General features: G+C 38.4%; 1 protein-coding gene and 2 pseudogenes across 2 annotated transcripts; all 3 read right to left on the bottom strand.

The window, feature by feature from the left end:
- Window positions 1-12,201: 12,201 nt before the first annotated feature.
- LOC129245867 (protein Wnt-2) lies at window positions 12,202-104,136 on the bottom strand. Of its 2 annotated transcripts, XM_054884294.1 has the most exons (6): window positions 101,271-101,469; window positions 94,526-95,281; window positions 13,576-13,793; window positions 13,133-13,446; window positions 12,814-13,001; window positions 12,202-12,722 (listed from the first exon to the last, which is right to left on the bottom strand). In XM_054884294.1, the coding sequence occupies exons 2-6, from the start codon at window positions 94,579-94,581 to the stop codon at window positions 12,428-12,430; spliced, it is 1,071 nt and encodes a 356-aa protein (XP_054740269.1). In that variant the 5' UTR covers window positions 94,582-95,281; window positions 101,271-101,469; the 3' UTR covers window positions 12,202-12,427. The 2 variants fall into 2 exon arrangements, with proteins under 2 accessions (XP_054740269.1, XP_054740270.1); XM_054884295.1 differs by lacking the exons at window positions 94,526-95,281; window positions 101,271-101,469 and adding an exon at window positions 104,064-104,136.
- Window positions 62,442-62,613, bottom strand: LOC129246660 (U2 spliceosomal RNA; annotated as a pseudogene).
- Window positions 62,692-62,804, bottom strand: LOC129246594 (U2 spliceosomal RNA; annotated as a pseudogene).
- Window positions 104,137-144,179: the final 40,043 nt, after the last annotated feature.

Genomic DNA, 144,179 nt, shown 5'->3' on the forward strand with positions numbered 1-144,179 from the left:
GCCCGTTTAGTGAAAGCATTTTTTGTTGAGTAAAACTTTTCACTACGCGCATGGAGCGCACTAAGCACTCAGACACTAGCCACTAGCACGGCATGAAGAAGAGTAGAGTAGTTTTGCATGAGACAAAACATCGATACGAAATCAGTTGAGCATCAGCAGCAACAGCAACAGCAACAGCAACATGAATAAGCACGCAATAACAATAACTACAGCAAAGACTAACAACAACACCAGCTATCGATATCCACACACACACCTATCACTTTCAAACCGCCCGCTCTGTTTAGCTAGAGAAGAGTGTATTGAAATTATGCTAAGCGCGTATATGCTCGCACATGACACGGCTCTTGCACTCTCACAGCCACACGCACGCATAGAGAGAGTATGGCGTATGTGTCATTTGTACCATGCGCTTAGTTGCTGTTGGTAATGGCACTTGTAATCAATGAAATGTGGCGCCAGCGTATTGCCGCAGGATATCAGGCGGTCTCACGCACTCGCTCACCCCAAGCAGCAACAAAGCAAATTTAACGGTTTACTCACTCTCTCTATCTCTCTTAGTGCTAATAAGTACTCTCTACTCACATTGCGCTGGTGGCACACATTTGTGTTGGGTGGGTGGGTGTAAGGGTTGTGAGGTGCGCGGTGTGTGTAGGTATTTTGTTGCTAATAGTACGAAAATTCCATTAGAAGTGGAAATAGCAAAAAGAAAGTAAGGCAAATAGCGAATGACAAATAGCAAATAGTAAAATTGTGGAAGTAGTTTGTGTGAGTATTCGCATTGGAATTCATGTTGAAACTTAGTGCTGGCAATGCCGGCAGCTGTGGGTAGAAAAGATGGATTGAAGGAATGTAAAGTGCAATCAAGTGTGTAGAAAACCGGTTAACAGTTTATGCAGATTTTTTGTTGGATTTAAAAAAAATTTATAAAACATTTTATTTTATATTGCTCTCGCTTTTCTTTGTTGTAGTCTTCAGCGTAGAAAATTAGAAAAATTCGAAAGCTTAAATGAAGAAAAACCATCTTGTGAACTGTCTCAGGGTTCCTGGGCATGAAAACATAGAGTAAAATGAAATTGCCAATGAGCTTGCCAGAAAGGGGTCGACAGAACTGGTTTCAGATGTCTCCATATCTGGCATCGGCGTCTCCTTGACAGCTTTCAACTTACTTCTTAAAAAGCCCAAGACAGACGAAGTTCTATCCCATAGTGTGTTATTTCAAAGACACTTTAACCTCTGTCCAACAGAAGCAGGACGATTAAAATGTTGGGTATTTCCCGCCATTTAATTTGCAAACTCCTAGCGGTATTCACCGCCCACTGGGTGATCGGAAGTCATGTGGAGAAGCTTGAACTTCCATACAACTCCCATTACTTCTTCTTTATTTGCCAATTCGATTCCGAATATAGGCGATCATATAATTTATGCAATAGATATTACAATTAAATATCGAATTACAAAAATATTTCACGTTTAATATAAATCTATATATAAAAGTAAGTCATGTTAGTTACACTAAGACGGCTGAACCGATTTGGCTGAACCGATTTGGCTGAAAATTGGTGGAGAAGTAGCTTAGAACCAGGAGACGGACATAGAATACTTTTTATCCCATTCGAGCACGTTTCCGTGAAGTCAGTATAAAATGTGGTATAACAAAAACGCATCTGATATGGAATAACAAAACGGAAATGACAGCTAAACGTAATTTTGCCTATGGTTGAGTAGAAAATTTGATAATATAAGTTTTGTCAGAAATATATAATCACAGTAATTTGTATTCTCTTTGAATCATCATTATCAATGCTGCGATCAAGACAAAGCCGTAATGCAAGAAGGATACGAAACATTGTGAATGAATGAAACGACTGAAGAAGCACAAGGAATTGCCCGTGAAGAGCGCCGCGTTAGTATGGCTCGACTTCGTGCTTCTCAATCACAAGAGCAAAGCGAGGCAGCCCGTGAAACTGCTCGGTTGGCTATGCGAAATCGTCGAGCGAATAACAGAGATCAACAAGCTAACGGTGCACCATTAGCTTCGACGCACAAGAAGAGAATTAGAATAGAAGTGCAGATTTGAATCGAGCAGCGTTTCGATATGATTGCAACACTGATTACTGCTTGCATCCTAGTGTTTGCATTGGGCCAATCAACGTTGTTTGCGAGTATTGTGGCGCATTGAAGTTTTCCGGAGAAACGCCCGGATTGTGCCTTATTGGAAGAGTGAAATTGCCATTATTGACTTTTTTGGAGGCGTAATGATTTTACTATATGGCGACTTCCGCCAAACACTGCCAGTAAATCCAAGATCAAAGGCTGCAGACGAAATCGAATCATTGGCGCTATGTGAAGACATGAGAGTTGCATTAATTAATGATACATCTACTGAAGATTTCTCTGAGGAATTACTGACTATCGGTAATGGTCGAGTATCTGTCGACGAATCGAGCGAATGGATTTCATTTCCTCAGAATTTCTGTAACTTTGTCTCATCGAAAGACGAACTTATCAATAAAGTATTCCTTACCATCATTAAACACTACAAAAATAATGAATGGTTGAGTGAGCGAGCAATTTTAGCGGCTAAGAATAAAGATGTAAATGCCCTAAACTACATAATTCAAAATGATATCATTGGAACAATGCTTTCATTCAAATCCATTGACTGTGTAACAAATGAAGATGAAGCCACCAACTATCCAATTGAATTTTTAAACTCCTTGGATGCGCCTGGCTTACCACCGCACAATTTACTCCTAAAAGTTGGCTCTGTAGTAATCATGCTTCGAAACATAAGCACACCAAAACTTTGCAACAGCACGCGTTTGGTGGTAAATAAATTGATGAACAATGTGATTTACGCGTCAACACTCAAAGGAAAATTCGAAGGTGAAGAAGTTCTCATTCCGAGGATCCCGATGATCCCAACCGATCTTCCGTTTGAGTTTAAAAGACTTCAATTTCCGATCCGTCTTGCATTCACCATGATCACTAACAAATCACAAGGCCAATCCTTGAAAGTTTGTGGTCTGAATCTAGAAAATCAATGTTTCTCACATGGTCAATTATATGTGGCATGTTCACGGGTCGGAAAACCATCTGCGTTGTTTGTTCTTGCACCTGATAATAAAACAAAAAATGTCGTGTATAACAAGGTGCTTAACTGAAGAGTGCTTTTTTATTGCCTCTAGGGCGGAACAAAGTTCGCCGGGTCAGCTAGTTTGTTATAATTTCATGATAAAGGTCTCGATTTCTCGCTGTCTCCAATAAAGTTCCTGCATTGCCGATTCCAGTCCAATCTTATATATAAAAATGGAGACGTTTTTTTGTGTTCGTTAGTCGCCGATTCACGCCTAAACGCATTCACTGATTTCAATCAAACTTTCACAGATCATTGGTATTAGTCCATAGATGGTTCATGTGAAGTTTTAAAGAAATCGGTAAAAGTATGCGTGCGTTGTGTAAGTGTGAAAAATACAATATTTGCGTGTTTTCCTTATACGGACATTACGTATACGGAATGAGAATACACGCAAACGAATAGAATATTCACAGACATGAATAACATTGTTTCGATGTTGAGTGACGTATGCGACTGTATTATTCGTAACGCAATAGTTGTCCTCTCTTTTCTTTCCTTTTTATGCATGCGTGACACGGCATCAAAGCACATTGCTTTCTTTTAAACTGGAAAAATATTTTGAGCTTCATTTGAACGTTTTATGATTTAGATAAAATAAAAATTCGTTAAATATATTTGATTCCATTAATAACCATAAGCCTGTATTTTTCGAAGTTCAAAGTTTTTGTTCAAATATTGAAACGTTTACTTAAATTAAATGTTAAATACATATATATAAATGCGCAAATGTAAAAGTTCAGATGGATTTAAAATATACGAAAATATTCAGCGGTTGAATCCATACATTTTTTGAAATCCATCAATATGGATCGACAGTCGCCATAAATATTCTTTTAAAAAATAAAATGTGTTAATTTGATGGTAGCTCGAGTATTAAGATCAGGTTTCTATTAGTATAACTTTGTTCATGGGTTTGAGTAATTTTTTTGTGGTGAAAGTCTAAAACCAAAAAAAAAAACGCGAAAGCCGACGAGCAAATTAATTGTGTGGGATGAATGTACAATGGGACATAAAAAATCAGTAGAAGCATTGGATAGAACTTTCAAAGATTTACGTAATGATCAAGAAATATTCGGTGGCGCTTTAATATTATTGTCTGGTGATTTTCTTCAGACTTTGCCAGTAATTCCCCGTTCAACACCAGCAGATGAATTAAAATCATGTTTAAAGACATCCCATTTATGGAGGCACGTAAAAACTTTGACTTTGAAAACAAATCTGCGAGTTTATTTGCAAAATTATGCATCGGCTGACGAATTTTCAAGACAACTTCTGAAGATAGGAAATGGACAAATTCTTATTGATGCTGCTACTGGCTTAATCACTTTGCCAGATAATTTTTGTAATTTCGCACACACAAAACAAGAATTAGTTTCAAGTGTTTTTCCAAATATTGCGCAAAATTATCAAAATCACAATTGGTTAGCTGAAAGGCAATACTGGCTGCGAAAAGTAAGGATGTTGGTCAATTGAATGCGAATATTTTAAATGATGTGCCTGGTGAGATTATAACATTTAAATCAATTGATACAGTTATAAATCAAGATGACGCTATAAATTATCCAACAGAATTTTTAAATTTCTTGGATTTACCTGGACTGCCGGCTCATCGCTTACAATTGAAAGTTGGTGCACCAATTATTTTACTTAGAAATTTTAATCAGCCTCCATTGTGTAACGGAACAAGATTAGCAGTCAAAAAGGTCATGAAGAATCTTATTGAAGAAACAATTTTAAAAGGAAAATTAAAAGGTGAAGACGTATTGATTCCGCGTATTCCGCTGACTCCACCAGATTTAGCTTTTGACTTCAAAAGATTGCAATTTCCAATACGTCTTGCATTTGCAATGACAATAAACAAAACACAAGGAATTGACTTAGAATATCCATGCTTCTCCCACGGACAATTATATGTATCATGTTCACGCGTAGGTAAGCCATCAGTTCTGTTTATTTATACCACAACTCAGAGCAAAACAAAAAATGTACAATAGTTTACGCAAAGGCTTTGTGTTAGTTTGAGTTTAAAATTGACATTAATTTTATATTGTAAAAAAAGAATAAATACGCATAGAGTGAATTTAAATCGAGTGTTCATTGTTCATTTCTAATTTTGAAATGCCTAGCGAAGCAGGCAGAGGGTCCGCTAGTGTCTTATACAATATTTCTCAGCCAGGATAGTTGTTTTCTGCCTATGCCTCGTTTGCCTTCTATTTTTCCTTGCAGGATTAGTTGAAGTACGTGATATTTGTCGATTCTCATAATATGACCCAAATACGCAGCTTTTCTTCTTTTTATGGTGGTTAGTAATTGTCGATCATGCTGAATTCTACGCAACACTTCAGCATTTGTTACTCTCTCTGTCCAGGGTATTCTAAGAATTCTTCTATACATCCACATTTCAAATGCTTCTATTTTATTCATTTCAGTGGTTTTAAGGGGGGAGCCTGGTTTATGAGGTCTAAAAATTGCATCTCTTTGCAATTTTTTTTTAAGGAAAAAATTAATTTAGCTCTGCAAAGTTTTTTCTATCTTTTAATGAACATTTAAAAAGTATAAAAAATGTTTGTACTGGTTAAAATAAGTTGAAAAAAATGTTTAACACAGAAATTAGTAGAGCGCTGCAACGCTGGAGTTTCCGTACAAGATACAGCTCGTAATTATTATCTAAAGCAAAAAATTCAAATGGATTTCTAATTATCATGATTTTTTATTCTAGATGAACTAAGAAAACTGAGAGAAATTCCAAAATTTCAACTTTTTGGAGGTTTTAAAGAAAAAATGCCTTTCTCTAAAAAAAAATTCACTTAACTTGGTATAAAAATCTTGAAAAAATTTTATTTTATCTATTTTGTTAGTTCAAATACTAGAAGAGAATTTAATACTGAAGGGAACAAGCTATGATTCATTTCAAAAGGTTCATTAGTTTTTTTTCGTTCATGTACGCCAATTCAAAGAAATCATAAAAATGAAAAGTCGAGAAAAGAAGATAAAGTTTGTACTATAGCTGTCCGGTCACAGCGTAACTACCTAACGCTCGCCTACCTTTGGCTTTGTATCTACGGAAATATTAAGAATTAGGCTCTGTAACTTTGTGTGAATATTCTGAAATATATTAGGAATCGCTTAAAACGAAAAAAAAAAATTAATTTTAAAAAATTTGTTTACCTTATAAACCAGGCTCCCCCCTTAATGGTCCATATCTCCATAGCATACAGAAGTACAGACAGCACGCAACATTTAACGAATCGAAATTTTAATTTAATATTGAAGTCATGACTATTAAGAACCTTTTTGTACTTAGGGAATGCAGCCCTAGAAATTCCAATTCGAGCTTTTATTTCTTTTGAAGAATTCCAATTTTCGTTAATCCAGCAACCTAAGTATTTGAAATTTTTTACTCTTTCTATGGGCATGTCATTAATTGTTAAGCTTGTGTCAAGACAGGTGTTTTTTCTGCTGACAATCATATATTTAGTTTTATTAATATTGATTTTTAAACCGAAGTTTTTACTGCAACGCGCAACAACATTGACTAGCTCCTGTAGTCCACTTAGACTGTCTGATAAGAGAGTTGTGTTGTCAGCGTATCTGTTGTTGTTAATGTTTGTCCCATTTACTTTAATGCCAGTTTCTAATCCTTGGAGTGCTCCTTGAAAGATTCTTCCGGAGTATATGTTAAATAGCAATGGTGAGAGAATACATCCTTGTCTAATCCCTCTTAGTATAGGTATAGCGTCTGTTGTTTCGTTGTTTATGTTAACTTCTGCAGTTTGCTGCCAATAAAGATTGCGTATACATTGAATTTCTTTTGTATCGATATCCATGTTTTGTAGAATCTCAATGAGGTTATCGTGCTGAACAGTGTCAAACGCTTTTTCATAATCTATGAAACACATAAACACATCTTTTTGGACGTCTCTGCAATTTTCAACTAATACTTGAATACAAAATAGCGCTTCACATGTGCCCATGCCTTCTTTAAATCCGAATTGTGTTTCTCCCATTGCTTTTATTTGCTGCGCTATGTCTATGTTACCGTAAAGCTCATACAGCTCATCGTTCCATAGACTAAAATACTCGCCGTCACCTACGTGCAAAGGTCCAAAAATCTTACGCAGAATCTCTCTCTCTCAAACATTCGAGTTTTTGCCCCATATCATTTGGGGGGCATAATGAGAGCCTTGTAGAGTGTTACTTTGGCTCGTCGAGAGAGGACTTTACTACTAAATTACCTACATAATCCAAAGTAGCTTTTGTTGGCAAGAGAGATTCTCCTTTTGATTTCAAGGCTTCCATTGTCATCGGTGTTAATGTTGGTTCTTAGATAAAAAAGTCTCTTACAAGCTCGAAATCGTAACTGTCAACACCGGGCTTGCCAGTTTACAATCGAACGACGCCTTTGTTCTTCAGCAATATTTTTAGGACTTGCTCGACCCAGGTATTCGGATAGCCTTATATAACTAGGACTATGAATAAGTTCGTGCGGTTTTTCGAAATTTGAAACTTTATTGACGTAAAATGGTTACAAATTTAATATTCAAAGTATTGTCCATCGCTTGCTACTACTTTTTCCCATCTTTCTGGCAATTCACGGATTCCCTTTGTGAAAAATTCGGTCGGTTTTGCCGCAATCCACGATCGATCCATTTTTTGACTTCATCGTAATTACGGAAGTGCTGGTCAGCCAGGCCATGTTGCATCGATCGGAAGAGATAGTAATCGGATGGCGCAAGGTCTGGACTATACGGCGGGTGGGGTAGGACATCCCATTTGAGCGTTTCTAAGTATGTTTTGACCACTTGTGCAACATGTGGCCGAGCATTGTCATGTTGCAAAATAACTTTGTCGTGTCTATCGGCGTATTGCGGCCGTTTTTCTCGCAGTGCTCGGCTCAAACGCATCAATTGTCGTCGGTAGACATCCCCCGTAATCGTTTCATTTGGTTTCAGTAGCTCATAATACACAACACCCAGCTGGTCCCACCAGATACACAGCATAACCTTCAGGCCATGAATATTCTGCGCCGACGTCGATGTTGAAGCATGGCCAGGGTATCCATATGTTGCCCGACGTTTTGGATTGTCGTAATGGACCCACTTTTCATCGCCAGTCACAATTCGATGCAAAAAACCCTTTCTTTTGTGCCGTTGAAGCAGTTGTTCGCATGCCATAAAACGGCGTTCAACGTCTCTTGGCTTCAATTCATACGGCACCCAATGGCCTACCTTTCGGATCATTCCCATGGCTTTTAAACGTTTGGAAATGGTTGATTGATCAACTCCCAAAGTTTTTGCAACCCCTTCTTGCGTTTGAGCCGGATCTTGATCGAGCAATTCCTCCAATTCGGTATCCATGAACTTTGGCGGCGCACCCTCGCGTTCTTCGTCTTCCAAGCCAAAATCACCACTTTTAAAGCGTGCAAACCACTTCTGGCACGTTCGCTCAGCTAGAGCATGCTCACCATAAACTTCCACCAAGATACGATGACTTTCGGCTGCTTTTTTCTTCATATTAAAATAATGAAGAAGAGTTCCCCGCAAAAACACATTATTTGGCACGAAATTCGACATTTTCAAGTGTGGTAAAAATATTGTTGTTTACGCTTCAAATAAAAAACTTATACTGACGTTTGTGCCTTACGACAGTAGCTCTCCAATGAATGTTTGGAAATGTGGATCGATGGAATAATAATCAAGTTACGCCATCTGTTGTAAAACCGCAAGGAACTTATTCATAGTCCTATTATATTCTGTACATTTCCGTTTGCCAAAATGTGTACGGAAACTAGTCCTACAATCCTCCTATGGAGGTGCCACTCCGATGAGGGCGGTTCAATAAGTACCCATGTCTGATGACAGAGGGCGTTTCTGAGGGAATTTGGTGTTCACATCGGGTGCTGCAATCTATCATCAATCAAACGACGCCAAAACTTATTGCAGACTGATTGATAGGTTAGTTTGGATGTGTCAGCCATTCAAGCAAGACGTGCTTCGGGATTTTCGCTAAGATAAAAAATGAGCAGTTTCGTTCGGTAATTCGCTTTTTGTTTTAGGTAGGTTGGTGAAATGGTTGAAGTGCCGGTCTGGCACTCTTCAAGTAGCACTAAAGTGCCGTTGTGATACCATTATGAGACCTCCAACAAGCATATATCTACAGCCAGCCAGAGTTGTGATATAATGGAGATGTTTGATGGGGTTTAGGTTGGCGTACTGCCCCAGACTGTTGAAGAAAGGAGCACCCAGTGAAAAGCGAGGAGATAAAAGCAAAATTGGATGCTGTCTATGGGGACGCTTCGCCATCTATGACCACAGTTCAACGAATTTAAGCGTGGGCGAACATCCATTTTAGATGAGAATGACCAGGACGCCCGGCAAACGTGGTTACCAGGTTACCGAGGAAATCAATCGAAAAGTCCACCACATGATTCTCGCTGATCCACGAACAAAAGCGCGCGAAGTAACAGAGGCCATGGGTATGCCGACCAAAACGGTCGGCCTGATGGGTGCCGCGACTGCTCACAAGCAGCAACAAGCGGATGCCACCGTTAACTTCGAAGCAATTTAAGCGAGATCCGAAGGAGTTTTCGTGTCGATTTATCATTATTAATGAAACCTAGATTCATATTTACACACCGAAACTAAGCAATAATCAAAACAATGGATTTTTCCCGGTGAATCTGCTGCACAGAAGGCGAAGACAGTCCCCTCGGCCGAAAAGGTCAGCGAAAAAGAAGGTGTAGTTTCCCCACGATAACGCACCGGCACATTCATCCGGAGTTGTCGCCACCAAAGTGCATGAATTGCATTATGAATTGCTGCCACACCTTCCATATTTACCTGGGAGCCAGCGACTTTTTCTCGTTCCCTAACATGAAGAAATGATTGGCGGGAAAAAAATTTAGTTCGAACGAGGAAATCATCGCTGAGACACCGGCGTATTTTGGGGAATTCGACAGATTCTATTTTTTGGAACTGTTAAAAAAGTTGCCGGAGCGTTGGGAGAAGTGTATCTTTCAAAAGGGACTACAGGGTCCGGCACTCGAAATGTAACCAACTTCAGACCGCTCGTGCAGCTGATGCACGGGCATCAGGGGTCTCTTAGTTGCCTAAATGACAGTCCAGAGTATTGCTTACAAGCGCCCGCAAGCATTTTGCCGACAGTAAACGCAAAAAAAGAAAATTAGTAATGGATTTCAAGCGTAATAGTATGGACTGCAATATAGTAGGCTGAAAAATCACAACCAGCGGTTGTTCGTGAGTTCGAGCGCCTTAAAGTAATGAAGTTTTTGTTTATCGCACCATTACTCGTTATAATGCAACTGGGAGCATCGCGAAACGTGATTGAGGTGGCCATCAAAAGACTTCAACGACACGTGAAATGGTTCACAAAGTGAAGAAGCGGCTTGAGCGAAATCTCCGACGAAGTGCCAATCAAATGGCGAAAGAACTGAAAACATCTGACCGTAGCAACCGCTGCATACTAAAAAATGATCTCAAAGTCAAGCTTTATAAGAGCCAAAAGGAGCATGATCTCACATCAAAGCAGCAAGAAGTCAAACTTAAGAGAGCGAAGAAGTTGCTTCGCTTGGCCGAAAGCGTTCAACTTCCGAACATTGTGTTTTCTGATGAAAAAAGTTTTCAAATTGAGCAACTCGTAAACCCCCAAAACGATAGGGTTTATTTGATCGATCGTTCATACGAGAATTTGAGTCATCAATTGGCAATCAGGAGGCAGCATCCGCTACACGTAATGGCTTGGGCCGCGGTAACCACAGATGGGCGCTCTCCAATCGTTTTCATCGAGCCTGGCGTCAAGGTAAATACGAAATATTATCGGGAAAGTGTTCTGGAGGTTGCTCTGAAGCCGTGGGCAGACAAAGATTTCCGTGGCAAACCATGGACGTTTCAACAGGACTCGACACCGTCTCACAAAAGCTCGAGTGGACCAAGAATGGCTAAAAAACAACGTTCCAAACTTTATAACGCTCACACAATGGCTCTCAAATTCACCAGAAGCGAATTCGATGGTTTTTTCTCGTTAGGCCTTATTGGAGAGTAAAGTCCGAACTAAAAGATTCACCAGTTTCGAGGCGCTGAAAAAAGTCATTGTCCGCGAGTGGGCTAAAATACCTGCAAGTCACATTCGGGCAGTTTGCGATTCGTTTCTGAACCGTCTCAAGGCCATAGTCAAGGCAAAAGGTCGTCATATCGAGCACAAGTGAAGTGATTCTGGATTTTGTATTATTTCCATATATTTTTTACTTTTTACAATTGAATAAAAGTAATTTTCCAAACTAAATTGATGGCCTTTTTAATTGGTTACACTTCGAGTGCCGGACGCTGTATGTAGAAAAATATTTTTTTTTTAAATGGTGCGTTCGTTTCTAATACGGGTACTTATTGAAGCCCCCTCGTAAACGAAAAATGTATGGGTGCTACCTTCCTACAAGATCAGGCAGGTTCTGCTGTGATGAAGAGGAGTCTATGGAACACTTAATCACTAACTGTGACGCATTAGGCCACAGGAGATACTGAATCCTGGGCTCGTACCTACTAGAGGAGGAAGACCTACAATTTCTCGCTCCTAAGGAGCTGGTGCGACTCCTCGGTATACTAAATAATTATAATTAAGTAATTAGGGTGCACAATGGATTAATCTGGTCGCAGTGCGTAAAGGCCTTAGCCTAACTCGTACAACCACTACCATTACAATTACCATTACCATTACCATTACCATTACCATTACCGTAACCATTACCATAACCATTACATTAACCATTACCATTACCATTGCCATTACCATTACCATTACCATTACCATTACTATTACCATTGCCATTACCATTACCATTGCCATTACCATTACCATTACAATTACCATTACAATTACCATTGTCATTACCATTCCCATTACATTCATTTAAATATCCACTATAAAATAAAAGCCTCTCTGCGTTCGTTTTTGTTCGGTGCAAAATAATTATAATTTATAATACTTAGAATTTAATTTTTGAGAATTTCATAAATAAGTTATTTTTACAATTCGATATGAGCGAATTAAATGCTTACCTCTACGTACATACATACATATAAATACATGAAAAATAGCTTTATGCTGCATCTGTCGCTGAAATACACCAGCGAGTAGAATTCATATCTTACAAGAAAGCAAAAAAAGTAATAAATAAGCCAATTCAGCCACTTCAGCACATCAACTCTATTCTAACACTTAACGGTAACATTTTTTTGTTTACTAAATTCAGCTTACAAACACAAATCGTATTTATTTACAAGTGAACTCTTCGTAGTTCTCCTCACACACCTCGCACTGCACCTGGCAGCACCACCTGAACTGGCAACGGCACTGCGTCGTGCGTCGTATCTGATGCGTATTGTAGCCACGCCCACAGCACAGTAGATCACAGCTTTGAGGTCCATGCAAGGTACGATTGCAAAGGCGTCCCATGGTGCCGAGTGTGCCCAGTTGCACATTGCGTTCGCAATAGTTCGGCGACGCTTGAAGATAAACGAGCTCCATGCGTTTCGGTATATGGACATGCTTGCCGAAACGATTCTTCCTGCAAAAGCGCATACGATAAGTTTCGATAGAGTCACATGCAATGTGCCAAATGATCAATGGCCGTACACCCACATGCCACCTAGACTTACTTGCTTAATACTAGTTTCAGTCCATGTTTGCCTTTGATGGCTTGCACGAGTTTGGCTTTGTTGTATTTCCGCATTAGCACTTCACCGATCTGGCGAAACGGTGGCAGACTCTTCCAACACGTCTTCATCACACACGAACCGCTTACCCCGTGGCATTTGCAGTCCGTCTTCAGCAGATTCTTAACTAACTGCGGGAAGTAATAGTTGATAAATTGCATGCAGAGAAGAGTCACATAGGTCCACTACAGATATTTATTTACTACATATACATACATACATATCCACATACATACATGTATGTGTGTGGGTATGTGCTTACCTTACGGCCTGCGCGATTATTATGCAGATTCATCAGGCTGCGCGCATCGCCTTCGATTTCGCGTGCATCGAGGAATTTGCGTGCGAACTTCATGCCGAAATCGATGTCGGCCGAACAACCGCCCCACTTCCAAGGTTGCGTGCTCGATTGCAGGCCGCCAACGTCAAAGTCGGAGTTCGCGCGTCGCATGCTGGTGGGCTTGTGGCGCATATCGCAGCCGCAGAGTGAAATGTTGCCACGCGCGCATGCCGCTGTCACAGAGTGTGCGGCCCCGGCGCTGGCGATGGCATAGGTGAAGGCCGCCTCGCGAGAGCCTAAAAACAGATATGGCATTTTAGATTTAAATTTTCCATTTCCCGTATATTCAATATGTGAGTGTGTGTGTGTGTGTCGTTACTGTGCACATGCCAAAGAAAGCAAGTGCAGTATCTAGAAGAGCTTACCGACAAACATGACGTGCGCGAAGACACCTTCCTGCCAGACCTGTGAGCAGTTCCAGCGATGGCCGCGAAACTGATGCTGACACTCGTAGGCGCCCAACTGATGACCCTCACCCAGCGCGATCAGCGCGTCCGGCGATTCGCTGCACAGCTGACGTTGTTGTGGCGTTAGGCCTGGTATGCGGGCACAGAGTATGGATGACGTAAAGCTGGATGCTAATCTAACAGAAAAAAATGAAAACAAGTTTGAGCTTTGAAATGTGTTTAGTTACTTAGTTGAAGGAATAACTTGGATGCGAAATGTTTAAGCGTTTGCGTGTTAGAGTAAATAATGAGAATATTGCATAGTGTCGGAGAGCGAAGGAGAGAACAAATAATTACGAAGCTACTGCTTTGCTACAAAGAGTTTTTTACAAGACGCGTCTTGATGTGGTTTGAAATAAAAAATTATAAAAATTTAGATTCTTTCAGGTTTCACTATTTTTATTCAAAATACGGCTCTCAATAATTATAAGTGAAACATGACACCATTTAAATATCCCTCATGAACACTGCAGGTATTGGGTTGGGGAATAAGTTCATAGCGTTTTTATATTTTCCTTTATTTTACAAGGATTTCTTTGCTACTTGCTATTCATTCGATAGAACTCTTCCTGCTCTACAAAACTATGTTAATTGTATTTTTGAGTCATTGAATATTTTACAAGTTTTGAGGCTTAGAAATGGAGTACCCAGGAGGCAAAAATCAACATTTTTGGCACCTGCTCTTCTTTGCTTATCATCGAGGTCAAAAAGCTGCCCAAGCATTTGTATGGAGAAGGTGTCATCGATGAGTCTACAGCACGGATGTGGCTTACAAAGTTCAAAAATGCCGACTTTGACGGCGATGACATGTCCCGCTGTCGAAGGTCTTCTGAATGCGAGGAAGAACCTCTCAAATCACTTTTGAAGGAGCGGAAGAACGATTGCCAAGCCAGTCATGAATTGGCGAAAAAAATTAGCTGCAATCTTAAAACAATTCTGATTCACCTTCATTCAATGGGATTTACCGAAAAATTGGGAGCCTGGGTGCCTCACGAGCTCAACGAAAAAAACAAAGCAAGTCGCCTTCAAACTACTTCTCAGCATCTCGTCTGCCATCAAGCAACACGCGGTCATAAGCACCACCATTTGTACCGAATCGAGGAGTGGGTGGCTCCAGGATATGCGCCATAGCCGAGAGTCAACTCTGATCTTCATCCGAAGAAGGTCATGATATGTGTGTTGGTGGGATTGGGAGGGCACTATGCACTGGGAAATGCTCGAAAAGCATGCCACGGTCAACAAGGAGCTCTACATTGTCCAGCTACACTGCTTTTCGACTGAAAAAACCTGATCGACATGGTCAAACCATACTCCTTCACGGCAACGCCTGACCCCATGTTGCAGAAGTCGTCAAAGCCGCACTCCAAGAGTTACTTGCAGTGCGGTGAGACTCAGAGATATAGGAGGCAATAAAGTATTTAGGCGGAATGATTGATGCACGGCTCTGCTTTAAGCAACATTTAGCAACTGTGGGTTCCAAAGTAGCGGCAGTCAACGGTGCTCTTACAAGAATTCTTCCAAACATAGGCGGACCGCAGGGCACCAGAAGGCACCTCCTGGCAAGTGTGGTGGATTCAGTCATCTTATATGCTGCTCCTATATGGGCAGGAGCTAAGCCATCGAATGTTAGACCAGTAGCTCAAGTGCACCGGCGAAATGCACTAAGAGTCGCGATGGCATACAGGACCCTATCAGACGACGCGGTTGCGTCATCGCTGGAAATCTCCCAATAGATATACTTGTGCAGGAAATGGGACAACTTTATGACAGACAAGGAGTAAAGCCGACAACTGAAGCGAAAGCTGCAGAACGTCTGCATTCGTTAGAAAAATGGCAAAGCCGATGGGACTCGTTTGTTAACGGACGTTGAACCTATAGACTTATCCTCAAAATTAGCCAATGGGTGACCAGAAGGCTTGGTGACGTGGATTCCTATTTAACCCAAATATTGAGCGGCCACGGATATTTCTTGGAGTACCTCCATCGTTTTCACATGGAGGACACTTCGTTCTGTCCAAGCTGCAACAATGCAATAGAAAGCGCGGGTCACGTGTTCTTTTACTGTCATCGTTTCAACGTAGAACGCCGAACGCTTGAGTTAGTCTTGGGCGAACCGCTGAGCCCAGAGAGCTTAATCAACAGCATGTGTGCATCACATGACTATTGGAACGCAGTAAAAAGTTTTGTAAAGAGGATAATGCTACACCTGCAACGCGTGGAGTGGCAGCGTAAAACGCAGAGAAAAACAAATCAGCCCTCGATAGGAGGTGGACTGTCTACGAACGGACGACAAATAACAGACGGTCGAGTCATGTGCTCACGACGGCAAAAGACGGTATAATATTACCGCAACATCTTCTTTGCTGCAGATGCAAAAGAAACCTCGATAGCGTATAACATACATACGCCCATGTGAGAGGAACCTGAGAGCATGCCACACATACCACTGGTATGACGGCACTGGGACACTAGAAGACGAGCCTATAGCATGAAGGTGGCTACAAATATGGTGGACCCAGACGTGGGTGAATAGTATTGGTCTGTTTAATGGACACCGTTCTGGGCCTTCCCGAAGTAATGCAAGGTAGTTCCGGGAAGGGAGTCTCCCCAGAAGAGGAGATTGTTTTAGTGACTACATCATTCGACGCAGTTGACGACGGTCGCTGTAAGTGCGAAGGCATTTTAAACCCACTACAATAAAAATAAAAGAGATATAGGAAGCTGAACAACAATATCGTACGGTCAAAAACAAATCAGACTACACAGTCCCCGACCTTAACTTCAAGAATGACTTTACGGTACGTTTTCCACTAGGAACCGAATGGAGGAAAGGAAGAGTGATTAGTACCTACATTCGACATTGGAATCTACATTGATGGTTCTAAGATGAACTGTGGTGTTGGGACTGGCCTCTGTTTGGAGCGACTCAACATATCCCAGTCAGACCTACTTACTGACTATGCCGGCGTGTTCCAGGCAGAACTACTAGCAATCAGAGAAGCATACAAATCACTAAAATACTACAAAGAAATTGATGCAAGAGTAGCTATATTTTCAGGAAGTCAAGCAGCTATAAAGGTCTTAGATTCCAATTCTATGCCATTGAAGTCAGTTTTACAGTGCAGAAAGGAACTAGAGCTGCTTGGTCATCGGCTTCAAATTACTCTGATTTGGTTTCCCGGTCGTAAGAATATAGAGGGTAATGAGATAGCAAATGAGCTAGCAAGAAAAGGCTGGGCACTAGACATTACAGAGGCGGTGTCGTTCGCTACTCCTTTTAACACAATAAAACAAACCATTGCTTCGCACTACTATGCTTTGAAGGTTCAAGAAAATAAATTCGTGTATTACTACAAGGAAAACATGGCCGTCGTACAACACCCAGAAGACGAAGAACGAGCATGTATAACTTTAACCCTTATAGGTCACTGGAAAGTAGAGGATCACTCAGCCAGTCTTAATTTGTTTTTCAATCCCATCTGCAGAAGCTGTCAAGCGGAGGGTGTGAAAGAAAGTCTCTTCCACTATTTATGTGAATGTCCAGGTCTAGCTAGAGCAAGACTTTGCTCCTTCGGCAAGTCCTTCTTACAGCTAATTAATGAAACCTCAGGCATAGAGATAAAGAATTTGCTGCTATACTTGGGTCTCACAAAATGGATCTGACTTAAAATAAAAAACAAAAAAAAAAACACAAGACATCATCACACGGGAACAGTAGACAGTGAGGCCGCTAGAGCAGCGTAACGGAACTTTAAAAAAGAAAAGTGTATTTTTTTTTATCGAAATTTATACCAGGCGATACAAAATGTATGGACTAAAAATGTTTTAGATAGGTTTTTTTCAATAACTACAGTTGTTTAGACGTGACAACTGCTTAAAATTGCTATTTCTGCTTTGTTTGAGACTCCCATTAAAAACGATATGCACCATATCCTAAAAGGCTGGCAAACAAATTATCGATCAAAAACCAGATTTTCAAAAGGGAAGCTACGTGGATTTCAAAAGAAATCGAACAAGCCGTTTGCAACTTGCAAAACAGGCAGACAACTGCAAAACAGGCAGACGTAAGATGGAATTTCATGAATGTGGACCAAAAGTTAAGCTGCGGAAAGTTAAAGATTTATTGAATAATTCTACAAAAGAGCTTGTCAGGACAAGCTCAATGTATGTAAATTTCAAGTAGAAGGCGAACGTTCAAAATCTACTGCTATTAGAAAAGTCATAAATAATTCTTCGAAATTAGTTAAATTAATGATATGTCCCACAGAATCCGTACAATCAGCCCAACCTCCGCAATTCACGCCTGAAGGGGCATTAGCTTTAATAAGTGATTTAAAGTTAACAAAACACCAATAGGAAGGTCTGCGGGAAAAAACCAAAATGAAAAATGTTAATCTTTATCCATCCTATAAATCGATTCAGCAAATAAAACAAGAGTGCTACCCTCCTATTTCGTCGGTAAAGATTGCAGAGAACCATTGCGAAATCGAACTTCAGGCTTTACTTGATTTTACGATACATCGCATATCAAAATCAGATCTTCATGTTTTTAGCTCTTTCAACGAAGACGAAAATAGTTTCCTGTGCTACAGGAAATGGGGTTGCGATGGAAGCCGCGGGCACTCGCGATATAAAACAGCTTTTACAGGAACCTCCAACGATAAGGATTCAAATATGTATACTGCTGACATCTAGCGTACCTTTAGAAATTTAGAGACAAACGGAGCATAATAATGTCTCAATATGGAAAAACCAGAGGTTTTCATCTACGAGTTATTGTCGTCCGATACGCCTTGCATTTGAAAATAAAACTTTGGAAAAAATCACTGAGGAGTTTCAGCGCATGGACTCACAAATTAATGAACTTCGCAAAACAGCTGTTTTTATTGAAAAAAAAAATGTTAAGCATTTGTGAATGAAAACAATGGTAGATCGAAAAACCTGAAATGCTGTAATGAAAAATCGTGCAAGTTCGAATTGTAACATTTGCGGAGGAACTCCGAAAAAAATGAACAACATTGAGCACTGTTTGCTAAAGAAAAACGATCTTACTTTCTATGCTTTAGGCCTGCATTCATATTGAGTATAAATTGGATATAAAAACTTGGCAAGCTAGAGGCGAATTAGCAAAGAAAAGTGTTGAAGAAAAAAAGAAGTCGCTGCAAAACAAATTAAGGTCAGAATTGGGTTTACTAGTAGATTTTCCAAAGCAAGGAGGCGGAAATACTAGTGATGAAGACACAGCTAGAACATTTTTCGACAATCAGAAGATATCAGTACAAATTCTTGGAATTGAACCTGAGCTAATAGAGCGGTTTGCTATTGTTTTGAATACTTTGCCATTGGTGAATTATGCGAGGATGTGCAAGGAGCAAGGCAGAAGGATTAAAAAAAAATAACCGTGAAGAATACTCGAGAAAAATATCTAGAATAGACACCAGTACAGACATTTTGCACGCGCTACTAATTTCATCGGATCCAGTACTAAACAATTTTCGTTCACTTCCATATAAGAAGGAGAAATCTCTTCCCCCAGAAGTCATAGAGCTTCTGTCAAATTAATAGATTTAGTAAATTTTCTTTATACTGAAATATATTGTCATATTTTTATTTTGCTTAAACGTAACATAAAAACGTTTATAATTTTTATTATATAATTTACATATGTAAATAAAATGTTCCTTTTTACATAGAAAAATTTAGTTATAAACGTCTCAATAACATCACAATACTAACGGTTCTGTATGTGCGTTGGCCTAAATCCCGTACAAAAACGGCTTCGTTTGAAACCCGGTTCGCATATCTAAAAAAAAATGGACAACTTTTTTCAAATTCAGCTACTCAAACCCATATAGGAACAATCATTTGTTTTGATATTTCTTGATCTATGACCTTAAAATTAAAAAAAGTGCCGCTAAATTCCCAAACGGCCCCATCGTGCAGTGGTGGTAAAACGGCGCTAGTCGCGAATTACGAATACTTCAGCAGGAATACTCAACCGCTACAACAGATTCTAAAAAAGCTAAGTGCAAAACCAAAGGGCGTCGTATGTCAATCATACAAGTGAAGGAGTGCTATGCACTGCAAGAGCGTGGAGTATTTGTGTCAACCTTTCTGACCAATGAAAAAGGCGGAAAGAATTGATAAGCGGCCTCGGTACTTTAGCGTAAGTGCACTAGCCTGCCATCGCTCAGGTTGTGGGTTTGAATCCCATGTAATGCACGGTCCTCGCACTTTTCCAAATTTACCTACTTTCCTTGTTTCTAAACAAAAAAAAAGATTCCTCCAATTCCATTCCTCAACCACAAAAACTTATCCTTTCCATCCTTACTCCCGCTCAATAGTCTGCGCATTTTTTGCATTGTGGTTGCTAAAACAAGCAAAAACAAAGAAAACCCACAGTAACACTTTGCCTCAGTGGCGCCAGCAAGAGGAAGCGAGCGACCGTGGTAATAGCCAGGCACACGAAATTTAGCGAAGTCCTCAACCATCTGTGCGATCCTTCTGCCAGAAAAATATGAGACACAGATGGCGCTCCAAGCAGTTAGAAGGCGTTGTTCCTAAGCAACGACAGTTGGGCATTCCCACTACTTAGGACTATTACGGGCAAACTAATCACCTACTCTGTCAGAAATCAAAAACAGATTAACGAAACCAATGCAAGACTGAGTATTGTCGAGGCCCTTTGCTCCCGAGAGGAGTGAACAGGGGGAAGAAAATTAAAAAACAAATGAATTCTATGACTTTTTATCACATTTTAGCACATCTCTTTTGAAACTTTATGCAGTTTATGGTAGTAGTCCAGTGTAACGACCGAAAATTCGAAGTTTTTTCATGAATCTTTTTTAATAAGAAAATAAAATGCGATCGGGGTAAAGTTTTTACATGTTTTTATTGGTGTTTTGAAGTATATACCAGGTGTATAAGCTTAAATCCGCTGTTTTTTATATTAGTAAAAAAAAACCCATTTTTTTTATAGAAAGCAAAAAAATAATTTATTCAAAGTATTTGCCCTCGCTAGCTATACATTTTTCCCATCTCTCGGGCAATTTGTGTATACCACGCCAAAAGAATTCTTCATCTTTCGAGGCGAACCACTCGTCAAGCCATTTCCGGACGTCTTCGTACGAATCGAAGTGCTGTTCGGCGAGCGCGTGACCCATCGATGAAAACAGATGATAGTCCGAAGGGGCCAGGTCTGGTGAATAAGCGGGATGAGGTACCACCTCCCAATTGATTGTCTCCAAGTAGTTTTGGACCATTCTTGACGTGTGCGATGGGGCGTTGTCGTGGAGGAAAATCAGCTTCTCATGTCTTTGTTCATAACGAGGCCTTTTTTCACGCAAAGCACGGCGCAATTTGATGAGTTGTTGGTGGTAGCGATGAGAATTAACAGTTTCACCAGGTTTCAACAGCTCATAGTAAACGACACCCTGCTGATCCCACCAAACGCACAGCATCGTCTTGCGTCCAAAGCGATTAGGTCTTGATGAAGAAGTTAATGGTTGGCCGGGATCGACCCATGATTTTTTTCGTTTAGGATTCTCAAAGTATATCCACTTTTCATCGCTAGTCACCACAAGATGCAGGAACGACTTTCTTTTATGGAAATGGCTGGTTGAGTGACACCTAACTGCTCGGCAAGCATTTTTTGCGATTGGGTATCGTCCTCATCCAAAAGAGCCTGCAATTCATGGTCCTCAACTTTTCTGGGCCGATTTTCACGCTTCTTGTCACTCAACTCAAAATGGCCGTCTTTGAACCGACGAAACCAGTCTCTGCAAGTTATTTCCGATAATGCACTGTCACCATAGGCCTCCACAAGCATTCGATGCGATTCGGCAGCCGATTTCTTCAAACTAAAGCAAAAAAGTAGAGCTTCCCGCATATGCTCTTTTTTTGGCACAAAATTAGACATGATTACGCAAGGAAAAAGGTGTGTTGCTGTATGAAATCACTGATGATGTGCAGTGATTGATGTAAACAGGTGTCGAACCCATGCAAAAAAAAATATGGCATTTCTATGGTAACTTGATATGCTCACTAACGCCATCTACGAGCAATCAGCGGATTTAAGCTTATACACCTGGTAAAAAGAAATGTTTAAAGCTAATTTTATATTAATTTGTTTAAAATTTTTGACGTCAAAGTGGAGTCCTTAAAAAAAAGATGAGTTGGTTCGGGGGAACACACAGCCTTCCGAAGACATCTGAAATAAAAATTTCAAAGAGATTATTACTCTGTCGACTTTATTTTAGGTTCCGAACCTAAAATATGCATAAAAAAAAAAAAAAAAAAAAAAAAAAATGGCGGACTTGTGAAAAAAGTTCTCAAAATCTAATTTTTTTTTCTTCATAAATTGTTTAAATTAAATAGTTTATTATTAAAAAATTAAATGTTTTAAATAGTCCGGGATCTAGATATGTGTGTCTAGAATAACGGGTTAAATTTTTAACCAAATCGGTTGAATAGTTTTGAGCCAGCGATTCCCCGAAATTTCGAAAACATGGTTTTGAGAAAAATGCGCGCTCTCTTATTTTAGCTATAACTTTAAAAATAATTAAAATTTTTTGTCTGAAGATGTTTCTTCCAAAAAATGTAAAAAAAATCGATTTTTTGAACCCGTCACACCGGGCTACTACCTTATATCGAAAAAAGTCTTTAAGGATAGACTGCCTTCAAAGTACAAAAACCCCAGTGCAAATTGGAGCATTCCGTGCGTGGTTATTAGCGAGCATAAACATAAGACTCTCACTGTTCGCATAAATCCGGAGCTGACTAACGCAGCAGAATTGACAGACAACTGCGCACATTTTCGGCTGCTCGTAGCTTCTTTTAGTCAAAGTTTTCATTGCGCTGGGTGACTCATTTACCTCAGTGCACAACAGAGGCGTATCCCAGCCTACGATAACCTGCAACCAGATGGTGATTCTATTCAACTCAGTCTGGATGTGGCCGTCTGGCGCTACTCACTGGAGCGGTAGCTCTAAGCCTCTGTACAGACAATAAATCAACAAAAGTTATTACTGTCAATTTCGACATAATAGAAGTATTTGCGCAGGTTATTTGTGCGAGTATCAACTGCATCGAAGGAAATTATACACCCACGCATTTGAAAATGAGCTGTTCGCCTTAATCAAGCACAACATAAATTCAACAGTGGCTCAAGGCGAATAATTATAACAATAACGAAATGACGAAGAAAAATGATAATTTATTAAACTTTGAATATCGCCCGCTGAAAATGTAAGCTTCCGAATGGCCATAAATGTATTATTCACGAACTCATTTAGTTGATTTTGTACAGCCAGAAAAAGATTAATGCGCCAACACGAAAATACACATATTTCAAAAGGCGACTCACTCATCGACATATACGATTAAATACAATTACATTAATCTAAGCCGCTAATCTGTGCTTACAAAATACTCTAAAATGAACACGCAAATACTTAGGAGTAGATGAATATTTATTTTTGTTTTTATTTTTATTTTTTTATTTTTTTGGTTTGAATCTACTTGTAACACACATACTTATGCAGGTGCCTACAGATCGCTGACTGTTTTCAGAAAGCAAAATGATTGGCTAACAAAATCATTTTCTAAGGCATCTTGGCCAATCTGACAGCGAATAAATCAAAGCGACCGCATTGAATGCAAGTATAGAAAAGTGCTTGTGTGTATGTGTGGAGCAGATGTTTACATGTGTGGGAATAAATGCACTTAAGTACATACATACATACCCAAGAATATATATACATTTACGTTTAAGTGAATATATCCGATGATTATTAAGCTTAGTCGCCATTTTCGTGTTTCGAATTATTATTATAAAGGGTCATTCAAGTTTGACTGATTTTTTTTCATTGACATTAAACACATATTTTGAGTGACATTGAACACATATTTGGTAATATCATTTGAGTTTTTATATTTATTTACTAGCTGTGCCCGGCGCGCGTTGCTACGCCAACAACTAAAATAAATTAAAGAAAAATAACCTTAAAGAAAAATCTGTACACAAATACTCAATTCATTCTAAACCATTTTTTTTATGACAATCGGTTGAACGGGGCAGAAGTTGCTACTCCGCAGTGCCACCTGGTGACGAGTGGAATCAATGAGCATATTTTACAAACTTTCTCCGTGGAAAAATACGTATATATACAAATTTTTATAATAATCGGTCCAGTAGTTTTTGAGTTCATCGATGACCTACAGACAAACATTCATTTTTATATATATAATATAGATTAGGCGTGCAACAAAGTTCACGCTGTGTTTTTGATGAAAATACAACTTTATTCCGAAAAAATGGTTACAAGTGCATTTCTGAAAGTATTGCCCATCGCTGGCTACTACTTTTTCCCATTTTTTGTGGTAGATCTCGTATACCGTCGCGGTAAAACTGTTCATCTCTTGAGGCTATCCACGGATCAATGTGCCATCGATCGGAACAGGCGATAATCGGACGGCGCAATATCTGGAGAATATGGCGGGTGGGGTAGGATTCCCCATTTCAGTGTTTCCAGGTAGGTTTTAACGGGCTTGGCAACGTGAGGCCGAGCGTTGTTATGCTGTAGAATCACTTTTTCATGCCTCTCCGCGTATAGCGGCCGCTTCTCGCGCAGTGTTCGGCTCACTCGCATCAATTGAAGTCGATACGGAACCTCAGTGATGGTTTCGCTTGGTTCGCACTGTTGAAGTTTATAATAAATAACACCAACTGGGTCCCACCAAATACATAGCATAACCTTCGCAGCGTGAATATTCGGCCGAGGCGACGACGTAGAAGCATGACCGGGCAGTCCACATGACTTTCTTTTCTTTGGATTGCTGTAATGAATCATTTTTCATCACCCATCACGATGCGATGAAGAAACCCCTTCCTTTTTTGTCGCTGGAGCAGTTGTTCACAGGCGAAAAAACGATGTTCAACATCCCTTGGTTTTTACTCATAAGGAACCCAAGTCCCCTGTTTCTGAATCATTTTCAAAGCATGCAAGCGCGGAGCAATTTAAGTTTTGGGAAAGGGAAAAGTCGCAGGGGGCTAAATCTGGTGAATAAGGTGGTTGTTCAATGGTGTTTGTCGAGTTTTTGGTAAAAAAAGTGTTCACAATATGAGTGCGGTGCGTTATCCTGGTGCAAGATCCATGAGTCTTATTTCCACAAATTGGGCAGTTTCCTACGCACTTTCTCTCTCTCTTTTAAACGTCGCATAACTTCCAAATAATATTTTCTATTTACCGTAGAAGCGTTTCGAACGAGTTCCGAGTGCACCACACCATGATAACCAAAGAAAACGAGTAGGATGACTTTCACTTTTGACCGACTTTGACGTGGTTTTTTGGGTTTCGGCTCATGTGGATAGCGCCACTCAGTCGCCTGTCTACTGGTTTGCATGTCAAACTCATACACCCACGTCTCATTACCTGTTATGATGCGCTGGATAAACGTTGTGTCCGATTTCACTTGCTCAAGCATGTCTTCAGCTCCCTTCTTCCGATGAATTTTTCGAAAGAAATTCAACTCTCTTGGATCGAGTCGAGCAGCCAAGCGTCTCATGCCATGATGGTGTAAAATGTTGCGAATTGATTCGTGAGACACGCTAAGGTCACAAGTTACCTTCCTCAAGCTTAAATGATAGTTTTCCAGCATCATTTTCTTGACTTTGTCGACGTTTTCATCCGTTGAAGACATTGATGCGCGACTGGATCGCGGTAAATATTCCACGCTTTCTCGGCTTTCTGCAAAAGCCTTTTACCGCTCGTGGACCCGTGTTTTTTATAAAGCACACTCGCCATTGCCAGTCTGTAACACTTTCAAAGATTCGGCGCATGAAATTCCGTTCAAGGCCCAAAATTTAAGACAAATTCTTTGTTCGATATTTTTATCCATGGGGAAAATAACAAAGCACACCTGCGTTTGACTGATATAATTAAGCGCCAAGAACAAGCTAATTAACAGATCCGGCTCAAACTCTGCGCCACTATGGAGGACAGTGCGTAACGCGCACTTTTTAAATGAACAATTCCCAATATTTTTTTGTCTTAATGTTTTCCCCGTAAAAAAGGATAATAATTGCGAAGACTTCTTTGTGAAACATTAAAGCTTATCCGCTCAAGTACGTCTGCCAAGTTGACGATGCCATCAGCAACAGTGAAAGCCCTGCCCTTCTCTTCTCTAGAGAATAAAAATTAATTAGCTTTAGCCGAGAATTATGGAGTGAAACAGAAACCTCAAATCGTAGGAAATGTAATGTCTGCTTAGGAAATATTTTTTGCACACGCTCTCTCATATTAATCGAAATTCGGTCGTAAGGTCTCCACATGATAAAGGCGTACACTAAGTGAGGGAGTTTTTCCGACTACCTCAGGCCCGGCATTAGATGCTCTGGTTAGTCTACCACCACTTGACGTTTTCATACAGTGAGAGGCTTTGAAGGCCATCTGCAGGCTGAAACACAATGGGAATTGGTACGGCCCTTGTCCGATATTGGAACACAGAGAAGGCATGAACGTCGATCCAACGATTCTCTCCTTGCCTCTTGACTCCATGCCATCAAGAGTCGTACTTGACAAGAGATACAGTGTGGTGCTGCCAGAGGCTCAACTGTGATCAAACTCTGAAAATGAGCCCGGCAAACACTGTTCTCGCACAGCTCCGGCTCTGGAGTCTACCTGGAATCCAGCGGGACAAAACTGCACTTTGCCCTTGGAATGCATGCATTTGTGTTTCAAGCGGAGGTGTATGTTGTTCAAGAAGCGATGAACTTTGTTGTGAAAAACAGATGGAGAGGCAGATCTATATGTGCCTGCGGCGACAGCAAAGCTGCGTTAATGGCCTTAGACAGCCGCCAAATCACATTAGGGGTAGTCGAGTACTGTAAAGCTTCTGAGCATCCACCGATGGGGCAATTTTTGAATCATCCACAAAGAACAATAAATTCGAAAACTTAAAACATTTGCTTATGTCATTGGGTATGAACAAAATAAAAAAATTTTTAAGTTCGGTGTCTGTTTCTTTTTTTTTTAATTCAAAGCTACCGAAATTATAAGTAAACAAAAAAACACTTTATTACTAAACAAAAGAATGTTAAAAGAGGTCACTGTGAGAGGATTTTAGTGTTAATGAAAATTTGTAGGTTCTTATAAAATTTGATATTTTGAAAGTGTAAATTTAATTTTTTCTCCTAGCATTAAAGCACTAAATTTATTGCGAAGAGCAAATGGTTGGCAATACTGCACAACTTGCCAAACATGACGTCACGCACCCTCTGATGGGCGCAATCTTGTTTCTATAATTCTTGGTTACACTCTCCACCGGCCAAAGGCATACATATCTACATGCAAGTATGAATTTTTACATAAGAAAATAAATATGCATAAAATAGGTGTAGATTGCCTTTCATCGAATTTCAGTCTAAAGCAAAATTTATATTAAAGCCTTTTCATTTGACAAACTAACATTCAAATCAGCGACCGCTTGAAGTCAACGCCACCTATTCTTATCTAAATAAAAAAAATAAAAAAATAACGTTCCCTTCACATATGCTAATGGTGTCGTTAGCTGACAGATTTCACTACTCAATGAATTAATTTTATTTTTTAATATTCCTTATTACTGTTTGATAATATTTATTTGAATCAGCTAAGTGACATTAATGATAAAATCTAAGCCTGAAGTCAGGGAAAAAATGAGCCAGGTAATAAATCAGAAATAAATACTTTTTATGAAATCATTAATTTAACTCGAGTAAATATGCATTCCATCAATGTAGATCAAGGAATTATTTTTGCAATTCAAATCGTACACTTAACAAGTGAAAAATTAATTATTGAAGAAATCACTTTGCTTTAATTAAAGCAGAAAAGCCAATAATGATGCATTAAGCAAATTTATATCGATAAGATAAGCAACTGTCGGCACTTTAAAAGCACGCTCAGATGTTATTGAAAGCGATATCACGGAACTGCGTAGATCTTCTGGACTCTCCGATATCGGCAAGTGATTTAGAATTCAGTAATATTTTAATTAGCGATTCCTTCAAGTAGACAACGACCCCAATTAGAATCAATAAGTTTCAACGAGTTTGGGCGAGACCGAGCTTAGTGTCATAGGCTTACTCATAGCCACTAAAGCATATCCATACAATACAAGGTGAAGTCCAAAATAAACGAGACTGGCGTCATAAAAATGTTTTTGATGGCGCCATCTTTTTAATGAGTTACTACGTTGGAAGTCGCATCCCTAACTGACTTCCAGTGAAAGTTTGGTGACATTCGGTTCAGTGGAAGCAAAGTTATTGCGTCTAAAATGTCAGTATGATTGTACCATCGGTACAAAAATGAGTTTCGAACGAAGAGCTAATATAAAATTTTGTTTTAAAACCGGCAAAAGGTTTACCGAAAGTTGAAAAAAGTTGATGGCCATGATTGTCTGTTTCGTGCCAGAGTTCATGATTCAGTTCAAATTAAATTGTAAAAAGCACCGGGCATTGATGGAATCCCTAACCGCGTGCTGAAAAAAGCACTGCAAATGAGACCAGAAGTTTTTCGAATCATGTACACAACATGCATTAAAAGCGAAGTCTTTCCTGTGAAATGGAAACAACAGCGACTAGTCCTACTGCCGAAGCCTGGAAAACCTCCAGAAGATCCTTCATCATACAGGCCGCTCTGTATGCTGGACACCGCTGGCAAAGTGCTAGAAGCAATAATCTGTAACCGACTAGAGCAGTACACAGAAGAACATACAGGTCTGTCAGCTCGCCAATACGGTTTAACCCTTAACTGGTATCGTGGGGGCCGCGCAGACCCCACGCATTTTATTTTTTTGAATTTCTTAAAAACTACGCATAGTACGCGGCTGCCATTTTGAGTAATCTCATTACGTCGCGACACGCGGCGGGTGTCGGACGTTCGGCGCTGAAGCTTTTACCAGAGCGGAGCTACGTACGTTGCGGGGGCCGTGCGGACCCCACTATACCAGTTCCGTAAGTTTTTAGTAAATATTTTATTTAACTTATTTGTTTGTTTTACAGTTATTTTGCTAAGATGGCGAGACCTTTGAGTAATAGGACTATAGAAGAAATACTGAACGAGGATTCTGACTCCGAATCAGTACTCGGTGGCCATTTAGAAGAACAAATCAGTGACAATGATGGAATTAGCGATTGTGAGGAGCCGCCAACACAAGACTCAGATAGCAGTGAGGATCTGGGTCCAGAAATTGAAGCATGTTCTTCAAAGAGTGAAGATGAACTTGTTGCAGGACCGAGTCAGAGCAGTTACTATGGAAAAAATAAATACAAATGGTCTAAAAATCCACCAGCAGCTTCACGAACTCGTCAACATAACATCGTTAGACAAAGACCTGGATTGATTGGTCCAGCAGCGTCAAAAAATGAGATGACTACCAAAGAATCATTTGAACTACTTATAGATGGTAATACCTATTATACAAACGAAAAGATTACAGAGAGTTCAGAAAAGTATTCCACAGTGGCGTTTTGGACAAATCATGTTTCTGAAACGGAGATGAAAGCTTTTATAGGTCTCATGTTACTGCCCGGAGTATTCAAATCTGGACATGAAGATGTAGAATCTTTGTGGGCCACAGACGGAACTGGTCGCGAAATTTTTAGAACAACCATGGCATTGAAAAGATTTTTGTTCATTTTGGCAAATCTACGGTTTGATGATATTGCATCAAGGGAGGAACGAAAGACTGTAAATCGGGCGGCATTGATTTCTGAAGTTTTTGACAGATTTATAGAAAATTGTCAGAAGAATTACAGTTGTTCGGAATATATAACCATTGACGAAATGTTATGTACATTTCGAGGCCGATGTTTGTTCCGGGTTTACATGAAATCAAAGCCAGCTAAATATGGCATCAAAATATTATGCCTATGTGATGCTAAGACTCACTATTTATATAATGCTTTCATATACATATACTGGGAAACAGCATGATCGTACCAGGTGTCAACAATCCATACCTACACAATCCGTACTACAGTTAGCTACTCCAATTTTTGGATCAAACAGAAATATAACAGCAGATAATTGGTTTTCTTCAGTGGAGCTGGTAGATACATTGCTGGAAAAGAATTTGACTTATTTTGGGACATTGAGGAAAAATAAACGTGAAATCCCCTCCCAATTTCAACCAAATAAACAACGTCAACCTGGAACAACTCTCTTTGGATTTACGGCGAGCAAAACACTAGCTTCTTTTGTACCGAAAAAGAATCAGAGTGTAATAATGATTTCTTCAATGCACCACGACCAAACTGTCAATGAAAGATCTGGGAAACCTGAAATAAGAGAGTTTTACAATTCCACAAAAGGTGGAGTTGATGCTTTAGACCAAAAGTGCGCTAATTACTCTGTAGCTCGCAGAACACGACGTTGGCCAAGTGTAGTGTTTGCTGGAATGCTAAATATTGCTTGTGCGAACGGCTATGTGTTATGGAAAAGTTCAAATACTGAAAAAAAAATGAAAAGGAAGAACTATATAAAATCAGCTGGGATGGAATTAATAAAAGAACATGTCATAGATCGGAAAGCTGAGTATTCAATGTACCCACGAGAACTGCGAGAAAAGATTGATCGTTTAGTAGCATCTTATAATATAACTGCAACATCTGTGACTAATTCCACGCCTGAAGTTTCCACCTCGAGCCGAAATGATCTAAAAAGAGGGCGCTGTTACTTATGTGATAGAAAAAAGACGGGAAATTTGTTACAAAATGCAATAATTGCAAGCATTTCATTTGCAAATTGCACAGTAGCACAAAAGTACTCTGTGATAGTTGTCAAGACTGAAATTAGTCCACTTATAATGTTCCTAAACACTTCGGTTTATAATTTTGTGTTGCTTTTTTTCTAATACGTTGAAATACTTATGTTTTAGTTTATTTTTTCAAAGTTGATTTTATAAGAAATAAGAAAACATACATATGTTAGCTAAAGACTTTCGAAATAATAGTTTTTTTTTTATTTTTATAGTGGTAAGAAAAAAATACCAAAAAATTGTCCAAATTTTGCGATCTCTTGTAGTAAATAAATTAAAAGAAGTATATGAACAAAAACTTATTAATTTCATAAAACAAGCTTGTTATTTGTCCTATCAAAATAGTTCTTGAAAAAAATTGTAGACATTTGTATCCTAGAATCTAATTTTAATAGGGGGCCGCGCGGCCCCCACGATACTAGTTTCGTTAGTCAAATTTACGATACCAGTTAAGGGTTAAGAAAGCATCGCAGTGCAGTAGATGCAATAATACAAGTATACAAAATAGCAAAAACTGCTCTCTTTGGTTGAATATGGCTAGGAGGAACCAAAAAATATTGCGCAGTGGTGACTCTGGATGTTAAAAATGCGTTCAGTATGGCCAAATGGGACCAAATACTGATGACACTTCGGAGTATGAATGTGCCGAATTATCTGACAAAGCTTATTGCTTCATACTTTGATAACAGAACCCTACAGGTATGGTATGATACAGACATAGGCCCCAAAAGCTATAAGGTAACTGGAGGCATTCCTCAAGACTCTGCACTAGGCCCGGCTCTGTGGAATATCATGTATGATGGAGTTCTACGCGTTGAACAGCACGAACAAGCCAGCATTGCTGGGTACGCAGATGACCTAGCTGTGGTAGTTGTAGGGAAAACGCTAAAAGAGGTCTCTCGAAGGGTAGAGGATACCATCAATAAAATTAAGCAATGGTTGCAATCGTCTGGGCTAAGACTAGCCGACCATAAGACCGAACTGGTTCTCCTAAGTTCTAGGCGAAAAGTTGAAAACATTCAAATAAAGGTTGGTGGTCACAATATAACATCAACAGATACCATAAAACATTTAGGGGTAATAATCGACAGAAGGCTCAATTTTAAAAAGCATCTGGAATACGCATGCTCCAAAGCTGCAACGCGACTGATGCCCAATGTGGGTGGACCAAGGCAACAAATGAGAGCATTGTTAGCAAGCGTCTGCAACTCGATCCAGTTTTACGCTGTGGTGGTGTGGGGCGATGTAGTGAAATATCCCAGCTACTTGAAGCAGGCTAAACGGGTGAACAGATTATGCAATGTCAGAATCATTAGAGGCTATAGGACCATATCTGACGAAGCAGCAGGGGTAATAGCAGTCAGGATCCCCCTCGATATAAAGGTAACATGCATGAAACAAAAACACCAACATGCAAGAAACGCGTGGATATCTGGTCACAAAGCCTCACTGAGGGTCGAGGATATCGCTATGCAAAACTGGCAGACCAAATGGAACGATAGTGGGAAGGGAAGAACCACTTTCACTATGATCCCCGACACACAGAAATGGATCCGGAGAACTTATGGAAACGTAACCTTCATGCTGACACAGTCTTTAACTGAGCATGGCTGTTTCAGGCAGTATTTGTACAAATACAATCACACAGACTCCCCATTCTGCCTATAATGAAAAGAAAAAATTGAAACGCCTGATCATGTCCTGTTGGAGGGCTCTAGGTTTGATAGGGAACGAAGCATGTGACGCTCGAATATGGGCGAGAGCATGACAGCTGCTAGCCTAGTACAATATATGCTAGAATCTGAAGAAACGTGGAACTATGGTTGTAACGTAGCCTCAACAATTATGCAAAGGCTGAGACATGATGATAATGAACGCAGACAAATGAGTGAATAAACACATCCTGCCTCCTCGAAGGAATATCTTAACTGGTAATACCGAGGGGAAAAAAAGCAGCATGGGCGTTTGCGAACAGGATTATTGTAAAGGACCCATTTTTCATCACCAGTAACGATGCGTTTCAAAAAACTTTCATTTTCAAGCCATTGCAGCAGCTGAGAAGACACATTCATTCTCTGCTGAAGGTTGGCGACGAAAAGTCTATGCGGAACCCATTTTCCCAGCTTTGAAACCTTTCACAGCTGAAGTAGGTGCTTGTGAACTGTTCCATGCGATGAATTTAACTTCTGAGCTATCATATCGACTGTCCAATTTGGCTCAGCTTCCACGAGTTCGAGCAAGGCGTCGGAGTTAAAGACTTCAGGATGACCAGCGCGCGGGGCATCCTCCACGTCGCAGTTACCACTTCGTAGTTTTGAAAACGACTTTTGCGCAGTCCTTACACTCAGGGTAAGGGTTTATTTCTGCAGCAGCAGTTGTTGCATTTTTACCAATTTTATAAAAAACATACAAAATATGCCTACTGTACGCGTTCGAAGATTTCATTTTATATTTTAACAACACGTGCTTCTATCCGCGATTAAAATCACTTGTTGAATGCACAATAAATCAAAGAAAATATAAATAGTTCCGTTATATTCCGCGAATAATTTTTTGTATGCAAAAATCGTACAAAAGTGAAATTATGGGCACGAACTTATGGACGGACCTGATATACAGGGTTGTTAATATTCGACGGTCCCATCTGGCAACCCCGTATCTTTTCACAGAGACGTCAGATCGCTTAATGACATACCGCGTTGGAAGCGTCAGTCCAAGCAGATTTTTACTATGGAAAACAGTACATGCCACTCGCGCACTCCCAAATTGTTGAAATTTACATTCAACAAAAGAAGTCAATTGTGAAAACTCAACGTGCGTATAAAAAATTAAATAATGTGAAAAGTGCGCCTTCTAAGAACACCATTAAACGTTTGTACGAAAGGTTTTCGACTGGTGATGCTCTTTCTAATCCGAAGAGGCCAAATCAAAACCGACCAAGGCGATCGGATGAGAATATTGCTCTCGTACGGGCCAGTAATGAGGCGTTGCCAAGGACATCCCAAAATCGTCGTTCTCAGCAGTTGGGCATTGCTCGGAGCACTTTTAAGGAATTATCCGCATTGATTTGTATTTATTCCCGTATAAAATTCAATTGACGCAAAGATTGTTGCCTGCGGACAAGCCTCGTCGATTGGAATGGGCCCAAAGAGTCATCAAAATGTCTGAAGATCCGTCGAATATGAGCAATCCTGTATAAATAGTCAAAGCATGCCAATATGTGGTGTTCTTATAATTTTGCAACAGGGTATATGCGAGTATAGACAAATTGTGCCAACTTCAACACGTACGAATTATCTGCTTTACCTTCTTTATCGGCCAAATAGAGGGGCGTGGGCTCCTATCGCTTGATAAAGAAAACAAGTCGAACGCATGTTCAATGCATTTAACTGTGTTTTAATGCCGAAATTCAACAAGTTAGCCCACTAATGATTTGAAAAATATTAATTTAATTTATAACATTTGCCAAATGTCAGCCAAATGAAAGGCGATTTGTATGTACCTTCGTATGCATATCCAAACACACATACATACATACATACATATATACATAAATATACTCATACATATACATATATGACATAGTAATTATATGTATGTGACGTATGTATGTATGTACAAACGCCACTCGCAGTGCAGGCATTATTGAGATCAAGAAAAAGCGACACCAAATCCCACACATCGTCACCCCAATGCTCCACATTTCCATACAAATGCACACATTTGCTGGGCACACAACAAACTCACACGACTTCCATGGACAGACGTATGTACGGCACATAAGTGTACATACATATGTAAGCAACTATGTAGGTAATTATGCACGTACGTATGTGTGTGTGTGTGCGTGCGCTTGTACATGATGTCTTACAAGCCGTTTCCCGATCGCAATCGATGTCTCAGCGGTTGTTAACATTCTTGTAAATTATGTTGAATTACTGGACTGGCGCGCATTGTCAGCAGCTCGTATCAAAAACATACATTGCATACATTTATATGTGGCTTTGTGCGAAACGCCGTTGCGGACCTATCCGTGAATGCCCAGAGGTAGCGGGCTGTGTACTTTTATAACCATACACATACACACACACACATATGCATCAACATACTGAAAGTTTGCACGTAAGGTAGGAAGGCCATCAGCCGCCGTGCTCACCGCAGAAATAAAGTGCTTGCAATTAAAATTACCAGCCTTAAATAAACCACTCTTTAAGGGGTTTCGCCCTACCTTCCTGCCGGCATTGGTCGCCGCCTTTTGTGCGCGAAGCTGCTTGTATATTTCTTTTATTTGCATTACTTTTGATTTACTCGTGTTTTATTTTATTGCATTTATTTTTCTCTGTTTTTGTGATTTTTTGTTTTTTTTTTTTTTGTTGGCATTTCTCTGCGCTTCACTTAAGCAAACTTGGGGCCAAGCGCATTTGCTGCAGAGTTCAGCTGCGCAGCCACTGCCGTATTATTGACCGTATTCATTATGTTTTTTAACCTGTCATTAAATAGCCTCGAGCTGAGCTCTTCCTTTTTGCGCCTTTTTGTCGCTTTTTTCTTACCATTTTCCCTTTTTGCTTCCTTATTTCAGCGTTCGTTTTTTTTTCAGCCTCAGCTGCACATGCCACCGGTGCTACCGCTGCATTGTAGTTTGTTTTTAATCATTTTTTTTTTGTTTTTTGCTTTATTTATTTTTATTTGCTATTATTATATGTTCGCCTCTGTTGCTGTTCCTTGTTGTTGTTGCGGTACAAATTGGTAGCCAAGTAATAATTGGTTTAAGGTTTAATGGTAAATGTCGTTTGTTACTCGCAGCTCACTTAGTTGCTCGCTGCCGGGCATTTGCCCGGTTCGAACTGTTCCCACTTAAGTTGTTGATCGTTGGTCGATTCAGGCACTGCTCGGTTGACAAAACTTCCTAGAAAGTCAAACTCTACGTGTTGTCAAGTCCAAGACAAAAGGCAATTGAAGGATCAATGCGCAGCTGTCAATGGCTACACACTTAGAAGCATCAGCTAAAGCTTAAAACAAAAAAAAAGCGAAAACGCCTGATAGTCAATCATGCCGCCGGGCAGTGAAAGCTCACACTTCGACGTTGCACGTAGCGGCATAGCGTTTAAAGTAGACAAGCGAACTATGCAAAAGGGGTATGCAACAAGCTTCTTAATTGAGACAGAGAATATCGACGATTTCTACTGGGTACTGCACGTGACATGACAGCCTTTATGCCTCTGCTGGCCGCTCAGTAAACTGAGTATTTCAGTTCTTCTCTTCTTCTTAATTGGCGCGATAACCACTTACGCGATTTTGGCCGAATTTAACAAAACGCGCCAGTCGTTTCCTTCTCGTGCTAACCGACACCAATTGGAAACACCAAGTAAAGCCGAGTTCTTTTCCACCTGATCTTTCCAACGCAGAGCAGGCTTTCCTCTTCCTCTGCTACCACCAGCTGTTACCGCGCCGAATAATTTCAGAGCTGGAGCTTTTGTATCCATTCGGACAACATGACCGACGGCCGACGTAGCCGCTAAGTCGTCGTAAAGCTCATACAGCTCGTCGATCCATCGGCTCCGATGTTCGCCGTCGTCAACGTGCAAAGGACCAAAAATCTTCTGTAGAATCTTTCTCTCAAACACTCCAAGCACCGCTTCATCGAATGTTGTCATCGTCCAAGCTTCTGCGCCATACGTTAGGACGGGTATGATGAGAGCCTTGCAGAGTGTTAGTTTTTGTTCGTCGAGAGAGGACTTTACTACTCAGTTGCCTACCTAGTGCAAAGTTGCTTCAGTTAGAAGTGCCTATAATTTTTTTTAAGCCGGGTAATGGGACTTTGTATGATCATCTTGGTTGTGAGTGAGTCAACGTTGGGCATACAAACTCACACCAAATCTTGAAGGGTAGACGAGTGGAAAGCATGGCGGTATCGACTACTACCTAAGTCAGTTACTCAACGGACAGGACTACTTTCTGAAATACCTGCACCATTTCCAACTGGCTGACAGCCCTTTTTGCCCCCGTTGCTCGAATACAGTAGAGATCGCAGAACCTTTGCTTTTCCACTGCAAACGTTTCAGTCAAGAACGAATAGTACAGTCAATTCTGCGTCGATTCTACTATTGATTGACAATTTCTTGAGGTCTACCCATGGAAGACGTGGGTCCGAGTTGGGCTGCTGCAGAGTAGCCACGCGCTTTTTGAAAGAACCGAATAGGAACTAGCGACCTTTCTTTGAAGTACGAAGGATCTGAGACTACTGGTGGGTGTAATCACACGGCACACCGTCAGTGGTCAGCATATGGCTACCATGGTAATCATTGACGACCCAATATGCCTATCCTGTCTTTGCTTTGTAGATGTCCGGTGTTTTCTAGAATAAGGCTTAGGCTGCAGCAGTAGAAGCAGAAAGTTAGATTAAGTATTTAGTACTATTATAATATTTAATTAATTAGGTGGCAAGGCCAGCCAGATTATTTTTGTTGAAGTTTTCGCCTGATACGTTAGTATTTAATTCAGATAAGTCATAACCCGACAGTTTTGAAAAAAACCTTTTATTTTTCTTTAATTTTTAGACAACCGACGACAGATACAGGCGCTTGAGTCAAATACACACTTCCGTATCAAAAAAAAAAGACAAAACAATAGTTTGTGAGTACCGGTCTGTTACACAGTCTCCGATGTTCCGTTTCCTCCACAGCCGCTTTTGAACGCAGTGGGAGAAGTGGAAACTATCGATGGCGTAAAGTAAAGTAATCGCCGGAATCTGCTCCAACTTGACGAAAAGCTAACTCGGTTCCAGGGTGGAAATCAGCCGAGGAGGAGGAACGTTATAGTGTTAGTGGAAGCATGTCCCACAAACCATTGGTCTGAAGGTACCTTTGCACCTTTGTAGCAGCTCCAACACCGCAACCAATTTTTGAACCAACTGACCAACACGAAGCTGATGCACGGGCATGTTTTTGTTTATCGCACCATTACTCGTTATAATGCAACTGGGAGCATCGCGAAACGTGATTGAGGTGGTCATCAAAAGACTGCAACGCCACGTGAAATGGTTCAAAAAGAGAAGAAGCGACTTGAACGAAATGCCCGACGAAGTGCCAAACAAATGGCGAAAGAACTGAAAGCATCTGACCGTAGCAATCGCCGCATACGGAAAAATGATCTCAAAGTCAAGCCTTACAAGATAAAAAAGGCGCATGATCTCACACCAAAGCAGCAACAAGCCAGACTTGAGAGAGCGAAGGAGTTGCTTCGCTTGGCCGAAAGCGGTCAATTTCCAAAAATTGTGTTTTATGACGAGAAAATTTTTCGAATTGACCAATTCATAAACTTCCAAAACGATGGGATTTATTTGGTCGACTCCGATTCATACGAGAATCTGAGTCATCGATTGGCCACAGGTAGCGGTTTGGGCCGCTGTAACCGCAGATGAGCGCTCTCCAACCGTTTTCATCGAGCCTGACGTCAAGGTAAATGCGAAATATTATTGAAAAAGTATTCTGGACGTAATTTTCCAAACTAAATTTATGGCTTTTTTAATTGGTTACACTTCGAGTGCGGGCGCTGTATAATCAGTCCTCTCTAAGCTGCATTGAGTTTGTCTCAATAGTAGACTGACATGACCATAAGCTTTTTTCCTCCAGCGACCCGCTTCATTTAACTTTGATATGCAGACCTATTGGAATAACGTGAGTCAGTGCATTAGGAGCTTCCCTAAACTATGATCTTATTGCACTGATCGTTATTGCAGAGGCTGATCTTTATATTGTGGCAAGTAATTTGGTATTGTAATCTCCTCATAGAGCTTTCCACCAAACCGCCTTGTGCAGCCCTAAAGTGTATCTATAGGTAGTTTGAAGACTCCATCTTCTTCCCAGCAAAGAGCAATTTTTGTTTTTCTTACCCGCTCTTCGATGGTCAGTTTTCAACTAAATTTGTAGTCCAAGATTATACCAAATACTTTGCGCTGGGTGAAATTGCGAGGGTTTATTCATTAACAAGTGGTAGGGTAAGATTAGATACCTTGCATGGGTTCTGTTTTACGTGGGTTAAAACGCAAGCCACAGCCTGTGGCTCAAGATTTGAGCCCACCTAGCGCACTTTGAATGAATCCACTGATAATGGAATATTTACATTTTAGACTCAGGCAATTTTTTTTTATAAAAAAATCGCATAAGCAGCATTAATTAAGATCAATTTTGCATCCTAAAAAAGGGAACGAATAGAAAAACGGCCAGACATGATTATCATTTTTTACGGTCAAATGTGCTTCGAATAAAGTAAATTAAAAGATTTTCTAATTGCTAAGCTAAATGGAAGTGTATTCAAATGCATTTCTACTCAAACTTTGGCTTGGACCGATTTAAAATACAAAACTGAAATAATCTTCGACCAAGTCATATAGATTTATAAAAATAAATATTTCCAGATACGATCTATATTAGTTCTGCATACGTTCTTAGAGCTTAAGAAATTCATTTCGCTTTTTCGATCCCTTTTTTCATTTGTTCCACTGATAGTGCCAGATCCTTCTCTACTCTCTTTTTTCGGGTTCTCCTGATCTTCGTAAAAAAAAGTGTCTTTAATTCGCCACGTACTAAAGCTGCCAGTAATGGAGTTCCCATACAGGCGGGAACGAGGTGAAGCAATGCAGGCTGCACTTGTTTAAAAACGCGCATTACGAATACAGTTGCCAAGAGTCCTAGAAAATATGCTACTAGCGAGGAATAGAAATAAATGCGGCTCTCGCGCTTGGAGCTGTGACCGAAGCGTAGAAATAATGCTATAAAAATTCCCGGTATTACTATGTCACTCAGGTCCTCCCATGTCACTTAGCACAATTGGTTCCAATTAAGCCATTTGTAGGTAAATCTTGTGGGAAAACTAATTTGATTGGTGCTTCAAAACTTCTTGCTACTGTAACCGTCACGTTTGTTCCAAATACCCAGAAAATATTATAGAAGAATAAGCCACTTAACAGTATACAAGCAGTTACAATGTTATTGAGATGGAGTAGTTCTACTCCGTTCGCGGCAAAAGCTAGTCCGAACATCTTATTAGCAATCCAGTGCTTTTTGTATAAATACCACACGCCAATTAAAGACGAAATAGCCAAGAAAATGATATCATGCGTTGAAAACTTGTAGTTTACGAGTAAAATGTCTTCTTTTTGCTTGACCTCTCCTTTTGTGAAATGCATATGACAAGGTATTTTCGGTACTTAGAAGATGCGTTAAGGCTATCACACCCAAGCAGAAGAAATGTCCAGTGAGTAGAAGATTTATATGATTTTTAGAAAAAATTTTGAAGAACATGTAAAGACCAAAGAGAGCTAGCGGCCGAGGTGACCACCGGGAGAAACATCGCATCTTTTTTAGTCATGGTTTCAGCCTTTCCGCCAGTCACCTTTTTAAGTTTGTGCAATTTAACAGAACGCATTGAACCGAACACACTTGAGAGCATGACCAAATGTACCGAATTTTCTCTTTGTTGACGTCCATTGTTAACACCCTGTAACTACAACTGAATGGAACGAACAAAAAATAGCAAAAAGATTTTTTAGTGTGAAATGTTCCCTTGACAAAGCGCAGAAATCTTAAATTGTTTGAGCGCCACTTTATGAGATGTCGACTACTACAGTCACCTACCTAGAAAATAATGGATTTCTTTTGCCCCAAACTAATGCTAATTTAGCTGGGATAAAATTGCGCGTGAACCATGCAACCGTGGCATTCCGGTGTCATTGAAAGTTTTAGGATACAACCGGGTTTACAGCTTCCTGCCTTTAAGCTGCTTAAGGGCAGGAAGCTGTAAACCCGCTTGTATCCTTTAACAAACAACGAGTTTTTAATAACATTTCACCTCATAGAAATTAATTATTTAGTTCCAAGTTGTTTCCAATTCATTGTTTGACATATGAACATACGTCGAAAAGGCTGAAACCATGACTAAAAAAGATGCGATGTTTCTCTCTCTTTGGTCTTTACGTGTTCCTCAACATTTTTTCTAAAAATCATATAAATCTTCTACTCACTGGATATTTCTTCTGCTTGGGTGTGATAGCCTTAGCGCATCTTCTGAGTACCGAAAATACCTTTTCATATGCATTTCACAAAAGGAGAGGTCAAGCAAAAAGAAGACATTGTAAACGACAAGTGTTCAACGCATGCTATCATTTTCTTGGCTATTTCGTCTTTAATTGGCGTGTGGTATTTATACAAAAAGCACTGGATTGCTACTAAGATGTTCGGACTAGCTTTTGCCGCGAACGGAGTAGAACTACTCCATCTCAATAACATTGCAACTGCTTGTATACTGTTAAGTGGCTTATTCTTCCATGATATTTTCTGGGTATTTGGAACAAACGTGACGGTTACAGTAGCAAGAAGTTTTGAAGCACCAATCAAACTAGTTTTCGTACAAGATTTACCTACAAATGGCTTAAGTGGAACCAATTTTGCTATGTTGGGCCTGGGTGACATAGTAATACCGGGAATTTTCATAGCAATATTTCTACGCTTCGACCACAGCTCCAAGCGCGAGAGCCGCATTTATTTCTATTCCTCGCTAGTAGCATATTTTCTAGGACTCTTGGCAACTGTATTCGTAATGCACGTTTTTAAACTTGCGCAGCCTGCATTGCTTTACCTCGTCGCCGCCTGTACGGGAACTCCATTACTGGCAGCTTTAGTACATGGCGAATTAAAGACACTTTTTGCTTACGAAGATCATCCCGAGAAGAAACCTGAAAAAATGAGAGTAAAGAAGGATCTGGCACTATCAGTGGAACAAATAAAAAAAAGGAATCAAAAAAAGCCAAATGAATTCCGTAGGCTCTAAGAACGTATGCAGAACTAATATAGATCGGGTCTGGAAATATTTATTTGTATAAGTCTATATGACTTGGTCGAAGGTTATGCCAGTTTTGTATTTTAAATCGGTCCAAGCCAAAGTTTGAGTAGAAATGCATTTGAATACTCTTCCATTTAGCTTAGCAATTAGAAAATCTTTTAATTTAACTTATTCGAAGCACATTTTACAGTTTTTCTTTGATGAAGTGGAAAGTATCTTCCAATTTTTCTGTGAATGCCCTGCCCTATTGAAAGCGAGGTTGTTAGCCCTTGGCAAACCGCTTTTTGAGAACCTTGAAGAAGTGGCTGGTACAGATATAAGCAACTTGAAAGGTTTCTGAAACGCACAGACTGGCTATAGTCGTAAAGGAATAATCGTTTAACTTGTTGGTAGCGAGGATGTGGCAATAAAATGATGCGGAAACACTAACTGGGTTCTTGGTGAATCACCATTTAAGCCAACCAACCAACAAACTTGCAAGTATTTACACATCTCAGGTGTTCTTCAAATGGCATTTCGCCCAACCATACCAAGATAACCTAGAAACAATAGTAGGCTTATGTCGTTTACCGTAACTTGTATGAAATTTTACCCCAAATTCGCTAGGGGATTATATTAGATTAGATTTATGGGGGTTTGGAAAAGTCCAAGCACTCAGTCAAAAGACCATTTCCCAGATTCAAATATAGGCGCATTCCATACCTCGACCGTATGACGTTCAACGATTCTGTATCCACACCAAAAACGAAGTGGTAACAATTTCCATATTTAGGATCCGTCCCCGCTTTAGTATAGTGGTATGATCTCCAGTGCTTCGTATAAAGTCTCTTGTTCAGGGCATGGGACCTAGAGATGATCGCATGCGACTCCCTTGGAGGCTGAGGGATCAGCATGCTCACCCTCACCAGTTTTTGAATTTTGTTCATCTGCCGAATGACAAACTTACATCCTTCAAACGCTGGCATCGCAGCCATAGTTTAGGGATTGAGTGTTTGCCCATTGTACCTTCAAGATACCTTGCTCAACTCTCATTCGCTCGAATCTAGGTACATCTTTCGATTTCCATATCGCCTCCCAGACTTGACTGTCGACAAAATCCAATTGTGTTTGGGGTCAATTGGATATGTCCATCGCCACAGATCTCCACCATCATACCACTGGCTGCTGCCGCAGCATAGTTACCTCCAACGGACAAAAGTGGATCACTAGGCAGACCAAGTTTCGCGCTCGCTACTGCGCTCTTAGCCCCCTCGGCACACGTTCCTCTGGATTCGTTGGTACTACTACCAGGAGCTTGATTGCTGCAAGAGGCTCCTCCTGCTGTCACTACAACCTGTTGTCTAAGGTTGCTTACTTCGGATTCCGGTTTAGTACCCTTCTTCCTTTTCTTTTTCCTCGTGCGAACTGGTGCGCTCACCGTTGCTTCATCTGTCAAGGTGACCAGATCAGATGGGTCATCATCAGATCTGTTCCTCTTGCCAGATTCGGCTACAGGAGTGGACGAAGACAGATGAGCCGCAATTTCGGCTCGAGTGGCAGCTGGCATAGCGACGTTAGCCGTAGTCATATCCACTATTTCTCTTGCCTTCTTCGCGTTCCTCTGCCTTTGCCGCTTCTTCTACCTATTAGACAGATTTTCTCCTGAAGCTGGCATTTGTTCCGTGACCATTGGTGCGCTGGTACTTTCTGAGCGTGAACTCTGATTAACCATAGCCCCAACAGTCGCCGAAACTGGTACCAGGACAGGAACCAATTTGGGTTTCTCAGTCGTGGTGAGATGACAGGCAAGGGTTACCTGCGTCTTAACTACGTCTGCGTCCTCCAAATTGCCTCCCGAATCAGAGGCTTTCTTTACAGCCGTTAGTGCAGTGGTACTTTTCGGATTTGCATCCAAATTAACCACATTATATCCGTCCGCAGAGGAAGGCGCCAGAGCACTGAAACGTAAATGAGCCAGCGCAGCCTCCCCAGGGTCAGCTAAAGCGTTTGCAGGGGTCGCCTGTATCTCCATTGCTTTCGCTGGTTCCACTGAGCTAAGCTCATTTTCACCCAGTAACAGGCTCTCTATAGAGCTACGTATAGAGCCTGACGAGGATGCACCGTCCAATAGGTGTCCATCCTCAATCAGTAGCTTGCTTCCTCCAGGGCCCTGATTTTCAGCCCTGGTCGTCTTGATGGTGAATGAGTTTTGGGCCTGCACATCCGTTGCCCAAGCCGCTGGAGAACCAGCGGGAGGATTGCCACAAGTGTGGGTACCTCGTGCAGAGTAGTCCTGGTTTGTACTCATTTCCATTTGTGTGGTGGTCCTGCCACTGTTGAAGAGGAACCCGTTATCGACAGTTCAAGTCTAGTTCCGTAGTGTTCTGTTTTAACTCAGTAATCACTCACTCTATTTGTCATCCGACAGCAAGGGATCTTACTGAGTTAAGTAGCAGGGGTACCTCACTCCTGCGTGATTCTTCATCACGCACTAACGGTCTTGGCCTAGAAGAGGCTATGGGGTTGGAATAACCCTCTGTACTGCGCATATCTACGCCCTGTGCCGTCCTCATAGTAATAATGGTCAGTCCTAAGAACGACTCATACAGTGAGAACAAACACCTAACCCCAATCGGGGATACTTAAGTGGAAAAAGTATTTCGCTTCATTACGCTGCCAAATCTGAGCTCCTCAATAGTTGACGGCTATTGTTTAGCGACGCTAACCAAACCAACTGACCGACAAAGCGGCAAGTAAAAAAAAACACCACTATGTTATCACTCAATCGACTACACACACAAATCTACATACAAGTAAATGTGCAAGGCAGCTACAGTTGCGGCCTAACGCCGACAGCACAAAGCCGAGAGTCGCTGTCTGTATTTCGTACAGTCGGCAACTAATTTTGTTGTCATTACTCAGCGTGACCGTCATGCCCCCAAAGTTTTCATTATAGTGGAGCAGTTTCCCGTTGCATGTTTTAATACCAACATACAGCGACATCACCAACATCCCCACGATCATGTGCGACCCGACCAGACTAAATGCTTGAGTGCCCTGTATTTTGGCAGCAAGACCATTTAATTTGTCTCCGATTGTCGAGAAAATTGTTCCTGCTTTTCACTTTTATGTAGGTTTTTTTGCATTTTTGTTTGATTTAAAATTAAAAAAAAAATTTTTTATTAAATGTTTTTTTTTTTTTTTTGTTTTTTTAGTTTTAATTTTGTTTTATTTTTTTCGGTTTTCTTTTTTTGTTTTTTTAGTTTTAATTTTGTTTTTGTTTTTTGGTTTTCTTTTTTTTGTTTTTTTTTTTTTTGGTTTGCAATTTACAATTTTTACTGGTATGCGCCGCTCTGCCTCAGCCTCTTCACTATTGCCAGTTTCGCCATGAATTGCATGTCATGTCCGTCATTCATCATACGTTTTCTCACTTTTTCCGCATTTGGCTATTATTATTCTTTGTTTTTGTGTTTTTTGTGCGGCATATCTCTGCTTGTTAATCGTTTGTTGCTAGCGCAGACGTCAATGGCAATGTTGCGCAAGGCAAAGGCAAAGGCACAGGCAAACCCTGTCATCATTAGTACCGTTTTTACGGCCATATCCGTTCTTCTCACTTCACAGATTTCATTACTGCGTCGCACATCCATACATGCCACCACATATTTCTACCTATCAAACCAACAAAAAACACAAAAAAAATCACTCTATATTTAATTGTTCACCTCTACAACTCAACTCTGCTAAAAACACAGCTCACATTGGCTGACAAATTCAATGAATGGAAACAAAAAACGAACACAATAAATTATGAAGAATACATCTATGTGTATGTATGTATGTATGTATGACGATATGTGAGCATGTAGTAGTTATAAGTAGTACATGAATTGCATGAAACAAATAAATAAAAAAATAAACAATAAATAAATCGCAAAACAATGAGCCGGCGCGCGTAAGCGTGAAATTGAAATTAAACCTTTGACGCTGATGAAGTGCGCACAGCCGGGCAAATGTCTGGAACCGTCCGGATAATGAAGCTCAATTGTTCTTGGGCGGAACGAAACGGAAATACGAGTGCACATATTTATGTATGGAGACATCGAATATATTTATGAGCGTAGGTACCTATCAGCAGTTGAATCATGATTTCCTGAATTTACCACAGATCAGAAGTAGAAGTATGAAATTTAGATTGAAAATCCAAGGAAATGTTTCTGCTGAGTTTAGTACTAAGTCTAGTTTGCGTTGAGTCTCATTTCCATACATTTCCAACCTGAAAAATTCACTATTTGATGTTATTGAAAATTCTCAATTGTTCCCACTTTACGTTCTATTATCGATAAAGCAAAAGTAGCGCTAAATTTGAGAGTTAATATATATGAGAAACAAAATAGTGACGATCTTGACGACACTCCCTCGTAAAGTCCGTAACACATTGCGATGCCAGCGGAATTCCTCAATGGTATACGTTGCCATGCAGGGATGAAAATCTAGGTCACGAGCCGAGTCACACAGTTAGACGAAGAAAAATATCAAGAATACAATTCAAGTTACGTTTTTACAGATACTTTTCAAGAGCATACCGAAATGATAGAAGACATTTTTTCTAATAGTGATTGCTCCATGGCAGGCATTGACAAATCTCCCAGTGCATTTTCGCCATGAAAAGGTCCACGCAAAAAGTATCTGCCGTGCGGAGTTGGCTTAAAACTGTAGGTCGTTCCAATAAAGCAGGACGCATGCCACAAATAGGAGGAGGAACTCGGCCACACACCCAAAAAAGGTGTAAGTGCCAATTATAAATATAAATATATATAAAATATTCACGGGCTCATTTTTTTTGGCAGAAGTTAACCTTAATAACCTTACCACTACCTTTCCGGGACCTTTGAATACTTTGCTTTTAGGTCTTTCAAGTGTGTGGATCCGATTCCTTCTCAAAATGCTTGGTGCATACTAATATGGCATTATACAAACTAAGTATTATTCATTCGTTCTCGGTTTTGTTTTTTTTTTATATTATAAATGGAAAGATTGACTCACCTTTCCTTCTTGATCGTATTTTTTTCATATTCCTCAAAAACGAGTTTGTAGTAATCTGTCAACCGCAGATGTGCTCTGCGATTTTCACTATGGATAAAAATATCGAACAAAGAATTTGTCTTAAATTTTGTGTCTTGAACGGGATTTCGTGTGCCAAGTCGCTGAAAATGCTGCAGAAAGCCTATGGTGAGTGTGCGTTATCAAAAACATGGATCTACGAGTGGTATAGGGCTTTTTCAAAGGACCGCGAAGTCGTGGAAGATTTGCCCGGTTCTGGTCGCCCATTCAACTTCTTCAACAGATGAAAACGTCGACAAAGTCAAAAAAATGGAGCTGGAGAATCATCATTTAGGTTTGAGGGATGTAGCTCGTGACCTTAGTGTGTCTCACGAAGGAGGTGGCTAAAGACATGCTTGAGCAAGTGTATTCAGGCCCAACCATAACCCAATTCTAGCGCATCATAAAAGGTGATGGGACGTGGGTATATGAGTTTGACATGCAAACCAAACATGCAAACTCTCCATTGAGACGCTTTGCAAATTTCTCAGGCCTTCAAAGAAATTATCGCCAAGATATTTGACACAACTTCTTTGAAGTACAGGTATTGCATCGACTCTATTTCTTCTTCATCTCCACAACTCCTACAGAGGTCACGGTGAGGTACACCCATTCTACTGGCTAGGGTACGAATAGTGCCCAGACCCGTTATAACACCTGTGAGAAATCTGATAGTTGATCTGTTGAATCCAAGCGGATATTTTGTCCTTTTAAGATTTGGAGATCCTGCGGTTAGTAGTCAGAAACCACAGTCTATTGATTTTCGTGATTACGCTCAAGTCAATCGCAGTATACAGCTCGTTTAGCGGAATGCTTATGTCCTCTACAACTCGCTGAAAGTCAAGCTCACGGCCTTTCCTTACACACTCATCCATTTATCCACTCTTTCACTTCCTTGTACTACAGAGTGGCTGGGGATCCAACAAAGTGTAGTGTTGTGTTGTTGGATAAACGAGAAGGATCTCCTGCATTTTTTAACACATTTAGAGTTGATGCGCGCTGAGGCCAATGCCGTGAACGCTGCTTGACTATCAACAAAAAGAGGGTAAAGTTTGCCATTAGGTAAGTCCATTGATCCTTTCGTTTTTGCTGCTTTATATATAGCGTTGAACTCAGCTTGGAAGACGGTGCATCGGGGTGGGAGCCTAAAGGAGCAATTTAATGATAATTGTTTCGAGTTCACTCCCCATCCAGTGCCATTGTCTATTTTTGAGCCGTCAGTATAAATATCAACAACTTTCATCTGATATGACTCTAGCTTGTCAACCCTTTCTGTCCGGTATTCGTATTTTATAGTCTTTGTTAAGATCTATCACGGGAACCCGATGCGCCATTACAATTGTTCCACAGATAGTAGATCTGATGCGTGACCGTACGTGTTTTCTTTTCACATGCCCGCTGCTTTAGTCCTGGAAATACATTTGGCCGTTATCCCTTCACCATATACATCAATGGGTGGATCTGGGATCTAGAGGATGTAGGAGCACTACCAGTGCTGCCTGACGCGCTGCACAGTGCGGCCGATTCCCAAAAAGCTGGCCAAAAGTCGAAAAAAAAAGTTTCTAGATAGAGTTTTTTTGTCTTTGGGTTGGCTACAGTAATGCCTTGAGTAGTGAAAACCGTTCATAGCAACGTCCTGTACCCTAAGTATCCTCTGTATTTTCAGTCGCAACGTGGCTTTCGTTTGAGCATCGTATTACTGTCGATGAATAGTGAAAGTTGTACACATTTGAAAGATTTTGTAATGGAGTAAATTGAACAAAACCAAATGGAATCATCTTCGGAAGGTTAGTAAAATACGAGAAATCTTTAGTACATATCAATACCTCGACACAAAATTTTTAGCTGCAGCAATACGTAGATACATTTTTTGGAATTTTTTTTTTAAATTTGAGTTTTCAAACTGTATAGTAATAGAACGCCGTCATATGCTGCTTTGAAACCTATTAAAGGTTACTCAAAAAAGTAATGGTTACTGAATAAAACAAGATTCAGCTGCTAGCACTTGCTACCTTGCGACCCCGAAAACATATAAATTTACATGCATCTTGATTATGTTCTAGAATATACGCTATTTCACGTGAGGGGGTGGCCAATAGGGGTAGAAGGGGGTGGATTTTCAAAATTTTAAGATAAAATTCGAAATCAGCGACCCCGACAACCCCCGAGTAAGAAATTTTGAATCGATTACTTAATTTTTTGAGTTTTGGCCAGCTTTTCGGGAATCGGCCGCACTGTGCGCTGTTCGTAGCGCACCTGTTATTCCTACATAAGCTAATCGTTGGACTTTTATGGGAGAAAGAAGCTTACCAATTCTCAAATTCTTTGGCATTCGCTTTTTTATCTGCCAAACTAAATACAACTATGATCTTTTTTTTATTCACTTGCTGTAGCTGAACTTTTCTGGAACTCTACACTTGGCAAACTATTGCCTTCCTGGGCGCAGCGCTCAAAAGAAAGGACTGCGCTTCTAGTGTCGATTGGCCGTTTGGTAAAACAAAGCAACATAGATTTAGTTTTTCTCCTACTACTATCACCTTGCATGAATTAGCCTTGGAACATTTGTAAACACAAATAAAAAGTGAGGTTAGAGTAATGTAAACATTGAAGATAATAGAAAAGATATCAGACAGAAACAAGTTATTTGTTGGCAAAAAATTTAAAACATTGAATATCTGGTTTTGCCAAATTCACTGAGGGGCGACTTGTGGCAACCTGTTGTACTTTTTCCTCCGTGGCATGCAAGTAATTACTCCTGTGGCCAAAAAAGTAACAAATAAGCAACAAAAAATACCCAAAAAAAAAATTAAATAAATATCAACTGTTAGAAATCATATCAATTAGCGCTGCTGGGTAAAATCATACGTACACAGCCATACGCAGTCGTGCATGAGCACTTGACCAAATATTTTCATTAAATTTTAAATTTTAACTACTCATCTTATCTTGATCCATAACCAATTAATGAAAGCCAAAGCCATAATAAATGGTGGTTTGGCTAATTTTTTAATTGATTAAATCAATTTATTAGCTTTTTCGAGAATACGAACTAACGGGTGTTTCTTTAAACGTATGGAATATCGAATATAAAGTAAGCATAAATTTCACACATTTCATTTTAGTGCAGTCAAGTAAGTTACTATGAAAACTTATAAGTGTAGAGCATTTCGACCATCTGCGTTCTCTCGTGAAGTCAATATTGGATAGGGGAATAACTTTGAGTTATTTAATTTTTTTTTTAGTTTCGAGGCTTAGAAATTCAATACCCAAGAGACAAAAATCAACATTTTCGTCATCTGCTCTCCTTTGCTTTAGGTCAAAAAGCTGTCGAAACAGCACGGGACATCTTCGACATGTTTGGAGACGTTGTCATAAGTGAGTCTACAGCACGAAAATGGTTTGCAAAGTTCAAAAATGGCAACTTTGACGTCGATGACACGTCCGGAAGGCCTTCTGAATTCGAGGAAGAACGTCTCAAATCACTTTTGAAGGAGCGGAGGAACGGTCCCCAAACCGTTCATGAATTGATGGAAGAAATGAACTGCGATCATAAACCGATTCTCAATCACCTTCACTCAATGGGATTTACCGAAAAATTATGAGCCTGGGAGCCTGGGTGCCTCACGAGCTCAACGAAAAAACAAAGAAAGTTGCCTTCTCAGCATCTCGCCCCCTATCTATCACCAAGCGGTCATAAATAATGCTTTTTGTACCGAATCATCACGGGCGATGAGAAATGGTGCCTAGATATCAATATGAAGCAAAGCAAGAAGTGAGTGGCTCCAGGGGATACACCAAAGCCGAGAATTAAGCTAGATCTTCATCCAAAGGAGTTCATGATATGTGTGGTGGTGAGGCTGGGCGAAAAGAATGACACGGTCAACAAGGAGCTCTACATTGCCGAGCTACACCGCGTGAATGAGGCTAATCGACTGAAAAGACCTTATCGACATGGTTAAACCATACTCTTTCACGACAACGCCAGGCCCCATGTTGCTCAAGTCGTCAAACTCCCACTCCAAGAGCTCGAGGTAGTGCGGCATCGGCCATATTCTCCAGACCTTTGATTAAAGATTTGATTAAGTTCTTGCACCGTTTCAAGGTGCCTTCCATAGCAGGAGCTCGTGTGGATAATATTCATCCAAGATGCCAACGTCGCTGTAGAAGTGAGTATGGCTAAGTTGTGGATTTCCATTTTCATTTATTTCAGTCTTTATTTCTTACAGACTAGATCACAAATTGCTTTATAACTTAGCCGAAGAATAAAACGATCCAAGCGGGGACTTAAATGCAGATCTTCATGATAAAAAGTGCATCTCATTGAGAAGATATTAAATTCCGAAAGCGAGCTAAATATCGGTGAAAAAGTCATGGCCTACTAAATACTATATCCAATTTAAGATTAAATTTGCTACAGAATTGCTGTCATTGGACTATCCATTCCATGTTAAAGGAAACATCAATAAGTGTTATTGCTGCAATTTGTGTGAGAACAAATACTCACAAAGCTCCAGAGAACAAATTTAATGCAAAAAAATTGTGGCATTTGATGTGGGTTGAATGCCAGACACTTTTTCTTTCCAAACTAAAGATGAAGCCCACTGTACCGTTAATTGTGCGCGCTGTAAGCTATTGGTTCGCAATTTTTGGACCCCTCCAAATCAATACTATTTTTTATAGCGCTGAAGTCGTGAAAAGCGTTGCTAAATGCCACGTCGCTCCTGAAACCGCCACTCTATTGGGATGGATTTAGTGGGATGGATAGTGGGCAATACTTTAACAGGAAATGGCTACCGATATTCCTAGATTTTACACTTTTGAACTACTGTTGTGCGGGTGCATTAAGGCACGGAGCTTTGCTAATAAATCAGCTGATAGTAAGTAACTCGAAGACTATTTGTTTTCAAATTTTTTAAATGCTTTGATAAGGAAGTAAGGCATTTTCAACCACAAAAAATTATAATATTCAAAAAAATTTCACTGCACGAGAGCGATTCCATGTCAAGTAATCCAAGTACTTTGGACATTGTCGTAAATTTTTCTGGAAACTTGTTTATTTGTGGGCTTGAGCTTAGGTTAGGTTGGTATGGTTGCCCAAGGAATGAGCACACTTGGACGAGGAAAATTGTTTTTTTTAATTTTCATTCCTTGTTAAAAAAAATCATTTTTTATTTCTGATAAATGGCCTCCTGCGAAATCTGTAATAAACTGAACAACAAGATTTTTTTTTTCGAAAAAAAAATTAAATTTTTTGTTCAGAATGTTTGGGAAAAAGATGTAGGTTTTATTTCTGAAAAATGTCCTACTTTGTAATCTGAAGTAAACTTAAAATATTTGGAAAAAAAGTTAATAATTTTGAGAGTATGGAGTAATTTTTGGAAAAATTTTTGGGGTGAAAATTTATATTGGGATAAACAACTATTAAAAAAAAATGTTTTGGAAAAAATTTTTCATTCTTTGCTAAAATTTTATTTTTTATTTCTGATAAATGCCTTCCTTTGTAATCTGAAGTAAACTTAACAAAAAGATTTTTTAAGGAAAAAAATTAAATTTTTTGTTCAAAATGTTTGGGGAAAAAATGTAGGTTTTATTTTTATAAAATTCCCTCTTTTGTTATCTGAAGTAAACTTAAAATATTTAGAAAAACATGTATTAATTTTAAGTATATGGAACATGAAGTGATTTTTGGAAAAAATTTATATTAGGATAAAAGATTATTAAAAAAAGAATGCTTTTGGAAACAAATTTTCATTCTTTGTTAAAAATTTGTCAAAAAAAATTTATTTCTTATTTCTGAAAAATGCCACTCTTTGTAATCCGAAGTAAACTTAACAAAAAGATTTTTTGTTTTTTAAAAAAAATTAAATTTTTTGTTCAAAATGTTTGGGAAGAAAATTACTTTTAATATATTAATTTGTAATTGACTGAAGTAAACTTAAAATATTTGAGAAAAAAATTGAATAATTTTGAGAGTAAAGAGTAATATTTGGAAAAAATTTTGCGGTAAACATTTTTATTAGGATAAAAAATTATTTCAAAAAAGTTATTTGGAAAAAAAGTTTCATTCTTTGTTAAAAATTTGTCGAAAAAAATTTATTTTTATATCTAAAAAATGCCATACTTTGTAATCTGAAGAAAACTTAACAAAATGTTTTTTTTTTTTTTTGAAAACAAAAAAAATTTTTTGTTCAAAATGTTTATTTTGAGAGCATGGAGTAATTTTTGGAAAAAAATTTGGGGAAAACATTTTTATAAGGATAAAAACTTATTTAAAAAAAAAAAATTTTAAAAACATATTAAATTTTTTGTTAAACATTTTGGGGGAAAAAATTAATTTTTTATAAAAAAACCCTCATTTGTGATCTGCACGTAAAATATTTGGAACGAAAATTGAATAATTTTAAGAGTATGGAGCATGGAGTAATTGTTGGAAAAAATTTTGGGGTGAAAGTTTTTATTATTTACAATTTTTTTTTTTTAATTATTGTTCAAAATTTTTTGGGGAAAAAAATAAATTTTTGTTCAATATTTTTGGGGAAAACAATTAATTTTTTATTTTTGAAATACACCCGCCTCAGAGCATTTTCTTATTTTTTGTTAATAACTAAGGCAGTGTCCAGTAATCACCAAGAGTTTCGTAGTGGGATCCAAATACCACTTCGAGTTATATTTAAATACACACTGTGATCCAGTGATAAAAACAAATTTGCAAAATGTTGGACGTTGAAAGATAAAAACCAGTTTGTTGTCCCCTTTTTTACTTTAAAGGTTCGAAAAAAAAAACAAACAATTTTTTTCCGAATCAACGTAGTTCACACGATAACGACATCCATACTGAACAAGAACCTTTTCGCCTTTTTGATTGCGAACACCTGTGAGTCCCGGAATCCGTGTCGCCAGCGACATATGATTCTTTGGAAAACCATTTTTTGAAGGCCGAAAACTTTTCGAACGAACTTCGTATGGCCAAAACAAAATTTTTGTCTTTTAACAATGAATCAAGAAATAAAATACTCAAAACTAAAATACAAAATCCTTTTTCGCTTCCGTTTTACACGCTTTTAAAGAAACACCCAAAAACACCATTTCAAATGAGGCGAGAGACTTAAAGGTGGAAAAAATAAGCATAACTTGGGGATCGCTTTGAGTGGGACAAAAAATATGTAAAAAATTCTGAAAGGTTCTTTTATTAACTAATTTTACATAAATTAATAAATGTTTGCTCCAAAGTAATGAAGGCTGCACAGCTATTTCACTGAAGAATATTGGACTAACTGCAAGTGCAATTTTTAATTTACAGTGCACAAGATTTTTTGCTAATTTTTTATGTAGCATATCTCAACCTTTCATTTCACGCAGACATATATTGTATGTATTTTAAGCATTTTTTCACTTTTTTGAGATCAGAACATGAAAATTTTCTGTGTTATTACTGGATAGTCTGCCACTGGTTTCGGTTGTTGCACAATGCAATAAAGTCAAAATTTTGTCCATTTCATTAATTTTTTTCTAGCTCATTTGAATAAATATATGCAATGCTTCTAAAAGAACACCTATTACTCATATCATATGGACGAAAAAATACCAGTTCTGAATAACTTTTTTGCTAACTGGTCAAATAAATAAATTGCCCCATAAAAGCTACCGAACTGGTGGTTATAAACAGATTTTATAACTAAATTGCGGCATGTGCATACCTGTAAGCGTAAATGAGTGCCTACATATATACACAAATGAACATAGATATGTATGTGCAGGCTTTAGATGAACAAATAAGGCACTTAGCGTAGAAACGTCAAATGCTCAATAACCCAGAGGGCACTTCAAACTACTCGCCGGTGATCGAGTTGACATCGAAATCAGAAATCCAACAATTTAATTGTGTTCCTACAGCGATTACAGCTATGAAATTAAGTCGTATGTGTGTGTATGTACAGGTATGCTTGTACGTAATCAACATTCTAGCGCTCTTCCCGCGCCGCTTACCGCGCATGCGTGCGCAGCTGCATGGAATTGAGCCGCCCAGCGGGTAGTGATCATTAAATATGGATTAAGAGGCTCACATTATTTACGCGTTCGCCGCTTATGAGTATTTCATATACCAATTAAGCTCGACACTCGACCGCACCGCTTGTTTGTGTTTTTTTTTTTTCTTCTTTATTACTTTTTTGTTGTCTGCCTGTCTATACCAACTACTTGTGAACTGACAGTTCGCGTGCCCATACTCACACACATACGCACACACACACACGTCAACTGACAGGCAACGCCACTGAAAACCAGCTTAAAATCTTAATGTGCAAGTCGAGTGGCTAATATCCATAAAAAAAGATGACTATTATCATGTAAGTTGAAGTGCGCAGGCGCATATTTTTTGCGCGCTCGTTTTCGAAGGTGCGCACACGCACACATGAACACGCACACTTTGTCCGCGGCACTTATCTATTTCTCATGGAAGCAAATATATGCACACACACACAGACATGAGGTTATCAGCCGTGAGGCTGCGATGGGATGGGTCGGCCTAACTATAATTTTAGTGCGCGCATAGCGGCTATCAGCAGCAACAGCGAAAACAATCACATAATTCTGTTACACATTACAACCGTTGCCATAACAACAATGACAAGCCCCATTACATTTGTATACACTCACGAAACATGTGCCAATAATAACAGGTAAAAATCCCACGACCAGCAATTACCGCAGACAGGCCGATTCTACATACATAGAAACACAGCGAACGAACTTGCGATAAGTCCGTGGATTGGTAGCAATCGGAGAATGCGCGAGGCTTTGTAGTGAGCGTCCGGCCCACCACAGCGTAAATTGGTGTCCCGAGCCGCGCGCCGCAATATCAAATCACGGTGAGTTGCTCTTAAGACCACTGCTGACCACAACTACCTCACCACCACCAGCACCGCGGAACGTCTCATCTCCCTCCATTCAAACACATAAAAGACGCGCAAGTGTTCAGTTTTTCAGTTGCTCAGTTTTAGGTTATGGCTCAATGTACGCTAGCTAGGCTGTCGCGTTGCGCGCTGGTGTGGGGTGTATCCCAATGCCGGTCGCATTCATCGGTAATTACTACTTTGCGTACATGGAAGCCAAACTGACTGGGGCGATCGCGACTGTCTTGTTGGTTAAATGCTTTGATGTCTAATAGCGGACACACCAACATAAAACTGCACAAAAGTACAACAAAGTGGCTTAGAAAAGCCGCAGACCCGCAGCTATGCGCTCATGTGTGCGTGTGTGTGTATGTGTGAATGGGTGCATGTTTGTTAGTTGGTAAGAGTGCGTGTTATCTTTATGGATTATGGAAAGTATGTGTGGCGTTTATGCCTTAAATCTATGTTTTTATTTGAGACTTTTATCTCACATGCAGCTGCCGCAAACAAAACGTGCGCGAGTGAAAGAGTGGGAATAGGAAATGGGTACACTCTTCAAAGTGTAGCGCCTCGTTGGTGTCCAATTTAATTTTAATGTTTTGCCATAAAACTAATACCGCAGATGATACAAATTTGTGGAAATTAAAAGCGGACTTTCCAATTCAATATTCATACAAATGAAGCTTCTAGTAATCAGCAGATTTGTATCGCGTTTGAGAACCTTCAAGGTATTAAACTTAATTGTTTTAGGTATGGGAATAAGTTCGTAGCGTTTTTACCGAAGGCTTTTATTCATACAAAAAACAATATTTATTTTAATAAGTTATATATATATTCAGGGTTTGATTGAAAAGTAACGAGCCTTCCCGCGCGGAGCGTCTGCCAAGCGATCAACCGAATCGGCTGGAGGGGGAAAATGATCGTTGAACCTTCCCCTTCCACTAGAAACCGGTCCCAGTTCGCTGGCAACAGCGGTGCAGTCAACATAGCTCCGCGCGAGAAAGCTGTTTTAAAAGTGTTTTAGGATTTTGCAGTGGCAAAAATGCAGCGATCGTTGGAGCAACGTTACTCGATCAAATTTTGCGTAAAGCTACTCAAGGAGGCTTACGGGGACCAATCCCTGTTCAGTGCCCAGGTAAAACGGTGGCACAAGTCGTTCAAGGAAGGCCGGGAGGACGTCGAAGACGAACAGCGAACTTGAAGGCCTTCGACGACGCAAACAGACGAAGATGTGAGCCTTCCTCTGCACCTCTGCATTGGCCAAGATGGGGGTTCCGGTGCTTCCCCACCCTCCCTAGAGCCCAGACCTGTCCCCTCCGGACTTCTTCTTGTTCCCGCGCCTGAAAAGAAAGCTAAAGGGGAGGTGTTTCGACTCCATCGAGGCGATTCAAAAAACTGTGACAGCCGAATTGAACGCAATTCCGGCGGATGAGTTTAAAAAATGTTTCCTGCAGTGGAAGGGCCGCTACCAGCGGTGTATTGACGCTCAAGGGTCCTATTTTGAAGAATATTAGTTGTATAAATTAATAATTTTAGTAAAACACCAATTTATTTTTGATGTAAATTTTATTAACCTTGCTATGCAAGGGCAGCCGTAATGCTGAGCGAGTTAACATAAACTAACTAATTTGGTGACTGCACCTGAATACCTAACTTTGAAATTTAGCTATTGCATGTGGACAACGCGTGACTTGAAGTTGCTGATAGAGCGTCTGCCGTATGTTGGTGATATCGGCTTACGCTCGCTGCTTGAACGTGGGATCGCTGCCTAACTGCCTGCTGCATTGCTCGCTCTGCGGATATAGTGGATATTGTTACATTTATTGTTGCGACTACTTTGTTATTAGAGCCGCAACATGGGTTATTGCTGGTGTTGTTGTCATGTGCCAAAAATTATTATGTGTTAACTACTCCCCCACTTGAAGTGAAGTCGTCCTCGGCTTCTTTTATGGCCTTGTTCAACCTTATTTTGTTGTTCCATTGTTTAATGGAGATAAGTGCGGTAATTACCATGACAGCTATTCCAAGGACTATCAAAGAGCTTATGGATTGAACTGATCGCGTATTGATCAGTCCCTGCAACTGCGATATGTGCTTCAGATTTCTTATGTTGATTTCTTGCAGGTAAGGAAGTGATAGTACCGATATGTGATCGGTAAAGTTAATATTCTGAGCGGGAGCGGCTTCTGGACGCGAACGGGCTATTTTATTCCAGTTGGTGTAAGTGGTGGTATTAATAGTTATTTCTCCTTCAAAAGTAATTAGAAAAGTGCCTTTGGTCAACTCTGTAAGGTTCCCGTCAAATATCGACGCGGGTTGGTTATTTATTAATACAATTCCATTATCGATTTCTTCAGCAACTACTATCTGATCGGCTGATTTCGACTTGCAGTTTGCAGAGTGTTTATTTAGAAGTTGCATTGCGCAAGGACTCTCCTGCAAGGGCTGGCAAAAACTCGCCATCATGGTTTCTCTGCAATTATGGACTGGAACATATCTTCCGGAGCACTCAGCTACTGCATCGGTTTCCAAAGAAAGTATCTTCTCAGTGTGTACCACAGGCAATAGCTTTACATAGTTACAAACACTAGTTATTTTCGGAAATTTAATAATGAAATAAATACATTGCATATCTTGGAATATCTTAATTTTAGATACTTGTAGTATGTCACTTATGCTAACATTGGTAGAGTGCTCAGCTGCTAGAATATCATTAATTTCTAAACCATTCAACAAAATTGGGTTAATAACATTTATTTTCCCTAAGGTGACAGATGTTATAATTGTTTCCAATTCCATTATTACTGCCCTATTTCTCGCAGAGGCTAAAGCAAATAGATTGCCTGTATCTATCTGTATTTTTTTAGAAGTTCTCAATAGTTCATTAACAGTTTTGGTCAGTTCATTTATTCTTTTCTGTGTTTTAGAATTTATCGATATTTGTTGTTCATGAGATTCTATTAAGGTCTCAGTTTTGGTCTTAACCTCTTGGAAATCATCGAAGTCCGGCGTTCCTGCGATGTATTTTAATGCAGTTCCCAACACGTTAATACTACGAGCCTGTCGGTGATGAAGTCTTACTGCGTCGAGTAGTTGGGTAATCTGTTCCGCGTCATTTTGTAAGAGTCGTTTTATGTGTGTTTGTGGAAATTGGTCCAAGAGTCTGTTCGTATCATCAACTATTGCCTCATAATTCGATAGGTTGGTTTTATGTACAAGAAATCCGTTCAGTTCATGTATGGCTACTCTACCAGTAGTGATAGGAATGTAGTATGAACTGGTGTAATTAAGTATTTTTGCCTCAGCCGAAAGGCTTAGCAAGATGACAGTTATAAACTTAAACATCTAAGTTGCGTTGTCGCTCTCTGTGTTGTGTCTCGTTGTTCAGATGTCTGCTCTCGGTGTTGTTCCTCGTTGGCTACGCCTCGGCTTGGCGTGCAATGCCTTAAAATAATTGTTCGCTTATTTGGTTTGATTTTTTTAATTTCTTAATTGTTCACTTATTTGACTTATGTTCACGATATTTTTTCTTTGGTTTGATTTCTTTAACTTCTTATAGTTCACTTATTTGACTTATGTTCACGATATTTTTTTGAGCGTGGATTCGAACCACGGCCACGTCTTTCCACGAACGCGTTCACTATCCTTTTATAAGGACTTTTTAATACGTTCTTTTTTGCGTGGCCCCACGTTGGGCGCCAATTAATAATTTTAGTAAAACACCAATTTATTTTTGATGTAAATTTTATTAACCTTGCTATGCAAGGGCAGCCGTAATGCTGAGCGAGTTAACATAAACTAACTAATTTGGTGACTGCACCTGAATACCTAACTTTGAAATTTAGCTATTGCATGTGGACAACGCGTGACTTGAAGTTGCTGATAGAGCGTCTGCCGTATGTTGGTGATATCGGCTTACGCTCGCTGCTTGAACGTGGGATCGCTGCCTAACTGCCTGCTGCATTGCTCGCTCTGCGGATATAGTGGATATTGTTACATTTATTGTTGCGACTACTTTGTTATTAGAGCCGCAACATGGGTTATTGCTGGTGTTGTTGTCATGTGCCAAAAATTATTATGTGTTAACTTATAAGCCAAAAGGTTTAATAAAACTCCTTATAAAAAAGGCTCATTACTTTTCAATCAAACCCTGTATATTATTGGCGCATACACCCTTTTTGAGTGTTTGGCCGAGCTCCTCCTCTTGTTTGTGGGGTGCGTCTTGATGTTGTTCCACAAATGGAGGGACCTACAGTTTCAAGCCGATTCCGAACGGCTAATTTGTTGTTGTCCAGTTTTTAAATGCGCGGACCTCTTTGTTATCGAAGTTAGCGCCCTTCATATGGTTTGATAGGGAACGGAAAAGATCGTAACCAGTCGGCGGATGCTGAAGGACTTCCCATTCAAGCTCTTGGAGAGCGGCTTTGACGACTTGTGCAACAAAAGGCCTGGGGTTATCGTGAAAGAGTGTGGTTTGACCATGCCGATCAGGTCTTTTCAGTCGAATAGCCGAATAGCCTCATTCACACGGTGTAGCTGGGCAATGTAGAGCTCCTTGTTGACCGTGGCATTCTTTTCGAGCATCTCCCTCTGCACCATGCCCTCCCGGTCCCACCAAACACATATCGCGACCTTCTTTGGTTGAAGATGCGGCTTGACTCTCGACTTTGGCATATCTCTTGGAGCCACCCACTCATTTCTTTGCTTCATATTGATATGCCGTCACCATATCTTATGAGGCTAATAGCAATGCCCTCTCTAATCGAACCGCAAAACTTATTGAACAACCTTGCAGATGATATTTGGCTTCAACATGACGGCGCTACGTCCGACACATCCAGCTTAAAATTTTATCTCTTGCGCACCATCGACAAAAATAGAATAATAGCCTGACGAAACGGTGATGTCAATAGACTGCCTGGAAGCTGCTTTTTAACACCATTAGTATATTTTTTGGAGCGTTCAACTTGGGATAACCAACCAAGCATTAGAGATCCAAACAAGGAGTTAAGTTGAAAATTTGAAATCGTAGTTACTACTAGTGAGATTATTTGTTTTGTCTAATGGACTCCTCGCCTTTCAATTTCCAAGCTCGTAGCTGTGTTTACCGGTCACTGGACGTAGCTGTGTTTACACACACGGAAAAATTAGGGTTACCATTTAACCCCCATTGCAGAAGTTGTGGCGAGCTTTCCGAAAAAGAGATTGTTGAGCCGTTTCTTTGTAAATGCCTGGGTTGAGCAGCCAGACGATTAAGGTCACTGGGTGCTGCTTTCTTCGACAGCGTGGGGCAGTGTGCCAATCTAAATCCCATCAAGCTTCTCCATTATATCAACAGTTTTGGCTGGCTGCCTGTTGAAGGTCTCATAATAGTATCAAAAGGGCGCTTCAATGCTACTTGAGCAGTGCCAGACTGGTACTTCAACTATTTTACCTACCTACCTAACAATAAAACAACAAATTTCATTATTGCTATAAATTATTTGTCGATATTTCTAGCTCAATTTGAAGTCATCTTCGGGACACTAAGAAACTTCAATATGGGTTTTTATCAAGACTGATAGAAACAAGATTGCAGCCAACAGAGAGTGGGTGACGTCGAACCAGTCTAGTTGTGTAGTGTTGCTAACCCTTTGATCCTCGCAATAAATTTAGTGCTTTTTTATATTCGAACAGCGTAAATTTTAGAGTTTGGTGTTTGTTTCTTTTTTTTAATTTAAAGCTAACAAGCTAATTGTAGGTTGAAAGAAATTGTAAAATAAAAAAAGGCTAAAAAAAGGTTCCCCTGGCATTTGCAGCGTATGATGAGATGATTTTACTGCTAATGAAAATTTATTGATTCTTATAAAATTTGTTGTTTTAAAAGTGCAAATTTCATTTTTTGTACCTTTTGAGGTTACTTAAGAATATTAGATCTTCTTCTCGCTACTCTTCTTAAAATATAAAATCTTTTTATAAATTGTAGAGACCCTTTGAGTTTACTGAATACGAATTAAGGCCATAGAGGTATATTGATATTAAAAAAAAAATGCTAAAAAATACCAGATAATACTGAAGAAATCATAAAGACTTTTTGAAATATAAGTACCTTATCTTGTCACATAACCTAAAATATAGCAAAAAAGTGTTTTTCAGTCCTTTTTTGAAGACATTCTGTTAAGGGGTTAGGGGTAGTCAGAATTTCCAAAAAATTTAATTGTTTTTGGCATTTTCTTAAAGTATAAAATCTTATAAATAGTCTGTGAAAATTTGAAGTGAATCCGTCAAATACTTTTCGAGTTATTGAACAATTAACAAAGGGCGCTCGGGCGCTCCGGTAATCGATAGCAAAACTTTAAATGCATTTTTCTCAAAACTATGTTTTTTGAACTGGTGATCACTGTAACTTAAAAACCGCTTAGTAGATTTCAAAAAAATTTATACTGCTTTTGAAAAGCATAAAAAACTCGTGCCTGATCGAATGATTTTTTTTTTTTAATTTCGATTTTTTTTAAACAATTAATTGTCGATTTTTTTCTCTAAAATCTGAAAAATATTTCCTGAGGCCGCCATATTGTTAATTTTGAGAAAAAAAAGCTTCGATCAGGCACAAGATTATCTATTAATAAAACTAATTTCTCTTGTCCGATTGATTTTGATCACCGCAAGGAACTTCTGGACAAACGGGCTCCACACAAACAGCGATAATTTTCACAATTATTATTTTTTTTTTAATTTTGCTAAAGTCAAGTCGAAACAGGATGTATTAATGCTACGCTATTATTTTTGTAAAAAAAAGCAACTGACTAGCAAAAAAATAAAATACCAGTCTAACGGTTAGACGCGATAGAAGTGAAACCTTCCGTAAAACAAACTGAGAGAGAATAAGACGAAAGCAGCATTAGGAGCGGGATAATTATAGGTTCATTATAATATTGCTATAAAGTTCATATTTGATTTTCTTCATTTTATTATTATTCATCCTCAATGTTTTCAATTTCAACAAATGATACGAGTGGCTTATGATAGATAAAATATGATACAAATGCTTTGGTTTCGATGTTGTCAAAAAAAATACCCAAACGGACCGAAGAAACAGACTTACTAATTTCTTCCATTTTCGTCTACTTGTATTCATATAAATATTTATGTCTCTTCCCACCAAAGCTAAATGTATTAGTATATTTCTTCTTGTACTTATTCAAGGCCGAAATCCCGGCGGTACTGTAATACCGGGCCAACCGGTGGCAGAGGTGGAGCAAGCCCCTAAAACACTCCGCCCATTTCCAAAAATCAGTTTAACATTTGTTGTCCTCCGATGGAGGATCTATCAGATGTTAAGCTGATAAGAACAGATAGATAAAGTGGGCTTTAAGACCGTTTTCCCCGGGGGGACATTTCCCCCCCGGGGTGATACATAAAAAATTCCCGCACTCTTTTCGAGAGTGACGGTTCGCTACATATATTAAAATCAGCTTAACATTAGTTGTCCTCCGATGGAGGATCTATCAGATGTTAAGCTGATACACTTTGATCTTAGCCATAAGGCCGAGAAGCGATAACCATATACAACCAACAAACTACCTTGTCAATACATTTTCTAATAAACCTTTTGAGAATTACACGCTCACAAAAATGAATGTACGAAATATTTATACCGATTCACTTAAACTGACTTCCAGTATCTAAACCAAAAATAGAGAAGCCAAAAACCTGTTTTCAATAAATAATCAGAAATGTCCTACAATGCAAATTTCAAAAAAAAAAAATTTTTTTTTCTTGTGATTCGAACCAAGAATTTTGGATCGGAAGCTCACATTGCTAGCCGCTCGGCTATCGCGATATGCTGTCGGCGCTGGCCTAAAAGTTATTTAGTTCGTCGCTACGTTTATATCAACATATAATATAACGCTTCGTAGCCAAGAGGGTCGCTTTTTCGTTTCACTTTTTCTCAAATCACTCCCAACGATTCTAAAGAAGTTTTCACTTCAAAAATGATTCAAAATTATCATTTTTCGGGCCTCTGACTACCCCTAACCCCTTAACATTAAATACAAGGATGCACACTCAGAAGCTAGATACCAGAAAAATGCTAGATTAAGTTACGAAAATGATAATATGGTTACACTAATCAGCAATTTGGCTAGTGTGACGTCACGCAAATCAGCTGATATTGTCAAACTCGCTGAGAGCAAAGTAATAGTACCACGATAAGCGCCACCTCATTATTCTCTTTATCGTGGGTTTTTATATTTGCTCTCTTCTTCACTATCTCTCAGAGAGTGTCAAGTTTGGACCTACAATAGGCACTATATAGCAAGCAGCCTCTTAAAGTAAAATCTAGTGAAAAATTTCCTAGTACTACTTGACTGACAGTAGGTAGTGAAATGTGTTGAAGTGCCAGTTTGGCACTCCTCGAGTAGCACTGAAGCGAAATCTGGTGAAAAATTCCAAGTGAACAGTAACGAAGTGAATTTCTTGAAATGTCCAAGAGGTTGAAGATAGCAGCGAGTCGTGGGGAACCTCTAATTGAGTCCAATTACTCAGGCACCGCTACTAGCAACCAACCAAATATTATGTCGAGAGGAGTGGCCAAGGATTTCTGGAGTGAAAGAAACAGAATTACTAACATGAAAATGTCGCGATAGCTGCCACTAAGCCTTGGGATAGCTCTTTTTTTTTCTACTTAAGCACTCATTTTACTTCAATATACCCCAGTAAAACTAATCAAATAAAATATTTTTTTTGAGATTTGCAAATATTTTCACGCTTTTTCGCCCAGTGCATCTTGTCAGTGGTCAAACGAAGGAAAAGAAGGAAGTACATGGCAATGATAAAATCCGTTGCCGCACTTTATCATTTCACTAAAAATGTTTAACTTCTAAAGTCCATTATTACGCTTGTTTGTTGGCTGTTTGCTTGGCGGTTACTTTTGTTTGTTTTATAGTGGCCAATATCGTTCACGACTGAGCCGCCGACTGTTGGAATTTTGCGCTTCGATCGTTTCGTCTTATAAAACATGAGTCTACCAATCGTTTTTACGGCTATTTGTTATCGACAACGAAGTTGATTCCTCTGCTGTGCTGCATTGCTTGATGTTGTTGGAACATACAAACAATTATACATACAAACATACGAACAATCATACACACATACAAGCAGACCTACATAAATACGTGCAATTCCATTTGAACTCCTCTTTCTGTTGTTGTTGATGTTGTTGTTTTTGTTACAATGCCGGTAATGGCAACATCGGTTGTAATGTTAGCCTGTTAGCTGCCACCAATTGGCGCAAAAGGCGCATGCGCAGCAACCAACGGTGTGATAAATATCGCTTGCAACAAAAAAGTTACTAACAAACGACAGCAGCACAGCCAGAGCATTACCGCCTTGTAAGCAACAACAATTGTGCTAGCAACAATTGTAGCAGTGCTGTGTTTTTTGTTATTGGCTTTGTTGTACTTGAACAGCTCGTTCGATATTAAATGGTCATATTGTGCAGAAAAGGCCGAACAAAACAGGGAACACGAAATCCCAATGGAAAAGCAAAAGCATTCGAAGAAGAAAAAACAGCAACAAAACGCAATTGAACAGTGGGAGTACACACATACATATTTACGGACATAAATTCAAGGGATCCCGGTCCCAAACATTTTCGAGATATTTGCGTTTTCTTACGAATCATAGGGAAAGGACACAGAAAACTCTTCTTTATAGCAGAAGAAAGCAACATTGACTTTGGCATAGACTTTTTTTCAGCAGATGTGGATATGTTAGAATGTTTTTGTTTTTGTTTTCTTTTTAACTTGACACCAAGCCAAGCGATTTTTTGAAAGCAATGGACATGGAGAAAGATTCTGTGGAAGATCTTGAGACCCTTACACGTTGGTGACGGCGAATATCACAGGCGATGAAACGATGAGCTGCATGAGCCTTAAGGCGACATAAACATGGCGCAGCGAATAAAGATCCAGTGGCTAGGTTGGCTGGGTCATGTCGCCCGAATCGATACAAACGCTTCGGCTCTGAAAGTATTCCATGCGGTACCAGCTGGTGGTAGCAGAGGAAGAAGAAGGCCTGTTCTGCGATGGAAAGATCCGGGGGAGAAGGACTTGGCTTCCCTTGACGCCTGGCGCGCTTTGTTATACTCGGCCAAAATCGCATAAGGGGTTATCGCGCCAATCAAAAAGAAGAAGAGGAAGAAAAGACATGATTCCTCGCACAAAGTTCTCCCTGGAAATTTGAAAATCAGGACTTCCACTCCGCTAAAATCATAATTCTCAAATAAAACCTCATTTCTTGAATATCTCATTGGGAATACTAAATCCTATAGATCTGTGTCAACTTTCGAAGTACCCCTAGGTAGCAATCTGGGTCCTATCTTGTTTATACTTTTCAACAATGACGTCGCAGGCGATGGAACGATGAACTATATGAGCTTTACGACGAGATAGATATATCGCAGCGAATAAAGATCCAGCGCTGGAAAGATCAGGTGGAGAAGGACTTGGCTTCACTTGATATTTCCAACTGGCACCGGTTAACACGAGAAAGAAACGACTAGTGCGCTTTGTTAAACTCGGCCAAAATCGCATAAGGAGCCAATGCGCCAATCAAAGAGAAGAATATACATGACTTCTCGCAGAAAGTTCTCCTCTGGAAATTTAAAAATCAAGATTTCCACTCGGCTAAAATCGTGCTTCTCAAATAGAACCTCATTTGTTGAATACCTCCACGTTTTCCAGGCCCATGCAGTCGCTTTCCTCAACTTATTATGTTTCAAAATGTTTGTTTCTGGTCTCAGTCAATGAAATTCGGGATCTTCGTGTTATTCTTGATTCGTCTTTTACGTTCATTGTACATTAAAACTCTATTATTTCGAAGATATATTCCAAATTAGCTTTTTTACGACGCTATGCTAGTGATTTTAAAGACCGATACACTAGAAAAAATCTGAGTTAACCCATTCGAAGTTGGAGTATGCCGCCGTCGTCTGGAATCCGTTGCATGCCTCACATTCCCTTACAATCGAAAGAGTTCAATGCACGTTTTTACGTTTCGCTCTTCTACCTTTACACTTTGATAGTCCCTTGTCCCTACAGTGCTAGGTGCCCGCTTATCAATGTTTTATCACCTGCGATCCGACGTCTTGTTCAATGTTTAATGTTTATATACGATATAGCATCCGGTACGATTGACGGTTCAGATTCGCTCGGTCGAATAACTTTTAATGTTCCTTATAGATTGCTTTCATGTTGAAGTTCACAGATCTAATTACCTTAATTTTGCCCCTCTTACAAGAGTAACTGAAGAGCTTAGTCGGTATGTGTCTACAGCGACAGCAAAACTGCGCTCATAGTCGTAGACAGCCCTCCCGGGTCAAAGAATTTGTCCTCATAGCCCATCCTAGCTAAAGAGTCAGTGGTCTCCTTACTCATGTGTCCCGGAACCCATGTTAGCATCAGGATATTATGTCTACCGATATATTTCAGTCGAACATTTTCGGGCCAAAGAATTTGGCTACAGAGCTCGTTCTGCACTCCTTCTGCAGCCATCGAAGCCACGGTTAGCAAACCGCTTACTTCAACCTAAAAGCGAGATTGGCAGGCTGAGAGAGGCTGCAGATGGACAAAACTGATGTTACCTATCATGTCCGACCGACTGTCGCAGATCCTGCTGGCAAAAAAGACTGTAAGCAGCTGACTGGAACGATGATTGGCCACTTTCTATGGGCGAAGCACATGGAAAAGACAGTGCACTCTGTTGAGCGTGAGGAAAGGTACATGAGACAAAGAACCACTTTCTGTGCGTCTACGTGACTTACGCTCGAAATCAGATCTTTGGCACTGATGTGATAAGAAACGACTACCTTGGCTCCTTGGCTCCTTGGCACCTCAAGATTTACTCGTATTTTCGGAGGTCGAGAAGATTTAAAGAAAATTAAAATAAAGGGAACCTGAGTGCAAGTACAGCAAGTAATTGTCCCGATAAAAAAAGAGGACCAATTTTGATTATTATTACTTATTTTTGTATTTTGAAGGTATTCATTATTTTGCTATAAAAGGAGTTTTCAACAAAAACCATATAAGTTCATCCAATTTTCAAAATTTATACAAAAATTAGAAAAATTACATAAACCTTTTACCCCAATTCCAGGATTTATAATTAGAATTTCGAGAAAGGTTTTTGTACTGCTTCGTCTTTAACTTTTATTATAGCCTTCCTGCCTGGTTTTCTTCATGCAACATAAATAACATTTGATTACAGGAGTAAACAAAAAATTCATTAAAATTACAGTTCCAATATAATAAAATAAAAATAAAATATATTATAATAAAATAATTTTATGCGTCTCCAACCGACGTAGATATCCAGCTCTCCTTCCATCGTTTTGGAAGTCTTCCCGTTGCTCGTCTTCCGTTTGGTTTAGGATCTCTAGCAATCCATATACATACAAGGGCCTCGAATACCTTGTATGTGGTCATTCACCGGATGCCCTTGTTGTATGGCCATTCCCAGTTCGCCTTCTAGTCCTTAAAAGTTTAACAGTGTCAGTAGCTTTCGTTTCTGTCCTTATTGCTTCATTTCTTACGCAATCCAGACGAGTTTTTCCTGTGAAGGATCGTTTCTGTTATTGCATTTTTAGCTCGTGCCTTTGCACCATACGTCAGAATGGGTCTTATCACAGATTTGCAGCAGCTTCAATATTTTGTTTTTACATTTAACTTTTTTTTATAATTTACTGTCTTTGGTTTTGTTACTAATGAAGTAAGTTTAACTTCATGTAGAAAAGTTATTTAAAATTCTTTTACTATTTAATAAAAGTACGAGTATATGATAGGATAGCGTCTAAGTAGTTTCTGATGACGGTGTCGACGTTCGACCGCCTGACAATGACGAGGTCTTCAGAGTTATTGCCCGGCTTAAGAATAACAAAATTGCGCGTGCGGATGGCCTGTTTGCAGAGCTCTTCAAGGCCGGAGGTGATGAGCTAACGAATGGCATGCAAATACTCATAAGAAAAATATGGTCAGGTGAAAGCATGCCCAGCGACTGGCATCTCAACGTGCTCTGTCCAATCCACAAGAATTGAGCCAACTGCCGTGAGATAAGCCTTCTCAGTATCGCATACAAGTTCTCTTTTCAAGCGTACTTTGCGAAAGGCTGAAACCCATCATCAACAAACTGATTGAGCTTTAACAGTATAGCTTCAGGCCTAGTAAATCTACCATCGACCAGATACTCACATTACACCAAATCATCGAAAAGACCCAAGAGAAGCAGATCGACACCCACAACCTGATTTCGGCAGTACGATAAGGGATCACCTGTATGTCGCCACGTCTGAATTTGGCATTCCCGCAAAACTGAACTGGCTTTGCAGATGACCCTAACAAACAGCACCAGCGCGGTGAGAATTGCCTTGAAAAAGAGTACCGTCTGGTGAGTCGTGCGGTAAACGAGGACCGGAGAAAGTGCATTGTGTGAACAACCAAAAAGTCTACGCGTATGGGACAGCAGATTGCGATTGAAAATTACGAGTTCAGCGCAGTTAAGAACTTTGTCTACCTAGGATCCAATATTAACACAAACAACAATGTCAGCCAAGAGATCCCGCGAAGAATAACTCTTACCAACAGGTGCTACTTTGGGCTCGGTAGCCCCCAATCGACGCACGCAAAAAACGCTCTATCGATCACTCATCCTCCCGGTTTTACTGATGACGCTGAGTGCTGGACACTGACGAACACCGATGGACCGTTATTAGGAGCTTTCGAGAGAAGAATTCTTCGCAAAATCTATGCTCTAACTTACGTGAATGATGCATACCACATAAGATGGAATCACGAGCTCTACGAGTTGTACGCTGACATCGACTTAGTGAAGCGCATTAAAACTCAGCGGCTGCGCTGGCTAGGCCCCCTTGAGGGAATGGACCACAAGGACCAGCAAAAAGGTGCTCTTTTCGAAATGTATTCGTGGAACTCGCAAAAAAGGACGTCCTCATCTACGTTGGAAAAACAGAGGTGATTGGCGCAACATTTTGGTAGCGACCAAGACCGACCACCGGTTGCAGGTGCCACCTAAGTAAGTAAGAAAGCTTCTAAAATATGATTGATGCAATTTTTACCGAGTTAAGATTTTGCAACATAATGAATCTATAAATTCCGAGGTCTCGGGACTGTAATAACGAAATCCCGAATTTTTCGGGATCGTAAAAATGGAACAAATTGGCATCCCTAATAAAAATACACAAATCTGCGTTAGAGTGCATTTTCCACAAGCACTTTCGTGGAATGCTGTAATGAAATGCAATGTATACGTACGTGTGTGTGTGTGTGCAAGTCTGTAAATGTAATCTGTTGTTGCTTAAAATGCGCTACTCTGTGAGCAGCATATTTGCTGTTTATGTTTTGGAGGTACCAGCATACGAACGGGCAGCGAAAGGTTGGTAAATATGCGCATAACTTACCAATTTCGGTTGTACCAACAATAACAGCAACAACAGCAAAGTAAAATTAATGCTGTGCAGCACAATTTATATGCTTACTGCTGCACGTATACACACACACATGCATACGTATATGGGTATGTAGGTGCAACCCGATGAAGAGTCGCTTTTTTAGCCTTTTGAGGGAATCACTCACTCATTTATGCGCATCAGATAAATTGGTGGCCCCACACTAAACGGGCAAAATGAGGCATTTAGTCCGGCAGCTGCGGTGCTGCTGAATTATAGTTTACGACTTTTAAGATGATTGAAGCTCTTCAAAGTGGTCGGGAATTAGCTTAACGTGGCTGTAAAGCGTTGCTATGCTTGTGTACGATTTTGTATGTGCGTATGTATATATGTATGTATGTATGTGTGTACGTACAAATGTACGCATGGCATAGTCGACTTATGTAGAAAACTCGCTTGAATTTAAAAAACTTTCTCACGCTAATTTCGTCGCTTGGCAGCAAAAATTCAATATACAAGTACAGGGTGGCCCAGTGACTTAAGGCACCTTTCTGGTCTAGAATTTCAAAAAATCGATTTTTTTTCATGCTATGATATGTAGTTTATATTTTCAAATACATAAATTCGTTGTAATTTAGACGTTACAGTCCCTTAAAATGAGACCTGTTTGGAGCACGGCGCCCAGGTATAAGCGCGTTAACCGTTTTTTTTTTCCAAGTTGCCGTTGGTAATTTCTCAAAAAGTACTGAACGATTGATTTGAATTTTTAATATGTTATTGAGTGGTCTTGTGGCTCTCGCGGGTAGGAGAATTATAATTTTAAAATCAAATTTTCTAATTTTTTTAAGAGCGAAAACGTGAAAACAATCCTTTTTTGTTTGTTTTTCCAATAAACAGATAATATATCTAAAAAAATTGTTTTGTTTTTTTGTAAATCTGCTACCAACTATAGCGACATATCTCCTGATGAACAATCGACCGAAATTTTTTTTCAAAAGTACCTGAGCAACCAGTGGCATGTGTTACGTCAGGGGAAGCAATTTTTTATTATTGTCGTTGAAAAAAAAAAATTTTTTTTTGGAAATAAAGAATTGATCTAATGAATAAAAACGGTTTTCAATTGATACCGATTGTTTTTCTTCAATTTTCAACGCCTTCAATTTTCATGTAGACCAGAACGGTGTCTTGATGTAATATTTCTAGAATTCAAAGAGTTGCTTAAACTGATTGCGTTAGTACAATACTGTAGCTGTTTCGGTCGTAGGTTTAAAGAATATTTTCGTTAAATTTCAAGGGCCGATGTTGAATGTGAACCACACCTAAATGGTTTTTTCTGGATTTTATTTGACATTTTTCAATTTCAGACTAACTCAATTTGAACCACGGAAAGATACATAATCGAGCAACGAGTTAAAGTTATTCAGACTTATTATGAAAACGGGCGTTCAAATCAAAATGCATATCGCGCACTTCGTGATTTCAGTGATGAGGCACATTTTCACCTCAGTGGATTCGTCAATAAGCAGAATTGCCGCATTTGGGCGAATGATAATCCAAGAGTGATTGCCGAAAAACCAATGCACCCACAAAGAGTGACTGTTTGGTGCGGTTTATGGGCCGGCGGCATCATTGGGCCGTGTTCTTTCCAAAATGAGGCCGGTCAGGCAGTTACTGTGAATAGTGTTCGCTATCGTGAGATGATAACGAACTTTTTATGGCCCGAATTGGAAGACATGGATGTGGATGATATGTGGTTTCAACAGGACGGTGCCACTTGTCACACAGCTAACGAAACAATGGCTCTTTTGTGCGAAAAATTTGATGTCCGAATAATCTTACGTCGCGGCGATGTCAATTGGCCGCCAAGATCATGTGATTTGACACCGTTGGACTTCTTTCTTTGAGGTTATTTGAAAGAAAAAGTGCACGTCGATAAGGCAGCAACAATTCAAAAGCTAAAGGATGAGATAATTCGGCACATTAACGGCATAGAACCTCAATTATGCCTCAGCGTCATCGAAAATTTGGACCATCGGATGGAGGTGTGACGCCGCGGCCGCGGCGTTTATTTGGCCGATATTTTGTTCCATGCGTAATTGAGCCATACCAATATTATCATAATAAAGAAAAATGATAATAATTTCCTAAAAAAATTGTATTTGATTCAAAATCAACACCGGCCCTTGAAACTTAACCACCCTTTACAATTGACGATGCATAAACAAAATGTTGCTAATACATATTTGGCAGTTGCTACGAATTATAGCGAATATTTTGCTCAGTTTCTTGCCTTTAATTCACATTTGTCAGCAAGTGCTATCAAAGTGCCTTGAGCTTACAACAGCTAGCATCAAAATCTTTAAACTTACATGCGTTGCGATGGATTGAAATGAGCCGGCCTTGTTGACTAAGGCTTTAAATAGTGTTCGCGGAAGCTTACAAAAATCTAGATCTTACCGTGATAATAGCTTCACTTCATTGAAATTATTGTTTTTTTCTCAATCACTTTAAATTCTTGGTTGGTTGGCAGAGGTGCTGTCTGAGTGACACAACCCAGACCCAATTAGCACATACACCACTTGCAGAACCATTGCTTTTTATTAGTCCGACCCTCTTGATTTGACTATGACTCTGTCTATGTCGTCTACTTTCTTTACTGCAATTTCTACCAAGTTGTTCATTGAGAATTTCTTCAGCTTTCTATGTCGAGCAACCCGATTTGAGCACTCACACGTATAGTGAAATACTGTTTCCCTAGATTCTTCTTTATTTTTTCTTTTTTTTTTTGTCGGGACAGCTGGCCACTACAGCACTGAGACACAATTAATTTGTACTGCACTCTGATTCCATTTTTAGTTTTCTCTAAATCTACCCGACCTCCGAAGAAATTTGAGTAGAACTTGTGGTGCCAAGAAGCCAAGATGGTCGCTTCTTAACATATCAGCGCCAAAGACCTCAAGCCTGATTCGAGCGAAGGCGGGGCAAACGCACAGAAAGTGGTCCGCCGTCTCATCCTCCTCTTCAAACGCTGGGCAGAGTGCACTGTGTGAGATGTCTAAGGTAGCTTCGCTCATGGTGCTTCGCTCATAGAAAGTGGCCCGTCATCAGTCCAAACAGCTGTTTGCAATCCTTTTTGCTTAATGACAGGAGGATTTGCGACAGTCAGTCGGTCATGACAGGTAACATCAGTTTAGTCCATCTGCAGCTTCTCTCAGCCTTCCAGCCTCGCTTGTGGATTGTAGTAACCCATTTGCTAAACGTAGCTTTGATAGCTGCAGAATGGTAGAGCAGAGCGGGCTCCGGGCCAGAGAAGTTGGCCTCAGCATGCATTCCAAGAGCAAAGTGCAGTTTTGCGCCGCTGGATTCCACGTAGACCCCAGAGTCGGAACCGTGCTCGGTCCTGGAGCCATCCGTGAAAATGCGACTCCAAGGCAAAATGCGACTTGAGTAGGCAACTCCACACTGTATCACTTTTCGAGTACGACTCGTGATGGCATGTAGTCAAGGGGCATGGAGAGAATCGTTGGATCGAAGTTCATGCCCTTTCTCTTTTCCAATGACGGACAGGATCTGAACCAATTTTCATTATGTTACAGCCTGCAGATGACCTTCAAAGCCTCTCTTTGTATGAAAGCTTCAAGTGGTGTTAGACCAACCAGGGCATATAATGCCGGGCCTAATAACAGCTTCCTGGTTAGGTCTCTCAAAGGCCAGTTTCCGGTTATTGTTGACATCATTCTGAATATGTCTGCTTATTTTGTTTTATAACAAATGTTATAAACATTTTTGATCAATTTTTTTTAATATTTTTAATTTCAATTTATTATTTGATTTATTTTCCTTAAAAAATTATAATAAATTCTAAGTAAAAAAATTCACGTTTTAACGAAAATTTGCCAATTTTTTATAAATCTTGAACAGCGTTTGAAATTTTTAATTACATAATTTGAATGAATTATAATTTTTATATTTCATAAAATTAATTTTGTTTAAAAATAGTTCAAATTTTTTTATTTAAATAATTTTCTTTTTTGTTATAAACATTTTTTATAAATTTTCTTATTTTATTTTTATATTTATTTTTATATTTTATTAAATTAATTTAGTTTTATAAAAAAAAAAATTTTCTTAATTTTTTTAAGTTTCTAATTTTACTAATTTTCCTTAAAAATTTGTGTATAATTTTTTTTTTTAATTTTTTTATTTCAATAATTTCTTTAAGAAATAAAAGTAAAAAAAATAATTTTAAAAGTTTTTCATTAATAAAATTATTATTGAAATAAAAAAAAAAAAAAAAAAAAAATTATATACAAATTTTTAAGGAAAATCAAAAATCAAAAAATAGTCACAACTTGCCAACATGTGTTGCTTTTGTAATTTGCAATGCGTTACAGTTGTTTATGGAGTTAAAAAATTCTGAGCTTTCTATTTTCTTTATTTTTGAAAAATTCAGGTCTTTGGAAAAGCGGCTGCATTTATTGAAGAATTACATTTCTGTAACATTCTATTTTTATAACAGCAAAAAATCCATACTCACATAGATATAAACATCTATTATGCACGCACATACACACACACATACTCACAATTACATGCACGTATGCATTTTTTGTGCGTCCATTTGTAGCCGCCTTCAGCTTTCCTTTGGAAGTTCATGTCCACTTCTACCAATGCACCAACTGCAGATATTTGCTTAACGAGTAAAAGTACAAAACTAACTAAGTAACAAATCAGCAAAGCAAAGAGGCAAGTAAAATATTTTAAGCGCTCATTATTGGCATGCCATCCCAGTCGCAGCCATCCACTGCCAATGCCGCTGCTGTCATTGCTGCTTCCCATTGCCGCGCCGCCTATTCATATCGCCAGCCAGCAGCAGCATCCAACATTCGATTTGCCTTCAATATCAAGCGATTGCATGCAATGAACGCCAAGCGAATGGCTGAGCGAAATTACGCCAACAACAAAGTAAGTAGAACTACAATTGCAACTGCAGCTGTGTCTAGTTGCCAATATTGGTGATTTGAGGTTGTTGTGTACAACTATTGATGCCGTTGTTGTTGTTGTCGTTGCACATGGCATAGCAATTTTACAACCATTGTTAGTGCTGCCACAACATAAACGCAAGATGTACGTCCAACGACGTTGCATTTCCTCACAGCAACAGCATCACAGGAAAGGCAATGGCAACAGCTACGACTAGGGCAGTTAGCGGCGACAGCAGCAGCAGCAACGATGACAAACAGCGCATGCGCATGCGCCCAATGCAAGTAGCCTGTGAGGCAGCGCTTAAAAAAACTAGCCAACCAACCAAGGAACAATTGCCCTGTATTCCAGGCAGCCTTTTTGGTTGTTGGCCTGGCTACCTAACTACTTAAATAGCCGGCTGTCCAACTGCCTGACTGGCTGATGACGAGTTGCATGGCTGACGCAGTTGACGAACAGTTGGACGCGTCGCCGACATTTGGACAAGACAACATGCCAACTGTAGACAGTGGATTGCCCGAATCGTAGATCAGTAGATTGTTCAACATGCATGGATGTGGCACAAAGGCAAAGGCAAAAAAAAAAAATGGAAAAAAATTTAAATAACAAACAAAAGCAGCAGAAAAAAGAGGGACTTTCTCAACCTTTGCTATTTTTAAACCCGCACGTTGCCCAGTTAGCGTTTTCCACTGGCTGTTATGGATGCTGCGGCGGTGTCTGTTTCTCTTATTTTAACCGCCGCGGTCGCCTTTGCTGCTGGATCTTGTTATTGTTATTATTATTACTATGTTTACTGTATGTAGTCTTTTTTTGCGGTTAACTTTGTTTTTTTTTTTCATATTGCAAATGTTATTGTTATATTTTCTTAACCTTCATGCTTCGCCCAACGCCAGTTTTGTTGTCCTTAAACAAGAAAATAAAAAAGCGCAAATATTTCTGTTTACTCACAAACACACACACACACACATCTACATTCTTCATTCTTCTTAAAAAGGCAACTTGCTGCTCCCCATTTAAGCTATAATCATTTAGCATTTCCATCATCACCAACGATTTCAGCGCTCAACGCCATCAGCCGTAGCTGTCGCTATCGCACGTACAGCCGTCATCGTTGCTGCTGTCGTGACCGTTGTCGTCAGCGATCTTGATCGCTATTTCAGCGTACGTTCAGTTTACAGCCTGGCGATGCGCGGCATCCTCTGTACGAGGAGGTTTGGGTTAGTGTGGTAATTACAACAATGTGGCCAGTCTTTAGTGTTTTACTCGAAATAGCTTCGCATTCTTTGTTTTTGTGCGCTAAATTTTATAGCTTTGGTCCTTTGACGAAACAACTTATTTTTTGCTTTAACAATTCATGCTTTAGATCAAGAAATTGTGGTGTTTACAGAAAAAAATCAGAATATTTTTAATCAGATTGTACGAATATTGATCCTTAAGCTACAGATGTGACGTTGTTGGGGGTTGGGTATAAAATTTTTATGGCTTCAGTACTCAAAATTCTGGCTGTTAAAATTCTACTTGATTCTTTATCACGTAATGATGTACTTCAAAGTTTTGACAACCTTGCAAATGAGAAGCAGTGCAGATTCATCATCATCATCAAGCGTCACAATTTCTGGCTGTTTCCCTCCAATTGTTCAAATGCAGCTTTTTTAGGTCAATGATGACTTGGTCTAGCCAGTGCACTTTTGGGCTACCTCATGCTTTCGAAATCAGCGGATTATAAGTAGGTATTATATAAGCAATATTCTATGCTTAATGTGTTTGCTGAAGCCGGCACACAAAATTTCCAAGAAAGACTCGAATTAAGCTACGGTTTATACCAAAAATATTTTACGAAAACGTAAGCGGCAATTAAAAAAACGATCAACCATTCATCGGGTCCTACAAAAAATTACAAATTTTGACCTCGATATGCAATCAAGGTGCTTGACAATTGAAATTTGAATAGGGCGAGCCAAGGAACACCAGGAGATTTGGTGGCTTCTAAAACACTCAGTTTAAAAAGCCCATTGTGTTTAGAGCTCTGGGAAGAGTGTAGATAGTCAACTAGGAAAAGAGAAAAATATCAGAGAAAGAGATATGAAGGAATAGAGACCGACATAAAGGTAGTTAGTCCTGTGAGAAATTTCCAGATTCTTTGGCAAATCTGTAAATATCCTCCAGTTTTAGAGAACGAATATTACTCATTCTCACGACTTGGGACCCCAAAACTCGGCAATCTCGTTTCCTTGAACACAAGTATATACAAGCCTTAATACGCGATTCACCTTCAGTGTATCGTGTGTCTCCCAGGTCAGCTTCTTATCCAAGATTACTCCTAGATATTTAACTTCATCGGAAAGTGTCACACCTTTTAGTATTGGAAGACTAAGTCCATCCAATTTCCGTTTTCTCGTGAACAAGACTATGGTGGTTTTGTTCGGATGGACGGAAAGACCTTGTCTCGTGCACCAGTCATCGATTTTGTCCAGAATCTTCTGCATTTTCGTGCAAAGCCCTTTTAGGGACTTATCCGATGTTAGCCCACAGGCATCGTCCGCATATGCTTGAACATGAAAACCGAGTTCCTGCATCTTCGCTAGTAGAGAGTCTACACGCACCACAATAGCGGAAAAGAACACCCCATTGGGGATATCCTTGCTTGGCCCTGACGGTGATTAGTTTATCACTATTCTCACCAGCGGTTAACAGCTTTTCAGAGAGCATGGAATATATCCTCTTTACAATGGTTTCATTAACTCCATGTCGTTCGGCAGAGAAACATATTGAGCCAAAAGTGGTATTATCAAAATCCCCCTCAATGTCCATGAACACGCTCATTGTGTACTCGTAAGCTTCCAGGCTTCAATCTCGCTGACAAGATCGTGTAAGGCTGATTCACATCATTTTCCACTCTGGTAAGCGTGTTGATTTCTACTTAGTGGACTTCTCGGCAATACCCCCACTCGAATATGTTTTTTCACCACTTGTTCTAGACGTTTTAACACGAACGATGTCAAACTGATTTGCCTAAAACTTTTTGCTAGGGAATAGTCGTCTTTTCCTGGTTTCGGAATAAATACTACTCTTACGCGTCGCCATTGGGATGGTATATGACCAAGTGCAAGACAGGCTGTGAAGATCGTTTTCAGGACCTCCACTAACCTGTCTCCTCCTTTCTTAAGCATTGCTGGACATATTCCGTCAAGTCCAGGGGACTTAAAGATTTTAAAGGAAGGTAAGGAAAAGCTTATAGATTATTTTGTCACTATCCGACTAGTAATATACCAACTGTACCTAGAGGTTCCACCATCGCTACCGTTATTGTTAATGTCACTCTCTGCTTCAGAGATAAACACTTGGATAAACATTTAAAATTTGTCCGTTGTGATGCCATACAGGGGGAGGGCAGGGGAAAAGGAGATCGAACCAAATAGGTAAAGAAAAGGAAGAAGGGGCTCGGATTATAGGATTATATTAACCACTTCAAGCTGCTTATGAATTTCACCAGATGTGTGATACATATTCAAGCCCGCAATATCCGCCGGTATAGCGAAAAAGTGAGAGCCCAGATGTTTAAACCTTTGCCCGACGAGTGAGAAGAAAGTGCTGATATAATTGCATTTCGTCCTCCAGATAGCTTCTGTAGGAAGTTCTCGAAGCAATATCAAGCCTCACGGCATGGACATCTGTCGGACAATGTCTGGTAAGGATATCTACGAAATTCAAGACCTGCGGCTTTCCGATCAACCCTTGGCTGAAAGGAACTCGCGACTTTGTACGTTTACGCACTTTCGCAGCGTTCGCTGTCTTGATGCGAGGCCTATCTTTCCAGGAACAAATGGGGTTCTCATGGGAACCCCAATCCTCTTATTTTGTGATGAAACTGTCTTCGAGGTGTCTTAGCTAGCTTATCAGCCCAGCAGCTTCTCTCTGTGCCGCTGTGACCGGCAATCCAGATGAGCCCAATGTTGAAGTATTCGGATGAAGTCGAGAGAGAAGTCAGGCATTCTTCGACTAATTTCGAACGCACAAACAACTAACCCAAAGTTCTGATTGCCGCTTGGCTGTCGGCGTATTTACCGCTTTAACAGTAATTACAGAAGCGAGCAACCAATTCATTGTTTCCTTAATTGCGGCAACTACCGTTTGGAAACCACTACAGTGGTCTGCTAGCCTAAATTTGAGCTTTGTGGCGAGCTTCTCGCAAAATACTCTCCCATCAACTCTTCCGTCCAAATTCGAGCCATCCGTAAACATGTTTGCCATGCCCCGCCTCCAAATGTTACACACCGCCCACTCTTCCCTTGAGGAAATATGAGTGGAAAAGCTCCGCTCACTGATATCACGCACTCGAGAGAATTTGATTGCACCCAAAAATAAAGTAAAATTTATATGGGTTCCGGGTCAATGTAGACTCCGCGGCAGTGAAGTCGCCGGCGAGGAAGTTAAAAGTGTGCAGCAAACGCCAACGCAGGGAAGAACGAAAAAACGACACCTTGCCAAATATGACTAACGTTTGACGCCATTTGCAAAAAAAGATAAATCTTCCAATAGGGTGATTAATTTTGCGCCTCCTTGTGAGAGGTCCACTCTTTCACTGTCTTTCGTGTTTTCGATATCGTAAGCGATGTGATTCTTCTCAGCCGAGGCTTTGTACATCTTTTCATTGGGGGAGATTTTTAAGTGGCGGGTCCCAAACCCAGCGCACAGCCAGCTATCCTGGGATACATCGCCCTCTCACGCTGGCTCTCTCCCGAACAGGTGTTCGGAAACTACCCAGATGATACTTGCGCTAATCCTGGAAGTCGGGAGCTATTTGAATCATATGTAGAAGAATCGTCCTGGCCACTCCCAAGTGAATGGCGATCAGTAACTTCCCCACTTGCGTGGACTTCTACATATGGAACCATCTCCGTCTGAATTGGTATCTGAATTTGGTATCCCTGCAAAACTAATATAGCTATGCAAGATGACATTGCTCAATACCAGCAGCGCCGGCGGAATTGAAAAGGACCTCTCCGAGCCGTTTGATACCAAACGAGGCTTCAGACAGAGTGACTCGCTGTCGTGTGACTTCTTTAACCCGATGTTGGAAAGGATCGTACGAGCCGCAAAACTTAATGGGTCAGGCACAATATTTTCTTTAAATGAGTTACAACTACCTATGTCTGTCCTACTCCTATACACTTAGAGCCTTAACTGGCCTTAAATGGCCTTAATGCGATGCAAAATTTTTCAGGCTTGCTTAGCATTCACCTGCTTTATAAATTCTCTAAGAAATGCCGTATTTCCAGATTATTATTTTTAAGTAAATAAATAAATAAAAATATGCAAAAATTGTAATTCGTATTTACTGCCAAAGTCTACACTTACCAACAAAAATCTAACTGAAAAATACTAATCAGTCTTCTATTTACCGCCGACTAAACTAAATTCCAACCACCAGATAGACCACCATGCACACTGGAGTACCTCAAGGTCGTGGCACGCTTGTAAGCGTACTGTGGTTAACACTTATTGGTGCACGCAAGAATGCCTCGTAGAAGGCAGTCCACACTATGGTCTCACCCATGCGCCGCATATGTAAATCAAACGTGTTTTTCTCATGTTTAATATTTTGGTCATGTAATCAATTGAGTTTCAATATTGGTCTTACGACGTACAGCCAACCAGCAAAAATGATGGCTAAATTTGCTAAAAGTTACTAAATAAAGTGATCAAAGTAATAATTTTCTTAATTGATTACAATTAAAGGAGTTTTACGTGGGAGAGGAAAACCAAAGCATCTATATTTTTGAAGAGTGGAAAGGACGGGTGGCATGCAATGAGCTCCACTTTGTGAAGACAACCTACAAATTATAGAAAATTAATGAATAGTTGAAATGGCTAAATGGCAAAGAGATACGTTTATGAGTTCAAGGTTGAAAGAAATGTATAGAAAAAGGAGCTAAATGTGTTTGCTAACGATACTGGCACAGTGCAGTTAATCAGTTCGATTCAATAGAGCACTTGAGATGGCATCTTCGAGTGTTTGCAAATACTGCCTTTACTTTGATTGGAACTAGAAGGAGATATGGAAAGTTAATCAATCGAGAGGAAATAAAATATGGATGCGTATGTATATCGTTTTGCAAAAAGTAAGTAAATTTTTACTTTTAGACTTTTCTTACAAATTAATCAAGGGTGTAGAAAAATGTAGGGTTGTAATGGGCCCAGTCCAGTCTATGCGTGACTGCAATTCAATCAGGTCAACTTAGCCTAGCTTAATGGGTGTAGTAAACATTTGTTAATGAGGGAAGCGAGTTGATCAGGGGATAGCGGGAGTGTTAAATTTTTTTTTTTTTATATACAAATTTCATACAACAAAATTTTAAAAATGTATGAATTTTATACAAATTTTGATTAAATTTTTATTTCAATTTTACATAAATTTTATTAATTAAAAAAAAAAATTACAATTTTGTATATATTTTCTTTCCGTGGAATATTTTTTAATTTCTTTAACATTTGTAAAAAATATTGTACAAATTTTCTAAAACTTTTGTAAGAATTTTTAGAAAAATTCATGACAGTGCTGGTAGTTTTCTTCACAATTTTATCAATTTTATAAAAAAGACAAATTTTTTATACTTTTTTTTTGTGGAATTTTTTAAATTTCTTTTAATATTTGAAAACAGTTTTATAAAAATTTCAAAATTTTACTAAGAATTTTTAGAAAAATGTATGACAGTGCTGGTTGTTTTCTTTACAATTTTATAAATTTTATCAATTTTATAGAAAACAAAATTTTTATATATTACATTTTTTCTTTGAGGAATTTTTAATTTTCTTTTTTACATTTGAAAAAATTTGGTATACATTTTATACAAATTTCAAAATTTTTAGGAACATTTTTGCGAAGAATTCATAACAGTGTCGGTTTTTTTTTTAACTTTTTATAAACTTGATCAATTTTATAAAAACTAAAGATTTTGAAACATTTTTTCCTGGAATTTCTTTAATTCCTTTAACATTTGAAAAAAGTTGTATAAAAATTTCAAACTTTAAGCAAGAATTTTTAGAAAAATGTATGAATTTTATAAAAATAAAAAGTTTGTATAAATGTTTTTCGTGGAATTTTTTAAATTTTTTACTTATGAAAAAAATGTTTTTAAAATTTTCTAAAACTTTTTCAAACTTTTTAGTAAGAAGTTTCATAAAAATTCATGACGGTGCTGGTTGTTTTCTTCATAATATAAAATTTATAAATTTTTTGACAAATACAAATTTGTATAACTTTTTTTTCGTGGGAGTTTTTAAATTTCTTTTTACATTTGAAACAAATTTTGTATAAATTTTGTACAAATTTCAAAATTTTTTTGACAAATTTTCGAGAAGCATTCATGACGGTGATAGTTGTTTTCTTCACATCTTCAATTTTATAAAACTTTAAAATTTTTATAAATTGTTTCCGTCGAATTTTTTTATTTCTTTCTACATTTGAAGAAAAATCGGAGAAATATTCTATTCAAACTCTGTAGTAAGAATTTTTAGAAAAATTCATGATGGTGTTAGATGTTTCATTCCATACAAAAACTTGTGGAGTATTCGTTATATAAAGCAAATGCACAAAACCGGCAGCAAAACAAAAACAAAAATGTCAAAAATCAACGCGATTTTTAAGCCATTTCGAATTTGCATTTTGTTGCTACGCAATTTAATTAACTATAAAATTGCATAATCAAAATCGTTCTAAAAATTCCGTTCAAAAAATTTTACATATTGGTGGCGATTTGTAGATTTTTTTTATAAATTTGCACAAAGTTTGCAACTTGGTTTATATGGTTGTTTTATTATCGTAAAAAAACTATTAAAGTTAATTAAGAAACACACAAAATGTCAAAACTTGTCAATAAGTGTCTGTGCTACAGTTATTTAACGCGTTGAGTATGTGGCGCAAAATTAATTAGCCTGCCGTAGTTGTTGTTGTTGTAGCAGCATAAACATTCCCCATATATGTACTGGGACTTGACCGAATATAAATCCGGGTTCCGGTAACACAGAACCGACTGTCGTGGGAACGAACTCTACCGTAATCGGATGTGTTTATGTGTAACTGCCATTCGGTAACGCGTAGTTTCGAATCTCCGTGCATGAAGAAAATTATAGAAAAAGTTGTTTCTAATAGCGTTCGCCCCACTACAGGCAATGGCAAACTTTCGCGATATTCTGCCATGAAAAAGCAACTCAGAAAAAACAAAAAAAAACATTAATTGCCATTCAGAGCCGGCTTAAAATTGTTGGTCTCACCATTTGTGAAAAACTTCGGGATGGACACAACAAATAGGAGGAGGAGCTCAGCCAAGCACCTTACGCATTTACAAGCTCCATAAATACAAGACACCAATGCAAGAAAGCCGGTATAGATTCTTTTAATTAATTTTTTTTTAATTAGTTTTTAACTATTACCAATGTGGCAAAGCTGTTAGCGGTATGAAGAAATTGCGCTATTTCAAAAATCCCAGCATACATAAATTTTAAGTGAATTTGCCTTCTTTTTTTGTATCACTACCTTTCTGAAGGCTTTTGATGTGTTGAAGCTGAAGCCAAAAAAACAATGTCGAAATATTAAAATTTATTTCCAAGGGCTAGCTTTTTACTGGGATGTACTGGTACGACTTTTAAGGAAGACCAAAAACCAAAAAAAGCAAACCCCATTGCAGCAAACCCGTTGCATAACCTCAAAAGTTGTCAGAAACTGTGTCTTTTGCACTTTTCAGCTGGAATATCTTAAATATGTAATGAGCTGAAATAGCATTCGGGGCGTCATGCGCTCTCGTAAAATGTTAGTCTGGCATTTAGTTTTGAAAGTCAATCGAACTTGTCGGCTTCTGATACCATTATATTTCAAAAAATCGTTTCTGATTTTGGAAGTGAAAATTTATTTATTTTAATCAACTCTCATTGTTCGAATAATTAGGATTACTCGATTGCATGATTAGTTAGAGCTGAGCGATTGGTCGACAGTGAGGAATGAGACAAATGCGAGGGATTAGCCGAATACCTGGTAGCAAAACAACAAACCAAGATATAGAGAAGATTGCCAGCGAATCAGTATCAACGATTAAGGATCACGGTTTGGTTGACGTCCATGAACCTGAAATTAGCCGAGCACAAAACTGATGCGGATTTAAGGGAGGAGCTTGCTTTAGAGGCTTGAAAAAATCTATTTTTTTTTTGTCTTCCCAACCTATCCAAGAATGTGTCCTCAAAATTTCAGAAGCAAATTCAAAATATTTTCGGAGTTACTGAAGAAATTTTGAGCAAGCGTCGAGCAGGTATACGAGCGGCCGGATCGCTCGAAGTGCGATTTCTCGGTTTTTTATTTTTACGATTTTTCCTAATTGGCGGGAAAGATAGGAAAAAGTTAAACGATCTATCGAAACGAAATAACGTTGATTGTATTCGGAATTAAATTCTCTTCTAGTTGAACCTAAAAAACCTTAAGAAATTTATGATTAACCCACTTTTTAAACAATCTAAGGTCAATTTGTTTTTCCAAAAAAAGTGAGTTTTTTTTTAATTAGCGAAAAATTGTTAAATTTCTCACTTTTTGTTTAATTTTCTTGGTTTAACTAGAAGCTAAACTATACTAAAATAAAAGTTTTTTTAGGTTTTTGGTTTCAGATGAAAATTGCGACCTGCATGTTTCCCGCCGCACGACACATGCACACTCGAGGCGCCTCGGCATAATTCTTGTACCAGGCATAATGTGGCATATATTTTGATGAAAAAATTTGAGAAGACTATTGAAATATATAGCAAAAAAACCTGAAAGTTTCGTTTCAGTCGAATATTTCTTTTCTCCCCAAAAAAATCCACGAAAAAATCGATTTTTTGAAGCCTCTAAAGCAGGCTCCCCGCCTTAATAAGATTCCTGCGCCTGGCAGTAGATTTTATGAAGATAAATGTTGGAACTGTAACTATCAATTTAAAACCCGCTATTAAGGGAGAACACCACTGTGACCCCCTGTTTTTTATGCCGTTTTTCAAGAATTTTTTTTGTGGGAAAAAAAGAGATATTTCAAATTTTTTTGTTTTGTTTTGTTTGTTGTTTATTAAAGATACATAACAAACTTTTTCAAAATTTTCAACCCCGATGGTGGCGCTGGGGAAGCTCCCGCGTCAGGTGCTGTGGCTTCTGCAGTGATCCGCGGCACGCAGCAGAACTGTCTTCAAAGTCGATCTGAAAAAAAATACCGAGTGTTTTCGTTAATAATATGATATTTTGAAGAGAAGTACATAGGGATTTGAAAAAATATGGATTTTTAAAAAATTGGAACGCTTTTCAAATTTAAGGTCGATTTTCGAGCAAAATTTCTCTTCGAAAAAAGGCTATAATTTTTTTTTTTTTTTAGATATCGAAAAAACCCTATGTACTTCTTTAGATAATCTAGTTTTATCGATGCAGTCCAAATTTGAAGTCGATCGGATAAGAATTGCTCGAGTTCTACTGCGTGCCGCACTCAAAAAAGTGGTTTTGAGAAAAACGTGTTCAAAGTTTGAAGTTATGCGATAAATTGCGCTGCACCGCTCCACAAAATATTTAATATCTCCGAAAATAATTATTTTTTCGACCTGGGACAAACGGCATTCTATTCTTAAATGTATTCTAGATTTTTCTAGATGGTTTTCAAAAAATCGATTTTTTGAAGTTGTCACAGTGGTGTTCTCCCTTAAGTAAAGAGTGATCAATTTCAAGGTGTCGGATTTTAAATGAAATCAAATTGAAATTAAACAATGAAAATTCAAATTGATTGGGCAATATTTATTATTATTGTGTAGAACCATTCATGACATTTACATCTTAAAGATAATCCCTTTCAAATGTTCGCCGCAACTGCGGCAGCCGTAAACACCAATTTTGAATGACTCGCGACTCGCTGGAGTACTTTGGCCGGTATTTCATGAATAACTTTAGTAATGTTGGCTTCCAATGCCTCAATCGAAGTTGGTTTATCTACAAAGCATTCAGGCTTTGCATGCCCCCACAAATAAAAGTCCAAAGGTGTGATATCACGCGATCTTGGTGGCCACTAGTCAGAGACCAGAGATAAATTGTGCACCGAAACGACAACGCAGTTAACTCATTGCTTCACGGGCTGTGTGGCAAGTAGTGCCATCTGCCATCTCATTGAACTAAATGTTGAGGATATGACGGACTCCAACATCCGGCATCCGGCTTCAAAAAGTCGTTTATCATGCGCGATAGCGTTCGCCATTCATTGTTACATTGGCACCAGCCTCGTCTTTGAGGAAATATGAACCGATGATTCTTCCAGCCCATAGGCCGCACCAAATGGTTGTTCTAAATGGATGTTATATCTGTTTGTTGATACTTGAATGGATTCGGAGCGCTCTTTAGCCCAAAATCGGCAATTTTGCTTATTGACGTAGCCATTGAGCCAAAAATAGGCCTCATCGCTGAATAAAATTTGGGCCCCAAAATGCGGGTATTCGGCATGTTTTTCAAGAGCCCAGCGACTGAAATTATGACGCTTTGGAAGATTGGCCGGCTTCGAATCTTGAACTAGCTATATTTTATATGCGCTCAAATCAAGATCTCTGCGTAAAATCGCCCAAGTAGTGTCGTAAGATAAGCCAAGTTTTGAGATCAGCGCCGAATCGATTCTTCCAGGTCTTCGGCAAAACTCTCAGCCGAAATAATCTCTTCAATTCGGGCTGTACGTAATCGAATCTGTCGAGTATCACCCAATAATGTAAGATTATTATGAACTTTGCCGATGGTTTGTCGAATAATGCGTTCGGTAGGACGTTTATGTACACCAAAAGTTGGCCTGAGCGCGCAAGGAACACTTTTCGCAGAGCGTCGGTTTTCGTAATAAAATTTCACGATTTGTAAACGTTGTTGAGGCGTAAGTCTTTCCATGCTGAAATGTCAATGAATACTGAAAAAAAGTATGTATTAAATTTGACAGAAGTCACGCGTGATCTGTCAAAAAAACCCTATCGGAAAAAGTGCCTTCAATCCGATCACCCTTTATAAAAATTCTCTGCATCCATCAATCTGATTGACCTAATGGCTTAGGGTGGAATTGTCATGAAGATTTGGAGCACTTGGGTTTAAATGCTTTGGCGGGCAATTAGATAGTGGAATAAAGGTATATAAGAATGTAAGTATGTTTGTATGTATGTATGTAGGTAGGTGAAGTTGTGCGCGATTGTTTAGCTACGCAAGGGAAGACGGATGGCTTTTGCAGCAGCTTCAAATTGTTAACAGACGACCGCCAGCCGTCACGCGACAAATGTAATCAACAGATGAATAGCCAAATCGCTAAATCGACTGACTGACAAACCGACAAACAAAGAAACTGGCAGGCGTACTAACTGACGCCACTAGCAAACAAACAGGCAAACAATAAGACGAATATTTGAAAGGCTGCCCAACTATCCAGTGCTCTCAGAGGCATCAATAGTAGATAATTCGAGCCCTTACCCCGCTTTGTTGTTTACCTTTATATGTGTATGTGTGGGTATGTGTGTGTGTGTATGTACGAGTACAAGTAATTGTCTGGTAAGCTCGGCTTGGCTAACAAAATTGTTGTCTGCTTTGCTGTTGGTTGTTGTTGCTGAATGGTTTGTTGGTCGGTTGGTGCGATGAATGAATGGCAGGTTTTTGATGTGGTAATGGTGGAAAATTGATTTTTCGTTGGAAATAGAAATTTACCTGAATTATTGCTTGTTGCCCAGCTTAATTGGTTATTTTAATGAGATTTTACTGTTTTTTTTTTGCTTGCCTCACTTTTATCCACTCAACACATTGGATCTTGGCTTGCCGGGTCTTGTCTTGGCTTGCATACACACATACATATATACATACATACATACATACATACCCACACACATACATTTATACCTACAGACATGAAAAGTACGTAAATGATGTAAATTGGCGCGACAGCGGGGGTGGACGTGAATACGTCGAGCGACAAGCAGCAATCGCAAAATTTTCAACTTACAGGCAAAGAATATTTTTTGGTGTTTAGGCGTTGTAAAGGCGCATTTGGGTTGTTTATTTAATGATTTTACTATTTGCCGTTGTTTCTTTCTTCTTTTGTATGCAAACTCTGGGGCTAAAAAAATGCTTCCAAACACAAATTCGCTTACGAGCTGATGATTTGCTAAAAATATAATAAATCAGCTTTAATAGAATTTGACAATCAACGCGTTTTTCCGCTGTTCCATGGCATGCAAATTTGTGTTTGTTATGAAACTTAGTTTCCCGATTTCAGAATTTTTAATTTAAATGCGCTTAAAGGCGTTTTTAAACGTTTGTATTCTACGCATAATGGCCTTTTTTTGGAGTTGTAGAGCTGTGTGAAGCAAATTAGTCTAATGGTGAGGAAGAGCAGGGCGAAGCATTTCCTGCCACGTTGCACAGAATGCAGGGGTGTTGCCTACATGAGACCCTTAACCGGCTCTCAGTGATTTTGAAGGACTCAGCTGATTTACTGACGTAACTAGGGAGGTGAAAGCGGTGCGTTTACAGTAAAATTGAGATTGGTTTAGTGATATAAGAGAAAAATCAACTGCCACGACTGGCTTTACAGTAGGCCATTCGATCCAATTTCATGAAAGGCAACTTCGATTTCGTGTTTTAAAGCATCAATCGTCTCTGGATGATTCGCATAGTATTTGTCCTTAACAGCTCCCCACAAAAAATAGTCCAACGGGCTTAAATCACAGCTCCGAGGCGGCCAATTGATATCGGAATTTCGGCTGATTATTCGGTTTTCAAAAACGGTAGCCAAAAGTTCGGGTGTAACTTTGGCAGTGTGACAAGTTGCACCGTCCTGTTGAAACCAAATGTCGTCCATGTCATCCTCTTAAATTTTTGGAAACAAAAACTCGTTGAGCATGTCACGGTAAAGCTCGCCATTTACTGTAACCGCGGAAGAAGAAGAAGACTCACCACTTTGGAAATAGGTTTTCAATATTTCCCAATTTTGTTCAAGCGTATAGCGTCCCATTTCGTAAATGTCAAGCCTTTAAGTAAATTATGAACACATTTGGCATGTCATTTGTGTTACCATTCTCAAAAAAATAGGTGGTTCAAAAAGCAGACGCTATATGGCCCACCCTGTATCTTCGGCATACGCCATCAATTGTACGATCTTATAAAAAATTGTGCCTGAGCGATGAAGTTCTGTCACTCGCGAGTTACGTCACCCGGCTATTCCACTCCGAAAATTGAAGTTGACTGGTCGTCGTAACACGACACCCAACCAAATAAGTGTCATTGCACCACTTCATTTCACAAGTGATATGCCAATTAGCTTGCAATGAAAGAAGTCCAACGACACTTACGCAAATGTAGAAATTTAATATTAGTAATAAGAAATATTTCGTTGACGTAGGCATAAGATCACTATAAATGTTAGTTATAAGAGTTCATTAAATAACAAATAAAGACGAAAATTGTTTTTTTTTAAGCCGTGACTTGCACTTAAACTTCTCTTCTTTGCGGCATCAGGTTAAAGAAGTCACACGACAGCTAGTCACCCCGTCTAAAACATCGTTGGGTATCAAACGGCTCGCCTGCTATTGGCCAACGTTATTTTGTATCAAAAAGAAGAATAAGAAAATTTCTTGGTCACATGCGAGATGACAGCAGCGATTACCGGATCTGGAATAACCATGAGCTGATTAAACTGTGTAACGGCAAGGGCGGCGAAAAGTTCACTTATGCTCAATTTAAGTTTCAGTCTGGGCCGGTCACGTAGAGTGCATGGAAGAAGTGCGACTTTAAAAAAAAAAATTATATTACAATCCAATCAGCGCAAAAGCCAAAGGCGGATCTAAGGGAGCATGGCTAAAAAAGATCACCGAAGACCTAAAAAAGCTAAAAGTAAAAGAAAGCAGCTCTTGATCGAGGTAAATAGACGAGTATCGTTAGAGAGAATCATTAATTTGGGTACCAGGACATGAGGTATATGACGGCAACGAAAAGGCAGATTTTCAAGCCAAAAAAGGGGTAAAAGGTAAAAGGGGGATTTAACAAAAACAGCCTAAAACAAAAAGTAAACTATTGGGCCAAAACTCTAATAAATCAGCATTGTTACAACGTAGAGGGTCTTAGACACTCCAAAAAGTTCTTAAGTTTCAATGCTAAAAGAGCTAACATGGCCTCATGGGCTCACGTTAAACAAAAAGAGCATTCGCACTCTCACAGACGCCCTCACGGGTCACTTCACCTGCAACAAACACTTACATAAATTAGGCATAACTAACACCAGCACCTGCAGATTTTGCTGCGAAGATGAGGAGTTTATAGAACATCTCATCATCGAATGTCCGGGGTTGACGCATAGAAGGAAAAAGTTTTTAAAGAAGTTCATGCTTATAGATGAAGACCTCCAATCACTCACTCAGAAGGAGCTGGTACAATTCATAAGCATACTTAACAGTCAATAGACAGCATAGGGTGCACAATAGATCCATATGGTCGCAGTGCTAAAGACCCATACCTTAACCCTTTACTACCATTAACCATTAACCATCGTTAGAGAAGCTAAAGCTCATACTCGAGCGGTAATGCTGATGGAAATAAATAAATTAATTAATATGAAAAATATAGTCCCACGTGCATCTAAAAGTCTTCCTGAATAACACAAAAAAATCTGTTTTTGTAGCACGCATATTTGCAAAAAATATGAGCCAAGCCTGAAAAGCACCCCACATGTCGATTTTTGTGCGTGTAGTAGCATCTCAGTAATGGCTTCTCGATTTTCTTCACTCCAAATATGACACTTTGGATTATCTGTTTTGCAATTAAGCCAAAAATGAGGCTTGACGCTAAATATAATTTTTGATTTTCGTAATAATTTTTGGCAATTTGGTGCAATGGCAAAAACTGGCTCAAGCCAGCAGATAATTGTCGAATTGATTGCAACTGCCAACTTGCCAAAGCGCATAACAAACCACTAAGAAACATACCACGAGTATGATTTTTGAAATGCATGCAACTGTGTGTAGCAAATATGCGCTCATTTGCATAATTTTTAAAGTTATTTATTCTGCATGCAGGTTCTGGCTATTTAATATGTAAATTGAAATTGGATTTGAGTTTTACACTCCACATTTTTTCTGTATGCTTGGCAATTCTAAGCAAAGCTGAGTTGAGCTTCCATGCAGTATTTTTTTCCGGACTGCGAATTAATTATAACAAAATTCACATATCGCAGTAAGGGAGATATTACCGTCATAGCTTGTTTTAGAAAAACATTGCGTTCATATTTTTAATTAATATTAAATACTGTAAGATTTCATGGCCACTAAACTGCTAATATAGAATGCGTTTCACAACTATAGCACATAGAAATATTGGCAACTTTGGCCATTTAATTCTTATTAATTTTAATATTAGGTGCGCAACTAAGTTGCCGCCAGCTGTGTGTGCTAGTCGATTCTAACATAACCTAAACGTCATAAACCAAGCTTAGACATATGGTAAACAAACTGTTTCGGCGCATTAGTGATTTTGTTTTGGTATCAAATACATTTGGTTTTGTGAAAATGTCTGGTCTGTGCCGAATAATCGTCATTTGCGGGAAGTGTTAATTTTCCTCTTTCATTCAAAAAAAACGGCGGCTGCAGCGCATCGAGAGCTAAAGCGTTTTTCAGTAAGAGCGCTTCAACTTTTTTTTTGAATAAAACACAAACGGTTTGACTTTTTTAACTATTTTTCTTTTATTATCGAGTTTGAACATATACATTTAAGTATGAAATTCGATTTCTTTTGCATGACCACCGCGTGCACGTTTTACGAAGTCCAATCGTTGAACCCACTTTTCGACCACTCTTTTGCATAAATCGGCCGAAATTCCAGCAATTTCGCATTCAATATTGACTCTGAGTTCACAAATCGTCGCCGGCTTGTTACTGTAGACCAATGACTTCACATAACCCCAAAGAAAATAGTCTAGAGGCGTCAAATCACACGAGCGCGGCGGCCATTCGACCGGTCCATTTCTGGAAATAATGCGCTCATCGAACTTACTCTTCAACAAATCAATTGTAGCGTGTGCTGTGTGGCTTGTGGCCCCGCCTGTTGAAACCACATGTCATCTAAGTCCATACCATTCAATTGCGGCCAAAAATAATCGTTTATCATGTCGCGGTATCGATTTCCATTCACAGTAACGTGGCGATCGTTCTCGTCAACGAAAAAATATGGGCCAATTACGCCGCCGGCATGTAAATCGCACCAAACAGTGATTTTTTCGGGATGCAACGGTGCCTCATGAATCACGTGTGGATTGCTTTCTGCCCAGTAACGCATATTTTGCTTGTTGACAAAGCCATTGAGCCAAAAGTGAGCTTCATCACTGAAGATGATTTTTTGGAAAATTTATAAATTTTCATAAAAAATGTGCACGATTTGCAATCGTTGCTCAAGTGTGTAGCGTTCCATGATGAAATGTATACTAATGAAGTTTACAAATGACAAGCGAAAAATAAAAAATATTGCGTCGTTCGCCCTCCCTATCGGAAAAAAGTTGAAGCTCACCTATTGAAAAACGCTGTACAAGAAGTTTATGAAGATGCTGCTTTAATGAAACAACGTGCCGAGATTCAAATCGCTTCAAAGACGGTGATTTTAATGTTGACGACCGTCCGCTTGAAGGAAGGCCAAAATACTTCGAATACGCTGAATTGGAGGCATTGCTCAAAGAGGATCCGTGTCAAACGCAAGAAGAGCTTGCTTCAGTATTAGCTCTTAGCGCATGCCACTGTCAACATTTCAAGTGTTTTTGATCACTTAATTCCATTTATTACACAAAATGGGATGCAACTTTTTTGATCCATTTTTTTCGATAGCAGAAAATCACCGAACACGCAAAAAACTTGTCTTATTTATGCGTCTTACAAACCAGACGAGTCTCCTAACATAAAAAAAAATAATAATCGAAAGTCGAATGTACGTAGACCGCGAAATTAGAAAATTCACTTCATTTCTTGAACAAACCTTGTATGCGCCAATTTATTATTTAATATTCGTATTATTATTTTTTTATTTAAGGAGAAACGTCCATTTAAAAAGTAATTAAAATGAACGCCCGCAAAGAAAACAGGTTTGCAGGCATAATTTTAATACAACTTTTTAGATACACAGGGTGAACGATAAGAAGTGTTACCAACTTCACACTGCTTTTATCTGTAAAACAGCTCATGACATCAACGTCAAAATTGTTCTAATGACAATTCAATACATTGTTTATAAGCCATCAAAAGCATTTGCGTCTCAGTTTTGTTGAATTTTTTTCTCTGTGATGGAATTCAAACGTAATAGTGTGATTGCGTTATATTTGGCTGGAAAATCAGTCACCTCAAATTGAATAAAATGTTTCTGTATCGCACTATAAAACGTTACAACGATACTGGTAGCATTGCAAAACGCTATGGAGGTGGACCAAAAAAAACCGCAACAACGCCAGAAATGGTTCGGAAAGTGAAGGCTCGACTTGAACGAAATCCACGTCGAAGGGGAAGAAAAATGGCCAAAGAACTAAAAATATCGCAAGACAGCATTCGACTCATATTGAAAGATGAGCTTAAGGTCAAGGCTTACAAGTTCCAAAAAGCACACGATCTTTCACCCCAGCAAAAAAAAAAGTTCGGTGCGGTGAGCAAAGGAGTTGTTGCGTTTGCACGAACGTGGCGAATTTCCTAACATTGTGTTTTCTGATGAAACAAATTTCCCAATTGAGCAGTTCATAAACCCTCAAAACGAGCGTGTTTACTTGACCGAACGCTCGTACGAGAATTTGAGCTTACGTATGGCCACTCGAAGTAATTTCCCCTCGGAAGTAAAGGTTTGGGCCGCAGTGATCGCTGATGGACGCTCTCCAATCGTTTTTATCGAGCCTGGGGTCAAGGTAAATGCGAAATATTATCGGGGAAATATTTTAGAAGCTGCTTTAGAGCCCCAAAACATTTCGGTCGTAGACCATGGACGTTCCAACAGGACTCGGCACCGTCTCGCGTGAACCAAGAATGGTTAAAAAATCATGTTCCACACTTCATTTCGTCCACACAATGGCTTTCGAATTCGCCAGACGCAAATCCGATGTACTATTCCATCTGGTCCATTTTGGAGAGCAAGGTGAGGACTAAAAAATATGCCAGTATGGATGCGCTGAAAAAAGCGATTATACGAGAATGGGCATGCAACTCATTTTTTGACCGTTTGAAGGCTATAGGCAAGGCAAAAGGTGGTCATATCGAGCTGAAGTGAATATATGTTAAAATTGTAATCATTTTTGAACAATTTTGTCTTTGAAATCAATAAAAACTAATTCATATCGTTCACCCTGTATAGTAATTGTGCATTCATAGCACAGAAAAAAGCGTGTGTCCATAGACGCTTTGTCCTGTTATTGCTGCCATCATTTTTTGCAACCTCCGTCGACGTCGTTTACGTATTTCCTCCACTAGACTAGATTAACCATTGCTGCTCTTTGCCTTTCCTTCACTTAGTTAGTAATAATTAAACAAACCAAAAACAATAAAATATTCTACCAAACCAATTTCTGTGAGGAAAAGCCTTTCATAAAATCTTGACAACTGATTGTGAATTTTACAGCTAATCTGCCATACGTGAATGGGAAGATACATTTTTTTGTATTTATTGCCAATCGCGCCATATGTGAACGCACTTTAACTGGCGAATCTTATACCTACTAGTCTCCATAACATTTCACTTGACTAAAATATCGCTTACTAATTGCACGAATTCTTAGGGGCGCTACTGTGCACATCAATTAGCAGCTCCACTTTCAATGTCACTCACCTTATTTCCATGATCCAAAGCAAAAATATTAAGAACTTGTTACGATTTTTCCACATTTCTTGGTAGCGTTTTTGTGCGTGCGTCTGGCAATCGCATCATAACACTACAAATACACAACAACAACTACAGCACAAACGCACTTTCGGAACGCACTTAATTCACGGAGCATTTATGCATATCCGTGTATGTGTGTGTGTGCGCTCTTTTTCCTTAACAAAATGTAATAATTTTATGTGCAAATTTATATGCTTGCGATTAGAAGTACTAAACTATCACATTTCCAGGCGAATGCAAAATTGCTATACGCTTTGGATTTCACAGTTTAGCATTTAGGTGTCGAATGTCGGCGTTTGGTTGCGCGTTTAGATGCTAATTGGATTGGTCGGTTGTTGGTCGGTTGTTGGACGGTTGTTGTTGAGTTGATTGCGCGCACAAGGAAGCGCCGGTTATGGTTGTTGTTATAGTAAAGTTGGGGCAAAAATAATAGTTTAGAAGCTGTAAAAAATTCACGCGTACCGCATAAGCAACTCGAGTAAGATTCATGCGCGAAGTTCGAAGCAGGTAAGAGGCTGCGTGATCGTATTGAGCGGCGTGCAGAATAATTATTTTTCGTTGCAGAAGTACGATGCGTTACTTTTTTTTTTTGTTCTTATTTTTTAATTTTTGTTTTTGAAGTTGGTATTTCTTGTTTTTTATTTTTTGTCTTGCACATTCAGCCGCAGAATGTTAGAGCACTGTTAGGCGTTTTGAATTACACTGTAATTTTATTAAATATTCTCGTGGCTGTTAATTAAAATATTTGGCTAGAATTCGCACACCGGCGCACGGTCCTGTTTTTCACATTTGTACGCGCCATAAATTAGGCTGCTCGCACAAATATATATATTTATAGACACAAACATGTGTATACATATATATACATACATATACACATACGCACTGATGGCAAGAATAATAAATATAGAATATTTTGACCAATTCCAGATTTGTTTTTTTTTTAATTTTCGTATTTTTTTTTATACAAACGTAGTTCATTCCAAAACAAATATCATATAAATTAAAGCTTAAACCACTAAACTAAACAAATTTAAAACTACGTAAAAAATTTATAAAAATTCAACAAATTTTCACCAAACTTTCAAATTTTGTAATTGAAATCTATTCTTAAAAAAAAGTTTGTGTACGCAATTTTAAAGCCCATTAAATTTTATTTAATTTCAAGGTGGCGCAAAATTAATCATCTAACTTTGATATCGAACAACTTTTTTAGAACTTTTTTTTATTTAAAGTCTTTGATCAAATCTAAATTTTCGTACACAGTTTTAAGGCCCAATAAAATTTAATTAATTACGAGGTGGCGCAAAATTAATCATCCAATTTTGTTTTTGGGCAACCTTTTTACTAAATTTCAAATTTTTAATTAAAGTCTTTGATCAAATCTAAATGTTCGTAGGCAGTTTTAAGGTCCATTAAAATTTAATTAATGACGAGGTGGCGCAAAATGAATCATCCCATTTTGATTTTGAAATTTTTTTTACAAAATTCCCAAATTTTAATCAAAATTTTTGATCAAATCTAAATTTTCGTACACAGTTTTAAGACCCATTAATTTTAAATTAAATACAAGGCGGCGCCAAATTACTCATCCAATATTGTTTATGAACAACTTTCTTAGAAAATTTCAAAATTTTTAATGAAAATCTTTGACCAAATCAAAATTTCGGTATTAAGTTTTATAGCCCATTTAATTTTATTTAATTACAAGGTGGCGCAAAATTAATCATCCAATTTTGTTTTTGAACAACTTTTTTTCTAAATAAAAAAAATTTTTTTTACCTTCACGCACCTTCTCTATATGACAAATGTCCGGCAAATGCACGAAATGTTTTCTTATATGGAGAAAATGCACAACCCCGTCAAGAAAAAAATTACAAAAAATCAACTGAATTTCAAATTTGCGCTTTTTTACACTAAAATTTTAGAAGCTCGCATACCAAATACATATGTTTCTAAAAAGTCTTACTGATAAAAATGGAATTGTGGTGGAAAGTTTGTGGAGTTTCTTTAATTTTTTCAACAACTTTGAAATTTAAATGCTTATGGTTTTTATTAAGAAATGAGCTATACTCTTATAAACAATTAACAAAAACAAAAAAACGAAAAAAGAATAGTAGTCAAAGCTGGTCAAAATATAGTTTATTTATAATTTTATCCATGAGTGTATTTGTGGGCTCATAGAGCAGCCAAGAAAAGTTTAAGCTATGCCGATAAATTTTCAGTTCCCGACGGGTTTTGTTATGTTTTCGCCACTTTTTTTTCCTAATAGCGGTCGCCCCTCGGCAGGCAATGGCTAACCTCCGAATATATCTCTGCCATGAAAGATTTCTTCGTAAAAAAATATCTGCAGTTCGGAGTCGGCCTAAAAATGCAAGTCTCTCAATTTGTGGAACAACATGAAGATGCACTTATTGTACTTTATTAAAATCTATTAGACTTTATTTTAATTTATAAAATATTTTTTCTTTAATAATTTTTTTATTATTTTATTCCATTTATTCTTGTATGGAACATGAGGTTTTTTATTCAGTCCATAAGCTCGTGCGTTTTTTAAAGGTGCTTTTAAAATTAATAAAAAAAATGTTTAAAGTATTTATTAATCAATAAAATATTTTCCTTCATTATTTACAATGTCTTCCCAACGTTTAGGCAAATTTTGAATTCACTGCTCAAATAATTGTTTGTCCTTGGAGCCAAAATACGCTTCGATATCCCTTTTTATAGCTTCTTTTGAGGAGTAGTTCTTGTTACTCATATGGGATTGAAGTCCACGGAAAAGGTGATAATCACAAGCTGCAATATCCGAAGAGTATGGTGGATGCAACATTAGCTCCCATCCGAGCTCGTTCAGCTTGCCTAATGTTTGCCTTGCGCTATGGCGTCTTGCGTTGTCGTGGTGAAACAAAACTTTGTGTCTATTCACTAAAGACGGTCGATTTTTTTAAGTCCTTCATTCAGGTTTGATAGCTGATGGGAATAATAATCAGCAGTTATCGTCCGGTTTGGTTCCAGAAGCTCATAATAAACAATACCGGCCATATGCCACCAAATAGACAGGATAATCATCTTGGGGAGAAGGCCATTTCTAGGGGTCGGTTCTGGTGTTTCATCTTTATCTAACCATTGGCGCTTGCGAACAGGATTATTGTAAAGGACCCAATTTTCATGACCAGTAATGATACGGTTCAATGAACTTTCATTTTCAAGCCGTTGCAGCAGATGAGAACACAAATTCACTCTCTGCTGAAGGTTGGCGACGGAAAGTCTATGCGGAACCCATTTTCCCAGCTTTGAAACCTTTCCCCAACTGAACCAGGTGCCTGTGAACTGTTCCATGCGATGAATTTAACCTCTGAGCTATCATATCGACTGTGAAATTTGGCTCAGCTTCCACGAGTTCGAGCAAGGCGTCGGAGTTAAATACTTCAGGACGACCAGCGCGTGGGGCATCCTCCACGTTGCAGTTACCACTTCGGAATTTCGAAAACCACTTTTGCGCAGTCCTTACACTCACGGTATCCTCCCCGTGAACAGTGTTTATTTCTGCAGCAGCAGTTGTTGCACTTCTACCACTTTTATAAAAAAAATACAAAATATGCCTCTTATACGCGTTCGAAGATTCCATTTTATGTTTTAACAACACGTGCTTCTATCCGCGATCAAATCATATATTGAATGCACAATATATCAAACAAAATATAAATAGTTCCGTTATATTCCGCGAATAATTTTTTGTATGCAAAAATCGTACAAAAGTGAAATTATGGGTAAAATACGCACGAACTTATGGACTGACCTGATATTTTATTTTACTTTATTTATTTATTTCTTTCATTTTATTTTATTTTATTTTGTTTATAACGTTATTTTATGTTCTTTAATTTTCCTCTACTTTTCATTACTTCGATCCATTTGCATTTATTTTACTTTATTTAATTTTATTTAATTTTTGAATTTTTTAAATCGCATTTTAGTTTACATTATTTATTTAGTTATATTTATAAATTAAAGTTATTGTCTTATGGTATTTTATTTTATTTATTTAGTTAAATTCTTATTTTATTTTATTTCATTTTTTTATTTTCTCCTCTATTTAAAAAAAAAAAATTTTTTTAATTTAATTTTTGCTTCATTTATTTTACATTCTTTTCTTTTATTTTCTAGTTTTATTTAATTTTGTTGTATTTAATTTTTTTTCTTCTTTATATTAATTTCTTTTATTTAATTTTATTTTTAATTTAATTTTTTTAAATTTTATTTTATATTCTTTTATTTCGTTTGCTTTTATATTATTTTATATTATTTAAATTTATTCAATGTTTGAATTTTTTAAAGTCCCATTTTAGTTTGTATTATTTATTTATTTATTTGCAATTATTAATTAAGTTAAATAATAATTATTATTTAATTGTTTTATTTTGACTTTATTTTAATTTGTATTTTTTCTGTGTATTTATAATTTTTTTATATTTTTTCCACTTTAATTTTTAATTCTTCTATTTTACTTTATTTTACTTATTTCCTTTAATACAATTAATTTATTTTATTTTATTTTATTTTTCTGTTTACATTCATTTATTTTACTTTTAGAATTTTTTTGTTTCGTTTTATTTTACATTTATTTTATTTACTTTCTTCTATTTGAATTGAATTTAATTTTATTTTATTTTATTTTTGTTTATTTAATTTAATATTATTTTATCTTATTTTATTTCGTTTTATTTTGGTTTATTTTATTTAATTTAATTTTATTTTATTTTATTTTATTTTATTTTATTTTATTTTATTTTATTTTATTTTATTTTATTTTATTTTATTTTATTTTATTTTATTTTATTTTATTTTATTTTATTTTATTTTATTTTATTTTATTTTATTTTATTTTATTTTATTTTATTTTATTTTATTTTATTTTATTTTATATTTATTTTATTTACTTTACTCTATTTAATTTTATTTTATTATTCTATTTATTTATATTCTTTTATTTCATTTTTTATGTTATTTTACTTAATTCAGTTGCTATTTGATTTTCTTTAATTTTATTTTATTTTATTCCATTTTCTTTCGTTCTATTAACGCGTTTAATTTTTAGTCTATTTTCCGTGGGCTACACAGCTCGTTACCCTGTCTAGATCATTATGCAAATGTCGTTACAAATTCACACGTTAATTTGGGAGAAGCCCACACCGGCGGCTGCGCAACTCGCTTGCATTGGCCAACAGCGGTCCACCAATCATGCAGCATGCCACAAATTGGCCGTAAGGAATAGTCCGTGCATACACATACACATATATGTATATGTGTGTCAATTTGTGTGGGGCCAGCTATGCATAAACTTATTAAGTCATTATGTTAACTACTTAAGACGCAGCGGAGCAGACAAGCAGTCGAATAGACAAGTGAATGCGGGCTACAATGGCATGTATGAATGAATGTGTGTGCATGCATTCATTGGTACACAAATGTGATTTGTTGTTGCTCACACTGAGCCAACAGCCCGCTGAGCATCGTACATTTTAAGCGCGGAAGATTAGCATAAATCACTTGGTCTAGTTTTTCACTCAGCTGTTCACTGAGTGATGTTTGGCACTTTGAACGTACACATTGGATTATATTTGTATGTGTGTATGTGTGTGTGCGTATGTATGCATGCATTTTATTTTGTGTAAAACGAAACTTTGTTTTCTCACTCCGCTATTTAGTAGCAAAAACGCCATTCACGGCTATTTATCATCCATTCCGTGAGTCCACAATTGTGAACTTAGTCGCTGGCAGTCTTTCATTTGTTTTGGTTTTTTCCCTGCATTCACACGTCTAATTTCGATTCTTTAAAATCGTATTTAGTTTATGTTTCGCCAGCAAAGTAAATTAAAAAAGAAATAAATAAAAAAGAGTTACTGAGTCTCGTCAGTACGCGGCAACCAGTTCTGTCTGTCTGTCTGTTGCTGACCAGTCATTGAGCGTTTTAATAACCGTCTCCCCTTCTAGGCGCTGAACAACTCATCCATTCATCCTAAGCTCGGCTATATGTAGCTGTATATAATATAGATATATCGCGACTGAATAAAGCGTTGATTTATTTAATTTATTTTTATTATGGCTTCTCCGTTCATTTCTCAATTTTTTCATGATCCTCACTTGAACTGCTGAACTGCTTTTTTCAAATAGGTACCCATTAAAAGTTATGATAAAGTACTGATGGCGTGTTAGTTGCCCGCTCGTTTGCCGTTGGCAGCAGCAGCAACCACAGCGCGAATCGCTGCAATAACCATCAAACGCACAGCAGGTGAAAACAGCTTACTACCAAAATATGCTAATTTGCTGAGATAAATTATCCACTCACATTCTCAAACTACCGCGGCACTTTGGCAGCCAACAACTGTTACGTTTTTTTCTTCTTTTTATTTTTCTGTATTTGTGTTTTGTTATTTCACTGCTGAAGCTGCGACGACGACCGCTTAGTGTTTAATCGTCAAAACTGATTGCGCTGCGGTTTGTGCTCCTTATTAATGCCACTTTAAATATTCAAAATCCGCATGTCAGCTAGTTAGCCTCTACTAAAATCCACACAGCCTCGAGCCACAAAGGATCAGCGCCAACGTCAACGGGCGACAAAGTTGTCACGCACTACACACCATTAAGACACTTTTTGGGCCACCACAACAGCGGGAATCCAAACACTCACTTGCCAAATAATAATAAAAAAATTGATCACTAATAAAAATTAACAATCGAATGCCGCTTAAGCTAATAATGAAGGCATTTACGTCGAACGCACACCACAACAGTGCGAGTATTAAGCCACTTGCACCTACTACAACACGCGCCCTTTCGTCTGCGAACGCCAAAAACACGTCTAATCCGTTAAAATACTTCTAAACAGTTCGAATGCCGTGCGAGAACTGGCAACTGGGATTGGATGTTTTGGTCAGCAAGCAAATACTTAGTAGTGGCTGTGTGGCTGTTGCTGGCCTGATCAGTCGTCTAAGTTGGTTCGAATGGCTATGTATTATGTGTGCGTGTGGTTGTGTGTATGCGTGTGTTTGTTGGCGCGCAACAGATCAGGCTGCAACTCGCGCTTAGAGTTCAAGTTCGAGTCATGCGCAGAGCACGAACTCACCTGCGATCTATGTATGCAAGCAAGTATGTATGTGTGTGTGTGTATGTATGGAAATGGCTGTAGCTGCGTTTGCGTGCTGGGTTTGATCGCGAATATTCAATGTCTGCAGGATTGTGTGTGTGTGCATGAAGGTTCTGAATGGCTTCTAATTGGCTATAGAAAACTTCGAAAATCGTGAAAATGATGATGTCGATAATGATGGATAATTGATTGATGAGTAAGTGCTGTTTGATGATGATTAAATAGCCTCATCATTCGCCAGCAGCAAATCGGAAATAATTCAGTAAATTCTTGGCGGCTCATAGCCCAAGAAAAATGCCATTACTAACTAAAAGGCATGTGGCACAAAGGCTAAAGTTGGCAAATGAGCACCGAGAAATGGAAAAATATTTTGTGTGCAGATGAATGCAAAATCGTGCTGTATGGTACAAGAGGATCTCGCCAATACGTTACGCGACCGTCTGATTCCGAGTACAACCCGGAAAACAACACAAAACACAAACTATTAAACAGGGAGGATCACATATTACGATTTGGACATGATTTTCATTTTATGGTATAGGATTGATATAGTGGATAAAGGAAACCATGGATCGTACTGTGTATGTTCGAATTATGGAGAAAATCATGCTACTATATGCTTGCGATAAAATGCCACTGCTTTGGGTCTTCCAACAGGAAAATAACCCAAAACATGCAAGCAAATTGGTGCAGGAGTGGTTTCAGAGAAATAGGATTGAGGTTGTGAAATCAATCCGTACAAAACTACCTAGTCTAGTTCCCGAGAAAACGGAAACTGAATGGACTTAGTCTTCCAGCACTGAAAGGTGTGGCACTCAGTCTCTCTGAGAAAGTTAAATATCTAGGAGTAATCTAAGGATGGTTTCATATGTAGAAGTCCACCCAAGTGAGGAAAGTTGCTGATCGCCATTCACTTGGGAGTGGCCAGGCGATTCTTCTGCATATGGTTCAAGCAGCTCACAACTTCCGGGATTATCCCAAGTATTCTCAGGGTAGCAGCCGAACTTTCAGGAGTGAGCCAACGTGACGATGTGCCACGACATAAAAATCGTGCTTGGCGACTCGTAACGGCGACTTAAATTTTTGGTCCCACAGTCGGAAACTTAAGCCTGCACAACGTAACATCCGGTAACGAACAGAGGGTGATCGACTTTGCCAGGGGCCGAAACATGGTAGTCTGCAGCACCAGATTCTAGCATAAGAAAATACACCAAGCAACGTGGCTGTCTCCTAAAGATATAAAAGATGCTGCCGATGGAGCCACGTGGCGATCGGACGCTAAGCGAGCCATGTGGGATCGCTACCGACAGCTAAGAAAAGAAGAGCGACGTATTATGCGAAAGAAGAGACGAGAGGCCGAAATACGTGAGTGCGAGGATCTTGAGATGCTGGTCAATAGAAATAACGCCCGAAAATTCTACCAGAAAGTTCGGCGGCTTACAGAAACTTTTATGACGAGGCCTTTTCCTGTAAGCACAAAGACGGCTATGCAGCTGCTAAGTTGGCTGGGTCATATCGTTCGAATGGATACAAACGCTTCAGCTCTGAAATTATTCAATGCAGTATCAGCTGGTGGTAGCAGAAGAAGAGGAAGGTCTCCTCTGCGTTGGAAAGATCAGGTGGAGAAGGAGTTGGCTTCACTTGGTCTGTCCAACTGGCGCCGGTTAGCACGAGAAAAAAACGATTCGCGCTTTGTTAAAATCGGCCAAAGTCGCGAAAGCGGTTATCGCGCCAATTAAGAAGAAGAAAAAACACATGAGAAACACATGTTTCGCTAAAGGTGTGTCGCACATTGAGGATCTTTCAACAATGCCGTGGAGCATTTGGAACCTGCTGTAGCCTTAAGGATATACACAGCACTTATCAGACTAATCATCACTTATGCTTCTGTCGTTTGGTGGAGACGGACCATGGTTAAATCCACACTCCGAGAACTATACAGGCTACAAAGAAGTGTATGTTTACGCATTATTGGTGCTATGAGTACAACATCCGGCGATGCCCTAAATGCTATGCTTGATTTACTCCCATTGGATCTTAAGATGCAAAAGAAAGCAATAAAAGCAATGTATAGGCTTCGTAAATATGGCCTCTGGGACGAGGACGGAACTTCGGGACACAAAGAAATCTTTAAGATGCTATCTGAGCAAGACAGAATAAGCTCGTACATAAATGGGTTCCAGAGCACTGCGGAATTAAAGCAAATGAAATTGACGATGAATTGACCAACTCTGCGACCAGCGGTTCCCCCACAGGGGCCAGAGCCAACAATCGGAATCAGTTCTGCAGCAATTGAGAAGTGGCAACAACAAAAGCATTTATTAAAAACAAGCTTACCTCTTCTTCATTTCTTTCACACTATGTGAGCACTACAATTATTTTTACCGCAGCTGTGTGTATGTGGTGTGTGTATGCGTGACGTAACCAAATAACTGCAAGAAAAAGTAATGAAGAAAATCAATTCATCTAATGCAGCTTGTAAAAGTACATGAAGATAACTTATATTATAGTGTAAGACAATTTGGAAAATTTGTTCCAAAAATAATATTTTATCAATTAAAAAATTTGGTCAAAATAAATTATTTTTCTTCAAAAACAAAATGAAAAAGCAATATTTTTTTAAAAGATTTATTTTTTTTTTAATATTTATTTTTTTTAAATATACTTTTTGTGAAAAACCAATTTTTGTAAGAAAATAAAAGTAAAAAACAATTCAAAAACAAACCTTTTCGAAAATATTTTAGTAAGCAAATTTTTTTTCAGAACCAAACTTTTAAAGAAAATAAAAGTAAAAAAAAATTTTAAAATTTCCAAATTTCAAAAAAAAATTTCAAAAATTTTGCAATTTTCAAAAAAAAACTTGTTTAATTATATTTTATACTAAAATACTAAAAAACAAAAAAAAATTAGAAATAATAAAAGGAACCGGAGGTGTTTCACTTATAACAACTCTACACCAAAATATACAATAAATATTTTTAAGAAATCTTCAAATTATAAATTTAAGTTTTTTTTACTATTTTTCAGTTAGTTTCTCATTATACTCAAGCCTACAAAAGCACATATTTTCAGAAACATGTAAAATTTTTTCGAATGCATAAAACTTATTCTGAAAAAAAATTGTTTTCAAAAAAAATATTTTTTTTTAAACTAAATTTTTAAAGAAAATAAAAGTAAAAAAAAAGAATCTTGTCAAATAAAAACCAAATTAAAAAAAAACATATTTTTTTCAAAACAAAGTTTTTTAGAAAAATGATATTGTTTCAAAACCAAATTTAAATAAAAAATAGTTTAAAAAAACTAAAAAACACGTTTTTATTGCAAATCGAACTGAAAAGTAGAAAATAAATTTTAATGACAAAGAGACCTGTAATGAAGTAATAGCACTTGAACGATCAGTCATATGTTAGTCAACTAGCTCAGAACAGAATTCTAACAAAAATTAAGATACAAATAGAATAATTCAAATTAGAGTTAAAAGCGTGGGATGCTTGATATAGTAAATATTACAATCATTCTATTGGCAACTACCTATGTACAGAAGGTTATGAAAGTGAAGCAAAATGCATCCCATTTACTTCATTATAGCTATCTTTGTCATTCAAATTTATTTTCTACTTTTTAGTTGGATTAGCAATAAAAGCGTGTTTTTTAGTTTTTATAAAATATTTTTTATTTTCTACTTTTTAGTTCGATTAGCAAAAAAGCGTGTTTTTTAGATTTTTTTTTTTTTAACTATTTTTTATTATGAATGAAAATTATTGTTATCATTGCAGTCAGTGAATTAATGATTCGATATATTCGTGTTATATTTAATTCCTTTCTTATCGACTGTGAGTCTAAAGCTATGCAGTTATCGGCCGTGATAAAGAAGTAATCGGGATGAAGAACTTGTTTCGTGGAGGGAGCCTGAGAAACGGCTACCCCACTCCTGAAACGGAGAGGTAACAACAAAATATACTGACATAATCAATATGTTACATACTTTTTCCCATATAGATCATTGATTGAAGGTCAAGCCTTGTTTTTCTGAATGAAAATTATTGTTTTCATTTAGTCAGTGATTTATAGGCCAGCACTGGCCTTGACACAGAATAGATACTCTCAGCACAGAAAAAGGAGACCGTGGATTATATTGACACAATCAAAACGAGATGTTAAGTTCCAGTTTGGTTTTTTTAGTTAATTTTTGTTGTGAATTGTACTTTAATCGATAAAATTTTATAAATGAAATTATGGTAATGATAAATTCTTTCTTTACTTGCCAAAATTTTGTTCCGTAAAATAATTTCAAAATTTATGTTTTGATTATTTTATTGTAATTAACAAAATTACATCTTATATGAACATTGAATAGAGTAAATTTGCGTGTATGAGACTTGTAGTATCTACGCATGTGTAAAGACTATACAAAGTGAGAATGCAACTACCCTGAAAACGTTTTAGCCTTCTATTCGTACAGCAGTGCCGCGTGCCCGAGCAAGTTTGAATTCGAAAGAGTAAGTCGTAGACTCCCGAAATCAGTAAGAGTAACTCGGAGAGTGCAGACATGCGCAGACCGCGCGTTAGCTCTGTCTTTCTTACTCTTCTACAGAAGATCTAAAAAAAGAAAATATTAATCCTGGCAATCCTAATAAAGATAATGGAAAACTTTTATCAAATTATTGCATTGTCATCGGTCCTTGATAGGTGGGCAAAATTCCAAGTCGATCAGATTTTTAGAAGCCAGTGAAAATTAAGCTCAAAGATTCCGTTACATACATATAACCCGATCTAATAAAAGTGTGTTAAAAAAAAGATATATTTTTCAAAAAATAACATTTTTAAAGAAAATAAAAGCAAAACCAGAGAAAATCAAAAAAATAAAATTCCTGAAAACTATATTTTATCCTAAAAAATTAAAATACAAAAATTTTAGGATCAAGTAAAGGAATTTGATGGAGATGTTTCACTTTTAAGAGTTTATAAATTTTTTTTAATATATTATTTTTCAGTTCGTTTCTCATTATACATAAAATTTTATTTTTGAAATTAAAGTCCAATCAAATAAATTAAACTTATTCGGAAGCAAATTTTCTTCCAAAAAAAAGTATTTTCTTAAAAACTAAATTTTTAAAGAAAATAAAACTAAAAAAATTTTGAAACATGAATTTGAATCAAAAACAAAAGTTTTTCAGTAAAAAAATTCTAAAAACTTATATATTTTCAAAACAATTTTTTTTTTCAAAAAGGATGTATAAACAAAATTATAAAGATATCAAACAAATTTTTCTAAAAACTGCATTTTATCTTAAAAAAAAAAATTGCAAATATTTAAAGGAACCGGAGGCGTTTCACTTTTAAAAGCTCTACCAAAATTGGCAATAAATATTTTTGAATAAATCTCGTAATTATAAATTTTATTTTATTTTGTTATTTTTCAATTTATTTCTCATTATACTCAAACCTACAACAAAACCAATTTTCAGAAAATTTTACGGCAATATTTAAAATATTTGGATCCCTTGACTCAGATCTGTTTGTATGTCCATGTGGCGGACATACAATTCATGCTTCTTAGGCAATAACTACGAACAGTTTAAAGTTGAATATTGCTTTAAGATTCCGCAATTTAGTGCTTCACAGGTAGAAAGTGATAAGTCAAAATAAGTTGCTTTGTCAAAAGCCCACAGATGGGTATGATTCAATGTTCAAAATCCTTTTGCAACTTATCCACTGCGAACTTGTGACATTCCAAACCCTTACAACAGTTTGTCGGGGCGAACCTTAGCAACGAACTTGCAACAGCCTCAAACATGTTGCAGCGCACGAACCACATAATTGAAATAGCAAATGACGTTCAGTTTAATGTGGATGTGTGTGGATGCAGTGATTTTGTATGGAAGTAATAATTAAGTTCAAATTTAGTAAATTCACTTTAGGTGAAACAAGCAGAATATTTGGGGGTGCGATATAACAACATTCGAGCAACATTGTTGTATGTGTAAAAAACAAATGTTTTGTGTCAAGGTACATATGTACAATACATACATACATAGATAAATATGTTGGGTGCTTTGTGTTGATTTTATTTCAATGCTTTGCAAAGATCATGAAACAAAAATTGAAAAATATTTCTGCAATTATTCTGAAACACGCGGATGGATATGTTCTTGTGCGTGTATATGTGCATGCACTTGAGTACGAATGTGTGTTTGAATATTAATGCACATACATACATACACACACATACGCCAGCAGCTACTGCTTGAACTCTGATCTGCTCAATCACTGGAGGATTGCTCGAATGGCAAGCACACAATGGCTTACCGATTGGCAGCAAGAAAGAAAAAAAAAAACAAAAACTTTGGCAGCAACAATAAAAGCAAACACACAAGCGCGAAATAGTAGAATTGAGTTACCTCCCCGTTTTGGCGGGCCGGTACAAAATTCGAAACAAAAGCTCTGTCCCTGATAGCGTAGCGCCTCACCTGCCTATGCGTTAGGCTCACCGATGGTGTATTATCAGCACCACACCGCACCACATCACACACCATGGCTGGTGCCAACAAACTCGCAAGTTCGCAAATCTTAATAGCTTCAAAACAATTTCATGCACATACGGCCTGATGGATTGCTGTGATCTTTGCAGCTTTGCGGCTATGCTGATTTGCTGATTTGTCTTGGCGCTGAAGTGGCGAACCCGCTATCGGCATGGCCACAACAGCAGCAGTGGCGGCGATAGTAGCAGCCATAAATGACCAAATTTGCTACAAGCAGCGACAATAAAATCAGTTGCAATTGAAATGCAGCAATTAAAATGTGGCTGCTGCCACGTTCATGCCCCAAGCGACGGCCAATCTATATGCAAATGCCGGCGCATAAATACATACAAACGCACAAGCATACGGACATACGGACATTTATGAATAAAGTTGTTAGCTCCGTACTTTGTTACACACACAAATTTTATGGCCAATTTCATTAATACTATTTACCAAAAATATTTGCCATTTTTATTTGACTTATTACCCGCCGCTTTTGGCCTCTTATGCGTGGGTTATGTGGCGTATGTTTTTCTAAGCGGCTTAAGTAGCTAAATGACAAATTGACTTATGGAGCGCCGGCTGTCGATGTACGCCGATGGTTGGTTGGTCGGTCGGTTGTTGGGTTATGGCTATAAATATTTATGTGCCATTGACTGATTTTTCGGGGGTGTTTATGCCAAATGCGCGACATCTTCACTAGCGCGTGTGACGAAATTCCAACCAGTTTTATGAAGATCGTCGCTTGATCGTTGACTACCAGTTTCCAAGCTGCTGACCAGTTATGGGCATTATCGTGTGATTGTTGTTTTTTTTCACACATTTTCTTTTCTTATTTTTAATATGCTTTATTTTGTGTGTCATTACTTTTTCTCTGCTTCTTAATGTAGTCGTCCATTTTTTGTGTTGGTTAACAAATTTACGAGCTTAATTGGCAACAACTTTCTTTTGTAGCAACATCTATTGTTGTTTTTATTGCTTTCTTGTATGAACTTAAGGAGCTACTATTTTATGACCCGTACCATTGTTATACCCACTGCAGACGCGCACAATGGGTTTACAATTCTGATCTGGGATTACAATTCGACTGATCTTATTTGCATTAGTTGTGGCTTGAAATCTTCTGCCTGAAGGTAAAGAACGCATGAAGGCAAGAAGGTGCAGCTCTGACCCAGTCCGCTGTCTCAACTTACTTAGTTTATTTCATCACACTAAAAATAAATTGGTTTCCATTTGATAGTTCATTGCATCTGCGGGGAAAAGGCATGTTTTGAAGAGTATTTTTTTTTTTGTTTTGTCTTGTTGATACAGTTCATGTTGGTTCATTCAGTAAATTTCCTTAAAATAATGAAATATTTGGCTGCTGTAGCCAAACAGATTAGTACGTGACTGCCATTCCGAAGTGTGTACGTTCGAATCTCCGTACATGAAAGAGCAACATTATATAAAAAGTTGTTTCTAATAGCGGTCGCCCCTCGGCAGGCAATGGCAAACCTCCGAGTGTATTCTGCCATGAAAAAGCGCCTCATAAAAAAATATCTGGTATTCGGAGTCAGCTTGAAACTGTTGGTCCCTCGATTTGTGAAACAACATTAAGACGCACTCCACAAATACAGGGTCCGGCACTCGAAGTGTAACCAACTTCAGACCGCTCGCGCAGCTGATGTACGAACATCAGCCCTCTGTTAGTTGGCTAAATGACAGTCCAGAGTATTGTTTTCGAGCGCGCGAAAGCATTTTGCCGAGAGTAAACGCGAAAAAAGAAAATCAGTAATCGATTTCAGACGTAATAGTGAGATTGCATTATATTTGGCTGGAAAATCACAACCAGCGATTGTTCGTGAGCTCGACACCTTAAAGTAAATAAAGTTTTTGTTTATCGCACCACTACTCGTTACAATGGTACTGGTAGCATCGCGAAACGTCATGGAGGTGATCAGCAATAGACTGGAACTTCACGTTAAAAGGTTCAAAAAGTGAAGAAGCGACTTGGGCAAAATCCCCGACGAAGTGCCAATCAAATGGTGAAAGAACTGAAAATATCTGACCGTAGCAACCCGCGCATACTGAAAAATTACCTCAAAGTCAAGTCTTACAAAATCCAAAACACGCATGATCTCACAACAAAGCAGCAGCAAATCAGACTTGAGAGAGCGAAGGAGTTGCTCCGCTTGGCCGAAAGAAAATTTTTCAATGGTCGTTTCAACAGGACTCAGCACCGTCTCACAAACCGTCTCGAGTGAACCAATGATGGCTAAAAAACAACGCTCCGAACTTCATAACGTCCACATATTGGATCTCAAATTCACCAGACGCGGTTTCGATGGACTCTTCTCTTTGAGCCATTTTGGTCAGCAAAGTCCGAACTAAAAGATTCACCAGTCTCGAGGCGCTAAGAAAAACTAATATTCGCGAGTGGGCCAGAATACCTGCAAGTCGATTCGTTTCTGAACCGTCTCAAGGCCATAGTCAAAGCAGAAGGTGGTCATATCGAGCAAAAGTAAATCGGTTCTTATTTTAGTATTATTTTCACACATTTTCTACTTTGAATTGAATAAAAGTAAATTTCCAAGCTAAATTTATGACCTTTTTAATTGGTTACAGTTCGAGTGCCAGACCCTATAGGAGGAGGAGCTCGGTGAAATACCTAACCGAAGTGAACGTGCGAATTTTTTTATTTTTTTTATTTATAATGCAACATTTGAAGAATATTTTCTTAAATTTTTATTGCCAAATATTTAACGGACCCGTTTCGTGGTCTAAGTGGCATCGTTGTCTCTATGTGCGATACGGCTGCCAAACCTATTGCCAAATATTGAAAGTTTAGCGAGTAACAGTGAATCTTCGCAACCGCACAGTGATGATTTTTCGACAAACTTTGCTCATAAACTGAAACAAACAAAACACTGTGGTTTTATTTGAAAAAAAACTTTGTTTGGCTACAGGAATGCAATTTTTGACAAATTTAAATATATTTTTTAAATACTCGTAAATGATTTCGGAACAGATTAACTAAGCCCAGAATGAATTATTTTTTTGCCATATAAAAACATACCCTTGAATTGGGGCATTTTTATGAAAAATTCAGAATAACTTTAAAAATATAAAATTCACTCAAACTCGGTTTGGTATTTTTTATTGGAGTTCTAATCAACGCTATTTGATTGCGGCAAGTGCACAACCAACCCCCTTTAATCGTCCCCTAACTACCTAAAAACTTAAAACCTAATTTTTTCAAGGACAAACCCAGATTATTCAATGTTTATATTCCCCCGAAAATTTTCAAAAAATGATTTTTTTTTCCTTGTTCACTCCTCTCGGGAGCATAAGGCCTCGACGAGGCCTTGCATTGGTTTCGTTAATCAGCTTTTGATTTCTGATTAGCCTGCCGGTACCAGTCCTAAGTAGTTGGGAATGCCCACCTGTTGTTGCTTAGGAACAACGCCTTCTTACACTGCTTGGGGCGCCATCTGTGTCTCACATTTTTCTGCCAGAAGGATCGCTCAGATGGTTGAGGCCTTTGCTAAAGTGGTGTGTCTGCGCTATTACCGCGGCTGGCCGCTTCCTCTTGCTGGCACCACTGGTGCAATGTGTAACTGTGTGTTTTTCTTTGTTGTTGCTTGTTTTACCAGCCACAATGCAAATAATGCGCTGACTATTGTGCGGTAGTAAGGGTGTGAAGGATGGAAAGGATAAGTTGTTGTGGTTGAGGAATGGAATCGGAGCAATTTCTGTTTTTTTGTTAGGTAGGTAAATTTGGAAAAGTGCGAGGACCGTGCTTTACGTGGGATTCGAACCCACAACCTCTGGGATGGCAGGCTAGTGCACTAAAAAAATGGATTTACTTATATTTAAATATGTCTTTAGAGCTGCTGAGTCCATTTAGTAAAGTCGGTAAAAAATTACGTTCTCTAGGATTTTGGAACAAAATTTCTTGAAAAATTCAAATTGGAAAAAATAGTTTTGAGATGAACATCATTCGTCACGCAAGCTATAGAATCTGAAACAAATTAGAATCTGAAACAAAAAAAAATAAAATATATTTTTACAGCAGATTTTGCTTAAACTTTTTTTTATTTTTAGCATTTGGAAGCAGCAAAAAATAAATTGTTTTGCTAAAACAAAAAAATAGTTTCATTTGTTATTGTAAGACACCTGGTATCCGGTATACCTGAATAATTATGTCAAGGAGTATAAACGGCTAAAACAGATTTGGAGTTATGGCGTGGAAAAAGTTTCAGAAAAAAGGTACTTATAGAAACCCAGCTTCATCGGCTTCGATTAGCTATATCATCAAGAAGAATTTTGCAAAGGAACATTTTTAAGCACAGTAAAGAATTTCATCAAGTAGAATTTTTAAATAAATAATTTAGCAGTCAGAATTTTTAATACCAAGTATTAAGCCACAAAAACTGGATACCCAAGCGAAGAAAATTGCATGAATTAGATCAAACTCCATACAAATATTTTCTGGTTACAAACACGCGGAGAAGGTTTTGAAAGTAACGGATGTCATGAGGCGGTCTTTGAAGAGGTCGAGGTTAGGTTAGGTTAGGTTTGACAGCCGCATCGCACATAGAGACAGCGATGCCACTTAGACCATGAGATGGGTCTGTTGTGAGCCGCAGGGGCTGGGCTCTTTCCATATTGAATCATCCTGTGCTTTTGACAAAGCGTAAAAGGTTGTTGATACCTAAAGTGTATAGATTATCTATATTCGTTAAGAAGTAGGATCTTAAATATCGGTTCCTGCTTCTGAATAGAGCTGGGCATGTGCAAAAAAAAAAATTTGAATTGTTTCCAACTCCTCTTCATTTCTGCAGCTACGACAGAAAACATGCGTGTAAGCGCCTAATCTCCTTACATGATTTCCTATGAGACAATGTCTTGTGAGGGCCCTTACTAAGGTCCTGATTTGAAGTCTACTCAGTTTTATAATACTCTTGGACAGACGTAAGTTTAGCCTTGGCCATGTTTGCCTAGCAATTTCGCAGGTATTGACACTAATCCATCTTTGATTTACAGAACAGATTAGTACGTCCTTAATAAGAAGTTTACAAGTTGCGAGAGGTACCTCCATAAGATTACTTATGTCTGGCAAACAGGTACCTTCTCTTGCAAGTTGGTCAGCCCTATAGTTCCCTGGTATATCTCTGTGGCCTGGAACCCAGCATAAGACTATACGATATTGTTTGGTCATCTCATTAAGAGATTTACAACAACGTAAGACACTTCTTGATGTTATTTGAAATGCATCCGGGACCCATAGGGCAGCTTGGCTGTCTGATGCAGGCATCTGTTGATGATATTCTGTTTATCTTTAACCATTTTAAGGCTCCATGAATAGCATTTATTTCCGCTTGAAAAACACTACAGTGATCCGGTAGTTTAAAGGATTCACTGATAAAAAGCTCTTCTCCAAATAACCCTGATCCTACACCGGTTCCCATTTTAGAGCCGTCCGTGTATATCTTAACGGGTGTGTTAGGTGATGGATCTTCTTCAAGCCATTCCAGTCTAGAAGGGATTTCATTAGGAAATTCCTTTCGAAGCAGAGAATGAGAAGGTGATAGTCACAATCACTGGGTATATCCGTATAGGAGTCTCAGATGGTTGATTGTCCATGCTTGACAGTCTTCCATTGTGAGCTCGCTCTGAGCCTGAAGAGGTCTAACAACCTCTTTGCGCTTCCAAATCCTCGGCAAATCATATTAACAACAATGTAGAGCATCGGAAACTGGCACCATTGGTGGTATAAATATTTTCTTTTTGGAAGGAGGTTTAAATCAAGATGACAGAAACATCTCAGAGGTGCCGTCACACCAATGGTATGTGGAGCAGGCTCCCACTAATACTATAATAATCCTCCACCTCGGCTAATTCTACCCTGGAATCATAAAAGCATAACTTCTTGGTGGAGCCGCGTTTATGTCCGAAGATACAACAGGTATCTGCGTCCAGGTTCCTCTCCCAAGAATATGAAGGCTATACACCGTCGATAGTCCGTATTACTCCCACTGTGTTTATAGGTTATTCCAAAACAAAGGAGGCATCGGAAAGTTGCAATAGTGTTGTATGAACTCACCACCGTCTTGTTTTCTGTACGATACTGTATTGAGTATTTCACTCAAACGTCTGTGCTTGTTGTCGGTTCGTCAGAAACTGTCCGCGTTCTCTGTTGCTGCAACCGTTGCTACATCGCTTGGCGTTCCCAATCAATATAGCGAAGTCGCGTCATGATCTCTGCGAACATTGCGCTGCCTCCCACCGCTGGTTGCGCACATATCTCCTAAGAGGGTGCTGGCGGATGGTTGATGTCCCAGGGCTTGTTCGAGAATAGCTCGTTCCTCTCTGAAGGGGTTGCAATAAAACATGACGTGTTCTGCGTTTTCGTCAGTATTCGGGCAGTTTGGTCAAGAAAGGCTATCTGTCAGCTTAAAATGGTGCAGGTATTCCTGAAAACAGTCATGTCCGCTGAGCAACTGCGAGTGGTCATAGTCGGTGTCCCCATGTTTTCTCATTAACGACTTATTAACAGGTGGTATGAGTTTGAAGGTCCAATGGCCGCTTTGTGACTTATCCCACCTCTGCTGCCACCGGTCTATCCTCAGCAGTCGTTCAGCTGCTTTTTGTACTGATGTGGGCCGCGCTCCTTGCACGTATGAATTGCAGCGAGCTAAGAGTAGACAATGTTCAGGAATAAAGCGTTTTTTGTCGACTTATGGGCTACTTATGGGCACACTCACGCACTTCAAATTCAATTGGATTTTGTTTAAAACAAATTTTCAGGCGCTACCTCGCAAGTACAGGGTTTGATTGAAAAGTAAAGAGCCTTCCCGCGCGGAGCGTCTGCCAAGCGATCAATCGAATCGGCTGGTGGGGGAAAATGGTCGTTGGACATTTCCCTTCCACTAGATAGCGGTCCCAGTTCGCTAGCAACAGCGGTGCAGTTAACATCGCTCCGCGCGTGAAAGCTGTTTTAAAAGTGTGTTAGAATTTTGCAGTGGCGAAAATGCAGCGATCGTTGGAGTAACGTTACTCGATTAAATTTTGCGTAAAGCTAAACAGTTTGTACCTCCAGGAAGCACTGTAAACGCGGCATTCTACAAAGAAGTGCTCCTTCGCCTGAAAAACCGCGTCGCCCGGGTTCGGCCCGACCTCGTCAACAATTGGATCCTTCAGCACGACAATGCGCCGGCGCACACCGCCTTCCTCTGCACCTCTGCATTGGCCATGATGGGGGTTCCGGTGCTTCCCCACCCCCCCTACAGTCCAGACCTGTCCCCTCCGGACTTTTTCTTGTTCCCGCGCCTGAAAATAAAGCTGAAGGGGAGGCGTTTCGACTCCATCGAGGCGATCCAAAAAACTGTGACAGCCGAATTGAACGCGAATCCGGCGGATGAGTTTAAAAAATGTTTCCTGCAGTGGAAGGACCGCTACCAGCGGTGTATTGACGCTCAAGGGTCCTATTTTGAAGAATTTTAGTTGTATAATTACTTTTCAATCAAACTCTGTATATTAATTCAATACATTTTAGGTATATACCCTCTAGTATAGGCATTGGGTGTAAAAGAATCGATGAATAATTTTTAACATTTTTTTTTTCTTCTCAAATTTTATTCGGTGAAAAATTCAAAAGAGCTAAACGTTTCTTATGTAAATGTGTTTTGTGTCGCTTTTAACTGCTTCTTCCTCAAACCTGTGGCTGGCTCTCGCATAGGTGCACGATTTGGGCCAAGATTAAGAAAATTATAATATTTTTGTTATAACTCACAACGACGCAGATGCCAGTGTTTAGAAATGGAGAGCAAAGAATAGGCGAAGAGCTCGTTTGGAGTTGGACAGGCAGCTGTGTACAAATTTAACTCAAGCAATTTATTTTATTGCCTTAAAAAGTGTACACATGTATGTATGTGTGTGCATGTGAACATATATATTTAGTATGTGGGTCAAAGCAATCAGAGAATCGACAGCTGCCGCAACGCCAACATAACAACATAAAAAGTATTAGTTTGTAATTTATATAATTTTAATTTTATTTTAACAACATTTCCAATCAATGTAGCTGCTTAATTTATGCAAAAAGGAAGAGAAACCAACCACCAACAACCAAAAAAAAAAACAAAAATAAAAACCAAAACAAGTGAAATAAGTTGGACCACAACACGCGCCACGCTGAAGAATCGCTCATCTTATTATCGTGAAACTATCAGCTATAATTCAACGTCTTAAATTGCACTGGCCCCTACTCGCATGCCTGCATACTCGCATGTGAATGAACATCTCACTCACTCACCCACCTGCACGCACACACACACCTACCTACCTGCCCCTTCGTGTCGCTGGCTGGTTGTTGTGGTTGGCTGCTTCTCTTCAAGTTACTTAAAATAATTAGCCAATAATGTTGAAAACGCTTTTTGAGTTTGCTGCTATTTGCAGTTGACTACTGCTTTGATTGCACTTCATCGTACGGGCTACTATGCACTTTGTGTTTTGTTTTAGTTGTCGTTGTTGTTGGTTTTAGCTGCTCATTTGCATATCGCATTAGAAACAATTTTGCGGCTAATCACCACCAACACTGGCCTAAGCTGGCGTAAGCATCTCAAACAGCCAAATGAGACTTGCATTACATTACACATAGAATGTGCGCACGTACACGTGTGTGTGTGTATATGTGTATGCATGTATGGTATATGTAATGCAACATTGTAGCAAACAGTAATATGTCCGATTTATATCTACGTGAGGCTGCATGAATGTGTGTGAATGTAGCTGCCTTTGTGGAGCTTGTTAGTGTTGACAGCTTGTTAGCCGCAGTTGTAACAGTAAATGCGTGCAACAACAAAAATAAATATTTGGGAAACAGGTGGTTTTTAGACGTACCCATAGAACTTTCGGCAGGCGTATTATTCAAACCAGTTGTTCGAATAAATACTAAAAATTGCTTAGGTTTTTATAGGTTTTTAACTTCAAATTAAAGTTTTTTTGATTTCAAATGAAATTTTTTAAATTCAAATTACAGATTTTTATATTTCAAATGAAATTTTTTTAATTCAAATTACAGATTTTTATATTTCAAATGAAATTTTTTTAATTCAAATTACAGATTTTTAATTTCAAATTAAAGTTTATTAATGTAATATTGAATATTTCAAACAGAAAATGAAATAACAAGAATAAGACTCAAAAATAGAAATAATAAAGCATTTTGTACAAAGCATTTATTGCAACACTTGTTCTGCTACAGCCAGCGGTAGTTACCTAGACATGTCAACGTAGATGCTTTCCATTTCAATTCAACCGGGCTATTCGGGACATGTTCTTCGATTTCGATGTAACTCAAATATGTTGATCTCTAGTCAAAATAATGAGACACGTATTTTTTTGTTCACCCGAAAAAAAAGTTTTTCAAGATTTATCGGCACTTTCGTTTTTCGGCTCAAAATCGATTTTTTCAATTTATTTTTTCAATTTTTTTTTTAATTTAAAAATTATTTAAGAAAAATTTTTTTTAATTGCTCATAGCTCAAAAATTAACCGATTTTAATGATTCTGGGTTCAAAATGCAACCTAAGATTGAAGGTTGCTCAGGAATTCCTGGCAGCTACAAATTATATATCACCGGCTTCAAGGTCAGTCTTGTATGGGTTCCAAGCCACAGAGAAATATTGAAGGAAATTGTAAGAACGATGAGCTAGCCAGAAAGGGTACTAATCTTCCACTGCTTGAAAACAGAGGCAATATTGGAATTCCTATGGCAACTAGCAAATTACATGAGGCTACAAAATACTATTCTTCAGTAGGACAGTAGGCCATGGAGAGAAGAAAATACTTGTCTTGAAAATTTGGGTAGAGCTTTTTTAAAGGGAAGAATCTTCGATTATTTTTAATATTCACTATTAGTTTTTATATCTTTTATGGTAAAATATATTAGGTGCGCAACTAAGCTCCCGCTGTTCGTTAATAGATGCCGTCAGCAGTGTGTGCTAGTCGATTCTAGCATAACCTAAATGTCATAAACCAAACTTAGACATATGTAAACAAACTGCTTCGATACACTAGTGATTTTGTTTTGATATCAAATACTTTTGGTTTTGTGAAAATGTCTGATTTTGTGCCGAATAATCGTCATTTGCGGGAAGTGTTGATTTTCCTCTTTCATTCGAAAAAAACGACGGCTGAAGCGCATCGAGAGCTACAAGAAGTTTATGGAGATGCTGCTTTAAATTAAACAACGTGCCGAGATTGGTTGCGTCGCTTCAAAGGAAGGCCAAAAACCTTCGAAGACGCTGAATTGGAGGCATTGCTCAATGCGGATCCGTATCAAATGCAAGTAGAGCTTGCTTCAGTATTAGGAGTTACCGCCAATCCATTTCCAAGCGATTGCCTGCTTTGGGAATGATTCAAAAACAGGGGACTTGGGTTCCTTAGGGGTTAAAACCAAAGGATGTTGAATGTCGTTTTTTCGCCTGTGAACAACTGCTCCAGCGGCAAAAGGATTTTCTGCATTGCATCGTGACTGGTGATGGAAAATGGATTCACTACAGCAATCCAAAGAAAAGAAAGTCATGGGGACTGCCCGGTTATGCTTCTACGTCGTCGCCTTGGCCGAATATTCACGCTGCGAAGGTTATGTTATGTATTTGATGCGACCAAGTTGGTGTTATTTATTATAAACTTTAACAGTGCGAACCAAGCGAAACCATCACTGGAGATCGGTATCGACTTCAATTGATGCGATTGAGCCGAGCACTGTGCTAGAAGCGGCCGCAATACGCGGAGAGGCATGAAAAAGTGATTCTACAGCATGACAACGCTCGGCCTCACGTTGCCAAACCCGTTAAAACCTACCTGGAAACACTGAAATGCGAAATCCTACCCCACCCGCCATATTCTCCAGATATTGCGCCGTCCGATTATCACCTGTTCCGATCGATGGCACATGGTCTAGCTGACCCTCAGTTCCGTTCATATGAAGACATAAAAAAATGGCTTGATCCGTGGATAGCCTCAAAAGATGAACAGTTTTACCGCGACGGTATACGAGACCTACCAGAAAGATGTGAAAAAATACATAGTAACCAGCGATGAGCAATACTTTCAGTGACTCACTTGTAACCATGTTTTTAAAATAAAGTTGTATTTGCATCAAAAACACACCGATAACTTAGTTGCGCACCTAATACTTTATAAATGTTTTTGTTTTGAAAACTTGTTGCCGATTGTTGAGAAGATGTTTTTTTTTACATTTTTTTTATTTCTTGTAGGATTCAATTCTTCAAAAAAAATGTGTTCTTAAAAAAAAGTTTATAAAAGAAACGGTTTTTGGAAACCAAGTTTTTTTGTTTTTGTTGATAACTTTTGAGAACATTTCTTTTTAATATTTGAAAAACACCCCCGTCAGGAAATAAGAATAAGTAAAGCAAAAACTTCGGTTTGCGTTAAATTGTGTAATCGACCCATAGGCAAATAATGTTATTTTATTCTCACTCTACGCATAATATTTTCAGTTTTACCCCATTAAAATAAATATTAATAGATGTAATTTAGTTCCTTAAACTAGTTTTCAAATTGAAGTTTGTTGCGTTATGAGTATGGCCGCCCGCTTTTCTTAGGTAACCACAGCTTGAAAAAGCGACCTGTTTGTAATTTATCTGAAAAAAAAGTGCAAAGAAACAAAAATTCTAAGCACTTTTTAAACGCACAATTAACATACTTGCAAAGTATAAGTAAAAAAAAGTAAAATAAAGTCTAAGTAAATACGTTTACATTTCCATTATGGGCGTCGCCTTGTGTGACAAGTATTTTTTGATACTTTTCCATTTATTTTTTATGATGAACAATAAACACTTAATACTTTAGTGTTTTTAGAAAATATGCATTTGAGTTTCTTACAATATTTGAACTTTTTCTCAATCAAATATAACGGGTGATCAATCATGAGGTGCTTTTTTCAATAGTTAAAAAAAAAAACAAAAATGTAAATTATGTTCAAAACCTTTATTTATCATTTGAAAGGACATTCTTTGACATTTACTTTTTGAATATAACTTCATTCAAATGTTGGCCGCAACTACGCTTAAGGTGGTCCATTCTGAAGGCCCAATTTTCAATCACTCGTTCGAGCATTTCGACTGGTATGTCGTAATGTTGGCTTCCAGAGCTTCAATCGTAGCTGGTTTATCAGCATAGACCTTGGACTTCACGAATCCCCAAAGAAAAAAGTCCAAAGGTGTGATATCACAAGATCTTGGTGGCCAACTCACAGGTCCTAAACGTGAAATCAGCTGCTCTCCGAAATGACTTCTCAATAAAGTCATTGTTTCACGAGCTGTATGGCAAGTGGCTCCGTCTTGTTGAAACCAAATGTCGTAGAGATCATTAGATTCAATTTCAGGTAGCAAAAAGTCCGATATCATGGTACGGTAGCGAGCACCATTCACAGTTACGTTGAGGCCATCATCATTTTTGAAAAAATATGGACCGATGATTCCACCAGCCCATAAACCACACCAGACCGTTGTTTTCTCTGGGTGTAAAGGTAGCTCTTGAACCTGTTCTGGTTGCTCTTCATCCCAAATACGGCAATTTTGCTTATTGACGTAACCATTGAGCCAGAAATGCGCCTCATCGCTGAACAAAATTTTGCTCGAAAACAGCGGATCTTCTTCAATCTTTTCAAGAGCCCAATCAGCAAAACGGTGACATGCAGGAAGGTCATTTGGCTTTAGTTCTTGTACGAGCTGTATTTTGTATGCTTTTAAATGAAGATCCTTCCGTAAAATTGACCAAGTTGTTCCATACGACAGTCCAAGTTGCTGAGAACGGTGCCGAATCGATTCATCGCGGTTTTCACGTACACTCTCTGCTACTGCCGCTATATTCTCAATGCTTCTTGCTGGACGTGGTCTATTCGGTCGAGAATTATCCACCAATGAATATTCGGATTCAAATTTGTTGATGGTATGTCGAATAGTGTTTAAGGCAGGCCGATTATGTTGACCATAATGCGGTCTAAGCGCACGAAAAACATTTGTCACAGGACGCTGATTTTCATAATACAGTTGAACAATTTGTAGACGTTGTTGCGGTGTGAGTCTTTCCATGATGAAATGCCAAACGCTGTTCAACAAATCCACGATGACAGTTTGCCACAACTCGCGCGCGATCTGTAAAAAAAACGCAAATGAAAAAAACTCCTCTTAATTGATCACCCGTTACAACCAAATCAACAGCAAACATCTGGAAAGACGGATGTGCCAAACAAATGATCGTCAATGGCTGCCACAATATTTCAATGTGCAGAAGCTATTATGTTAAGAAACTATAATACAGGGACTTACTGTCAAGTTTCTACAGCAAATTTTTTTCTCATTAAATTTTAATAACCAGGTTTTATGAAAATAAAGTTCATTCTCCTACAAAAACCATATAAATTCTAGTTCCAAAATTTATGCAAATTAAAAAAAATTGAGATTTCCTTCAAAACTTCAAACTTTTTGAACGGACTTTATAACGGCCAATCAAATTTTATAATTTTATTTTATGTGTTAGCAGAAATCCCGTTGATTTTTTTTTTTTGCTGACCCTTAGCGAACAATACGCGCATCTTGAGCGCAACCTGGCCTCGGTATAACCTAACCTAATCTAGTGGACTTTGCATTATGAATACACGAGTTCTGCCCTCCTGTTCCCCATAACTCAAATCGTAAAAACCACTGGAACAGATATCGTACTGGTTTTTGTGTATGCTAGAATTATTTATACAGTCAACGTCAAAAGAAAGTATACACCGAAAGTTGATAAGTCTTGACTATTTATTTATTCAATTTGTAATTTCAATTTTTTTTCTAAAAATATAGTTCATACTCCAACAAAAACCATACAAAACAACGTTTCGAATGTGTTTGGTGAGGCGACTTCTCATGCAAAAATTGTGGGTATTGCCAATATGAGAGGCGCATGAAAGGATGCGCTTACATTTGCTGTCAGCGTACCAAAAAACAAGACTGTAAGAGTGGCAAAGCGTTCATACAAATTTGACTAAAGGGTTTTCCAATAAGAGATGTTATTCCCGTAAAAGATCAATGGTTTCGTTGCTTGTGTGGCACGTAGCGCCGTCTTGTTGAAAATAAACGTTGTCGAGATCAATAACATCCAATTCCGGCCATAAAAAATCGTTAATCATCTCTCGATAGCGCAATTCATTCACCGTAACTGTGGCTCCAGCTTCATTTTCGAAAAAGTAAGGTCCAATGACTCCGCCGGACCATAAACCGCACCAAACAGTCACACCTTGAGGATAGAGAGGCTTTTCAACAATAACTCTTGGATTGTCTGAGCTCCAGACCCGAAAATTTTGCTTATTGACGAAGCCACCGAGGTGGAAATGGGCCTCATCACTCAAGATGATTTTTCGATGGAATTCCGGATCATTTCCATACATTTCAACGACCTAATCAGGAAAGACCCGACGTTGTTGATGGTCGGCCGGCTTGAGTTATTGTGTTACCTGTGTTACTTTATAAGCCTTAAGACCCAAATCTTTATGCAAAATACGGTGTAATAAGGATGCCTAATTCCAAATAACGACAAGGAATTTACAAATCTGGGTTTTCTTCAACACTTTCGGCAGCAACAGCAATATTTTCGGCTGTTCTTGAGCAACGTGCACGCGTTTTTATTCTTCACATCACTAACTTGTTCCAACAGCTCGAGTTTTTTCACCAATTTTTGTATTGCGGTCCGACAAGGAGCTTCACGATGACCGAAAAATGTTCGAGTTTGACGAACCGTTTCTGCCAAATTTTCACCTTTTTTATAGTGAATTTTAATAATTTCACTGCGTTGTTCGTTCCATTTTTATTAATGGCGTAGTTTCTACTTGTCAAATATCAAAAAATTACAGCTTCAAAAGTGACATCTACCGACATGTGAAAGCAAAATTATTCTAAACAGGAAAGGGCAGTATCAAACTATTACAGTTACAGCTGATGCTTTCCATTTCAATTCAACCGGGCTATTCGGGTCATGTTCTTCGATTTCGATATAACTCAAATATGTTGCTCTCTGGTCAAAATAATGAGACACGTATTTTTTTGTTCGCCCGAAAAAATTTTTTTTCAAGAGTTATCGGCAATTTTGTTCTTCGGCTCAAAATCGATTTTTTTCATTATATAAGAATTTTTTTTTTAAATGCTCATAACTTAGTCAAAAAATGAAGCGATTTTAATCATTCTGGCTTTAAAATGATCGTCATTACTTACACAAGCGACTTCATGTAGAAACAATTGCAAAAAAGTAGTTGAAAATTTTTTATTTTCCAAAAAACAAAAAGTGCGAAACAGGTTTTTTAATCAAAAATTCATTACTCAAAAACAACTCATTTTAGCTACTGGGCGTTCAGCTTAATTGAAGTTTGAGGTGTCCTCGTGCTTTGGAAAAAGTTATAAAAAAAAATTCACTTTTTGAAATATTGAATTTCGAAAAATTTGTCTCATTATTTTGACCAGAGAGCAACATATTTGAGTTACATCGAAATCGAAGAACATGACCCGAACAGCCCGGTTGAATTGAAATGAAAAGCATCAGCTGTAATCTACCGATAAAATAGATACATAAATTCGTGTGAAGATATTTATTCGCTTCGCAACTCATAATATCACTCTTATTGGCTTAAAATAAATTTGAATTTTGAACGTAAAAATATTGAAAAAAACGGAAAATATTTTTGTCTTCACTCAAAAGTTTGCCGGAATGTGAAAACCTGTGTTCTACTTGTAGATATATATGTGCTTATGCATGTATTTTGTGTTTTTGTAGTTTTTATATTTTTTGTATTTATTTATTTATTATAATAAACTCATATTTGACGGGTATTTGGGGCATGCTACATATCCACAGTATACAGACTTGTATCTAATTTTTTTTTATATTTCTTAGTACATATACACATATGTACACATATTATATGTTATCTAAATGCTTTAAATGGCAGACAGTAAAACCCATTGCAAAAAATATAAGCTTTGCAGAGCTAGAAATACACAAATTCTTGCTGTAATTAATCCATCGCCTGCTTATTTAGAAGAAACAAGAATTTACCCATTGATCATAAGCAGTAAATATGTATCTGATGTTGATTATGTGGCATTTATGGTTTTCCGGAAACTTGTTTAATATTTGTTAAAAATTGCTGATTGTTTGATATAAAAGTTTCACTATAAGTCGAATTAAAATTTATTACGTCCACAGTGGCGAGCATAACTGAGTATGTGGAAACTTTTTTGTCGTTAGTTTACAATGTTTTTCGAGTAAAAATTTTTTTGTTATGTTTTTTTTATATTTTTCATGACAGAATAATAAAGGCAAAATATTGAGACAGCTTTCCCTGTTTATTTTCTGACATTCGCTGTCTTATACAGCCAGCCAGAGCTATTGATGTAATGATGACGATTGATGGATTTGAAGTTGGCGCACTGCCCCACACTATCGAAGAAAGGAGCACCCGGTGATCTCAATCGTCCAGCTGCCAAGCCGGGATATTCACCGGGAAAATGCTCAACAGTCTCCTTCTCTGAGCCTATGTCGAAAAATAAAAGAGGTTTACCTTAAACAATTATATATATATAATTGGCGCGTACATCCTTTTTGGGTGTTTGGCCGAGCTGCTCCTCCTATTTGTGGTGTGCGTCTTGATGTTGTTCCACAAATGAAGGGACCTACAGTTTCAAGCCGACTCCGAACGGCAGATATTTTTATGAGGAGCTTTTTCATGGCAGAAATACACTCGGAGGTTTGCCATTGACTGCCGAGGGGCGACCGCTATTAGAACAATTTTTTTATTAATTTTGGTGTTTCACCGAGATTCGAACCTACGTTCTCTCTGTGAATTCCGAATGGCAATCACGCACCCACCAACCTTAAACAATTAAATAGTTTTTATTTTTGCACAGATTTTCAAGCAACCCTCTGGGTCTGTCACCCCGTTCTATCGGGATGATTAGGCTTTGGTTTCAAGTCATAACCACGAACTACTGTTTTATCACCAACTGCGACCCTTTGGAGCAGATCTGGATTATCATTTATGTCATTCAAAAGCTCCTGAGCAATGCTCCTTTGATAGTTTTTTTGATTAAAATTTTACAGAAAATCGCTACCAAACGAAAGTAGGTATAAGTTATCTGTCTGTCAAAAACGAAGTAAAAAAATGGGTGAAATACAAAATGGCTGGCAGCACAGATTTTGAAATTATGAAGTATTTTTTTTTTTACCAAGAATAAGACGATCCAATCCCTATGTAAAACTGGTCATTGAGTTCGAAAATCCACATAATTTTTTTTCCTGCCATGTCGTTTTTGAGATATTGATGAATCTTATGAGATCGGGAGGAGGAAGAGTATGAACTTTATCCATACTCAGTATATCGCAACCCAATATCCTAAGTCTGATGGTGGAAAATGCAGGACAGCTACAGAGAAAATGCTCTGTAGTGTCGTCATCCACAAGACTGGATAGGCATATCGGTCTGTCTACGACCCCCATGGTATCCATATGCTGACCACAGGCAGTGTGTCCTATAAGGTCGCTATTTTCCAGTTTGGTTCTTTCAAAAAGCACTTGGCTATTCTACACGAGTTCAACCCAGACCAACGTCCATAGTTGAATCGTTGCAGAATTGACACCTAGAAAGGGTTCAGGGTCTAGTGGCATAATTGCAGAGCCTTCATTAGATGATTGAGATATCACAAAATAATGGTTTTGGATTAAATAAAACAAAAATTTTATAAAAATTTGTAATATCTCAGGAATCCGTTAAGCGAAGAAAATCAAGTATAAAAATTTGCTAACTTCCTTCTGCGGGTGGCCGCCGTAGCGGAATTTGTTGTTGCGTGAAGTGCACAGGTTCGAAATTCGGGCACGAAACACCAATTCATGGAAGAGTCTTTTTTAATGGCGGTAGACAATGGCAAACCGCTAAGTGCATTTCTGCAAAGAAAAAACTCCTCATAAAAACCCATTAGCCGCGGAATTTTTAGAACAACAACGAGCGAAACCCAACAAAAACGGTGGAGGAGCTCAGCCAAGTACCTAACGCCAATTATTTATTTAATTTTTAATTAAAAGTAAATTCTTTCGATTCATTGTCAAAATAAAAAAAAGGTTTTTTGCAAAAGTATTAAAATTGTCGTCGATTTATATTGCAAAAAATATATAAGAAACTTACTTTCAAGAAACCAAAAAAAAAAAAAAATGTTTACTTACCCCTTAACCCTAACACATCTCAACAAAATCTAAGTCATAAAAAAAAATGTCCAAGAGATGTAAAACTTATTCGCATGAGCATAAATGACTTTTTTTGCATTGACCAAACTTTAATGAAGTTTAAGAAGTGGCCAGCACAGAAACGATTTTTGCGATAACATTACTTAGTTTACTAGTAACAAATTACTTAGGTAATAAATTTGAATTCTTGGTAACGGTCTCGCGATATAAAGGCAAATTCAAAATCAGTTGTACGCCGCGACGTTGTTGTTGTAGTTTATGCAAAACAGCTTGGCATTGATCTGCATAACAGGCGCGTGCAAAAGTAAGCGACCAACCTGTTGCATAGCTTAAAAAATCAATTATCAGCAAGCACTCACACCGGCAAATGTTTTTGGAAATAATAAAGAAAAAATAAATCTCTAAATTAGACGGCTATGGACACAGATAATTCTAAACGAATAAAAACAACTTTTAAGCTGCTACGCAAGGCGGGAAAACTGTTGCTGAAGGAATCATTCCATCCTACTCTGCTGTGTTTGCAATTGTCAAAGCGCCACACAAAGAAAGGGAACATTTTACATATGACCTTGTAGCTACTCTTGTCTAAGCTGTGATAGGTACGAGTATAGCACTTCTACCACAGTTTCCAAAATTATTGAGCTTTGTAGTAAATATAGTAATGAAATTGAACTACTTTGGGTGCCTGCTCATGCCGGACAAGACTGCACATTTCTTTAAAGCTGCACCAAATATTCAATTTTTCTATCAGTGGATGAGAGAGATTTGTGCAAACAGATACTTATATATCAGCACATTATCGCGTATAGAGAATCAGATTGGCTGCATTTTAACCATAAATAATCAAAAATAAATACCAGCCACAAAAAAAAACTCGCTTACCACAGCATTACGACATGCCTTCAAGCAAACACCTGCTCCCACACCGCGGAACACTTCAAGAATGAATGCCAATTTTTAGAGAGATCAAGTAAAACTATATTTAAAATCTGTATCATCAACTAATATTTACTAGGTTGTTCAATAAGTTTTGCGGATCCATAAGAGCGGGCTTTGCTATTAGTCTATGTTTTTTTTTTGGTATGTGGGAAGACTCTTCATATGAATGAATGTGAAGTTTATTTCAATCCGCCAATTCATTCTTTGTTTACAAGCCATTTCTTATCGACGTGTCACAGTATTTTCTACAATGGAAAAAATCGAGTTTCGTTCAGTTATTGAATTTTCATTTTTGCAGGGTTTAAAATGGAGGGAAATTTATGAACAAATGCTGAAAGTTTAAAAGGACTTTTCGCCATCAATTCTCTTTTCTTAGCTTCACAGTCCATGGTGGACCACAGCTTCAACAAACATTTTACTCCACTTTATTCTATCCATGGCTTCATCTCTCCAGTTGTGTACGTTCATTTCCTTAAGATCTGATTCGACGTCATCTAACCCTCTCCTTTGTGGGCGCTCTCTTTTTCTTTCGTCATCAATTAGTACTGTAGAAAGCTGGGTTGCTGAATTGAAACGGGGTCGTACAAGCCCTGAAGACGATCCAGCTCAAGGACGTGCGACAGGATGTGACCAAAAAGAAATCGACACCACCAGAAATCGTAGACAAAATACAGGAAATCATATGGGAAAATCCTCGAGTGGCTGAAAAAGATTTAGTAGAAGCCCCAAACATATCATTGGGCAATGTAAGCAATATTTTGGCTAACCTATTGGGTTTCAGAAAGCCGAAGTCTGTGGGCATAACGGGTGCCCCATTCGCTAACAATGGAACAAAACCATATTCGCATGCAACAACAACAATATTTAAAGCGCTTTCTGATTTCGAAAGGATAAAGTGGATTTTGTGCATCGATTCAAGGCAATGGATGAGACTTAGGTCTATCACCTATGGTAAATCAAAGCAAGTGACTAAAGAGTGTTGGGCACCTGGTTCTTCGGCTCCGAAACGAGTTCGTGTCCAGAAATAGGTCAAGAAGGTGTTAGCATCAGTTTTTTGGAATGCAAAAAAAGTTTTGTTTGTGGATTACTTGCAAATGGGTAACACAATAAATTCTGACTATTATTGTAATCTTTTAGAGCAACTGAAGGAAAAAATTCGTGAAGAAAGATCTAATATGCAAAAGGAAAAAAATTCACACGCAAAAGTATTTTGACAATGGCTTTAAATCCATGAATTGAAGTTCGAATTGTTGGAGCATTCACCGTATTCACCAGATTTGGCCCCTAGTGACTTCCATCTGTTTCCATACAAAAAAATGCATGCGTGGAAAGCATTTTTCATGAAATTATGAGGGAGCTGTGGAAGTGTATTTTGCAGCCCTTCCAGATTCTCACTTGAGGGATGGAGTTCATAAATTGGAATCTCATTGGAACAAATGTATTGATGTTCAGATAGTCTGTACTGAACGCAATGGTGGATTTCAAACCATAAAATTGTCTTTTCTTATCGAACCACGAAACTTATTGAACAACCTAGTATTCACTTTAAGGATTTTATGGCACTTTTTGTAACTTTTTAGATTAATTTCCAAAATTTTGTCTTTAACACGTCTGCTTTGTCTGTGTTATTTAAAAATCTGAGTTTGAGTCTTATAGCGTTTGCAATTCGTCTGCAAGGGAAGTTTTCAAATTCCACCTTGAGGAGTTTGCAATACTATTTTTGAAGACCAGTTTTAAATTTTTCAAAATTTTGTTTTTCAGATATTCATATTTTTTTAATTAAAGCTTTTATTTTTATAATTTTTATTAATTCAGATTTCTAAACCTCCTATGTGAAGTTTGATTCAAATCGGATAATTATTTAAATATCTTTTATTCCTAATTATTTTTAATAAAAGTTATAATATTTTTTAATTTTTATTAATTCAGGTTTCTTATCAGTGACCTCAAAGACCTCTAAGTTGAAGTTTAATTAAAATCTGATGATTATTTAAAGTTTTTTTTTTTAATTTTCATAATTATTTTTAATAAAAGTTTTAATATTTTTTACTTTTCATTAATTCAGATTCCTAAATCTCCTACGGGAAGTTTAATTAAATTGGGTGATTATTTAAAAAAAAAATTATTTACATTTTCATAATCTTTTTAAATAAAAGTTTTAATTTGCTAAGTTTAATAAAATTTGGATTTTTAATAAATGTTTTTTTTATTTTATCTGAATCCCAAACCTCCCTATGTTAAGTTACATTAAAATCGTTTGATTATTTAATTTTTTTTTTCGAATTTCCATAACTTTTTTTTAATAAAAGTTTTAAAACTTTTTAATTTTTATAAATTCAGATTCCTAAACCTGGCTATGTGAGAAATCGGATGATTATTAAAAAAAATTTTTTTTTATATATTCATAATTTATTAATAAAAGTTTCCATTTTTTTATTTGTTGGTAGTTGAGATTCCTACACTTCCTATGTGAACTGTACTTGGGTTGATTATTAAACATTTTTTTATTTACATTTTCATAATTATTTTCAATAAAAGTTTTAATATTTCTTAATTTTTTTTAAATCCGATTCCTTATCAGTGACCTCAAAACCTCCTAATTTGAAGTTTAATTGAAATCGGAAGATTATTAAATTTTATTTTTTTTTAAGTACAATTTTAATAATTGTTTTTAATAAAAGTTTTAATTTGTGAAGGTTAATGAATTTCGGATGATTATTAAATTTTTTTTTTAATTTTCATAATTATTTTGAAAAAAGTTTAAATTTTTTTAATTCAGATTCCTAAACCTCCTATGTGAAGTTTAATTAAAATCGTATGAAAATTTCCATAATTTTTTTTATAATTTCACTTTCTTTTGTTTTCAAATTTTCATAATTTTTTTTTAACAAAAGTTCTAAATTTTTTTAATTTATTAAGTTCAGATTCCAAAATAAGTCAAACTTTTTAAAATTAAAATTTCATAATTTTTTAATAAAAGTTTACCTTTCTTTATTTTTATTTTTTTTAATATTTATAAATGAAGATTCCTAAACTTGACTATGTGAAGTTTAATTAAAATCGGACGATTATTTCAATTTTCTTTTATTTAAGAGTTTTATAATTTTTGTGTAATAAAAGTTTTAATTTTTTTTATTTTTTTAATTCAGATTCCTAAACCTTCCTGTGAGTCAGATGATTATTTACAATTTCTTTAATTTAATTTTTGTAGCTTTTGTAAATTGAGATTCGCAATCAACGACCTTAAAAGCCCTCCTATGCGAAATTTTTCTGAAATGGAATGGTTATTTTTAAAACCCGTCGGTCATATTAGATACGTTGTTTTGAATTTTGGAAAATTAAATTCAGATAAGTAAACTTTTTCGTAGATTACCCACATAGTATCAATGTCAGCAAATCAGCTGATTCCTTCAAAATCGCTGAGAGTCTCTTTGCGGTCTAATGTTGGCCACACCTTTGCATTCGGTACAACGTGCGGTACGTCTGTTAGGAACACAGCAAATAAGTTTATTTTTTTTTTAAAGCTTTAACAACAATATAATTGTTAATTAAACATAAATAAATTCAGCGCTAGCAACGGAGGCTTTCAGCTGGGCTCATAAGTTATTTGCAACCTCAATGACTGAACTTAATGTAGTACCTCATTAACTAAAACTCTTTTATACCCAGACTAATGCTTAATTTGCATTAACTTTAATCGATCGCCCGTATTTTAGGAATTACATTTGTACTTAAGCTATTTACACTTGATTCTGATTCTAGCAACTCTTTCGGCGGTTATTAAACTTTAATTTGGCGCGAGTGCAATTTCGTTGTTGGGCAACGATGGTGATTGTGTAATGTGTGTTTTTGTTGTTGTTGTTGTAGTTTAATATGCAAGTTTTGATGTCAGCACAAGCGTGTAACGAATTTTTGTTTGGTTGGTAAGTAGACAGCGCACTAACTCACACACACACTTGCACTTCTAGATACATTTCATCCAGTTTAGGCTATAAGAAGTTTCTTACAGTCAATGGGGGGGCGCTTTTAATTGTACCATTGACTGGCATGCCAGTTTTATTCTGAAAAACGAGACACTCAATTTTGGAAAATATATTTATTTTTGTTTTTAATTGCGACTTATATTTATATGTATATACAGCCTTGGCCAAAAAAATGAGGCACCCCACTAAGATACAAATAATTTCAAATGTGGCTACCAAAGGGACGGCCGCTTTTTGCAGATGAGTCACTGGAGTTTCTAACCTTTGTTACGATAATAAATTGTAAATAATTTTAAATAATTTCTTTTAGTCGAAATTCCTATAAAAAGTGAACTTTCTTACGACAAAACAGTGAGAACCCAAGTTTTAAGTGATGAAGGGAAGTCTCGGGTTGGGATTGCCAATTTGGTGGTACGTTCGCGGTGCGCACTCGAATGTGCTATTAAGCAATTTACGTAGACAAAATCCCACCATAATAAACCAAAAAGTAGGAAAAACGCTTCACCAGTGCACGAAAACATCGAAAACTTATACGCGAGTCGCTCAATAATGGTAAGAAATCCTCTTCTGCCCTGTGGGAAGAAATTGGGGGGCTGGTAGGGTCACAAAATCGAAATTTTTTTTCTTCACTCAGCAGAACTCTTCACGGAGCAGAACTCTCAAAGTTATAGCCTTTGTAGGCACTCTACCTCGAATGCGGAACATCGATAATTTTTCAGAGTCATTTTTTCAAACGCGTTTTTCCCGAAACGACTTCTTAAAAGTCGGTGCCAATCACAACTCCGAAACTATTCAACCGATTCTTTTCAAATTTGGCACACGTTTTCTAAATCAAAAATACCTCCCCCCCCCCCCCCCCACTGTTTTTTTTAAGGTTGTTTTTCACTTACAAATATGGCGAAATGTTTCGCCAAAAATGCTCGTTTTACGTTTTTTTGCCACCAAAACTACAAAAATGAAAAAAAAAAAATTTTATTAATGGGAAAGGGGGGGGGGGGGGGGCATACCTCATATTTTAACTGAAAAATTCGACTTTTTTAGTTTCAGATGATTCTACGACGAATGCCAATTGGCACCGCAGAGCACCTCTCGAAAAACATATCTCCAAAAAAACTCTGTCATGGGCTTATTTGTCAATATTTTATTATTAATATTTTTTAAAAACTTATTGAAAAGATGTACAATAACATGCAACTGATTTTATTAAGGTATCTCAAGCCATATTTCTGTAAAAGATTAAAAAAAAAGTGTTTTTTTAGCGCTAAACCCTACCACCCCCTTAATTGACTTTCTCAATACAACATCCAATTTAAAAATGTGTAACAATCGCACTGAATCGACAACACGATCAAAAACAACAATTGACGCGGTATTTCAAAGATATGTTGACAACATCGAAACCAAAGCATTTGTATCATATTATATTTTAGCTATCATAAGCCACTCGTACCATTTGTTGAAATTGAAAACATTGAGGATGAATAATAATAAAATGAAGAAAATAAAATATGAACTTTATAGCAATATTATAATGAACCTATAATGATCCCGCTTTTAATGCTGCTTTCGTCTCATTCTCTCTCAGTTTATTTTACGGAAGGTTTCACTTCTATCGCGTCTAACCGTTACACTGGTTTTTTTTTTATTGGTTGCGTAGTTTTCGTTTGGCGTTCGTTAAAAAATGGAAAATCAAAAGGAACATTTTCGTCATATTTTGCTTTTTTCATTTCCGCAAAGGGAAAACCGCATCGCAAGTTCATAAAAAGTGATGCGCTGTTTATGGTGACGAAGCCTTAAAAGACGGGCAGTGTCAAAATTGGTTTGCCATATTTCGTTCCATCGATTTTTCACTCAAATATGAAAAACGCGCTGGTAGTCCAGTTGAAGTTGATGACGCCCTAACCAAAGCAATAATCGATTCGAAGCGTCACAGTGCAACACGTGATATTGCAGAGAAGCTTCATGTATCTTCTTCTTCTTCTTAATTGGCGCGATAACCGCTTACGCGATTTTGGCCGAGCTTAATAAAGCGCGCCAGTCGTTTCTTTCTCGTGCTAACCGGCGCCAATTGGACACACCAAGTGAAGCCAAGTCCTTCTCCACCTGATCTTTCCAACGCAGAGGAGGCCTTTCTCTTCCTCTGCTACCACCAGCTGGTACCGCATCGAATACTTTCAAAGCCGGAGCGTTTGTATCCATTCGGACGACATGACCCAGCCAACGTAGCCGCTGGATCTTTATTCGCTGCGCTATGTCTATGTCGTCGTAAAGCTCATACAGCTCATCGTTCCATCGTCTGCGATATTTGCCGTTGCCAACGTACAAAGGTCCAAAAATCTTACGCAGAATCTTTCTCTCGAACACTCCAAGCGTCGCTTCATCGGATGTTGTCATCGTCGAAGCTTCTGCGCCATACGTCAGGACGGGCATGATGAGAGTCTTGTAGAGTGTTAGTTTTGTTCGTCGAGAGAGGACTTTACTGCTCAGTTGCCTACTTAGTCCAAAGTAGCACTTGTTGGCAAGAGAGATTCTACGTTGGATTTCAAGGCTGACATTATTATAGGTGTTTATGCTGGTTCCCAAATACACGAAGTCTTTTACAACCTCAAAATTATAACTGTCTACAGTGACGTGGGTGCCGATACGCGAGTGCGCCGACTGTTTGTTTGAAGACAGGAGGTACTTCGTTTTGTCCTCGTTCACCACCAGACCCATTCGCTTTGCCTCTCTATCCAGTTTGGAGAAGGCAGAACTAACAGCGCGGTTGTTAAGACCGATGATATCGATATCATCAGCATACGCCAACAATTGTACGCTCTTATAAAATATTGTGCCTGAGCGATTAAGTTCTGCGGCTCGTACGATGTTCTCCAACATCAGGTTAAAGAAGTCACACGACAGTGAGTCACCCTGTCTGAAACCTCGTTTGGTATCAAACGGCTCGGAGAGGTCCTTCCCAATTCTGACGGCGCTGCTGGTGTTGAGCAACGTCATCTTACATAGCCGTATTAGTTTTGCGGGGATACCAAATTCAGACATAGCGGCAAACAGGTAACTCCTTTCTGTACCTTTGAAGTCGACGAAAAGATGGTGTGTGTCGATTCTCCTTTCGTGGGTCTTTTCCAAGATTTGGCGTATTGTGAATATTTGGTCGATGGTAGACTTTCCAGGTCTGAAGCCACACTGATAAGGTCCAATCAGTTGGTTGACGGTGGGCTTCAGCCTTTCACACAATACGCTCGCTAGGACCTTATAGGCGATATTTAGAAGACTAATCCCGCGGTAATTGGCATCGCCCTTCTTATGGATTGGGCAGAGCACACTTAAATTCCAATCGGCAGGCATGCTTTCATCCGACCATATTTTGCATAGGAGCTGATGCATGCACCTTACCAGCTCCTCGCCGCCATGTTTGAATAGCTCAGCCGGCAGTCCGTCGGCGCCCGCGGCTTTGTTGTTCTTTAGGCGCGTTATCGCTATTCTCACCTCGTCATGATCGGGTAACGGAACTACAATTCCGTCGTCATCGATTGGGGTATCGGGATCTTCACATTCTCTATGACATGCGCAGCTGTCACTGTTTAACAGGTTCGAGAAGTGTTCCCCAACTTGGCTATGTTAAAAAACTCGATATATGGGTTCCTCCGACTCTTGAGATGTGACTTTGAGTACCGTTTGAAACACCCTTTAGTTAGAATTCTACACGAGTATTTTATCGATCAGGAATTAAAGTCAAGAACAACAAGCCACTTTGCCAGAAATATAATAAAAATAGGACTTCTTTGCCGCAAATCATTTCTTTATGAGTTTCTATGTTCAAAATTAATATGCAAATGCAGAAACGACATAATAAATATTAAGGCTTTATACAGTTGTGATAAGCCATTTATAAAATGAATGCAATTTAAATACTTGATATTTATTGCGTTAACTATTCAATAAATAACCAGATTTACAACTACAGATCTGTAGCTGCATATTTCTATTATAAGTGGTAGCCTTCAATGAAACTGTAGCTGTATGCGTGTGTAAGTGCATGTGCGTGTGCATTTATTTTTTATTTATTTACATACTTATATACATTTATAAGCACAGGGGGTGCCATCTTAGTCTGGTTAATGGAAATATGGAATTATGACGACAACGCGGAATGGATTTGGAAAATTTCTGCTTTTCTATTTACAATTTATCTCAACTAATTTCCAAAGACAGCCTTGACTAAGTAAATGATAACTACTCTTGATAAGTCATAAGGCGGGGCCCACAGTTTCGTGTCACCTCCGAACGCAGATGACTTTTTTATGAGCGTTTTTTCCATAGTAGAAATACACTCGAAGTTTTGCCATTAGCTGTTGAGGGCCGATCGCTATTAGAAACAAATCGTTTCTTTAATTTGTTCGAGGTTTTGCACCTGTACACTACCGAAATGGTGGTCACGCATCTACTCATTTGTCTACGGCGGTGAAAAAGTCACCCAAAAAAGTAGTGAGGTGAACTGCAGAAATCTTGCAGAAGGTTTTTCGCTTTTTGATGACATTTGACGCTATTGCCCGCTCTGTGAAAGAACGACGGCCTAGTGACGGTTTTCAATCAAAACGTTAGCACGACAAAATAATGGCAAAATGAAATGACCTACATGCACAGAATGGAATGCGCTTATGATGAATGATAGTCACAGCATTGCCACATTGCACAAGGCCGCAAAAAAGTATAGATACCGAACTGGAAAAAAGCACCGAGGAAACAAATTAGTGGCTTCGAAAAAAATATTTATTTTTTTATTCTTTTTAGTCTATGAATGACAATCCTTATACTATTAAGTATTTTCTTCCAAGTACAGGCATCAAGGAGTCGCTTAATACAACTCGTTCCCTTCTAATCTAAGTTTGGTGCATTCGTCTACTGGGTTGCCCATATTCGACGGACCCATGTGTTTTTTGTTTTTAATCAAAGAAAAACACAATTTTTTTGATGTTGACGATAATAATCATTTTATTTGGTTCAAGTAGATTTGTTGACATCACGTAAATATGGCAATTTTGCTTGTTTACCGCCCCATTCAATAAGAAATGAGCCTCATCGGACATGATGATTTTCTTCCAAAATTGCTCGTCATCTTCAGCCGTTTCGATGACTCTTTGGGCCCATTCCAATCGACGAGGCTTGTCCGCAGGCAATAATCTTTGCGTCAATTGAATCTTATACGGGAATAAATGCAAATCAATGCGGATAATTCGTTGTAAAGTGGTCCGAGAAATGCCCAACTGCTGAGAACGGCGATTTTAAGATGTCCTTGGCGACGTCTCAACGATCGCCTTGGTCGGTTGTGATTTGGCTTCTTTGTATTAGAAAGAGCATCACCAGTCGAAAACCTTTCGTACAAACGTTTAATGGTATTCTTAGAAGGCGCACTTTTCACATTATTTAATTTTTTATACGCACGTTGATTTTTCACAATTGACTTCTTTTCTTGAATGTAAATTTCAACAATTTGGGAGCGCTCGCGTGGCGTGTACTGTTCCATGGTAAAAATCTGCTTAGACTGGCGCTTCCAACGCGGTATGTCATTAAGCGATCTGACATCTCTGTCAAAAGATACAGGGTTGCCAGATGCGTCCGTCGAATATGGGCAACCCTGTATATGTCTTTATCACAAGTAAAAATATTGGGTTGGGGTATGAGTTCTTATCGTTTTTATATTTTCTTTTACGATTTTTTTGCTATTTGGCAAAGGCTACTTACCCTTCCTTACCTTACCTACATTCGATAGAACTCTTTCTGCTCTACAAAACTATGTTGATTGTATGTTTGAGTTATTTATTTTTGTATTAGTTTTGAGGCTTAGAAACGGCTTAGAAACGGAGTACCCAGAAGGCGAAAATCAACATTTTCGACATCTGCTCTTCTTTGCCTTTCATCGAGATCAAAAAGCTGCCGAAGCAACCCGGGACATTTGCGACGTGTATGGAGAAGATGTCAGAGACAAAGTTCAAAAATAGCGACTTTGACGTCGAGGATATGTCTCGCAGCGGAAGCCTTGTGAATTCGAGGAAGAACGTCTCAAATCACTTTTGAACGAGCGGAAGAACGGTCGCAAAAAATGTCGTGAATTGGCGGAAAAAATTAACTACGATCATAAAACGATTCTCAATCATCTTCATTTATAGGATTTTCGAAAAATTGGGAGTCTGGTTGCCTCACGAGCTCAACGAAGAAAATAAAGAAAGTCGCCTTCAAACTGCTTCTTAGCAGCTCGCCCGCCATCGAGCAACACACAGTCATAAAAAACGCCGAATCGTCACGGGCGATGAGAAATGGTGCCTATACATCAATATGAAGCAAAAGAAGGAGTGGGTGGCTCCAAGAGGTATGCCAAAGCCGAGAGTCAAGTCGCATCTTCAACCAAAGAAGATCATGATATGTGTGTTGGTGGGCTGGGAGGGCATGGTGCACTGGGAAACGCTCGAAAAGAATGCCACGGTCAACAAAGAGCTCTACATTGCTCAGCTGTACCGCGAGAACGGAGCTATTCCGCTATTCGACTGAAAAAACCTGATCGACATGGTCAAATCATACTCTTTCACGACAACGCCAGACCCCATGTTGCACAAGTCGTCAAAACCGCCCTCCAAGAGCTCGTATGGGAGGTCCTTCTGCATCCGCCGTATTTTCCGAACCTGGAACGGCATCAACAAATTGGTCGAGAGGTGGGAAGATAAACTTATTAATGTAATTATTGTTTTTTGCTTAAATAAAAAAACGCTTTGAACTTATTCCCCAACCTAATACTATACGTAGTCTAGGCCCGGGTAGTCTAGCGTAAGTGCTCTAGCCTGCCATCCCAGAGGCTGTGGGTTCGAATCCCACGTAAAGCACAGTCCTCGCACTTTTCCAAATTTACCTATCTAAAACAACAAAAACAAAAATCCTCGAATTCCATTCCTCAACCACAAAAACGTATCCTATCCATTCTTACTCCCGCACAATAGTCAGCCCAGTATTTGCATTGTGGCTGCTAAAACAACCAAAAAAAAAAAACAAAGAAAAACCCACAGTTACACATTGCATCAGTGGCGCCAGCAGGAGGAAGCGGGCAGCTGCGGTAATAGCGCAGACACACGAAATGTAGCGAAGTCCTCAACCATCTGTGCGATCCTTCTGCTAGAAAAATGTGAGACACAGATGGTGCTCCAAGGAGTAAAAAGGCGTTGTTCCTAAGCAACGACAGGTGGGCATTCCCACTACTTAGGACTGATAGCGGCAGGCTAATCAAATACTCTGTCAGAAATGAAATAAATTAACGAAACCAACGCGAGAGAAGTCTAGGCCCTATGCTCCCGAGAGGAGTAAACAAGAAAGAAAAAAAAAAACATAATACTATAAGCTAGATTATTTGTGTTTTCTGCACTTTTAAGCAGGAGTATTTCGAAAACCTAACAAGCTGCCGGCTATTCCCCGTCAGATTCGGCTACTGCATTTTCAAACCAAAGGTAGTCTGCTTCTTGACTCAAAATTTTCATGTGGGCCTGTGTTATTCGCAGTGTAAAGCGACGCTATTCCGATGCCTCCATTCGATATATTTCGATACATGGTTGAGCATGTACGAAATTGGAATTAAGAAAACGTAATTGATGTACCCAGTCGTTTGAGAATTGTCAAAGTTATTCCGTAATTCCATTAGCCCGATTGTGTTGGCGCACCCTGTATACAACCTATAATGAGCAGTGCGATGCTGTACCAAAACGCAAGTGCCGACAATTGGTTACAATCAAAAGCGTTTTGCTGCATACAAATGTTCGTTTGTTGTTGTTTTTTGTATTCTGAATGGCAAGAGAGGTGGCTGCAAACGCCTATCGACCATAAATTTCCTATTTAATTTTATGCACATTCGATACTCATAAAATTGAGCTATTATCGATTAATATCTAATATTTCAAACATCTTCTCATTCATTACCGAGTTCATGCTCACATTTGCTGATACACTAACACACATGCATACATACACGCACACCCATGCATAGATATGAGTGAGAACATTTAGTTGGCGTTAAAACTCAATGAAATGGTGATAAATCAACAAGTTAATTGAAATGGGATGTAACTCAGTGGCATGTCGGAATTTATTTATTTGTTTTTGAATTTTTTTTTTTTTTTCGTTTCGAGATTAGCGCTGAGTAGCTTAGCAATTAAGCGTTTAAATAGCTAAGTGGCCAGATAACTGCTGAGTAACTGGCTGGCTAATGATGAGATTTAGGAAAACTAAATAATGAATGAAATTTTAAGTTTTTCGTTAATAATAGAGTTGGCATGCAAATGAGCGGAGACGCATACTTAGTTGGCTGCGTAGGTGGAGACTTTTCTATGTTGTATGAAATGCAAGCGATTAAAAATTGTGCGCATCTATCAACTTGGTATTATTACACTAATCAACAGCAAACAACTATCTGCGACGACGGTTCATATTTTTCCACTTACTGATCTTATCAAATAATGTTGTTTAGCTGATTTCGACTGCGATATAAAGAATTAAGTTAAGTCGTGGACTACTAAAGTCTACTGTTTTTTTTTTTGTTTCCTTGTTCACTCCTCTCGAGAGCAGAGGACCTCGAGAAGACTGTTCCATCGCACACGATTCTCTGCTGTTGTTTTTGTACCGTCCCATCGTTCCAGTGCGTCGTTACTGATGGTGTTCAGCCAGAATATTTTGCAGATGGTGCGGAGGCATTTGTTGATGAAGGATTACAACCTCTGTGTGATGGATTTAGAGACCAGACATGTTTCGCTTCCGTACAACAATACGGACTACGCATGAGCCGAATATTCGTAGTTTAGTGCGCCTGGAGATTTGCGAACTCCCAGCAGTTGACATCTTCATCTGCTCCACCATCTGCCGTGATGATGCAGCTGAGGTAGAAGCTTTCGTCAAATTCCACCGCGCATCCGTCATCTGTCATGCGTTATTGTGGTTAACTCTTACAGCCTTGGCCTTGGCGATGTTGACCTCCAGTACGATAGTGCGTGCCAGCCTTGCATGTCAGAGAGTTTGTGAGAGAGGAGGTAGATATCATCGGCGAGGTCCAGGTCCTTAAGATGTCTGATGAAACTCCATACTATCACTTTTTTGTGCAGGGTCAGTTGGCTCATGACGGCATCAAGGACGATAGCGAAGAGAAGAGGCGACAAGGGACAACCTTGCCTTACACTGGCGTTGGTAGTGAATGGATCGCTGATATCGCCTTTGTGAAGCACTGCCAGGTCGGAGTTCTCGTAGAGGACTTTGATGAGGCGGATTATCTTAGCGGGAACTCCCTTTCTTTTAAGTGCCAGCCATATTGCGTCTCGTTCAATAGTGTCGAACGCCTTCTTGAAGTCTACAAACAGCATGTAAAGCGGGGAGCGCCAATCAACTGATTGTTCTACTATAATCCGAAGTGTGTTGGCTTGGTCAACATAGTTTCGGTGAGGGCGAAAACCAGCGTGCTCATCTCTTAAGGAGTGTGCGATATCTTTGAGCCTACATGGTATGATGACACTAACAATTTTATAGATAGTGCTAAGTAGGGTTTTTACTCGCCAGTTGCCGCAGTCACGCAGGTCGCCTTTCTTTTCATTGCTACATACGGCTGTGATGTGGGGATGAAGAATTCCCCATGATATTTGAGAGCCGGTAATCACTAGTTCAGGCACAACAAAGCTGCGGATTTTAAACTCAAATGTGGCTGTAAAAGATGGTCTGCAGAGGTCTTAACCAAAAAAAGAATTAAAACTGTTGTAAATCGCTGTCTTCGAGCCATTTTGCATATATGCTGGTTTGATAACTGAATATCAAATGACGAGCTCCTTACTCCAAGTATTTGAATACCAATTGAAATTGAGATTCACGAACGAATTCCGTAAACCTGCTATTGACATCAACAGAATGTCGTCGGAATGGAACCCACAAGGTTTCGTCGTGGAGAACGACCAAACATGGAGGTGAAGCCTATTTAATCAACTGACGACTGTGACGATTCGCTCACGTGGCCACAGATAAGGTTAAAAGCTGCAAATTGACGCCGATGAATGTTATTTGTTTCGACACTTTTTGTCCCTGGTTGGCGCTCTCGCAAATAATAATAATTATAATGACCCATAATGACCTATTGGGACAAATGGAATGAGTATAGAGTTTAAGGTAGTTATGGCATTAATAAGATATGGAAAATACCAAAGTTCGCTCAAGACTAACCAAAACTAGGCAAATATAAGGGTTCTTGTATTAATCATCATTTGGCGCTCCTTATCAGCAAGTTCTCGCCGTAAAAGTAGTCCAGATGAAGTTAAAGAAAATGCGATAGCAAGTACATTAACAGAATAACATCTGAATTTTTTAAAGGGAGCTTGCTGAGAGGAATGTTTCGTTCACAGAGGATCAGATTGGAGGTACTTTTTCTAATAGAGATGTTTTGACAAATCACGCATGACTGCTGCCAAACTAAAAACATACTTTTTAGTATTCTTTGGCATTTCATCACGGAAAGATTTACCCCCAAAAACGTTTACAAATCGTACAATTTTATTACGAAAATCGACGCTCTGTGAAAAGTGTTCATCGCGCGCTCAGACCAACTAATGGCGATCAGCATGAGGTCCATTTTTGGCTCAATGGGTACGATATTAAACAAAATCTCCATATTTGAGCTAAAGAGCAACCCGAAGCTATTCAAGAACAGCCATTACATCCATTGAAAACAACTGTTTAGTGCGACCTATGGGCTAGAGGAATCATCAACCCATATTTCCGCAAAGATGAAGCTGGCGCCAACGTAACAGTGAATGGCGAACCCTGTCGGCCCATGATAATTGACTTTTTGATGCCAGATGCCGGAAAAATGAAGCCCGTGATCTCCACAACATTTGGTTCCAACGAGGTGGCAGACGGCGCTACTTGTCATACAGCCCGTGAAACAATAAATTTACTGCGTCATTTTTTCGGTGCGCAATTTATCTCTCATCTCGGACCAGTGGATTGGCCGATTGGTCACCGAGGTCGTGTGTACCTTTGAACTTTTATTTGTGGGGGTAACTAAAGTTTTTTACGAGAAACAGACCGAAGTTCTCCAATGAGTCATACAAAATTGGTGTTTACGGCTCTCCGAATTACGGCGCAGTTGCGGGCGACATTTGAAAGGAATTATCTTTAAAAAATAAATGTCATGAGTGGTTATACTCAAAAATAACAAAGATTTCCCAATCAATTTGAATATTCGTTGTTTTATTTCAGTTTAAAATCCGATTCTTCTAAATTGATCACCCTTGATTTCTCCAAGTGAGAGTGGGCTACATCGATTCGTTGTGCAGAATGCAAATCTGTTGTCAACATTAAACTGTTAATCGGCTCTCAGTGAATTTGAAGGAATCAGCTGATTTGCAGACGTAATAAGGGATATGGCAGCGGTGTTTTTACAACAGTGGTCAGCAAAAACTGAGATTTTGTTGGTGGAAAAAATCAGCACCGCCATTGCAAATGTTGTTTCGTTACCGCCTGATCATTCGGCCCCATTGCTATACTACATATTATGAGCAGTTATAATCAAAAAATCGGATACTCTTACTCTAAACCCGCCTTCGACAGGCTCTTCAAGACCAACATTTCGTCAAGAAGAGAGTGGCAAACCCAAAGACCATGGGGAAGAGAGGAAATAAATTTTACACGGATAGATCCAAGTTAGGAAATAAAGTAGGCTGTGGAGATTTTTCAAAAGAATTAGAACTAGAGTTATCTCTCCAACTTCCGGACTATTGCAGCGTCTACCAGCCAAAAGTCTTAGCCCTAAAGGAGGTAAATGTGTACCTTAACACATATATTTATTTATATATAATTTGCGCGTACACCCTTTTTGGGTGTTTGGCCGAATTACTCCTTTTATTTGTATCGTGCGTGTTGATATTGTTCGACAAATGGAGGGACCTACAGTTTTAAGCCGACTCCGAACGGCAGATTGATTTTATGAACAGCTTTTTCATGGCAGAAATTCTCTCGGATACTCGCCATTGACTTCCGAGGAGCAAACTCTATTAGAAAAAACTTTTTTCTTCATTTTGGTCTTTCACCGAGAAACGTAGGTTCGTTCTCTCTCTGAAATCCGAATGGTAGTCACGCACCAACTCATTCGGCTACGGTGACGGCCTTAACACATACACCGTAAGAAAAACTACTATAAATATTATATCATCTCGGATATCCAGGTGGCCTCAAGTCAATGGAGGCAGTTACATTAAAATCAAAGGTTGCCTGGCAGCTCCAAATGATATTAGCACCGTCTTCAAGGTCAGCTATGTATGGGTTCCGGGGCATAGAGATATTGAAGGAAATTGCAAGGCCGATGAGTTAGCCAGAAAGGGTACTTCTTGAGGGGGACTTCTTGAAAACAGAGGCAATATTGGAATTCCTATCGCAACTTGCAAATTACAAAAGGCTGAAAATACTATTCTTCAGGAGGCCAATAGGTCATGGAGAGAAGAAAATACTTGTGCTACCAGCAGAAAAGGTCAAAATAATTGCTCGACCTCTCAAGAGAGAACATCTCGAAGGTCGTGGCTTGTGTCACCGGTCATTGGTTTGGTTAGATAAGCACTCTTCTAAGCTCTTCATGAATTTTGCAGAAGTTGTAGAGACGAGGAAGAAAAAGAAACAGTATAGCACCTCCTCCGTAATTATCTAGCCTTAGCTGGGAGTAG

This window comes from Anastrepha obliqua, chromosome 4, assembly GCF_027943255.1.
Source record: "Anastrepha obliqua isolate idAnaObli1 chromosome 4, idAnaObli1_1.0, whole genome shotgun sequence".
Lineage (NCBI taxonomy): Eukaryota > Metazoa > Arthropoda > Insecta > Diptera > Tephritidae > Anastrepha > Anastrepha obliqua.

Coding starts and splice junctions, on each gene's coding strand:
- LOC129245867 (XM_054884294.1), bottom strand. CDS start 94,581: ATGTGGAAAAATCGTAACAAGTTCTTAATATTTTTGCTTTGGATCATG. Junction 13,794..94,525: donor CTTTGGATCATGGAAATAAG/GTGAGTGACATT, acceptor TTTTTCTGTTAG/ATTAGCATCCAGCTTTACGT. Junction 12,723..12,813: donor CTGAAACTAGTATTAAGCAA/GTAAGTCTAGGT, acceptor GCGCTTTTGCAG/GAAGAATCGTTTCGGCAAGC.